Source organism: Phyllostomus discolor, chromosome 7 (genome assembly GCF_004126475.2).
Source record: "Phyllostomus discolor isolate MPI-MPIP mPhyDis1 chromosome 7, mPhyDis1.pri.v3, whole genome shotgun sequence".
In the NCBI taxonomy this organism is placed as follows: Eukaryota; Metazoa; Chordata; class Mammalia; order Chiroptera; family Phyllostomidae; genus Phyllostomus; species Phyllostomus discolor.
Window position 1 is genome coordinate 3,234,504 of NC_040909.2, and position 130,897 is coordinate 3,365,400.

Genomic DNA, 130,897 nt, shown 5'->3' on the forward strand with positions numbered 1-130,897 from the left:
TGTACGTGGTTCTCTTTCTCTCTCTTTTTTACTTTTAAGAAGAAAAACCCAGAAAGATGCATCCGCTTTGTGTAAATGAGAGTATGCCAAGAGCGCGGCCAGTTTTGCTTTATGATGTGTTATGAAGGAAAATTTGTGACCCTGCTTATGTACACACACACACACACACACACACACACACACACATATATATATATATATATATATCCCGGACCAGCTACGGGACTTTGTTTATATTGCAAATAAATATTATTTTTTCTTTAAAGTGAGTGGTGGTGTCCGCCGGGGGCGGGGGGCCGGGACGCTGGGGCCCACATCCCCGCACCTGTTTTGTGTGAGGCGACGCCAAGGGCCTGCTGGGCACCTGCTCTGGCCGGTCAGAGGTGCCCACCACCTGGAGGAGCCGCCACGCCTCTGGTCGACGCTGGGTGTGGGTGTTCCTCTGGGCGCACCCGGCCGGGCCATTGGCCTTCTCTGTGGGCTTTGTGGATCAATGGATGGAAGGAGCGTGGAGAGGTTTCGTGGACCGAGGCCCCAAGGACGGGCCCCTGCTCACCCAGTCACCGGAGGCTGGCAGCTTAGACATCGCCCAGCTCGGGCCCGGGGCGCCACCGCGCTCTGTCCCCACGGCCCCTGGAACCTGACCCTCCGCTGCTCCTGTGCGTGGGGGAGGGGGGGTTGCACATTCATCGCCCTCTTCCCCCGCCCCTGCAGCCTCTGGGACACCGGTGGGACACGCTACAACCTGGTCTGGGACAGGTCAGCCTGCTTTGCTCCCTTGGAGCGAGGTGGCCTCCGACGGGCCCCCAGCCTGAGCCCGTTTCCGTCTGTCCAGTGGGGCCGGTCGCCTGCACCTGCCCAGCGCTTTCTGTGTCCACTCTCTGGTTGGCCTGGGCCTCCCGGGGGGCGGCTGGTGCCGGTGCAGCCCCTCTGGGGGCTCCTTGCCAGCCCCGGGAAGGGCAGGGGGCAGGGAAGGGGCCGGGGGGCCCCAGGGGCCGGTGGCCCTGTGTTACAGACGGACACAGGGGCTCCAGAGGGGCCTTTGGCCCCTTCCTCTGCGGTTGGAATGAGTGACCCCCGTCAGGGACTAGGAGGCATGGGTGCTGACTCAGTCTCCCCACCTCTGCCTCTCCCGAGACCTGACCCTTCCCTCGTGGCCAGCACCGGACTGGCCTCGGAGCGGCAGGTGAGTCGGTAGGTGGGGCTGGAAGGGTGACGGCCCCCCGGCCCCTTTCCCAGGACTCAGTCCCTGCCCCGTCTCTGCCGGGGCAACCTGGACGAGACCGGCTACACCCCCCAGCACAGGAGGCGGGCAGAGGGCAGGCGCTGTGAGCAAAGGGGCCTGGGTCTGAGTCCCAGCCGTGCGGGGTGCCGGCACCTCACCCCTCCCGCTCAGAAGGGGGGACCTGCTGTGCGGCCTGGGGAGGCGGGGTGGGGGGGCGTGCTTGCAGTGTTGGCAAAGGGGCCGGGGCCACTTTCACTCTTGGGCTTCCTCAGGGCCCTGGTCCTCCTGTGCCAGGGGCGGGAGAGGGGGTGGGAGGCCGGGCAGGCAGAGACTGGGCCTTTGTTCCCTCTCCCCGCCCCGGTCAGGGCTGGGGAAGCCCTCCGGCGCCGGCCGGGGGCTGGGCCTGGGCGGGCTGAGTAAGTGCCTGGCAGTGCCAGCATGCCCCAGCACCGGATGGAGGGAGGCAGCCCTCGGGAGCCAGGCCACCCCCACGGGGCCCTTGCCAGGCCGGTGGCCTCTCTGACCCCCGGTCCTCACCGTAGAAGCCTGCACCTCCGCAGGTTGCTGCAGCTCTGGTCTGGCGGGAGCGGAGGGCCAGTCCCGGCTGGGGCTCACCGGGACCTGGGGCTAGGCCACGCCTACTCCGGACTGCTGCTCTCTCCCTGGGGCCCCGCTTCTCGCTTCTCTGGGGTCCCTCTGATCTGGCTCACGGCTGTCTTGGAGCTTGCGCCCCACTCCTTCGGGCTCTGCTGGCCCCCACGGGTCCTGTGCAGCCCAGGAGACCTCTGGCTGAGGCCACAGCCATTTCTGGTGCTGGCGGGGCGGCCCAGGAGTGGGTGCTCGCCCGAGGGAAGCTCAGTGATGTCATGCAGTGGGGCAGGGGAGCAGGGGGGCAGGGGGCGGGCCCTCCCTTGTCCTCTGATGAATGAATCAGGTGCCACAGCAGCGGTGACTCAGCCGGGCACAAGAAGGGGCTTGCAGCACCGCGGAGCAGTCACCTCGCAGGAGGTGACGAGGAGACCACGGAAGGTGGGAACGTTTCCTTAGGGCGGGCCTGCTCGGAGCCTGGGGGCAGCCCTTGGCAGAGCCGCCACCCCTGAGGCCCCTCCCAGAGCGCAAACACAGCCGTCCCTCGAAAAGGGGCGGCGCGGGGGGCATTGGGCAGAGAGCCCGAGATGGCCCCGGCCCCTCCACAGCCGCTGCCGCTGCCCGGCACACTCAGGCCTGCTGCCCTGACCCTGTCTGCGCGGGGCTGCCTTCCACACCTGAGCAGGTGCGCTGGCAACAGCAGCCCTGGCACACAGCCCTTCACAGAGAGCCTGATGGGGACCCAGGTGCGTCTGGAGGAGGATGCCAGCGTACCCTCTGGGCGCCCTGGGAGCCTGGGTAGCATGGCAGGGCGTCTGGTCTGACCTTGGACACATTTACCCTGCTTGTTCTGGGCCTCAGCTGGGCACAGCCCGCTCACTGGCCCCCGGAGGCCTGCGGGGGTCACCCCAACCCGCTCCCAGTGCCCAGCAGACCCAAGTCCAGGGGGGTAGTCGGAACCCTCCCGCTCCCCCCAGCCCTTGCGTGTGGATGGGAAGGGCGAGGTGCACAGGGTGTCACGGGGTGAGGTGGTGCAGAGCGAGGCTTCCCCACATCCTCCTCCCCCTCCATCCGGCCGGGGGCCCTGCCTCGGTCCTGGGAAGGACCAGAGACTCACACATAGCCGCACACCGCACCCACACACACGGCGCCCTCATTTCCGAGACAGAACAAGCCCACACAGGTCTCCCAGGGGATGGAGGAGCCACCTGGCTCTGACTCCAGCCTCCCGTCACCGGGGCGCGGCCTGAGTGAGGTCACCTCCGCCCCCGCAGGGCCGTGCAGGACCATCATCACCATGCTCCCCAGGGAAGACGGGTTCTGGGTCCCATCGTCTTTGTTTGGGCCGGATGAGCCCCAACAGGCCACACGGGATGCCAGCCCTTCCCCGGGGCTGCCCGCCGCACACCTGCAGGGGCCAGCGCCGGCCCAGCCCCCTCGGCCCCTCCACGCCCACACCCTCTCCTCTACCCAGATCCTGCCGCCCCTGCTGCAGGCAAAGGGGCCACTGAAGCCCCTTCTCCAGGGCTGGACGGGCCGGGAGAGCCGGGTCATAGTCCAGGGCACAGGGTTGGCGGGGTCTGGCTGTCACCAGAAAGATCCCCTGCTGCCAAGTGGAGAACAGCCTGAGGGGCAAGTGTGCAGGGCAGGGGACAGGGAGGAGGCCGGGATGGCCCCTTCGGGCGGACGGTGGGCACTGGCCTCTGTGGCATGGGAGGGCCAGGGGAGAGGAGGACCAGCGGGGCCGGAGCGTCTGGGAGGAGGGGCTTGAGGTGCGAGGAGAGGGCCTCGGCTCGCCTGACTCCCTGTCTAAAGGCCAGCCACCGAGCCAAGGAGGACGGTGCGTCTCAGCCAGGGCCTCCGTGGGTTCAGGGTGGTGCCCTAGCCACTGGTTTAACTGTGCCCAGCCCCCCTGTGGCCAGGCAGCCGTCGCTGCTCTGCCCCGTGAACTCGGACCCGCCTGCTCCCCCATGCCGTCCTCAGGTCCCCTATGTGCACAGGCAAGAAGTAAGAGCGGTGGCCCTGAGGGACCTGGCGCCCAGCCCAGGGACCCAGCTCTGTCTCAAGAGCTGGACAGCCTGGCACTGTGACCCAGGAGCCAGTGCCGCCCGAGTGGGGGAGGCTGGAGGCCAGGGCTGGGGGCCTGGCTGGGGGCCTCAGGTTTGGCCCCCTGCGGACATTTGTCCTTGTATCACCTGTCCAGGGAACTGCCCCACAGGGGCCCTTTGGTCCCAAGGCTCAGAGAAGTTTAGAGTCCTGACAAGCCAGAGGGCCCCCAGGTGAGCCCTGGCCCCTGGTCACAGGGGCACAGGCCACCCCTCTAAGCTGCTGGCCCCTGTCTGGGGACGGTCTGAGTGTGGGTTCAAGGTGTCCTCCCGGGGCCGCCAGCCAGGCCAGGCCCGGGTCTGCTCTTCCTCTCCTTCTGTGTCCTTGTTCAGCCCCCCTCCGTCGCTTGTCCCAAGTCCCCCCACTAGCCCTCTGAATCCCCGAGCCCTGCCCTCCTTGCCCCCTGACCTCGGTGAGCCAGGAACCGAAGCTGGCTGGGGGCTGCTGCCCTTCCCTTGGGCAGGGAGCCTAGCCCGGAGCAGGGGGCGGGCTTCCTGGTAGGGGAGCGGCAGCAGCAAAGGCCGGTCACTCTGGCCTCGGGTCCTGGAGGCAGGCCCCTGAAGCGCTGTCCGCTGCCCCTGGGAGGGAGGGAGGGTGGGCAGCGGGATACCATGGCCTATCACCGCCCCGGTCAGCGACTCCAGGGGCAGCGCCCTTCGCAGGTCTGGCCCTTGTGCCCAGAGGTGGCGACTCTGGGGCACACGCCTGGGCTCCGTCTCCCCAGGCGGCTGCCGAGAGGGAAGCAGGACCCTTGGTCTTTCCGTTCGGCGGTCACTCCGGAGGAGACGGAGATGCCCCTCACGGCCGCCCTGCCTGGGAGCGATGCTGCTGCCGGGTCTGACCCTCAGACACCTCCGACTGCAGTGAGGGCCATGATAACACGTGTGCACACGCGACAGCGGTCTCTCACACACGTGAGAGTAATAATGACACGTGCACACGTAACAGTAACAACACAAGAGTAATAATAGCGTGTGCGCACACGTAACAGTCATAGTAACACACACAGAAGAGTGATAATCACACACACACACACACACACACACGGCCCTAGCTCAGGCCCGAGTCCCCCTGGCTCGACGAGATAAGCTCAGGTCACCCTCCCAGCAGCCCCTGGAGCAGGAGCCGGTCACCCCGACCAGCAGACGGGGCAGCAAGCCGGGAAGGGGCAGGGCTGGGACCCGGCGCCGGGCTGGCCGACTCCGGAGCCCCTGCTGGCAGCTCACTGCCCGGCCTGAGAGGCCGGCGGAGGGCGGCCCTGGGCCTCGGAGCCCGTGACTCTGCCCAGTCCTGATGCACCCAGGCCCCCTCCCCAGGAAAGCAGCGTCTGAGGGAGGGAGTGACAGCCCCCTGTTTTGGAGGGATCGGGCTGCACCCCTGGACCAGAGAGGGAGACAGAGAGCTGCCAGCCGCTCGGGTGGCTGGGGGGATGGGGGGCGTGGCATGGGAGGGAACGGCAGGTCAAGGCCGATCTGCAGTGCACAGGCCGGAGGGGCGGGGACTCAGGGTCACCCGTGCGGACAGGGAAGGGGCTCTGGGGGGCCCCCCAGAGGAGGGGGCATCTGTCAGCGAAGAACCCCTGCCTTCCCTGCCTCCGGGCCTTTGCATACGCTCCTTCTTCCTCCTGGAGCTCTGCGAGTCACCTACCGCCTCCCTCAAGTGGCCACCTCTGCCTAGCTCAGGGGTGTCCAGCTCACTTTCATGGGGGGCCACATCAGCCTCGAGGTTGCCTTCAAAGGGTCCAATGTAGTTTTAGGGCTGCATACATGTAACTATTCCTTAAGGGTTAAGCGAGAGCTCGGTGCTGCCCCCGGGCAGAAGCAAGGCGTCGGTCCAGATGCAACAAAGTGGAGAGCTGGATTCGGCCCGCGGGCCTTGTGTTTGCCACCTGTGGTCTAGCCCACATGCCTCTTCCTCCAGGAAGCCTTCCCACCCTCCCCCCCAGCTGGGGCTCTGGTGCCTTCTCTGCACAGCCCCACCGGCCTGGAGGCCTTGCCGGCCAGGGTGCTGGGTCCGGCTGGGCATCACCGACCCCTGGCCACTGCCCGGGCCACCTCTGGGCACTTGCCCAGCTCTGGATGTCAGGCCTGTGGCCTGTGCCCACCACAGAGGAGTTGTGTGTGTGTGTGTGTGTGTGTGTGTGTGTCTTCACCTGCTCAGGTGTTGCTCATTCTGCGCCTGCTCAGGCCTGGGCGGTGCCCAGGAGGGGGCACCGGCCGCCCCACCCCTGCCTCTGTGCCCCCCGTGGCCACATGCCCTCCCCTCGGGCTCCAGAGAAGGGCCCGGCAGCTCCTGTTTATAAATATCTGCCACTGCCACTGCTAAGTGGAGGGGTCTGGAGGCCACGCTAATTGATTAATTAAGCCCTCTCGGTTAATTAGCTCCATCCCTTCGGGGAAAAAAGCTGGAGCCGGAGCCAGAGCCTCCTCGGGGCTGGGGGAGGGTTTAATTGGCCGGGGTCAGGCCGAGCCTGGTGCCAGGTGTAGGGGGGCGGGGGGGACGCGGGGGGCCGTGGAGGGGCGTGGTGGGGTGTGGAGAGCAGTTGTAGGTGCGGGAGCCGTTCAGGCGACCCGGTGGGGAGGAGGGGGCTTGAGGCCCGGCCTGGACGGGCCTCTCCCGGGGACCCCTGCCCAGCCTCGAACAGGGGGCGCAGGATGTGTGGGGGGGCAGAGGAGTGGAGACTGGACCCAGGCAGGCGGAGCAGTCTCCACTGGGGAGACCCCAGAGGGCGAGGGCCTCGAACGGCAGGCGGCACAGAGCTGGGCTTCCCCCGGCCATGGGCGGCCACGGCAGGTTTGAGGCCGAGGAGGGGCCTGATCAGGTTTGGGCTTTGCAAAGGTCTCGGGGGCAGCTGCTCGGGGCAGCATATGTGGGGGGGTGGCGGTGCAGGAGCTGGTGGGAGCTGGCAAGGAGGGGGCTTTGGGTGTCTAGAGAGAACCAAGGCCCATTTGCTGAGGGGGCTTGTGGGAGGGGCTGTCCAGCCTGGGACCGGCAGGCCGGCCGGTGCGGTGTGGCCGGGGCCCACCCTGTCCCCTCTCTGGGCCTCTCTCTGCTCGTGTCTGCAAGGTGGGGGAGGTTTCCTGAGGCTCCAGCCTCCGGAGGGGAATGTTGCCACGTCACCCCCTGCCCCCCGCTTGTTTCCTTGCCCCGGGACAAAGCACCTGCTCTGCCCCCCAAACTCCCCGTGGGAAGGTGCCGGCCTCTGAGGCTCACACGTGTGTACAGAGCAGAGCCCGGCCCCAACACAGGGCTCCCCTGTGGGCTCCGCTCTACCCTGAAGCCAGACTGGAGACTGGGGAGCTCTGTGGGGGGGGCACCGGGCACCCCTGCGGGCGGACCCCTGCACGCAGGCTGCCCCAGGAAGGGGGCGCTGGCCGTGGGTGGAGGCCGGGAGCCCAGGCCACTCCAACCGCCGCGGGCGGCGGGCAGGGCCGCAGCCTTGGCAGGATGCCGGCCCCGGGCTGGTGCTCCAGCTCCTGAGCGGCTGCCCAAGGGGGAACAAGGATCCTTTCATGTCCCGCCTCCTCCAGCCACTGCGACTTGGGCGCCGCGGGACAAAGGGGCCGTTTCATCGTTGTCGGGTTGGACCAACAGCCGCCCGCCCGCTGGAGCCCCTCGGCCGCCTCCCGGCCCAGCCCGCCAGAGCCCCGCACCGCTCCCCATCTGGTCAGGCCCCGTGTGTCCCTGAGACCCCCCTGGCCCTCCTCACCTCCCCCGCCAGGTGCAGCCCAAACTGGGTCCACCATGAGGACGCAAGCTCTGCCCCCCTGCCCACCCCTCCCACCCAGCCTCAGTCTCCCGGTCTGAGGGAAGGGGCCAGGTGGGGCGGACTCCCTGGCTCCACCCCCGGCCGCAGCCCTGAGGGGGAAGGCTTTCCACTGGGGCTCCTGCCGCCAGCTGTGGCCGGCCCCCATGTGAGCAGAGGTTGGGGGGGGGGGCCTGACCTAAGGGGTCGGGGGAAGCAGAGGAGGCCCCTTAGCACAGTCCCCCCCAGGCCCCTGCCTAGCCTCTGCTCCTGGCGGCCTTCCACGGTGTGAGCCAGCTCAAGGCCCTCTTTGCTCGTCCTGGGGTCAGCCTCAGCCCTCCATGGGCGCCTGGCTGCCCAGAGGCCGGGAGGGCAGGGCTCTGCCCAGACTGACGCCCCCCCCACCCTGCACACGGCCCACCTCCACCCCTTTCATCAGAGGGGCTGGCGGCGGGGGCCCTGAGCCCCGCACTTATTCCGTTGGCCATTTGGCAAGGGTGCGCTGGAGCTTTCTAAGAGGGAGAGGGTGGCTGCAGTCTGGGGTCTGAGGCAGAAGCTGTACCTCCTATCCCCTGGGGCAGAGCTGGGGCAGGGGGCTGCCTGGGAATGTGGGCGTCGGGGCACAGGAAGCAAGGGCTGTGGGCAGGGTGGGGGCCTGGTGGCGGATGCCCACAGCCATGGCCCGCGGGCAGCCATGGGGTCGATGAGTCACCACCTGGTGGAGGGCAGGTGGCTCCACTGGCCGGGCCCAGGGGCTGGGGGTCGCCCCTGGGCACAGCCGCACAGCCAGCAGTCCTCCCGGCCGGCTCAGGAGGGCGCTGCCCTCCGGGCCTGGGGCAGCGCTTCCAGCTGGGACGGCGGGAGCTCTGCCCCGTCAGGCTCTCTTCTCGGGGCCCCAGGACTGGGCCAGATGGGGAGGGGGGGCTCTTGACACTGGGGCGGGGGAAAGCCAGGGGCATACAGGTTCCCCAGTTTTCCCTCTTTGAGGGTGACAACCCCGAGGCGCACGGGGTGAGGTGGCCCGTCGAAGGCGCATGGCAGGTGAGTGGCAGGGTGGACACTCAGCAGGGGGCAGGAGGAAGCTGGCGGCTGGGACCTGGGCTCAGGGCGAGTGCCCGGGTGCTGAGCCGTAGGCTGGCTGTCGTGTGAGGCTTCGGGGGACCCCTCCCTGTGTCCCGCCGTCGCTCATCCTCCCAGCCCGGCCCTGCCCTGCCCTGCCGGCCCGGAGTCGCCATACACACACACACACACACACACACACACACACGGCCCGCTGTCCCTGCCCTGCTTCCTCTGACTCAGACCCAAGAACTGCCCTCCAGGGGACCGGAGCCTGGCACCGTCGGTAGGAAACATCCGGCCCAGAGTTCCCCAGAGTCTGCTTGTGCTGCCCGCCCTTGCCTGGGCTCCCAGAAGCACGGGGTGCAGCGGGGCGGGGTGGGGCTGCTGGCCCGGTTGGGGGCAGTTATTGGGTTAGGTGGCTGGGGCAGGGTGCGGGCGCTCTCAGACAACCCTCGGTGCCCTGCCGGCTCTGGGCTGTTCCAAGGGCCTCCACCCCAGGGTGGGCCCCAGGATGCATTGGGCACTGTCCAAGCAGCCACACGGCTGAGCGTGCCCCAGCTGGAGGACCAGGGGGAGCAAAGGCAGCCTTGGCGGTGGGGACCCATCTGCTGACCCTGCGTGTGGGCAGAGGAGCAGGGCTCTGAGCCAGCGCACCCTGGGGCTGGGTCTCAGGGGTCAGAGGGCGGAGAGAGAGGAAGGTGAAGCCCTCAAGGACGGTGGCCTCAGGCGCCTCTCCCCAGAGGGCAGGGTTCCACATGCTGAGCTCTGGGCCCAGACTCTGGGTGGGGGGTTCCTGGGGCCTCGGCCACGCTCCACTCCCCGGAGGGTCCCGCCTGCTGGGTGCCCGGGGCCGGTGGCAGCCACTCAAACCTGAGCCCTTCGCTCGCGCCCTCCAGCCGCCTCTACCAGGTTCGAGTCCTACTGTGTGCTGGAACTGAGGCCACCCTAGGGTGGGTGAGGGGTCCCCCAAACCTGAGCCCTCGTCTAGGCAGGAGAGATGGAATGGGGGTGCTTCTTCCCCGGTCAGGCCCAGCCCCAGAAAGGCTGAGGGACAGGCTCCCCCAAGGCTCCCCCCAACTCTGCCTTGTGTCCCCAGCCAGCTGCTTCCGCCTCTGGCTGTCACCACCCCTCCAGGGAGCCGCCCTCGCCCAAGCTGCGCCCCCACCCTGCCCGTCGGCGCTTCGAGGGCGCCCCGGGGGGCTCTGGGAGGGCAGGGCTGGCTGCACACTGCTGTGTCCCCACGGGGGGGGGAGGGGCGGGGGGAGGCCCCCGCAGGTGAGTCCTTGTCCCCCGGGGAGCCCGGGCTGTCTTGTCCCAGGCCCCGGGTATCACCTCGCTTCCCGAGTGGGGGCACAGCGGCTCCCCGCCGTAACTGCTTCGCACCCCACCGAGGGCGTGGGACCCAGAGAGGCTTTCTGCAGGCCATCTGGCAACTTGAGTCAAAAGGCCTAAAAATAGGCATAACCTTTAACCCTGCCGTCCCGTCCCTGGGAATGTGCCCTCAGAGAATCGCCCCTTGAAGAAAAGTAGACGGGTCAGCCAGGCCGTCGGAGGAGGCGCAGCTGGCTGGGGTTCCGAGGGGAGGTACTCCAGTCTCCCCGTCTGTCCGTCTGTCCATCCGTCCGTGCAGCGCAGGGCCGCCACCGCCGGGCCTTTGCCCCTCCCCCGCCCCACGTGCCACCCTCGGCACACATGACTACCTGGTCACAGGATCCTCCAGTGGCCTGGATCCTGTCTTCTAACACGCCCCAACAACCTCTCCCCGTGGAGCAGAACCCCCCTTCGTTTCAGGACGGTCCCTCCGGTGCCCTCCAGCTGGGGTGAGCGTGGGGTCCAGGAACCTTTGGGGGCCCAGCAGATGAAGCCCTCTTCGGGGCCACGGGCGGGTGGGGGCAGCAGGTCTGCAAGCTACGAGAGGAAAACCGTCCTTCCAGAAGCTGCCCTGCTCGTGCTCAGGGTGGGGGTGTCAGGGCGCCACGTCTGGAAGCAGGACCTGGGTCTGTGACCCAGAAGCCACCGGCCCCTGGCCCCTGTCTGTCCCCAAAGCTGGCGTCCGGCCGTACCCCGTGGGACTGTCTGTCCCCACAGAAGCAGCACTCCGCTCCTGCCCACCCACCGCTCGGACCCGTGTCCCCTGTCTGGGGCCCTCCCCGTCCGCCCCCTCTCCTCTCTGGGCCTCAGGCCTTCTCCCTCCCCATCTCAGAGCCCCCTCCTCCAGGGAGTCTGCTCAGATTTCAACCCCTGTCGCAGCAGCGGGGGTCACCGGAGGCCTCTACCCTCCCTGCAGACCCTAGTTACCTAGTTAGGCGGGGGAGGGGTCTGCCCTGCTGGCCACAGTGCTGCCTCACCGAGAGTCTGGGGGAGGCGGGAGGCTGAGGCCCATCTCCAGGCAGGCTGGCGGGCACCAGGACAGTGCACCCCACTCCCCGCGCCTGTCCCTCCCCACTCAGCAGTGCTACTCCGGGGTGCCCAGACACGGCACGGCCCTCTCCTCCCCTGCCGGTCCAGGCCCTGGGAAGGTTGGGGCTGGACAGCTCCCGGGGGTCATCTGTTCCTCCCTCGCCCGCCCGCAGGCCCTGCTGCCTGCGAATCCTGGGCTTTTCCCACCAGAGTGGAGTGGACCCGCTGGCCTGTGTGCTCCGCATGAGGCCGAGAAATAGAACAAGGAGCGGTCGGGCCCTCAGTCCACCAGCACCGTGGGCTGGGGATGTGAAGGCGTCCCTGCCTCCCGGGAGCTCACGGGCCGCCCAAGCCGTGGACTCTCCCTCCTTCCTGTGCACCAAGCTCTGTCCTGGCTCACGTCACCCGATCTCGCCCCCCTGGGGTGGGTCGTCCTCCCCATCTTTGGGGCAACAGAACAGAGGCATGTAGGGGCGAGGGCCAGGAGCCCCGACGCCGCGCTGTGGTCCTGCAGGCAGCAGAGCGGGAGCCCTGGGGGGCCTGAGAGAGGGGTGCAGGCAGGGGCGGGGGGGGGCCCCCTGGGCACTCGCCTTGCCGGCCTCCTGAGGGCGCTGCAGCAGGTGCTGGGGGAGTTTGGCTCTGGGAGTTTCTACGCAGCCTCTGCGGCGGCCTTGGGATGTGCCTGGAATCCCGAAGCTGAGCTGCAGAGTCCGCTTGCCCAGCGCCTCCGGGCTCCAGGCCAGGACCCGCGCCTCCCGCTTGGCACGTGCTGCTACCCCAGGGACCCCACAGGGAGAGAAGGGGTGGCCTCAGCCACGGCCCCACCCGGGAGAGCAGTACCCGGGGCAGGGGCTTCACCACCACGTGCCCGGCGTCCTGCAGGCTTAGCCGTCCTGAGAGGCGGCACAGAAAACCCTGTGCAAACAGGCCACCCTCTGCTGGGGGCCCCAGGGGCCTCCGAGTGTGTGCAGGGCAGGCCCTGGGGGTGCAAGGGTGCCCCAAGGTACAGGACAGCTGGGCCGGGTCCCAGCTCTGCCGCCCATAGCCGTGTGACCTTGGGCACGGGGCTGAACCTGCAAAGCCCGATTGCTCTCCGGGAAAATGGGGGATGTTGGAGCAGGGCCTCAGAGGGGCAGGGGGGCAGTGTGGGCGGGGGGCTGGCACCGGGAATGGCCCCTTCTGTGTGGCTCTGCTCTCCACAGCGCCGCGGCCAGCGCTCTGCCACCCGCCTGCCTCATTGCCACAGGCTCGCCGCAGTCCCACGGGATGGGGGTCGGGCTCCTGCCCTGCAGAGAAGACACGGAGGCTCCCGGAGGCCGACCCTCCCCGTTCTCAGGCAGAGTGACGGCAGCGGGAATGCCGGGCGGTGCTGCCCCAGCGCAGGGCCGAGGGGTTGGGGGCGGAACCTGTCCAGACTCTGGGATCCTCCGCCTGGAAAAGGAGGACTGGACGTGCGGTCCACAGGGACAGAGGGCGGCACTGCAGCCACGCAGGCTCGGCCGGGTCCCGCTCTGTGGCTCCACTCGGCTTTCCCTCCCACCCAGGCGGGGGCGGGGCAGGGGCAGGCTCAGGATCCTGCGCTGGCTCCCTCTAAGGACAGCAGCCCACAGGCCACTCCTCTGGGCCTCAGTTTCCCCATCCGTAATGGTGAGGCGGAATCACAAGGGCTTTCGGGGGCATCCAAACTTTTGGCGTCTCTGGGCCACACCGGAAGAAGCAGAGTTGTCTTGGGCCACCCATTAAATACACTGGGGCACACAGTCACACAAAAAATCTAATAATGTTTTACGTAAGTTTACAATTTCTTGTGGGGCCGTGTTCACAGCCATTCTCTGGACGCCCCTGGGAGGCGCCAGCAGAGCAGGAGCCCCTCGTTCCGGAGACCGCCCGGTTTCCGGGGGCAGGGTGTCCCGGCAGGGTCTGGGGCAAGGCCTGGGTGGCCCAAGACAGGGACACGAGCCCTCTGCGCCCTGTCGCCCCCGAGTGACCGCAGGTTATCTCCGGCAGACAGCTCCTTCCGCCAGCGCTGCCCTCTGGCCGCCGCTTATCTCCCTGACAGACGGCCGCTGTCCTGATGGAGGAAGAGCCGCGTGTCCTTCGGAGCCGCCCTGCCAGCAGGGCACAGCCGGCTGAGGACGCCGCGGGCCTCCTGGTCCGGCCGGGCAGGGACTGGGGTCTGGGCACCGGGAGGCCAGCTGCTCACTGCCCGCACCCTCCTGCCTCAGGCCCTTGGGGGCCCTGGGCCTGCCTCGGGGACGGCAAGGGCTTGTTCTCGCAGGGACGCTCACCGTTTTCTCCCAGGGCCCTCACCCCAGCCCACGCCCACGCCCACGCCCACCCGGACACACCCCCGCACCAGGACACGCTGGGCCTTGGCCTGGCGGCGGGGAGGGGCTGCTTGGAGCCGTGACCTGCACGGACGCCAGGCGCCCCTGGACACAGAACCTGGCAGGGGCTGGATGTCACAGTCGGCGTGGGCGGGCTGGGTGTGGCAGAGCAGGCGGCGAGCCTGTCCCTTCCCAGCTCCGACAGCGGCTTGAACGCTGGCCCAGAGCCGCAGTGGCCGGCCCAGGTGCCCCGCGGAAGGCGGAGGGCCGGGCCTCCCTGGGGAGCGGCTGCGCTCAGAGGCCCAGCGGTCACCCGTCGCCCAGGACGCGGTGTCTCCCCTTCCCTCTAGCTCAAGGCCGGGGTCAGTCTTCGGTCTGCTGACCCTGCTTCCCTTTCTGTCGTAGCCTGAGCACGGGCAGTCCGTGTGTGTCCTCATGCCGATACGGGCACTGTGCGTCCGTCCGTCCGTCCGTCCACAGTCAGTTCCTCTGTGACTCGGCCACCCCGGGCTCACAGTGGCCTAAAGACGTATCGGTTGATGAATGAATCTTGGCTCCCCACGCATCGGTGATACCCTGGGTTTTTGACCCAAATATGTTTCATCGTTGGGTGCCGAGGCGGCTCCCAACACATGGGCAGTGCCGTGGCTGTTGCTGTCACCCCGAGGAGCAGCGTTGGGGGGGTGGGGGCTGCAGACACAGGGACTGGGGTCCGGCACGGTCTGGAGGCTGGGGAAGTGGATTGGAAGACTGAGGAGGGGTCAGCAGGCAGAAGGGAAGAGGTCCGTTTCCAGGCAGAGAGGACGGCGCGGGAGGGGGGCAGGGGCCAGAGGGACCGTTAGAGCCCGAGGGTGTTCGGCGCAGGTCAGTGGGGGAGTTAAGGTCCGGGGAGGCCGGGCGCAGGGGACCGGCACCGGGCAGCCCGGCAGGTCGAGCGTCGGGAGCAGGACCCACAGGGGACCTGGAGAGGGCCCTCTGGCGAGGCTGGGGAGAAGGTGGATTGGGGAGGGTTTTGCTCCCCAAACCTGGAGCTGCATTTGTGGGGATAGCCAAGGACGCAGGGGCTTCTGTCCCCTGCTCTCACCCTGTGCCCACTCAGACCGCTGGCAGGGGTCAGGCCTGTGTCCGATTTGTTTCTGAGGGCGCAGCGGCCGCGCCAGGGCCAGCCCCACGGCGGGGTCCACGCAGAAGCCCGCCGAGTGAAGGGGCGCCATGGTCCAGAGGCCGGCAGCCTGCGCGTCGGTGCCCACGGAACGGCCTGCCGGGCCCTGCCCACTGGCTCGCGTCCTCGGCCAGGCCGGGCCATGTGGGGCGTGCTGAACGGCAGGCCAGGTGTCCAGGAAGCAGGTGGGTCCCCTCCTCACACTCCCCGGCTGGCCGCCAGCGGGGGAGTGCCTGTGCCCCTCCACCCCAGCAGGCACTATCCACCTGGGACAGGTCAGACCCAGGGCCCGGCCCAGCGGAGTCCACCCCAGCCCCAGCCTCGCCTCAGGCACAGGAGGTGAAGAAGGGTGGTCCAGGGCAAGGCAGGGATCGCCATGCAGTGACCCCTGGGGGAGGGTGGGCAGGGCTGGAGGGCAGCAGCGCCACCCCCACCCCCCAGGAAGGGCTGCGCTGTGCAGGCTCACCACGGACAGCAGGGAAGCAGGGGGCTCTCCGTCTCAGGAGTGTGCGAGCAAGACCAGAAACTGGAGGAGCTCCCGGAGGGTCCTCCCCTCCACCCGCTGCAAGAACTGCCCCCCGCCCCAGCACGCCTTGCTCCCCTGAGCCCCCAAAAACCACCCGCCTCCGTTCCTGGGCTGGGTCGTCCACCCCCCAGACGCAAGGCCTTGTCTGCGGCACGACAGAGCGGCCGCGCTCAGGGGAGTGAAGCCGGCCTTGCCTTCTCTGCGCGCTCGGTACCACACAACGACTGTGTTTGTGCTCAACATCGACAATCGTCTTCTTCCAAAACAAAAACACGAGAGGTCCCAAACCAATGAGCAAAAAGCCTGGGAAGTCACCTCCGTTCCAGGACACACAGACACATCAGCACGCCCCCGGGTTTTCCTCGCAGGAACCCGGGCGATTTCTCCAAAGCCCTGGGGCCGGCTGGAAGGGGCCCCTCCTCTGCGCACCCCCCTACATTTTTTTATGTACCAGGAGCCCTCAGGTAGGGCTGTGGGCCCAGCTCTGCTTCTGCACACGCCCCCCACCCTCTCCCCCACTGCCCAGCTCCCCACCCCCTCGTGCCCCTGAGGAAATCCAGTTTCCCCTGGCACGTGACCAGGCCCCAGGTCTGAAGGAACCAGCGCCCCCACCCCCTTCTCAATGCCCACCCCTCGCTCTCTGCTCCTGGCCTTTGCACCTGTTCTCCTCTTCTCCTGGAACAGCGTTGCCCTCTCTTCCCTGGCTAAGGGCACTTTCATCCTTTGGGTATACCCCTGCCTCCAGGAAGCTCTCCCTGACCTCACCAGGGTTCCCACTGACCCCTGTGCACCCCCACCCCCAGCCTGCACACTCTTTCCTGGCCCTGCCTGGTCACGTGTCTGTCACCTCTATTTTTGAGACAGTTCAGTGTCGCAGGGCCCAGAGCAACGCCTGGCACAGATCATGTGCCTAGAAAGTGTTTGTTGAGTGAGTGAATGACCCCCAAAATGCCCTCAGAACTCTGGGCTGGCCTAGACTAGACCTTCTGGTTCCCAGCTCATTGTCAAACCACAGAGGGCACAACTGTAAGCCTGGACGCTGGTCCGGGGCCCGGGACCGGGGGGGATCCCCACACCCCAAGGCAGGAGGAGAGTGTTTGTGCCCAAAATCCTTTCTCAACATGGTCCTGTGGTTTGGGGACAGCCCCCCGGAAGCCTTCATGAGCAGGGAGCAGGGAGAGGGGCTGGGCCTCCGTTCCTCCTCCAGGGCCCCCGCGGGGAGGACAGGAAGCCCGTGGTCTGGGAGGCGAGTGTGGTCTGGGGTCGGGAGGGGCTCTGGGTGCCGAATGAGGCCACACTCTCAGTGGAGGGAGCGTCCCCTCCCTGGGGACCTGGGGCCTCCGCTCTCAGCACAGGCCGCACGGCTGCAGGGTAGCCCCTCAGGCCTGGGCTGGGGAACATGGGGGCCAGCCCATGCCAGGGGAGGGGGGAGGAGGGACAAGCCTGGGGTCCAGCTTCTGTGGCACTGACTGCCCAGACGGACGTGACCTTGGGTCAGCGGGACCCAAACAGCACAAAGAACTGGCGTGGGCCACCAAGCACCAGGGCCACAGGGCGAACAGCTCCCCAGGGTACCCCTGCCGGCAAGCCCCACCCTTGCAGCTGTGCAGGAGCAACCCTGGGGAAGTGGGCGCTGCTGTCATGACCTCCCCAGCAGCTCCGCTCCCCAGCCCCCCCCCCCCCCCACCTCGGCGCCTGCTGCTGCCTGCACCCAGCCCCAGCAGGACGGGCCATCTTTCACCTGCTCCCCTGTGGAGCCCTGTGTGGCCACCAGGCTGGACGAAGAGCTGCTTCTGCATCCCATGTCCCCTGCCTCCCGCTCTGTGACACATGGGCTCAGTGAGAGTGGGGCCTGCTCACGGCAACCTCGGTGGCCCCGTGCCCTGCCCAGGGTCCGCTCAGCACAGCCGCCGAGACAGGACAGGCACTCCGGGCCGAGGGGGGCCAGGCGGCCTGTCTCTGGGCCCCCCGGCCTGCCCGTCTGAGGCCCCGCCCCCCGGGAGGAGCAGGTGCATGACTGCAGGCGGTGGGCTAGAGGTTCACCATGTCCCTGGCAACGTAAACCCCCTGCCTGGCCTCCCTGCTCCCCCAGGCCGCAAGGCCGTCTGCCCGGGGGTGAGAAAACAGAGACCAGCATGGGGCTGGGGACCGCAGGGGCAGGCCCCGGGGACGGTCGAGGCAGCCAGGAGAGGCAGGGAGGCTGACAAGCTGGGACCTTGACAAGGGGACAGGTGGTGACAGGGCCTCAGGGAGGTGTGAAGGCTTTGGGGGCAGCAGGTGAAGTCCGGGGCCCCCGGCCCGCCTGGGGCTGCACCCACACCCCAGCCGCTCCCCCTGCCCCCCGACTTCTGCTCAGCTCCGACCGACCGTCTGTCACCGGGGCTGCTGATTCACACGCTCGCCCTTCTTTCCTCTTCCCGGCTAATTATAGCTCCTGCGTGTCTTTCTCCCAGGAAAATCGTCTTAACAAATATACCCCCAAGCCAGCTGTAATTAATTTGGTGAGCTTCCCCGTGTGTGGTTCAGGCTGACTCTGAGGACAGGGAGGTCCCAGGTGTGGGGGTGCCGGGGGTGGGACGCGGGGCTCTCAGCCCAGCCCCCGCCCTGCCCGCTGTGCCCCTGGGGACTGTGGGGAAGTACAGTCCCAGCCCCGGTCACGGGGACACTGCTGAGCACTCCCGTGGGCCAGGCACAGTGCCAAGAGCCCAGCTAGGCACGCTGACACTCGGCCCCCCGACACCCGCTGCAGCAGACCCTGCTGGCCCCGCTCCGTGTGAGAGGGGACCGAAGTTCAGCCCTTGCCAGAAGCTCGGGGTCACGTGGCCGCCTGCCGCCCGAGATGGGCACAGGATAAAGCCCGCAGTGCCAGGAGTTGGGAGCAGGGGAGACCCGTGGCCGGAGGCTGGAGCAGCGGGAGGCCCGGGGCTGTCAGAGCCTCCGGGGACAGTGAACTCGCGGCCCTCAGGCGGGCCCCCTGCCTGTCCACGGAGCGACAGCAGTCCCCCTGGACCCGGGCCAGGGCCGAGGCTGCAGGTGCTGTCCGGGTGCCTCACGGGGCCCGGCGAGCGGGCGTCGGAGCAGATGGCCGAGCAGGTGTCCTGCGGGGAGAGGAGACTCCACTGGGACGGGGTCCCAGAGCCACAGTGCCTAAAAAGCTGACATAACCTGGGACTGGACTGGAGGGAGTGGGACAGACAGAGGGACAGACGGAGTCGGAGACTGAAAGATGGAGACAGACCCAGAGAGAAGAAAGGGGCTCAGGGTGGGGGGCTGAGCTCAGAGGGGTGGCCGGGGCTCCAGTCCTGGGGTGGCGGCGGCGGCGCCGGTCCGGCCAGGGGGCCAGAGGAAGACCCCCCGGCAGCAGCGAGGCCACGGCTTTCCTGGGTGGGGACGAGCGGTTCGTGTCGCCGGCCTGAGGCCAGAGGACCCCCGCTGGGTGCTGCAGAGCCGCCCACGCCCTGGCTGCTCGCATGGTTACCTGTAGGAGGCGGAGGGGCAGGCCCAGCGCTCCCCCGAGACCAGGACATTGGGCAGCCTTCTCTGTGTGGGACAAACCCCCCCACCCCACACCCCACCAGCCATTGGGAAAACACCCCTTTTAGCAGCTCCCAAGGCTAAGGGTCTGCCCCCTCCTCAGGCTTCTTGGGCAGGTCCCTTAGCCTCGGGCTGGACCACATTTGTGCCCCCAGACCCCCAGGATGGCGGGTGCTGCCCCCCCCCACCAAATGCACCCGGCCGGTCGGGCTGGGCCCCGGGCAGCGCAGGAGGTGCAGACAGCCTCGCTAACCATGGGCAGGGCAGGCCGCCCCCGGCTCCTCCGACACCTGACTCGGCCGCGCCTGCCTCGGGCCAGGGCCCCGTGCCCGGACCTGTGAGCCAGGCAGCTGTCGGGATTTCCGGCCCGGGGGGCCCCGGGGCTGACGGCTCAGACGTTCTCGTCTGGACTCTCCCAGCCACGTCTGCACTCGGCGGGGCCCTGTGTTTGGGTGCGGGAGCGTGTGTCAAGGGAAAGGAGGGACAGACAGCAGGAAGCAGGTGGCCCCGGGTGGCTCTGAGCCCAGACGCCTGGCACGGCCCCCAGGATGTGCCCTGGAGCCCCAGGAAGTGGGGAGGAAGCGGCTGCTGCCCCCCTGGGAGGGGGTTCATGGGTGCAGGGGGAAGGTGTGCAGGCTGCCCCTTCCTGGTCCAGCCGCCCCAGGGGGCCTGGGGCGCTCGGCTGTCTGGGGCACTTTGAGTGAAACACTTGCTTCGTGGGTCCCCCAGACAAACCATGAAACCTAGTTTTATAATGATGTAACGACCCAGGGTAGGGTCTGGAGCCTCACAGCGCGGATCTGCCCAGCTCAGGCCCGAGTTCCGGGCAGCGGAGCCTCTGTTCCCGCATCCCCAGAGTGACCGTTGGCCAGTTGTCCCCACCTCAGAGAATGCTCAGACCTGCTCGGCCATGCTTTGGGAGGCCCAGCCCCCACCGAGGCTCCCAGCAGACCCCTCGAGGACTCCCCTGGGAAGAGGAGACGGTGGCCCTCAGCCCCCAGCCCCACTGCAACCCGGGGCAGACCCAGCTGGGGTGTGCAGGGTGGAGGCACGGAGCCAGGGCAGCTGGGCGGAGGTCCCCCCCGGGCAGGGCTGAGCACCCCTCCTTGGGTCTTGGAGCGGCGGGGATCGCACTGGCCGAGTGCCTCCTTGCTCCTACCTGAGATCCCCAGGGCTGTCCCCCAGGGCTCCCCCACCCCGGCCCCGGCCCCCTGCCAGGCTGCTCCGACCAGAAGGGAAGGAGCACGCCTGCCCACCCCCACCACAGACCGTTTTTAGCCCCCGAGGAACTCGGCGTCCTCCCAGCAAGGGTGCGTGGGCCGAAGCCGGGTATTAATAGCTCAGCCGGAGGAGGTGACCGAGACTTTCACAGCCAAACCCTGGAGGCTTAGCGCCCCAGGAGGGCAGGGCAGCCGTCCGTCTGTCCACGAGGCCTCTGCTGGCTCTCCAGCCGCCTGTCCCCCAGGGGGTCTCGCACTCCCTCCGGCCTGCAGCCCTTCCCACACGCCTGGTTCCCGCCTTGGCTGGGTCCCCTCGAAGCCCTCCGTGGAAGGGGGACCTCTGGGGTCAGTGCGCCGGTGGTGGGTGGGTGCCCTGAGGCTGGCCCACGACCAGGGCCCGGGGGAGACGAGAACAGAGAGGCCTGTGATAAAAGCCTCTTCCTGGCACCCTGAGCCTCGTTCCTGCCGGCCTGCTCCGGCCCCAGCTCCCCCCACCCGTGGGCTGCTCTGTGGGCTTGGCCCCAAATACCTGTGCACGCTGGGCCCAGGAAGGGGGAGAGGCAGCAAGCCCCGGCTGGCAGGGCTGAGGCCTGGAAGGGTGCCCGGGACGGTGCTGCACCCCCACCTCTCAGGGGCAGCTTGGGAAGTGGCCTGGGCGGTGACCGGGCCCCAGGACGGTGCCATTCTGCCGCCAGGCCTCACCCCAGTGCCAAGGAGGCAGGGAAGAGACCTGAGTCCACACCAGGGGTCCCATACCCCTGCCTCGACCACCCACCCCCACAGCTCTAGCTCATTGCCCCCCCCCCCCAGAGCCCCCAGTCTCAAGCACAGACAGAGGCCACGCTGATGCAGCGAGATGCAGACGGAGGTGGTGCCAGCGTCACCCAGGTGTCACAGCCCAGCAGCCGAGGCCCTCGTCCCAAGAGCGTCCAGGCCTCCCGGGCCCTGCTCTGGTGGCTTTGGCCTCCAGCCCTGCTCTTGGTCCTTATCAGAGTCAAGTTCACTCCCCGGTAGTGCCTCATAGGCACCCTCTGTCCCTGGTCCTGCCGCAACTCACTTCCAGGGAATAGGAAGTCTGGTCCTGACCTTTGTCCTCTGATCCTACCTCAGCCTGGTCCTGACTCTGACCCCAGACCCCAGACCGAGTTTGGCTCCCCATCCTTATCAGGTTCTGAGCAAGAGGCCCTGCCCTCAGACCCCTGACTCCAAGCCAAGTCTGGACCTCTGACTGCTGGACAAGACCGAAACCCGCCCCTCTGACCTGGGACCCCGGCTCCCGCCTTAGGCCCAGGTCCAGCCTGGGCCCCACCCCCTGACTCCCACGGCAGGCTGCGTCCCGAGCCAGCCCCAGGCCTAGCGGGACCAGACGCCCTTCCCTCCTTGAGCCTGGGGCCTGGACTCGCCCCAGCTCCCACCCGGAGGAGGCCCCACGAGCGGCTCACACACACTCAGCCGCCTGGACCCCGGGTCTGGAGCTCGCTGACCCGAGGAGCCCGTCCCAGCGGGCGGAGCAGCACTCGGGCGAGCGGAGGCTGCAAACGTCTGCTCTCTCTGGGCCGGATCTTGTTGGTTCGGACCGACCGCGGGGGAAGCAGAGCCCGCGGCAGAGGGGAGGAAACACAGACGGGCAGGCGGACCCCCGTGCACAGGGACGCCCCCTGGCGGGGTGCGGGGGGCCAGCAGCCCTGGGTAACCGGGGCTGGGACCACGCCCCTTGGGGGGGCGGAGAGACCCGCGTGCCCACAGTGCCCAGCCCGGAGGACACTCAAGTCCCCATCCACGAGGCCCCGCCCCAACGCCTGTACCTCGTCGTCCTTCCAGCTGTGGAACGCGCGTCCCCGGCAGCTCGAAGCGGGTTCAGGGTCAGAGCCCCGGCCGTCCTTCCCGCAAGCAGTGCGACCACCCCGTGCTGCTCAGCCCCGGCCTCCGCCTCCAGGAGCCTCGGCGTCCTCGTGGGGAAGCGGAATGTGACGCCCCCTTCCTCTCGGGGTGCCGCGAGGACAGAATGCAGCTGTGGGAGCAGGGCTCCCCCCACGCCGCCCCCCCCCCCCCCCCCCCCCCGCTCGTGCCCCGCACCTGGCCGACGCGCACAGGAGAGGCTACTGGTGTGCCATCACAGAGCGCGGGCCAGCTGCCGCGCTGGAGGGAAGGGGCCTCCCTCGGCCGCTCCCACACCGGGCTCTGGGGGACACGGTTTGGGGACCCTTGGCCTAGATTCCAGGCTGCCAGAGGGACCAGGAGGAGCATTAGCTGACGATGCCGGGGGCCGGGACCGCGTGCGACTCGTCAGCACAGAATTAGGTCACGGAATTCTTAAGAGGAGCCACAGAAGCCAAAAAACCCCAGGGCCGGAAGGCACTGAACTCCCCCAACTCCCAGGGCCAGGGGTGGCGTGGAGCGGCCCAGGAAGGAAGGGCTCCTGCCCTGGCCAGACGGCAGGCTGGGTGCCGGCGCGACTCCGCCCGTCTGTCCCGGAGCCTCCAGAGGGGGGCCCTCCAGCTCCACCACAGTCTCCAAACCCCCCATTTCTTGGGGATGTCCTGCTTCCCCACTTCTACTCGGCTCGGGTGTCCCAAAGGTCTGGCCGCCCCTAGACAACCCCTCCCCAACACGATGGCCTTGACGGTCCCCTCTCAGGGCCAGGGCCCAGCTGCTGGTGTCCTGTGGGGTGAATCGAGAGGACAGACCCTGCTGGCCTCAGAATCCAGCGCCCTGCAGAGTGGGCCCCGGGCAGCCTGGTGACCGCAGGCGCCAGCCTCTCGGGGCCTCCTGCTCCTCCCGAGGGAGGTAGAGGGGTCGGCACTGTAGGAAGACGGCAGGCGCGTGAGCTGGGCGCCCACGGAGCCCCAGCCGTTTGACGGCCGTCATCTCCGGTTCAGGGACAGAGGGTCAGGCGACATGCCCGAGGCCACAGAGCCAGGACATGGCCGAAGAAGGGTCTGGCCTGAAGCTGCTGACCTGAGAGCTGAGGCAAGGAGGGTGGTCCCGGAGGTGGGGTGCCCCTCCACGGGCGGCAGCAGAGACGACAGCCAGCGCCCCCCCCCCCCACTTTGCAGAGGGCAGCCCAGCCTCCGGCCAGCGGGCCGAGCCCCACCCCCGGGCCTTTCCCACTCGACCTTTCCGGGTGGCTAATGAGGGCCCGGGCACCACTCCGTAATTGGCCTCATTAGGCGGCTGGGACTGCCCAGGGGACGGGGTGGCGGATGCTGGGCCCCGTGGGGACAGGCCAGACAGCCTCCCGTTAATTACCTGAAAAATCAGACAATTAGGCCTCCTGCCACCAGCCTGCCCACGTCCTGCTGGTCCCTAATTACTGACGGCTGCTGAGCAGGCTGGCGGTGACCTGGATTTGGACGGAGGACCGGCCACTGTCACCGCCCCACCCCCACATTACCTCCGTCCCCGGCTGCACCTCAGGCACGGAGAGCTGGGGTGGGGGGGCGTGTCTGCCAGGGGCCCTCCCCTGAGGTCCACCTGCCCGGTCCTGGACCCTCCCTGCCCGCTGTCTCTCCCGCCACAGGCAGCTCTGTAAGAGAAGAGACAGAAGCCCGGACCTCAGAGCCTGCGAGGATGGGTGGGCTTCTGAGGGAGGGGCAGGGACCCAGAAAGAGGGGTCCAAGAGCTGTGGGGGTGGGTGATGTGGCCGTCTCCCCCTCCTGCCCGGCTCCTCCAGGGAATGAGACCTGGACTTCGTTCAGGAGTAGAAACGGCAAAGACGACTCCAAGACCAGAGGGTGCTGGGGGCGGGGGCCTGTCCCCGGGGACTGCCCCCTCACAGAAGGGACACCAGACCTGGGCACAGCACACCCATGGGCAGTCTCCGGCGCACAGAGCGGGGCCTGGTCCGGCGGGGGTGGCCCAGGAAAGCTCCCCAGAGGCAGTGACCTGCGGGCTGAGGCCGGTTGGGACACATGGTCCGGGCCTGCGGGCCAGCATGAGGGGAGGGCTGGCATGGATCCTCCTCCGCTGAAAGCAGAGACAGGGGCAGGGCTCCAGGCAACGGAGCTGGGGGGCAGTTAGGCGGGCCCTGCCCCAGGAGCAATGGACAGGGGAACTAGATGGACACGGTGGGGTCTACAGTGAGGCTCAGAGGGGTCAGGCGAGGCAGATGCACTGTCCCCGCTGCCTGGTGGCTGCCACTGCCACCTCCGTGGATGGGCCCAGAGGAGAAGGGCGGGCCGGGGGCTGTGTGCGTCCCTGCAGGCTGCAGCCGGCAGCTCGCACGCAGGAAGTTCTTGGGCCGCCCCTCCCTGACCCGTTTCCTTTCCCGGTTCCTGTGCTGAGACCGAAAGTCTCTTCTCTCATTCCCCTGGGGACCTGGGAGAGGCCCCCCCACCTCAGAGGGACACGCCCTGTCCAGAGAGGTCACACAGCCAGCTGTGTGGAGTGGGCCCCAGAGAGGCACCCGCCCTGGTCTTCCAGGGCAGACGGAGGCCCAGCCAGCAAAACGTGCGCCGCGGCAAAGTGCTCGTCCCACGGGCGCTATGCCGTGTGCCACCTGGGGGACGGGGCTCACAGGCCGCAGGGGTGGTCGTGGGAGGAGTGCCAGCCTGGGATGCCAGGCCTGGGGGCTGTGGTGCGGGCCTCGCCCACACCGGCCACCTCCACCTCCTCCTCGAGCCGCGGTCTCCGGACCCCGTGAGCGGGGCTCCTCTCCCGCACCCCATTCCGAGTCCTGCGAGAGGCCAGGGAAACGGGGAGGCACGCACTCCTCGGGGGACACCTGGCGGCAAAACTGTGTTGGGGCCCGTGTGCCCTAGACAGCCTTCCCCCGAGCCTCAGTTTCCCCATCTGTCCCACGAGGCCGTAGCGGGGCCATGGAGGGGTGGCCAAGAAGGCTCTAGGAGGGGTCTTTATGGTGCGTGCTGGACCCTGAGACTCCGGGGGGCCAGAGGTCAGGAACTGAAACACGGGGGGCAGAGCAGCCGAACCCCATCCTGTCCATGCCTCCCCACTGGTCTGGGCAGCTGACAATCATGTGTAGTTGCCCCGTGCCCCCCAGCCTGGCTACCCGGGCACTCCTTCCTGAGCACATCCCTTTGCTGTGTGGTGATCACTAGAGGGATGCAGGGCTTCCGGACTCCTGCCACCTGCTCCCCAGGGAGTCAGAGCCCCGTGGCACACTCACCCGTGGGCACACGCGTGGGCGGCCAACCCTGAAGCCCTGATTGCCTGTCGCCTCTGCACCCAGCTCGGCTCTCCGTTCGGGAGAGCAGGTGGTGCCCCCCACTGCCGATGGGCGCTGTTCTCACAGCCCTGGGCCTCGAGGCCCCTCGGGGAGCCCGGCTCACCATCCTCCCGTCCTCACGAAGTGTGCTCACGTTGCTCACAGGTGTACACCTTTCTGAGCAGTGGCGCCCGCTCATGGAGGCTGGTGCTGTGCCTGACACACACAGGGGCCCTCTTAATGCCGGTGGGAGGGACAGCGGACGGGTGGCTGGATGGACAGTCCAGTGACCTGTCCAGGTCCCCTCGCCATTTGGTGGCAGACGTGGGACTTGAGCCGGGTCCTGGGCTCCATGCACTGCCCGTCTTACCCTGAGCGCAGCCTGACCACTCAGCCAGGATCCCCTTGAGGACGTAAGGGGATCTGAACGCCCCCATCTGATCCCTAACCTCTGGCTGCCCCCCCCGCCCCCGGCAGCCTGGGTGCCCCCGGCCCGACCAGGGGTGGGGGAAGAGCTGGAGGAGGGCCACACTGTCTGGGCCAAGAGAATCCTGCCATTCGTTGTCGCCTCCGGGGTCCAGAGCTGGGCGGAGGGCACAGCGGAGAGCGGAGAGGGAGAGGGAAAGTGGTCTGTCACATTTCACCGCTGCCACAAGACACAGTGAGGGGACGTGAGCGTCAGACCCTTCGGGTGGGAGGCCCTTGGAGGCCGGCCGCTGGTGGGCGGGGCAGGGCAAAGGGTGTGGCGGGCCAGAGGCAGAGCCTGCAGGCCGCAGGTCCCCAGCTAGCGTCCTCCCACCTCTCCGTGCAGGGTGGAGTCAGCCGGACCCAGGTGCCACCTGCCTCGGGCCCTCAGTCGGCCCCTGAGCTCCGGCAGCTCGCTTTCTCCCGAGGCCCCAACGCCCTCATGCAGAATCAGGCAAACAGTGAGGTTACAGGGAAACAAAACCCTAGGCAATGTCCTCAGGCACTGAGGATGCTCCCAATGGCGGCTACGGTGCATCCCGGTTCTCCTGCGGGGAAGCTGAGGTCTGGAGAGGGGAGGTGATACCCCAGGGGCACTGGCAGCACCAGGACAGGCACTCCAAGCCCAGGGCACCTAGTGCAGCGTCTGGCCACCCTGACCCCCGGGGCGGGGCGGGAGAGATCCGGCAGGGACCGACCGGGTGGCTGCACCCTGACGTCTCGGCTTGGTGTGTGCAGGAGGGCCACGCTCTCAGCCGGAAGCCTCTGCCGGACGTGGCCAAGCACACATCCTGGCGAGGATGGAGGTCGCCGGGCGGGCGACACCCTCTCGGCTCTCTCTCAGGGCTGCACCAAGGACAGTCTGCTCCCGGGAGATGGCGACATGAGCTGAGCCTCAGGGTCGGTGCCCGTGGCCTGGCAGCTCTCCAGCCAGCGGACTGCAGGCTCCCCTGTGATCAGGGTCACGGGGTCACAGCATGGCATGTTGAGGCCTGCACCCCAAGGACAGGACTGAAAACCGGTCCAGTCCTGGGGGAGGAGCTAAGTACCAGCACCACCAACGCCCCCTCCGGCTCCAAGAATCCCAATGGACGATCATGGGCACCTCACTTGACAGTCTGTAGAGCATGGCACCATACCATCTCCCAGGCGGGGTCTCGGTGGGCTTCCTGCCAGGGTCTGCGGCTGGGTGGCCTCCAGTGTTCACCCTCCCCAGCCTGACCAGGGCTCTGGGGCAGGGGTCACCGTCATCCTCATTCTGCCGAGGCAGGTTGAAGACCCAGACAACGCAGAGCCTTGCCCTAGATCCCACATCCTTGCATGGAGGCGCCAGGCCTTGAACTAGGCTCAGCCCGACCCTTGAGTGGGCACCCCTCACTGCTGGCACGTCTCACTGCATGGGAGTTCTGGCCACTTCTCACTGCTGGGCTGGGGGCCCCGCTGGGGGCAGGTGGCACCTCAGAGGGCCAGGGCTGTGCCAAGGGTGTGGCAGGCTTGGGCCTTGAGCTGGGGAGCAGGAGGCGGAAGTCACCACAGGACCCCCGTCCTGGCTGGTCCTGGCCCTTCACCCACAGTGCATCAGGCATCTCGGTGTATCGCCCCCGGGGCTTCTGCAAGTACCGCTGGCCCTCCCACAACACGCACCTGCCTAGGACCCGGCCCAGGGCCTCCTGGGCCAGCCCCAGCCCCTACTCTGCTCTGACAGGGGGTCTCCGGAAGGACCCTCAGAGCCCTGCACCACGGGGGTGACAGGGAGCTGACATTACGTCTCCAGGCAGATGGAGGAGGTGGGGCCGGGGGAGGGCGTCAGCCCGCCCAGGAGTCGTGCTCAAGTTTGCAGTCACGCAGTTTTCAGAGGAGGAGGCAGGACTCGGTGCCGTGTGGTGGGGGGAGAGAGACACAGGGACAGGGACCCCGATCTGAGCCCCTGCTTGACCCACCGCTTGCGTTCAACAGTGCGAGGCAAGTGTGCCCGCCTGAGTGTTTGTGGGGGTGTCCTCCCAACAGGCGTCGTGCTGGACCGAGCCCACTGCCACCACCGCGGCCAGGCTGGTCCCCCTCCACGCTGCGAGTCCAGGGTCCAGGCCGGCCTTGACCCCAGCTCTGCTCCGAAACTCTGTCCTCAGAGGGAAGACCTGGATACAGGCTGGTGAGAGAGGGCCACCTGCCCTCCCCCGCCCTGTACCCTTCCCCTCTCCAAGACTCCTTTCCCGTCTCCTCCCAGGGAATCCCTTTCCGGCGGCTGCAAAGTTCCCCCTCTCCGCCCCCACAGCCCCCCGGCCCCGCCCCCACGCCAGGGCGGGAGCGCGGCAATTCCAGTTATTTTTAGCCGAGCTGCATCCTCCAGGAGCTCAAGTCAAGGGGAAGCCACCCCCGCGTCTCCGGGAGCTGCTTGCGGAAAAGGATCGATTCAAACCAGCGCTGCCAGGGCCCGGTGCCAGGCGGGCAGCCGGCGCTGAGACGGCCGAGCCGACACCGGGGCCTCTCACCGGCTGGCTTCCCGAGCTGGGGCCCCGTTGCTGAGGGGGACGTCCCCGCATGCCCCGCACTGCCGTACTCAGCTGCTGCCCCTCCGCCCCCCTCTCCTGGCCCCATCCCCCACCGTCCCTGCCCACGGAGAGCAGAGCATCCTCCCCACACCCCTCTGGATGTCCCATCCCCCTCTGGTCAGGGCACCTCCAGGGAGATTTGGGGGGTGGAGAAGGACCCCACATTGCCTGCCTGGCCTTCTGGCTGGTTCAAGTCTCCTTCAGGGAGGGCTGCCAGGTGCCATGGAAACCGTGGGCCGGGCCCAGGTGAGTGTTTGGTGCACAGGGTCCCAGAGCCTCGCCGTCAGCTGCCGAGTGGGTAGTGCCCTCCTCTTCCTCCTACAGGTGAGCCTTGAGTGAGCAGCGGCCACCTGGTGTCCAGGTAGGATCTGAGGTCACTATGCTGGTGAGTGTCAGAATGTGCACCCCAGTCTCTGATGGCAAACCCTGCTCCTTTAGCCCTGGCTGTGTGGCTCAGTGGATTGCCTGCCGCCTGCGAACCAAAGGTCGCTGGTTGGATTCCCAGTCAGGGCACATGTCTGGGTTGTGGGCCAGGTCCCCAGTAGGGGGCGTGAGAGAGACCGCCATACACTTATGTTTCTGTCTCTCCTCCTTAAAAAAACCAAAAAGCGTGCTCCTTTAACTCCTAACGGACATACACAGGCTTCACAGTCCGTTCACTGTCCGTCCGGCCCTGAACCCTCTCTAGGGGAAGACACCCCACCCCCCAGGGGAGACCCAACCTGCCCGAGAGAACCTCCTGAGAATGGGAAGGCAGGGGCTGGAGCCTTAGGTAGGTACACGGGAGGATGGGTGAGCAAAACGCGGAGTGAGGAGACCCCCACAGAAATCCCCCCGACAAATACCGAGGGCTTCCGGCGGGCGGGGCGCTCCCGCTGCATCCTCGGTCCAATGCTGCCCCCGTGTGGGCCGCGGGCTCACACTCCCCGCTGCGGAGGCCGCACCACCCCGGGCCGGGCGTGTGCCCCGCCCCTCCCAGGGAAGACCAGACGCCCGAGCTGTGAGCCGTCCCCCAACTGGCTGCGCCTGCAAGCCTCCGCCTGGACAGTCGCCCCCTTCCCGGCTGCCACCGCCTTTCCCTCACCCGGGAGCTGCGGATCCCTCTGCTGGAGGGAAGTGAACTTAAGAGTTTATTTGCCAACTCTCCACCTCGTATTGCAACCTCCACCTCCAGCGATTCGACCGTAGCTTGCACACCCCTTGTGTCAGGCCCTCGGGGTCTCTGATGAAACAGTCTGACTCTGGTACCCCAGGGGGGGCAGACTCAGAGCGCGGCGATGGGCGTGCGGTTCCATTGATGCTGCCCAAATAGGCCCCGGCTGCGACCGCGGTCCCAGGCAAGGGGGAGCAGTGACGGGAGTGAGGAGCTGAGGGGACTTGGCCAGCGGCCAAAGGGGACCAGGACCCGGAGTACTTCCATGCTTTTCAGAGTGGGAAAGATGGTAGGGCCAGTCACACGTAGGAATGACTTTCTTTTTCTTCCTTGCTTCCTTCCTTCCCCCCTTCCTCTCCTCATAAGTGAAACTTTATTATAGAGGCTCTCCTGTAACCTGATTTTATTCATTCAGTCGTAATTTGTGGACACTTTTTCCTGTACAGGAAAATCCTTTGCAACCCCCATTTATTTTACACATTTAAAAACCTTAGTCTGAAAGGGATCAATAGCCCTGACCAGTGTGGCTCAGTGGGTTGTGCGTCATCTCACAAACCGAAGGGTCACAGGTTCAATTCCGGGTCAGGGCACACACCTGGGTTGCGGGCCAGGTCCCCAGTTGGGGGCGCATGCGAGAGGCACCCACACATGGGTGTTTCTCTCCCTCGCTTTCTCCCTCCCTTTCCTTTTCTCTAAAAATAAATAAAATCTTCTGAAGAAGAAGAGAGGTCAGTGACCACCAGCAGATGGCAGAGGAGCCTCTGACGCAAAAGTGGAGGAGAACGAGCCCTCCGTCTAGAGGGCTCTCCCACCCTCTGAATGAGCAGCTCTCGTCCCATCTCAAGGCCCCGCAGGGTCTGTCTCCACGTACCACCCTGTGTGGTGTGGACCTGGGCGGAGCCAAGAGCTGGACTCAGCTGTTTCTTTCTTGGCACCGGGCCACTCCATCAGCATCCGAGCCGAGCCTGCCCCCTTTCTCTTAACTCACACCTGCCAGACTTCTCTCTCCCGGCTCTGGAATGCCCCCCGTGAGGCCATCTGCACGTCCTTCCTCCACATCTTCCTTCCCCTTCGCTCCCAAAGTTGGTGCCGTCCATTTCTGTCTCTCCACGAACCCGCCCGGCCGAGGCATGCCCATCCTGTGGGTGTTTATTAAGTGCCTCTTGTACATCGAGTGCTGTGCCGGGTCATGAGAAAGTGAAGGTGACTGAGCCGGTCCTGAACTCGTGGCACCTGCGCCAATGGACACACCTACAAGTACACAAGGGACATAGTTAGAGGTGTGGGAATGATCTGAGGAGGAAGCAAACAGATTGTGAGAACACTGAGTCTCTGGGGAGATGGGGCAGAGGGTTCTGTCTTTCCTGGCTAGGGTGGCCCAGGGAGGCCTCTCCAAGAAAGCACAGCGTCCAGTGAGTAGGGAAAAGGCGGGCCTGGGGGAGGGGTAGCAGGTGCAAGGGCCCCGGAGTGGGAGCAAGCTTGGCAGGAAGGGAGGAAGCCCACGGGTGCGGAGAGCAGTGAATGGTTGCCATGGTTAGGAGAGGTAAAGAATTTCTCTCCAGGCCCGGCAGGTGTGGCTCAGTGGGTTAAGCACTGACCTGTGGACCAAAGTGCTGTGGTTCAATCCCCAGCCAGGGCACATGCCTGGGGTGCAGGCCAGGCTCCCTTGCTGGGGGGGGGGGTTCGAGAAGCAATCACACACATTGATGTTTCTTTCTCCTTCTTCCTCTCTTCCCCTCTGTCTAAAAATAAATAAAATCTTTTTTTTAAAAGAATTTATTTATTTTTTAGAGAGGGAAGGGAGGGAGAGAGAGAGAGAGAAACATCAATGTGCAGTTGCTGGGGGTCATGGCCTGCAACCCAGGCATGTACCCTGACTGGGAATTGAACCTGCAACACTTTGGTTTGCAGCCTGCATTCACTCCACTGAGCTACGCCAGCCAGGGCAATAAAATCTTTTTTTTAAAAAAGAAAGAAACTCTAAACCTAAAAAAAAAAAAAAAAAAAAGAAAAGGGAATTGATCTCTAATGCAAGGGGAAGTCCATGCAGACTTTACAGGACAAGATCTGATTTGTCTCAAAAAGCGCGCTCTGGCGCCCCCTGCTGTGTGGAGAGTGAACTGTAGCTGGAAGAGGTGGAGACGGCAACAGTGTTAGGAGGCAGCGCTCACTCCTGCTGGATGTCAATGGGTGTGTCACACCTAATGCATCCAAAAAGAACGTCTGGATCGGTGACCGCCCCCCCAAAAGCAAAGCAACAAAACCCCTGTCTTTTCCCCAACCTCCCCTATTTTCATAAACAGCATCACCATTCACCCAGATGTTCAAGCCGAAAACTTGGGGATCACCTTGGCCTCTCTCAGCTTCACCCCAAGTCCAGTCGATTCTCTTTCCTCCCTTATTCAGTCCTCTCCTTTTCATGCCATCCCGCTGCTATGGTGTCTGCACCCCCCTCCTCTCAGCCCTCTCTTTTTGGAACCCCTCACAGTCCACTCTCCATGCCAAGGGAACTTTTAAAAAACTTTATTTACTTATTTTTATTTTATTTATTTTTAGAGAGAGGGGAAGGGAGGAAGAGAAACATCAATGTGTGGTTGCCTCTCAAGTGCCCCCTACTGGGCACCTGGCCCGCAACCGGCCTGACTGGGAATTGAACCCTCAACCCTTTAGTTCACAGGCACTCAACCCACTGAACCACACCAGCCAAGGCGTATCTATTTATTTTTAGAGATAGGGTAAAGGAAGGTGAAAGAGAGAGAGAGATATCCATGGGTTGCCTCTTGGAGACCTGGCCCGCAACCCAGACTAGAGCCTGGACCAGGAATCGAATCTGCCACCTTTCTGTTGGCAGGCCGGTGTTCTATCCACTGAGCCGCACCAGTCAGCCCCCTCCCCAGGGGTAGTTTTCAAAAACGGGAATCCATTATGTCCTGCCTACATATCCCCCTAGTACTCCCTTCTCCTTCAGGCCTTTGATGAGACTTGGGCCCTAGAGAGTGGTCCAGGAGGAATGAGGGTGGGGACGGAAAAGGCAAGACCCACAGGGGCCGGGCCAGGCTCGTAGCACCGCCTTCCCATCTGACTAGTGCCCTCTCGGCCTTAGGAACCTTTCTCCCTGGCGCTGGGGGAAGCTTTTTCAGTAGGACCTTCCGGCCTCCGCGACCTGTTTCCCGTGTGGCACCGCGGCCTCCCTCTTTCTCTTCCGGTCTTAGGCGCTTCGAGAGCCGTGGGCTTGGGTGAGTGCTGGTCGCGGAGAATCCGAAGCCATCTGCGACTCCCGAGCGGCGGCGGGGCTCCAGCCTCGGGGAGGACCGGGAGACCGGCTGCTGGCTGTGGGGAGCGGAGGCCGCGAGGCGGGGGCAGGGAGTGTCGGCTGTGGAGCAGATGGGAGGGAGGGAGAGAACGCGGAATGCTGGAGTGCGCAACCTTGTGGCTGGCTGGGGGATGTTGGTTTGGGGGCACCATTGCCGGAGTTTGCGGGGCCTGGAGACGGGTCGGGCAGGTGGGAGCCGCAGATGCCAGGCATCTTGCTGCAGCCTCCCGGCCTCTGGCCTCGAGTTCCTCTGACCGGGGCGGCGGAGGGAGGCGCCGTCCCGAGCCCGCAGCCCTGATCGCCGCTCTCGTCCGCCAGGTGCAGAGATGGCCAAGTCCAAGAACCACACCACGCACAACCAGTGTAAGTCCCTCCGGCCCGGCTCCGTCTCAGCCGCGGACCCTGGCAGGGATCACGGGGACTGGGGCGGAGCAAGGGAGCAGGATTCTGCCGCGGCCTTGGGGCTGATTTTGGTTTTAGCCGGTAGTACCTTTGCGGGGTGTAGACTTAGAAGTCAGGGGTCCGCTGGGGTACCCACAGTGCTTTGCAGTCAGTGATGCGGGGTTTCCGGGATCTCAAGAAAACCCGCTTTGGGAGGAATGGCTGTCGCAGGCTCAGCAGCTGTGATATTGAGTGGCATTGCTGGGGGAAACCTTATTTTGATCTAATCCCTCCCCTCCCCACCCCACAGCCCGAAAATGGCACAGAAACGGCATCAAGAAGCCCCGATCGCAAAGATACGAGTCTCTCAAGGGGGTAAGTGTGTGTGTCTGGCCGCAGCTGCCCTGCCAGGGCCCTGCTGGAGTTTTTCTCCCGTTCTGCCAGGCCCACAGGAGAGCTGTATCTGGCCTTTCCCAGCCCTGGATGTAGCCTCTGGTCAGGTGTGACCCGCCTCTCAAGGGCGGTTTGACCACCTCCTGAGCCAGGGGGTTCTGAGGGATGCATTCAGAAGGGGGGTGTTGTGGGGGCTGGGGGCTGAGTCCTCTCTCCGTACCCCTGGTCTGTGTTCTGCCGGGGAATCACCAAGTCTCTGAGCCCTGATTTCTGCGTCTTGGTCTCTTGCTCTACCTCATTTGCCGTGAATCTGTTGTGCCAGGTTTGGTGTTGAGCTCACGCCTTCCTAGAAGGGGGCGGGGGTGGCCCTGCTGCAGGAAATGGAAGCTCTGCCACCTGGGGGCTCGGGGAGGGGCGGCCTTCATGTCGTCTTTTCTCCTGCACTGGCACGTGAGCGCCGCTGGGCTCTGGGCACATGGCCCTGAAGATGAGGTCTGTGTACAGCATTCTCGGGGGGTGGGGGAGTTGGCTTCTGGGGTGGGGGTACTGGCGTCTCTGCAGGTGAGTCCCCAGGGTTGGTTATCTCGGCAGTAAGGTCGGTCCGGTGCTCTCCGGGCCCCCGACAGGCCTCTGCCGGAGTCCGCTGAGTCCCCTGGGTACCGCTGTGGAGTGGGGCACCAGGGGTGACGTGGGGGCCCACGTGCTGCCCTCACAGGCTCTGTGCCTCTCCTGCCTTGTAGGTGGACCCCAAGTTCCTGAGGAACATGCGCTTTGCCAAGAAGCACAACAAGAAGGGCCTGAAGAAGATGCAGGCCAACAACGCCAAGGCCATGAGTGCACGTGCTGAGGCTATCAAGGCCCTGGTCAAGACCAAGGAGGCCAAGCCCGCGATCCCAAAGGGCAGCAGCCGCAAGCTCAGTCGGCTCGCCTACATCGCTCACCCCAAGCTCGGGAAACGCGCTCGAGCCCGCATCGCCAAGGGGCTCCGGCTGTGCCGGCCAAAGGCCAAGGCCCAAACCAAGCCCCAGGCTGCAGATGCGGCTCAGGCTCCGGCTCAGGCCCCCAAAGGTGCTCAAGCTCCCAAAGGTGCCCAGGCCCCCAAAGGTGCTCAGGCCCCCAAAAGTGCCCAGGCCCCTGCAAAGGCTCCGTAGTAGCCTCTGTCCGCCGGCGTGAGGGCAGAAGGACTGATGCGCCCCCGGGCTGGGGTCCTCCTGTGGTGTCTGTGCAAATAAACCTGAGGCAGGTCTGTCCGCCAGCCTGTGTCTGTGGTCCCGATCCCAGGACTGGGGCTCAGGTTCGGGTTCAGGTGGGGTCAGTGCCTCCATTTTCTGTGGGAGAGTTTGTCCTTTGGCTGGCTGGGTGTGTGCGGTTGGGCGGCAGGAGAAGTAGTTCCCTGGGCTAAAAGGGGGGGGGGCCTAGTGAGGAGTGGTTGGTGGTGGGCTGGTGGGGAGAGGGGGGCACCCCAAACAGCCTCGCAGGCCTTGCCCCTGGTACGGGAGGGGGAAGGGGTCCTGCTGAAGCGCCCTGCACGCTGGCCTGGGGTGCCAGACTTGGCCACTCGGCGTACCTGGCCGGCGCCTGCTGTCCTGGGCTGGGCTGGTCCCCGGGGGTGGAGGAGAGACTGGGAAGCGCAGCTGCAGCCGGATCCCGCAGAGGTGGGCTTGCTCTGGCCTGGAGTCCGGGAGTGCAGCGGACGTGCCCGGGCCGGGTGGTGGTGAGTGGGAGTGTTGTCCCATAGCTGAAAGGTTGCAGGTTTTACTCCTGGTCCAGGCACGTACGGGAGCCAACCAGTTGATGCTTCTCTCTGCCTTTCAAAAAGCCATGAAAGGATGTTCTCAGGTGAGGGTTTAAAAAAAAATGGAAGGTTTTGGAGAGCTGGGTGTGCATTGGGCAGTCTGCCCCAGTGTGCAAGGGACCTGACCAGGCCCCTGTCTCGGCAGCAGTGAGCAGAGGTTTCGCATGGCGCCCCCAGTACCGGCCCTGGATGCTCCTCTCTGCGCTGAGCCCCGCGGTGGGACGAGACGCCTGCGGATGGGGGGGCGGGAACTCAGGAATTGGAAGGAGAGTGAGCAGGAAAGAAGGCCCGGCCCAGCCTGGTGTAGGAGCTCAGTGGGTGGAACACTGGCCTGTGAACCTAGAGGTGGTGGGTTTGATTTCCGGTTGGGGCACATGCCTGGGCTGCAGGCCAGTCCTCCCCAGCCCAGAGCGTGTGAGAGGCAACCAACCAATCTAAATCTTCCTCCTCTTTCCCATTTCTATAAATAAATAGAATCTTTTTTGAAAGAGCCTGGGGGGCTAACCCACAAGCCACCTCAGGCACCCCAGAGCAAAGGTCGGGTGATCACCCTGACCCAGTATCAGGGTCAGGGTCCCGTACCCTCTGCTCTGCCAGCAGGTGCTGCTGGGCGGGAGGAGCCTTCAGGGTTTGGCCCTGCACCGACTGGGTGCCTCCCCACCTTCCCAAGTAAAGAACGAAGATCAGGATTGTGGGTGAGGCCATGGGGGGCGGGGGTCTACAGAGGGCTCTGGTGGGGCTCACCATTGATCGGTCCCCCAGAACCTGTCGCTGCTGTGGGCGGTGCGGTGCTGCGCACATGCCGCCCTGCTGCAGAGGACCCCGCAGGCCTGAGCGGCCCACCTGCTGGAGGACCGGCGGGAGTCCGAAAGGAAGGGCAGGGCAGGGCCGGTGCCGCCGTGAGAGGGTGGGGAGGCGGGCAGACCCCCGAGGCTGTTGGAGGAGTGCGGACCTGCCCCACACTGAGCACGTAGGGGAGTTACAGACTTCCCCACGTGCGAAATCGGGGGTATGGGTAAAGGTTGTTTTTTTTTTTTTTTTTTTTTTTTTTTTTTTTTTTTTTTTAAGATTTTTATTTTTAGCCCTGGCTGGTGTGGCTCAGTGGGTTGAGTGTCAGCCTGTGAACCTAGAGGTCACCGGTTAGATTCCCAGTCAGGGCACATGCCTGGGTTGTGGGCTAGGTCCCCAGTGGGGATGTGTATGAGGCAACTGGTCAGTGTATCTCTTGCACATGGATGTTTCTCTGCCTCTGTCTCTCCCTTCCCCTCTTAAAAATAAAATTTTATTTTCAGAGGGGAAGGGGGTGGGAGAAGCAGAGAAGTATTGGTGAACTTTTCTCTCGTTACATTGCGTAGTTACCGAGGGGCATGGACCTGGGAGCCCAAGCCGAGGCTGGCTGTGAGAGCAAAGGTATCAGCCAAACGCATCAGAGCTCTTGGGGTCTCCGGCCCTTGGGCCGCCCGAATCAGTGTCTCAGTGACCCCAGCAGGCACGAGCGGGGCAATGCAGCAAAAACAGTGAAAGCTGCCTCTGGGATCTTGGTCCCAGTTGTGGGAGGGGGTGGAGACCTGGTTCACCTGGACAGAGCAGCCAGAGTAGGACGTGCCGTCCAGGGTGGGCGGGACCCCACGCCTCCCTGGCCAGCTCTGCGGAGGCTCCGACTCCGGCCCTGACTGGCCGGCCTGCCCATCCTGGGCAGAGGAGGGCCGTCTCCAGAGACGCCTGGCCACCAGGCCTTTTGGATGCCACAGCCTTGCAGAGCTGGCATCCCTGCCTCAGGCCCTGCAGGCCTGGAGGGAGCTGGTACGCCAGTGGCTCAGGCCAGGGCAGCCCGCCCACCTGGGTGGCAGTTGGCATTTGACTGTCCACCAGCGGATGCTGTGTGGGTGGGAACAGGAACACATGGCAGCAGCCAGTGGGCCGGGTTACGAGCAGTCCAGCTGGTTGCCACACAGACCTGGGCCTGACCGTGTACTGACAGCTGGGCAGTGCTGCAAGGACTGGCTGGGTGGCTTGGCCATGATAATGGGGCACCAGGCCCTTTTGTCCCCGGGCACTAGGGTTATTTACTGGAACCTGCCACGGGCCATTCTCCCTGTTGGGGGCAGTTCCCAGCTCTGGCCAGGGAGGTAATGCCCAGTGCTGAGTGGGGCCGTGTCACCCTAATGCAGCTGCGGCCCGTGGGGACACTGTGAGGACTGGCATGCATACCACTCAAAGAGGAAGGAGGTCGGGGCCGGGTCTGGCGCGTCCCCCCTCCTGGGCACCTTAGGACAGAAAGCATCACCTGTCCACTCACAGGCGCGTGCCGCACGGCCCGGCCAGCTCCCCGGGGCCGCGCGTCCTCTGCCAGCAGAGAGCAGGCCGCGTCTCCCAGGCCCTATAAATAGGCCTTTCCGACCTCAGGCCCTCACACTTGGGGTATCCAGTTCTGGGGAGGCCCTTGTGCCACCACCCAACGAGTGAAATCTCAAGCAGACGCCCCAAGTGACCCAGCCCCAGCCCAGGCGGGGTGTCAGCACACCAGTCTGGGTCCTGGGGAGCGTGGTAGAGAAAGCTGTGACTGATTGTTGGACAGCTTTTTAAAATCGGCCCTTTTTCTTGGGCACATCCGTCTTGTTGCTGTGGCCTCTGTGTCTCCCGTGTGGTCAGCTGGTGACCACACGCGCTACCTCCCTGCCACCGAGGCCCCTGGCTGACCACTGAGGGCGCCTGTGAAAGGGGGGGACACGTGAAACTGTGAGAGCCAGTGCGGGGGCTGGAACGTGGAGACCGTTGCATGATGTGGCCGCCGAGGACCTGCACGCTGGATCCAGGCCCAACACTCCCAGGCCCAGTGGGAATGGGATCCCTCGCCTTGTGGCCGGGTGCAGACCCCCGCCTGGGCGGGGCAGGATGGGCGTGCTGAGTTAAAGGTGGCGGCAGCCTGGGGTGGGCGGCCTGGAGCCCCGGGGACAGTGACAGCCTGTCCCCAGAGGAAGCAACATCCCCGTGCCCGTGCCGTGCATGTCCCTGCTGTGAGTATTTCAGCGGCCCCTGTCCACACACAGACTTTATTGTTGCTCAGGGACACTGGTGGGGGCTGGGGGCGTGGGCTCAGCCTTCACCGGGCAGGGCGGGCACGCTGGCCAGGGCGGGCAGCAGCCGTGCGTATATGTCCACCCCACGGAGGAACACGGCCTCGTGCAGCCGCTCGTCGTGGTCGTGCAGCAGCACAGGTGTGCGGTTCATGGGGGAGAAGCCCAGAGCCGGGACCCCCGCCTGCGGGGGCGAGGAGGAGCCGTTAGGGGGCGGGTCGGCGCCCAGGACCACCCCCTGCCCAGCCCGCTGCAGGCAGCTCACCGCGCGGAGGTAGCGGCTGTCGGTGGAGGCGGGGAAGATCTCCGGCTCCAGAGCGAGGCTCCTGCAGGGGGCAGAGCCTGGTGAGCCGGGGAGGGCAAGGCAGGACTGAAGGGGCGGCGGAAAGCAGAGCGGAAGGAGGCAGCTGGGAGAGAGAGGGAACGCGGAGAGGAGGGCGGACCAGTGCGCTCACATGTCCTTGCAGACCCCGCTGAAGGCTGACCACCAGGGGTCTGAGTCAGTGGTGGATGTCACTCGGGGCTCCGTCCACTTCTGGGGGGAGGCGAAGGACGGCAGGATCAGGACGGGGCTCGTATCCGCCGCTCCCCCAGCACCCAGCACACACCCTCCAGGGACACCCTCCCCACCAGAGGGCGGTACCTGAGCGAACTCGAAGGTGACCCCCTCGCCAGCTGCCTGGCACCAGCCCCGCAGCTGCTCCTCGAAAGCCTACGAGGAGGGAAATCAGTCGACCGCCCAGGCTCCCCCTGAGCCTCGGCAGGACCAAGGACCCGGGCTCCCTCCTCCAAACCCAGGTGGCGGTGGCACCTTCAGGTCTGCATCTGGTGCCAATCGGAAGTCAAAACCGACGCTCATGGTGGCCGGCACCACATTGAAGGCTACGCCTCCCTCTAGCTTAGTCAGGTTCACGGAGGTCACGGCCCCCAGCTTCAGGTGGGGGTTTGACTGCAGCCTGCAGCGAGTGGGGGGACAGGGACGGGGCAGCGAGGGGACGACAGATAAAAACAGGCTCGAGGACGTCCCTCCAGTCTGGCACAGCCCACCCCCCCCACCCGGGTGCCCGCCCCTCCCGGCCCGCCTCACCTCCGCCTCTCCTCCTCCCGGAACGCTAGGACGGAGCTCGCGACCTTGTGCTGGGAGGGTGAGGGGTCAGGTGTGGCAGAGGCCCCAGGACAGAGCCCCGGGGACCCCCGAACCCCCACCCCGAGAGCCACCCACCAGCTTCTCGGCAGCGGTGTCCTCAATGAACCTCGAGCCGTGGCCGGGCTTCCCGGTGCACGTGACCTGCACCCCTGGGCGGGTCAGGGAAGGGGGCGACTTCAGCGTGGGAGACGCCGGGAAGGCGCTCGGCCCCAGGGTGGGCCTGCCCCTCATGCCGGGCTCCTCTGGCAGGGCTCTGCCCTCGCAGAGCGCACAGCGAGCTCTGGGCGAGGGGCTGGTCGCCGCCCCCAGAAGCTCGGGAACCGGAGGCCCGGGCAGGAAGGGGCCGGGAGGCAGAGGCCCTGGGCTCCCTCCTGGCCTAGTCCTCGGCCTGCACAGTGACCCCTCCCTCCAAACCATACTCACACCAGGAGCTCCGCTCACTGTAGAAGACGGTGAAGGCCTCAGTGGGGTTGGCCAGGCCTGAGGGGGCAGGAAGGGGGTTCGGAGGTGAAGTGGCTCAGCCCCCCTGCAGGCTCCTTACCCCCTGCTGGCCACTCAGCGGCCCGCCGCCCCGCTCACCCTCGTCCAGGGCGAAGCCAGCCCTCAGGGCCTTGAACTCGGGCCGCTGTACGAACAGGTCCATGCCTCGGTGACCCCAATCTCCTCATCTGTAAAAGCAGCAGGGACGTGTGATGAGAGGGCTGTTCCCCCAACACACCCTCCGTCTCCCTGGAGGTGCCTGTCCCCGAGCCCCTCCTACCAGGCACAAAGGTCATGTGTATGGTTCTGGGGAAGTGGCGGCCCTCCGCCTTCAGCCTCCTCACAGCCTCCAGGTACCTGAGGGGCGGTAAGAGGGCGTAAGCCAGGCGCTGAGGGAGCCACCAGGTGCTTGGGCCAGCAGGCCGGCGCCGAGGGCCCTGGGCCCTGCTCTGCCGAGGCCTGGCAGGGGACTCGGGAAGCCCTGTCCCTGTCTCCCAGCTACTGCCCAATGTCAGGGGTCGAGATGCTCCCCAGCCTTGAGGCCCTCCAATCCCAGCTCTGGTGCTGGGTCATCCCAATGGGCCGGTGGGACACTGGGGGCGGGCCTGGGGACGGGGGACACTCACTGGATGCTGACACACTTCATGTCCTGGGCACCCCGGGCGTAGATGTAACCCTCGGCATCCTTGAAGGCCTCGAAGGGGTCATGACTCCAGCACTCCTGGGGGCGGGGGTGGGAAGGGCGCCCCGAGCCCCCAGTTCAGTCATCGCTCCTCCGTGCTCAGCTGCGGCCCCGCCCGGGGAGCCCACCGGAGGGCTGCCGGGTGGTGGTGAAGGGGGCAGGAGAAGGCTGGGGAGGGCGGTGGGCAACCACCCCCATCGCCGCGTCCCACCCTGGGCAGGAGACGGCTGCCGGGCAATGGCTGCTCCAGTGCAGTGACGCCAAGTGAGGCTGAGCGTCGGACGGAGGCCGGCTCGTCCTTGTCCCCTGCACCACATCCCACCCTTCCCGCCCCCGGCACACGCACCTTGAAGACAGGCACCACGTCCGTGTGAGAATTGAGCAAGACGGAGGAGAGCGTGGGGTCGGTGCCAGGCCAGCTCAGCACGGTCACCACGAAGCCAGGCGCCACCTGCAGGGGCAGGCGGGAGGCTCAGTGCAGGGCAGCGGGGTGTGCCAGGGCTGCCCCACCCCACACGGGGCCCCGGGCTCACCTCCACTTTCTGACAGCCCAGGCCCAGCTGGCGGCCTCTCTCCTCAAGGAAGGCCACGGCAGCCCCTGTGGACAGGGGGCGTCTTGGGGCTGCTGCTGCCTTCCCAGGACGCCCCCGGCCCAGGCAGAGCACGGGGGCACAGCCGGAGAGGGGGGCAGACCCCCACATGGGCTGCTGCCTCAACACTGTCCCACACCCCTCAGAGACACCTGCGTTTCTGCTCCCAGGGAAGCAGGTACTTTTGGCCAATCAGTGACCCTGTGTAGAAGGCCAGGGGGGAAGGCCAGGGTTGGAAGCTGGTGTTACTGTCGCCCTTAAACACGGGAAACGAGTCCAGAGCCAGGAGAGTCACCCAGCACCTCCCAGAGGGAAAACCACAGCAGGAGTTTGGACCCACGCACATGGGTTCCCAGCCACCGAGTTTGGCTCCAAGAGGGCTTCCGCCTTTGTCCAGCCCCAGCAGACTTCTGGAGCCTTCCTCTTCCAAGTGGTGTCCCTGTCTCCCCTCCCCCATCCTCAAGCCCAGGGGAGGGAGGGAAAGTTGTTTCTTAACTAGCCACCAGGAGCAACTTGGAAGAACAGCCTTGGCAGGAAAGGGCCCTTCTCAGTCTGGATGGGCTTGTGAGCAGCCTGTGGATTCGGGGAAGGGCTGGCGGGGCCGAGGCACCACTTAGGGCAGCAGAGCGGCGCTCAGCCGGGTGTTGGGAAGTCCGAGCCCGGTTTAAAGCTCAGTCCCCGCTCCTGCTGCCGCCCCCACCTACAGTCCCCGGAACCCCGGCGTTCTCACCGTAGTCGGGCTCGGGATGGACGGTGCGGATGCGCAGGTACCGACGGAAGAGCGTCACGGACGGGTGCTCATCCTCGCGACCCTCGCTGGCCATGGCGCTGCGCGTGGGGAGCTGCGGGCAAAGCGAGTGGCTGCCTACCCCTCCCGGCCGCTGGACGCGCCACCTGCGCACGCCCCGCCCCCAGGGTGGTTCCCCGCACGCCCTGCTGGGAGCGGACACCCTGTTTCGGAGCCCCAGTAGTTTCAGGCGCTATGCTGGTCACTTTGAACGCACTTCCTTATTTTAGCCCCCCAAGAGCCCCATGCAGTTGTGCCTCTGGAAGCCCGCTCGGCAGAGGAGAGAGATCGCCGAGGCTCAGAGAGGCGCAGGGACAGCCAGAGAGTAGCAGAAGCAGGTCTGAACCAGACGTTGGATCCCGCCGTCCTCCTCAAAAAATTTCTCCCCGGTTGTCCGGATTTCATGCCAGGGAGCCCCAGATCCCCCTACCCCTCTTCAAGGCCCGCCCCCCCCCCCACCTCGCTCTCCTTTCAGCACCCGCCTGAAACCGTGAGCCGGACACAGGGTCCTGCGAGGTCGCAGGCTCAGATCAGTCCCAGCCCAGCACGTGGCTGGACCGGAATCGCGGGGCGGAACCGAAAACTGCGAGTGCCAGGGTCTCCTCCCGCCCTTGGTTCCAGCCTCCACCCAGTAACCCCAGGCTCGGACCTCGGACGCTGCCCAGGAGCCACCGCCTCCGCCGCTAGCGGCCCGCTGCTGCGGCCTACGAGCTCCCGGCGGGCTCGGCTTCCACAGGCCCCCGCCCGCCTTGGAGGACACGCCCCCTCCGGGCCCCGCCCCCGGAGGGCGTTACTTTCCGCAGCCTCCGGATTGGACCGGAAGAGACGGGGACGGTACCGAGGCCGCAGCTGGGTCCTTCCGGCGCTGGCCCTGTCCGCCCTCTGCCGCGCCCTGCTGGCTCGGCTCCGTGGGTGGAGAGGGGACCGGTTAATTTTTCCCCCAGCCTGCGAGCTCCGGGAGCCTGGCCCGCCTGCCCGCCGGAGTACGTCCCCGGTCGGGGCAACGAACACACGCCGGACTACGTGCCACGAATGAAGGAAACAGGGGTGCGCAGGGGCACGGTGACCGCGGGCTGATCGCGGAAACCAGCCGCAGCGAGGGCCAGTCTGACAGTGTGCATCCGTGGGCATGACCACGTGTCTGACAATACATGCGTGAGAGGGTGGTGGGGTGTGACAGCCGCTGTGTGACAAAGGATGTCACGGCGAGAGGATGTACTCGTGTGCTGTATGATAGTGTCAGAGGCGGAGAAACTCTCCAAGCAGGTGGCACACGTGACTGCCCCGTGCCAGGCTCCCTGGGTCGCCCGCAGCCACCAGAGAGGGAGGCTAAAGACACAGGTGTCTCACTGGCCACCCACGGGCAGCACGCAGGTGTAGCTGCTCACTAATGCGCCGTGTGCCCGGCTGCCCTTTGTACCTACTCTCAGCCAGCTCTGCCCCTGCTCCAGGGGCTGAGTCAGCTTGGGAGGGGCAGGATTAAAGACTTTAACCTCTGGGTCCATCCCAACCCTCCTAGGGTTTAAGTGTGGGCTGCTGACCCACACATACCCCAGGGGCAAGCAGGCCCGGTGGTTCACCAGTAATGCCATGTTAATTGTTAAACCACACTCTCCACCCCCACCTCTGCTCATCCTGCTCCCTTGGGCCACAGACCCTGCATTTCTGATGGACTCAGCTCACTGCCAGGCCCTGGGTGGCCACCAATCCCGGCAGTCATGCGGCGGGAGAAATACCACCCCTCCCCCAGCCCTGTGCGGCTGAGAGCTCCACACACCCGGACTCGTCCAGTCCCAAAGCCGCCTTCTGAGCTGGGTGTTACTATTGATGGGGGAACTCAGAGTTAAAGATTTTAGCCTTAGCTCTAGTTGATAGGCTTAAGTGATTAATGCGTGCGGAAAGCTGTATTACAGAAACTGGGATGCCCTCAAGCAATTCAGGAGGGAATTGTTGATCTGCAGAAAAAGAAGTCCTAGGAAGATTGCTGTCGGACTGCAACTTTTCTCCTGTTCACCTTTTTTCCCAAACCCCTTTCTTCTTATGAAAAGGCCAGCCTGAGATGAAATGTTAAGATGGTTTTTGAGGGCCCATAACCTGCTGTCTTCTCAGGTCACGGCGTCTGAATAAAGCACCTGTAAGGATTCAATCCCCGTGTCTGGTTATTGGTTCTGGTATAGACAGGCAGCACGAACGCCGATTTTTCCGGTTTCACTATCCTGTCCATTTTACAGATGAGAAAACCGAGTCACAGTAGGGAGGGCAGCTAGGAAGTAGTAGCCCGTGTCCGTAGCCTCCCCTGGCTGCTGGAGCCTTCCCCCAGCTCCCAGCCCGGAGGCAGCCCCACAGTTGCATCCCCCCGCCGCCCTCCCCACCCTCCCCCGACACAGCAGCACCAGGAAACAAGATCCGTCACTCCTTGGGCATGACAAACACGCTTTTATTTATTGTACCTGTGAGATGAAATGAGAGGTCCTGCCTGGGCCTGGCCCTCTGGCCTCGGCCGTCTGGTCCCAGGGGCCTCCCTGCTGAGGGACTGGTCCAGATCCTCCAAGCTAAGCGGGCGAGCTCAAGGCAGGTGGTCAAGGAAGGCAAGGAGGACAAGGTGGAAGTCTTTCGGCTTGTGGAGGTAGCAGGCGTGGCCTGCGTCGTGCAGCTTCACCACGGAGTGGTTGGGCAGGTGGCGGAGCTGCCGCAGTGACTCCCGAGCCAGGATACGGTCCAGTTCCCCGTACAGGATGAGAGTCGGGGTCTGCAGGGCAAGGTGAGGGGCTGTGAGCCTGCAGCCTGCAGGGGGACCGGCCCTCAAGCCGTCCCCTTAGGGAGTCTTCCCCCAAACACCCATCTTGTCCATCCAGATCAGGGGTGGGGCCGTGTGTCCTCCAAGTGGGACCTGAGTCCTTTACCCTGTGTGACAGGGAGCCAGCACCTTTGGAGACCCTCCTCCCAGTACCTTCACCGCCCAGAACTGTTCCTGGGTGTAGTTCTGTGTGGAGGCAGGCGCGATGGGCACGAATCCGTGCAGCTGGCGGTGGTCTCGCATCAGGAAGGGCAGGGCATAGCGGCCGCTCAGCGAGGGGCTCACCAGCACGGCATTCTGCACCTCCAGGTCCCGCAGCGCGCGCCCCAGCAGCTCGGCCCGCCCCGCCTCTGTGCTGGCCTCCTTTGAAGGCGCTGAGTTCCCAAAACCTGGGAGCGGCAGGAGGCACCGGCTGAGGGGGGCTGGGAAGGAACTCGGGACTTCTGCCCACCATGGTGGGGGACAGGGGTGGGGAGTGGTGGAACACGGCACACGCTACCCTGAATTTGTGTGTGTGTGTGTGTGTGTGTGTGATGTCATAGGCCTGCCAGAAAAACATCTCTCATTCGTCCTATTGGCAAAACTAAAAAAGACCGACAACATGCAGAGTTGGGGGAGGTGTGCGGACATGGGCACTTCTACCATGACTGATGGGAGGGTAAGCCCGGACAGCGGTTTTGGAGGGTGAGGTGATAATAATTGTCAGAATGCGAAAGATGAGTGTCCCTTCACCCATCAATTGTCCTCGGCAGCCACCCCACAGAAGTGGTCGCCTGCAGGCTCAAAGAAGCACGCCCAGAGATGTTCTGGCTTCTGTGCCCACGCACTTCAACTGACCCCGAGAACCCCAAGTCAGCCCCCGTATCCGCCAGCAGAGGGATGGCCAGACAGAAGCCGTCCGTCTGTCCCAGGGCACACACTGCAGGCAGGAGGGCCGCGGTGCCTGGCATGACCCACGGACGTGGTACAGGGGAGGGGACCGGGCTGCAGACCGGCCCGCGGGGCAGGCAGGGCACCGATGGTGTTTGCAGCCCCCATCACGCCCTCCTGCATGTGCTCTGTACCCCTAAGGCTCTGGCTCCCCAGAACTGCTGGGTGAGAGAGGGAGGGGACTGTGGCTCAAGTCACTGCGGGCATCGCTCTTGTTCCATTTTCTTAATGACAAGAGCAATAACACAAATCATCAGACAGCTAAAAAACCCAAACGCTCCTGGTTTGTCATAAAAAAGATGGTGAGCTCTCCCCATGCAACCCAGGGAGGCCAGGCAGGTTTTGCTTGGCGACATGCCACAGTCCATACAGATTTACAAGGTGAAAATAAAGGCACAGACCTTTCACGTAGCCACCTTGTACCTCGACCGGCCACTGCTCGTCCACACTCTGGGGTCCAGATGCCCCCCGGCCACGTCTTGAGGCTTTTCTACCCCGCTAAGGCCCCCGCCAGGAAGGTGCCCCCTCGGACCTGCTGCACCCTGCCCACCCCCAGACCCTGGGGCAGGGGCTCTCACCTGGGAGGTCAAGGGCCACAGCCCGGTAGCCCCTCTGCGCCAGCAGCTGCAGCGTGCCCAGCTGCTCCCACGTGTGGGAGTTAAAGGCTTTTCCGTGGAGCAGTACCACCTCCGCCCTGGGGGCGCACAGGGCAGGGTGGGTCCTGCGGGTCTGGCGGTGGCCCGCTTTCTTTCTAGGCTTCTCCCACTGCCCTCCTGGGCACCCCAAGTTGAGCCAGGGTCCCACACAGGCACTCCCTCGGGCCTGGGCCTTCCACTGGACCCTGAGGTCAGCACCCACCTGCGTGCCCGGTGGAGTGGGAGCACCTCTCGGTAAAAGATGGGGAGTTGCCAGGAGTGAGACCAGCCAGGATGGTGACATTGGGGTCCCCCCAGAGCCAGGAGGTCTGCTCTGGGGGGCCCGGCAGCCCCACGTACAGCAGCAGCATGAGCAGCAGGCCCAGGCCCAGCAGGGCTGTCTGGGGCCGGCTCATGGAGGCCTGCACCACCGTCTGGGGGGAGGAGAGGGAGAAGGCTGGGGTGGAGGCTCCACGAGGCCCGGGGGCCCCATCCCCAAACCCCACCCAGAAGGCCCCAGCAGAGGGAAAGCTCGGCCTTCACCCTTTGCCCTGCTCCAGGCAAGGGCCTGAGGGTTCACGCCGAACCGCTCCACACGCCAGGGCAGCGGTTCGGGCACCCCGCTGCATGAGGAGCACCTGAGATGGCCCCTGGCACCCAGCACGCCCAGTGGCCACGACTATCATTGTGCTGGCCAAGACCACTTCCCTTCATGGAGCCCTCAGATGCCAGGCCCCGTGCTTGGCCTGTCACCTATGAGGGCCCATGACTTCACACAGGAACACGGGGGAGCAGGTATGATTACAGGTCTGTTACACACGAGGGGACTGAGGCCCAGGGAGGTGGATCCTCTTGTTCAAAGTGCAGGGTGCTAGCAAGCAGGGGAACAGGGATTTGAACCCAGGGCGGGGCTCCTAACCGCTGGGCCACACTGGGTTTGCCAAGGAGAAAAGCTCGGGGCTGGGAGGTGATGGACGAACCAGACCTTGCTGGCGGAACAGCGATGGTGAGGGTCGCCAGAAGTGGAAGGCTCCGTGTGGAGAGGCCCCCCCATGAGAACATGTTTGGAAATGGTTCTTGTTATCACACTGCATTCGATAATGCGAAAATCAGAGTGTGTTTTACCATCGATGGGAGCTTGTGCTTGTCCAGCCAGCTGATGTGAGGTGGGAGGAGGGTGCATGGGGGATCTGGAGGAGAAGCGGGGGCACGCAGGGTGGCGGTGCAGGCAGGGACAGCCTGAAGCCTGGAGAGATGAATGCCACCCCCAGCTTCACGTCAAGTGACCTGCCCCATGGACTCCTCCAGTCCAGGTCCTTTGCCAGCCCAGGGGACAGACCTCAGGGCCAGGACCCAGACAGGGATGAGCCAGAGCTTTGAGACTTTGCTCTGCCACTTCCTGGCCACGAGTCTTCAACGGGTCGGTAAAACAAGGAGGATACCCCCGAGGCTGCCGCTCCATGCTGCACCCCCTCCCAGCCTGCCGTGGGATTTCCCCAGCACAGCGGACTTGACCTGGGGCTGGCCTGGCGTCACTTCTTGGGCCTAGGAGGGGCACCCCTGCTTGTCCCCAGATTTCAGTAAACATCTCTTTACTGAGTGCCACCTGGGCATCAGCCCCAGCTAGGAACTGGGGACTGGACTCCAGCCCCACCTACCTCTCTTGGGATATTTCCCAAATTCCCACCCCAGGCTCCCAGGGCAGGTGGTGACCCAGGAGCTGAGCCGGAGGAAGGCGCTTCTCCCTTCTTTCAGACCAGAACAGTCTCTAATGAGGCCTCCGCCGCGATTGGCTTAAGTTCCCAGTAGAGAGGGATTCGGCGCTGGCCCCTCCTGGCAGTGAGGACGAGGCCCCTTGGACGCCTCTCCCGGTAGGGAGGGGCGGGGCTTCGGCTGTTGCCTTGGCAACCCAGGAGGCCGGAGCACGAGACAACCTTGCCCTGCCAGTAGCAGGCAACCAGGTCTAGCTGGGTGCTGGGGCTGGGGCTGAGGGTGGAGAGGTCCCAGCTTAGGTCTTTCACACGCGTCGACAATGGCACACGCATGCACACAAACATTGAGTTTTGTCCTCACCCACTTTTTCTTTGCACAAGCTATTCCCTGCACTTAGCATCTTATTTGGCGCTGGCCTGTGCCAAATCGATCCCCAAAATACACGCCCTCAAAACCATGCACACCGCCAGGCACCGGGAAGGCAGGTACACAGACATACACACACGGCTTCGAAATCACGTGCAGACCCTCAGACTTCAAGCACACCGTCATACACAACAATCCTAAAACTACCCACGCACACAAAAAATACACGCGCACAGGCGGACGCAGACACACACAGACCCTCAGAAATACACACGTAGGCGCGCAGCTAGTACACACCCTCAAAACCACATACACACAGGAACATACACAGTAGACATACAGACAACAAGCGGGCGGACAGACCGACACCCTCCACACAGGCATACAGAAACACTGACACCGAGATCCCCAAGAACACACGCAAAAGCGCGCGTGCACAGCACACGGGCACGCGCACACTCGCTGCCCCCAGCGCCCGCCCCTCCCGCAGGACTCTGCCCAGGGCGCCGGGGCAAGGGGCGGAGCAAGGGTGGCCCGTCCCCGGGCACCCTGCTGGCCTCCTCCCCAGGGACACTCACCGGGCGGACTGAGATAACCCGGCCAGCGGGGCGGGCCCCGCCCACGCGGAACCAGCAGCCAAACAGCCCCGCGACCATGGCGCTGCCTCTCTGCGGGCTCCGGCCGGCACTAGGCGGCGGAGAGCGCGGCCACCGCGGCGCGCTTGCGCAGTCCGCAGTCGCAGGCCTTGTGCCTAGTAGCGGAGTTGGAGTGGAACTGGAGGCGGCGCCGCGGCAAAGCCCGCAGGCCCGGCCTCCGCGCCCCCGTCCGGATTTTTAAAATTGTTTTAGGCCTGACAGCCAGGGGAGAGCCACCCAGCTCTCCCCACCACAGCGTCTCCACCCTCTTCAGCCTCTCAGTCTGTAAAGTGGGGTTCCGTATAAGGGTTGTCTTAGGGCGTCAGGACCCGCCAAGCCTGCGTCTGGCAGGGAGGCTTCGCCGTGTGGTACACGGATACAGACAGTACCGCTGTGCAGCTCGGCCCCAGCGCTTCCCTGACCTGACAAATACACACACGCACTCGGTCAGGGCCCAGGGTGGCCTCTGGGCTCCTTCGGCATCTCCTTATGACACCTGTCCTATTGAGCGATGTGTGGCCGAAGTCTGCTCTGTCCCCAGGCTCAGGCACCGCGCGATGGCCCGGCCTGGCACCGAGAGTCTGGGCGGAGCGTGCAGGACGAGCTGCATGGCTCTCTTTTATTGGCACCTTGTTTGGTAGGCGACTTCATATCCGTTCTACAGGGAAGGTCAAGGGGCTCGGAGGCGTTGGGAAAAGGCTCCCAACGATCAAGGCTACCTGGCTGGGCACTGGCAGAACCTTGTCCTCAAACCTGTGGGGCCTCAACTGCAAGCCTGGCGCACAGCTCTGGGCCTCGGCAGTCCAGGCTGCGATGGGGGAGGAGGAGAGGAGGGCGCGGCAGGGACGTGACTCCAAAGGAACCCTCCTCCTTACGCCGCGCCTTGTGCACGTGGGGCAGGTTGCTGAGGGTCTTGGGAAAACATTCAGTCCGGTGCTTGGGGTATGTGGGGCTGACGGGCTTGGGGAAACTGAGGCCGCTAGGAGAAGAAAGATGGACTTTGCAGGTACTGTGGCCAAAAGAGGTCGCCCCAGAGCACGGCCTGGCCTTATCCCTGCTTCCCCGTCCCCGCCCCTCCCAGTCTCCCCACCCCGCGCCCCATTCGCTCCCAGGACTTGCCTGCCTCCAGTCTGCGCGAACCCTCGCAGCTCCCCAGGTATCTATCTGCCCTGCGCCCCCGACCCTCTCCCCCTGTCCAGTTAGAACCCCCACCTACGCCTAGTTTCTCTTCTCACTCGGTTCCCCAGACCCCCTCCCTCGGGTCTGCCCCCACCCCTTCCGTGTGAGCCCTACCAGGCCCTGCGAGCCAGCACGGAGGTCCTCGGAGGGGACAGAGCGAGCCCTGGCGGCGCGCGTTGCCGCGCCCCTGATCGCGGCGTCAGCGCGCTGAGCACCCCGCGTCCCTTGCCGGCGGGAACTCCAAAGCCTTTCTCGGTTGAGCGCTCCGGTTTCCGCTTCCAGAAAACGGGTGTTTTACTCCAACCCCGACCCCCTCCTGCCTGCGGTGCCAAACTAGGGCCCGTAACTGTGCCTTTAAGAGCAAGGGGTTGATGAGCAAACTAATCAGCTACTTAACGTTGCTTGAGCAGCTACCGTGCTTGGTGGTACTAAGTGCTAGGCCGGCCCGGAGCGTTTTACACCCGCGGCCTCATTTAATGCCATCAACCACCTAGGAGCAAAGAACTATTGTATTCTCTCCATTTGCATTAAAGGATACCAGTGAGAAAACAATAGTCGTAATGGGAACCTCCTGTATTGAGTTCTTGCTACACCCTTCCTTGCTAATTCCTTTTTGTTAAACTTGTTAATTCTTGATGTAGGCTTTAATGCCCCGCATTCAGGTGAGGAAACTGAGGCCCGAGGCTGCACCATTAAGTGAGCGGCACGCCCTCGTGTCCCTCGCCCTGAAGCGCGTTCCTAGAGTTCTGGGAGCCTCTGGGTGGCCTGGTTGCTGTTCCCCGGCCCAACCTTGCCGCCCCACCTGGGCAGCTGTTCCGTGGCTCACCGCCCAGCCTTGCCCCGCAGGTGCTGCGCCCGCACGGTGGTGGCATGGCAGGCGTGGAGCGGCACGAAGGCACCTTCCAGGTGCAGGGCCAGAGCCTCTTCTTCCGCGAGGCCCGGCCGGGCGGCGGGCAGGCCGCCCGCTTCTCCGTGCTGCTGCTGCACGGGATCCGCTTCTCCTCCGAGACCTGGCAGAACCTGGGCACGCTGCTCACGTTGGCCCAGGCTGGCTACCGGGCTGTGGCCATCGACCTGCCAGGTACTTTCTGGGCAGGCCTTTGGGCAAGGGTGGTGGGGACCTCCTTGGGGGCCTGGAAGGACTTAGCCAGGCTGGGCCACAGTGTGCACTGCAAGGACCCTCAAGATTCTCTAGTCTGGACCTGGATGCCGTCTGGACACTGCCCGGCTGCTCCAGCTGTTGCCTGGGGCAGTGTCTCCGAGCCTGTGTCTCCTCATCTGTAACGGGAGATGGCCACACTCCTGCCGCTGGGGACTGGCTCTAGAGACTCGTGACGTCACCACCGGCCTGTTGTGGTCAGCACCTGACCTAAAAATGGCCGCTCAGCCAGTTGGAAGTGAAGTATTTTGACAGAGCCATAACCATAGGTTCTGCTGGAAACCCTGAAGAGTGAGGCTGAATGTCCTGGTGGCTTTGGGAGTGGGGCAGGGTCCTGTGGGTGGCTAAGCCACCAGCCATGATCCCGGGGAAGAAAGCCCTAAGCTGGGTTAGGCGAGGCAGGGGCAGCCCCAGATTGCCGCCAGTCACAATAACCTGGACGGGCTGGCCCTAGCCCCTGGTGCCAAGTGTGGCAGGGACCCTGGCTGACCTGCTCTCCTCTCCTCCCCTCTGGCTGAGGCTGGTACAGTTTCAGTGCCCAAGTGTGGGCCTCAGGGTCCCGAGGGACTGGTCCAGACCGGCTGAGCTTCAAGGCTAAAGTCTTGAGCCAACCTTCCCAGGGAAGGTCGGGATTGGCTGATCGGAGGGGAGGTGTGTGTGCAGAGCCCGCCCCTCAGCCGCTGCTCTCAGGGCACGCCCACTGCCATCCCTGGGACAGGTGCCCCTGAGCAGTTCACGTACTTTTCACAATCTTGAATGGCAGATACTTCTTTTTCTCCCTCCCTCCGATGGGGAAACAGAGCAGCGGAAAGGGCTGAGGGGACCTTCCCAAGATCACACAGATAGTAAACGGAAAATGGGGACTTGGGCTCAGCTGTGTTGGACTTCGGGGCCTGATTCTTCCCAGCACACTGTACCGCTGGGGGGGACGGGCACAGACCCCAGGGACGTGCCCATGCTTCAGGTGCTGTCATAGCAGGGATACGACAGATCTAGGCTGCTGTAGGGGTCAACTCGGGCATATGGCATGTTGCAGAACCTGGCACAGGGAGACTGACGACCCAGGAGGGCTTCCTGGAGGAAGGGACCCTTTCGCTCTCATTTTCCCACACATGGCCCTTGTCTCCTCTCTCCCACACCTAAATCCCTGCAGGGCTGGGGCACTCCAAGGAAGCAGCAGCCCCTGCCCCTATTGGGGAGCTGGCCCCCAGCAGCTTCCTGGCAGCTGTGGTAGATGCCTTGGACCTGGGCTCCCCGGTTGTCATCAGCCCGTCGCTGAGTGGCATGTACTCCCTGCCCTTCCTCACGGCCCCCGGTTCCCAGCTCCGGGGCTACGTGCCAGTGGCCCCCATCTGCACGGAGAAAATCAGCACTGCCGAGTATGCCGGCGTGAAGGTACCCCTGTGTGGGAGGCCGAGATGCCCCTGCCGAGAGTGAGGAAGACTCCCTCTTGGGGCCTTTCCTTTTCTGGGGGGCGGGGTCGCCACAGGGTAGCTTTTGGGGGGAGTTCAATCACCACCCTCCACCCTTCCGATTAACTGTGCAGATTCCCGTGCCTAGCCTTGTGCTGACCTGTGTGCCGGGACAGACACTGATCTACACCTCTGTCCCTTGGGAGTGCCCCCCCCACTTCACCCCACCGGGCCAGCTTGTCTCTCCCCCATTTGGGGCGACCCCAGGGAAAGGCTGAGTGATGGAAAGGCTGGAGCTGGTGTGGCAGATCCCTGTTGACCCCACCTCCCTTTCCCTTCTCCAGACCTCAGCTCTTATCGTCTATGGAGACCAGGACCCCATGGGTCAGACCAGCTTTGCGCACCTGAAGCAGCTGCCCAACCACCGGGTGTTGGTCATGGAGGGGGCAGGGCACCCTTGTTACCTTGACAAACCGGAGGAGTGGCACGCAGGGCTGCTGGATTTCCTGCAGGGGCTGGCGTGAGGCCCAGCCCTGCCGCTGAGGGCGGCCTGCTTGCCGGGCTGGGGCTTTCTCTCTCCCTCCCTCCCTGCACACCTAACAGGTGTATGTGTGTGTGTGTCTGTCTAGGTGCTTGTCTTTCTGGGCCTGTCTGTCTTTTCCTCTTTCTCTTGCAGTGACACACTGAGGAGGTGAAATTAAGAGAAAAAATTCAGGAATCAAGGGCCGGGACCTGGTGGAGGGTAACCTGTTTAGATGAGCTTCTCCTACAGGCTGCCCTGCTCTGCTCTCTCCTTCCGCTGCTCTGCCCAGTCGGCCCCTCCCACCTCCTCCTTGGCTGCCCTGCAGAGCACTCGCAGCCCCTACCTGGCCTCTCAGGCCACAGATGCATACATGCCCACATGCATGCGTACACATGTTCCCAAACATGGCCCAACCGCACAGGTACACGCCCCTGACATGCAGGCTCGGGTGCAGCTTCACATGGCATGCAGACACCCGTGCATGCATGTGCTTTCACACAAGCACTTGTACAGGCACCGTGCCCTCCCAACCATGCAGCACCCCAATGTCTGGGAAAGTGGGGGCCCCAGGGACCGATCCTTGCAGGAGGTCCTCTGCAGGGTTTAGGGCGAGGCCTGCCCTGAACTCCACTCACCCACAGGTCGCAGCTGACTCCCGATCAGAAATGTCCCCCAAAGGAGAGGGCCACCCCTTTGACCCTCAGCTTTCCCTGCTTCCCCTCTCATTCTGGGTGCTCCACCCTCCCCCGTTATTGGGCCCGGGTCTTCACAGCCGAGCTTCTTTCCTGCTTCGAGGCTGGGGGAGGCGCGGAGGAGAGTGGAGGTCGGCAAAATAAAGTCATGCAATTAGACCCCCGGGCTCTTGCTGTCTCCAGAGCGTCGCCCCGCCCCGCCCCTCCTCCCTGGGACCGCCGCCGCCGCCCCTCCCCCACCCTGGCGGGACCAGATGGTCCCCCTGCCCTTTGTCCACCAGGCCAGATGGAGGGGAAGGGAGATTGGATTCCCCTCCCCACCCCCACACACCCAGGTGCCAAGAGACTCGGCTGCGGGGGGAGGGGGAGGTCAGTGGGACCGGGCTGAGCCGATTACAGAGGAGAGGGGGAGACAGATTTGCGGGAGGCGGGGGCAGCGGCAGAGGCTGCTGTGGGGGAAGGAAGGGCCTTCGAATAACCAAGCCTCCGCCTACGCTTACCTACACCCCACCGGAGTACTCAGTCGCGCGGCCTCCCTTGCGACCCTAGCCCCCAAAAGAATTCTGGGGGTGGCTTTGAGGGAGCCCTAGGCGGGATGCCGGGCTCACACTGTTCTCAGGCCCCTCCTCCGGCTGGTCCGGAAACCTGTCCTGGGCGGACGAGGGCCGGGCCTCGCGGAAGCCGTGGGTGGCCGAGGGGTGCAGGTCTTGGTGGGCCGGCGCCCCACGCAGGGGTAGATGGCGCGGAGCAGGAAAGCGGGGAACCTGAGCCGGAGGGTGGAAGCCCGACTTCCCAGCGACCCGAGCAGGAGCTGGACAGCCCGGGGGCTGGCGGCGGGGAGGAGGCCGGGGTGGGGGTGCAGGGGGCTCCGCAGCGGCGCCGGGCGAGCGGCCCGGCCGGAAGAAGGGACTCGGGAGCGGGCGCAGCGCGGGCGGCGTCGGAGGACCGCGCTTCAGGCCCGATCCCTCCCCCGCGCCCGTGGTCCCCCACTCCCAGGGGCCGGAGGGTCGCCCAGCCCTCTCGGACGCGGCTGCCGCGCGAGGCGCACCGCCGCGCGCGCGGGGCGGGGCGGGCGGCTGCGGCACTGGGGCGACTGGGGCGGGCCCGCCGCGCTGTAATCGGATCCGGGGAGGGGGCGGGGAGGGGCCGGGCCGGGCGGGCTGGGGGGTGGGGGTGGGGGGGCGCGGAGCCGGGCTCCGGGCCGGCCGGGCTCCGCGCCTGTCAAACCCCTCATTGTTCGCAGCTGATGTCACTCGCAGTTGTGAGCGGCCGCCTCTCCCGGGGACAATGTGGGACTGAGCGGCCCAGCCGCCGCGCCACCGCCGCCGCAGGACAGCCCCAGCGAGGTAGGGCGCGCGCCGGGCGGGGCACCGCGGGCCGAGAAGTTTGGGGGTTCGACCGGGGGCGGGGAGTCGGTGTCCAAGTCCACAGGCCCGGGTCCTGGGTCTGGGGGCCTGGGAGACTGCGAGGAACACGGTCTCTATCCCACCCGGGCCCAGGCCTGCACAGGTGGGGGGCGCTGGCCCGCCAGAGGAACCCCCAACACCGGAGACCCCGGAGTCGAGGCCCTCATCCCACCTGCTGTTTATGGCCTCCGGACCGACTCTGCTCTGGGTCTCCCGCCCCGGGTCGTGGCTCTGCTCCCTCGCTGTCCCCATCTGCCGTCCCCTGCGGTTCTGGCCCAGCCCGCACCCCTTCCCATTCTCTGCAGTCTTTGCTGGGGCCCCGCACACGCCTCCCGGGGCTGTGTGGGAATGGCCGCGGGAGGCTCACAGTGGCCCTGGTGCCCGCGGCTCTTCAGCCCCTCGGCTCTGACCTGGCTTCTTAGCTGGAGTCCTGGGGTTGGGGGGGAGGGGGCTTTGGCCACTCACTTCAGCCGGGCCCTGGGGCCTGCCTGGTCGGAGGAGGAGGTGCTGCCTTCTCACGCCCCTATCCCAGGCCGGCCATCTTGAGACCTGTGGCACCCGGCGCCCCACCCGGCCCAGCACCCTGGGGAGTGGTCCTCCAGGGATGCGCCCAGGGCCGGTTGCATCCCCTCCTCCCAGAGTGTGGGCTGCCGGGCCCCACCCAGCCCAGGGTGGCCACCTTCGTGCTGGACCAGCAGGGCACGTGTCCTCAGGGGCCCTCCTTCCCCCACAAAGCGCTTCTCAAAGCCCTGCACTCCCCAGAAGCTTAAACCTCAACTCCCTGTCTCTTGGGGTGGTTCTTGTTGTCTCAGGGCCAGCACCTGGGACCCTCCCCGTTTTCCATCTCAAGGTCCCCTAGCCCCTCCGGGCCCTAGCACCCTCTCAACCTCCAAGGCGCCCCCTCCCAGCCCCCACCCCCTCGGCCTCATCAGCATGCAGGCTCAGGCTGCCCAGACACAAGGGGATTGTTCTTCTTGCGTGCTCAGGGTGGGGGGCTGGGAGCAGGCGGCCCACACACCCTGGCAGGCCCAGGCCACAGGGAGGCTGGCTTCGCCCCGCCCTGTGTCCCCAGACTGGCTCCATCCACCCTTCCTGCTCCCATCACTGCCCCGCTCCAGCCTTCATCACCCCTTCTTGATGGTGCAGACCTCTTGGGGAAAGAGGTCTCAGCTCCACGGGGGTCCCCTGGGTCTCCCCAGCCCTGCCACTCGCCTGCCATGGAGCCTTACAAACAAGCCCCTTCCCTTCTGGGCCTCAGGTTCCTCTCTGGTGCGGCCCTTCCAGCTGTGACAGGCAGAGCCCCCATTCTTCGTGGGGAAGCCCACCCAGAAGTCTCAAAGCGCAGTGCAAACCCCCACCCCACTGACATGCCCGGGGAGCCCCGAGACTCCCAGCAGCAGCAAGAACAGGAGCTGGGGTTCCTGAGGAATTGGCCTCTGCACCCTGGGTCTCCTCACCCCCACACCCCCTGCTCCCCTGAGACCCTCAGCGCCATCTCTGGCCCCTGGTGCTCCAGGCGCTGGGAGCCCCTTCTCTCCCTCACACTGAGCCCAGGCCTGGTCCCTGCCCTCCGGAAGCGCTCTGCGGTGTGGAAAGACAGGCTCAGAAATGCCTATCTGGGGCTCCCTTGAGTTGTAGGCATATCTTCAGGGGGCCCAGAGTCTTGGGTGGTTGTATCTGACTTGGGAGGTTGGGAAGGGCTTCACAGGGGAGGTGGCACTGGAGAAGGATTTTGACAGAGCGGGAGGATGGGCGTTTCAAGGTGGCATCCGCCTGGGCAGAGGCCCGGGGACCTGGAGGTGCTAGGCGAGTTTTGCAGCCTGGGGTGGGGTGGGGGGTGGGGGGATGGGGTTGCGATGAGGCGTGTGGTTGGCGGGGGCCCTTGAGTGCTTGTCTATGGAGATCAACCTTTATTCCTTGGGCACTGGGGAGCCAAGGATGGCTGTTGAGCAGCAGTGGGACCCAGTCTGAGGAATGGAAGCTAGAGACCTTTCTCAATGTGGGTGAGACAGTGAGGGGATGGGTACCAGTGGGTGGGGCCGTACCCCGAAACTGCCCTCCCTCCTGGAGCCCAGTCTGGGCCTGGGTCTGCCTGGTCCTCCCTTGGCTGTACAGACTCTTGTGGGGGGTTGGCTGGGGTGGTTGCCTGAGGATGTCCGGAGGAGTCTGTCGCATTTCTGGCACCAGCTAGGTTGTCGGCGCTCCCCTCCCCGCGCGGCACTGAGGGGACAAGACAGCCCCGGGTCAGGAGCCCGGGGCTGGCACCGGTGGGCCCCAGGCTGCTCCCCTGCAGACCCCTCTCGCTGGCTCTCCCCGGCAGTGCTGTGGGTGGGCCTCCCGGGAGGCCGGAAGGGCTGGAAGGCGGACGCTCAGTCCCAGGGTGCTGAGGCAGTTCTCGTAGAGGCCTGGCTAACGGCGGGTTGTAAGCAGGAGAAGCCCGAGGCCGGGGAGTCAGAACCCCTCAGTGCCTGCCCCCAGGCCCTGGGTCTGGCCCCTGCCCCGCCCCACCCCGCCCGGTCCCCAGCATCCCCCAGCATCCCTGGGTGTGGCCGGCCTGGCTGCCTTGGGAGTAGGTGTGGGAGGTTGCTAGGTTAGCGGCTGGAGGGGCTGAGGGTCCTGGGGGTGTGAAGGGGAGGACCAACTGGGAGACTGGCCCGCTCTCTCCCCCCAGCCCAGGTGGGTTGATAATGCCCTGGATGGTCCAGACGCTGGGCTCCGGCCCGCAGAGCCCAGGGAATCCCCCGAGGGGCGGGCCAGGCCACCCGAGTCCCAGGAGCCCTCCCCTCCCCCGGATTGTTCTTGCTCCAGAACAAAGCCTGGGTGGACACTTGATCCCCGAGTGTGGGGGGAGCTGGCTAAGCCCCTAGCCCTTTGATTGGGCAGCTGTCATGAGAGAGAGAGGGACAGCTGGGGGGAGGGGCAGGAAGGGGCAGCCACCATCAGCCTCCCGTCGCTTACACAGCTGTTCCCCCCCACACCGCCCCCTCCAGCCTGTGTGGCAGGAAGCCAGGGACAGGGGGAGTGGGCACTCGGTCTGGGGAGGGGGCCTGGGGGCCAGGCGGGGACACTGGAGGCCAGAGGCCTGGTCTCAGTTGGGCTTGTTCTGCCAGGGAGCCCTGCTGACCAGAGGGGGCTGGGCACCCCCAGAGGTGAGCTGGAGGTCACTGTGGCATGAGGTGAGGCTTCCGTGTGGGTGGCCCGGCAGGGACCCAGGGCCCACCAGGCTGGGCAGCCAGTAGCTCCCTAGAGCCCCTCTGAGGGCGGAAGGGGGGCGAGGATGCCACACAGGGTTGCGTGTTCGTCCTCAGGGCTGCTAGGAGCACGATTCGGACGACCTGTTGTGGGACCCCTTGGTCTCTCCTAACGATGGGGAAGGTCTCGGGGGTCCTTCCGAACAGGAAGGACACGTGAGACCAGCAGCGCCCCCCTCGCCCCCGCCCCACGTGCATGCACACACACACACACACACACACAGCACAGGTGGGTCAGCTGAGGCCCAGGTCAGGTGCAGGTCTGGCCAAGGTCGCCCTCTAGGCTTGGGGCAGTGGGGTGCTACTTCAGGCCTTGTCTTTTTCAGGGTAGGAGCCCCAGTGCTGGACACATTCCGGCCATTCTGACCTGTCTCTCCTGGGACGTAGGACCCCAAGTGGTGACACGGAAATGGCGTGGGGGCGAGGTCAGGTCTCCCATTGGTCACCACCCTGAGGGGTTCCTGAGGCCCAGAACATTCTGCAGCTTAAGACCGTGGCTCTAGACAAGTTGTCAGCCCTTTCTAAACAGGGCCCGCGTCTGCTGGCCAGGCCGAGGTCTCAGAGACTACTGAAGCCTGCTCCCCACCTTTCAAGAGCCCCCCGCCCCCCGGCAAAAGAGGACTCAGAGCAGAAGGGACAGACACGGAGAGGCAGACGGGACCTGTGGCCGAGCCCCGCACCCGCAGGCAGGACGCCGCGAGTCCCGCCGGGCCCAGCCCTCCGTGACCTTGGACAGCACGGACCCTCCGTGGGCATCAGGTTCCCCCTCTGTCCGGCGAATTCATCCGCCCAGCTAACCAGTATGTTCGAGCACCTTCTCTGGCCTGGCTCTGGCCTGAGGTCCGGAGACACGGGAAGGCATCGGCCTTGGCTCCCGGCTCAGGGGCCGCCGGGCTTGGCAGCCCAGGGAGACAGAAACCACAGCGTCATCTCGAGCTCTTGGCGGGGGAGTGCCGGCACCGGGCCGGCCAGGGTGCCCACAGAGCACGGTCCCTGTGTCCACAGTTGGCCTCTGACCTCTGGAGAGTGTGTGGGCAAAACTGGAGTGGAGGGAGGAGCAGGTGCTGGAGAAGCAGCAGTTAGCTGAGTACTTGGGGGGGATAGGGTGGTCACCCCAATATACAGATGAAGAAACAGGTGGGGACGTCCCCACTTCCTAGTCCGCGCCCGAGGCCTGGCTGGCTGGAGGGTTCCGAAGAGGGTATTGGCTAGAGCCCTGTGCCCTTGACCCTCCCGTCAGGACGGGGGGCAGAGGCCAGAAGTGGGCGGGCCACGCCTCCTTGGCCCCGTGCCCTGCCAGGCGGGGGGGGAGGGCTCGGTCCCGGCTCAGACTTGGCTCCAGCTGGTCCTGCTCCCCGAGTTCCCCCTGGGGTCCCAGTCCCCCAGTGAGCCCCCCATCGAGGCTGAGCTTTGGCGGGAGACAGCATTGGAGGAGAGGGACTTCCAGGCAGGATTAAGGCTCGGGATTAAGTCCGGGTTTGCAAAGGGCTGGGGTGGGGAGGGCTGGCGACCGGGCTAATCCCGGCAGCTCGTCGTCTCCGGCGGCTCCTCTCGCCATCAGTTACCGGACTCGCCATTCCCGGCCCCCCCCAGGCCCCTTCCTCACCCTTCCCCACCCAGTCCGGGGGGAGCGGTCCCTCCATTGTGTGGGTGAGGAAATTAAGACCCAGGGCCCGAATGACTGGTTCCTGGGCCGGTAGGAGGTGCTGTGGGCCGGGGAGGGGGCCGTCCTGGACACTGGTCCCCTCAGCACATAGGAGGGGGCTCGGGAAACCTCGGGGCAGGCCGCTGGTCCCTGACCGAGGCCCCCCCCACACACGCTTTCTAGTACTGAGTGGACCCTGCCCGGGGCTGTCTGAGGGGCTCTTGCTTTAGCGGGCTCCAGCGGACAGGAACAGCTTCCCAGGCGGGGCTGCCGGCTCACGCCCCCAAGCCCTTGCTGGGCCGGGGGAAGGCAGGGGCCCAGGAGCCCCCCCTGGAGCCTTGCTACCTCCCCTTCACCTGTCCTTCCCAGACCTCCCTCAGCTCCCTGTGGCTGTGCCAGGTCCAGTCCCCAGGGGTCCTGTGTCCCAAGAGGCCGGTGAGGGGGCTCCCTTTCTCCGGACTCCCAGAGGCCTCCTCGCTCACTCTTTCCTCTGGCGCTCGGGAGGGAAGGGTGCTCGTAGAGACCGGGTGCCTGCCGCTCGGGTCCGAAGCCCACTTTACTTCTTTTAAAAAAACTCCACCCATTTCTTTTTTTGTTTCAAAGATTTTATTTACCTACTTTTAGAGAAAGGGGAATGGAGGGAGAGAGGGAGAGAAACATCCATGTGCGAGAGATACATGGACCAGTTGCCTCTCCCACGCCCCCAAATGGGGACCTGGCCCGCAACCCAGGCACGTGCCCTAACTGGGAATCGAACCAGCGACCTTTCGGATTGCAGGCCAGCGCTCAATCCACTGAGCCACACCTGCCAGGGCTTATTTTACTTCTCATACCTCTTCGGGGGCAGGGCTTGGTTTCCCATCTTCCCCCGGGCTGGGGGCTCAGGCCCAGGGAGGTTCAGTGAGCTGTCCGGGGTTGCACAGCTGGTGGGTTGCACACAAGCACCCCAGGTAGCGGGGCGTTTGCAACGCAGGGTCCATGTCATCTCCCTTCTCTGGGAGCTTGGCCGGCCCCGCCCCAGGGTCCCCATGGAAGGGCAGGGGACCCGAAACAGGGCTGGGCTCCAACCTGAGTGCCCTTTCTGCCGCCCCTGCCAGTGCCGGCCAGGCCGCAGCGTGGACGCGGACACACTCCCAGGCCGCCTGGGCCGCAGCCCCGCCTGGCAGGATGAGCAGCTCAGATGCGGGGCTGGAGGAGGAGCCGGAGCTCAGCGTCACCCTCACACTGCGGATGCTGATGCAGGGGAAGGTGAGGGGCTTCCCTGCGGGGACTCGGCGGTGCGGTGGGGGTGCGAAAGGGGCGAGGCAAGGTCAGGCCTGGCCGGCCTGGGGCGGGGGTGGGGAGGACGGGGTGGGCTCGGCGTCGGTAACCCCCTGACTCCACTCCTGTCCCGTCTGTCTGCAGGAGGTGGGCAGCATCATCGGGAAGGTAGGTGTCGGGCTCCGTTCCGGGTGTCCCCTTAAACCCGAGGCCTCCGCCCCCAGCCGCTCAGACCCAGGGCCTTTCCTCTGCTTTCTCCCCCACAGAAAGGGGAGACCGTGAAGCGGATCCGGGAGCAGGTGAGGAAGGAGCTGGGGAGGGAGCCACGGCCCTGGTTGGGAGGGGAGGGAAGGGGAGGTCCCGTCAGTGCCCTGAGAAGGGGGCGGTTTCCGGCTGCTGGCGCCTGCGCGTGGGGCGGGCGGACAGGTTGCTGGTGAGGCAGCAGCCCGGCTGCCCGGTGCCTGTCTCGTCCCCGCAGAGCAGCGCCCGGATCACCATCTCTGAGGGCTCCTGCCCGGAGCGCATCACCACCATCACCGGCTCCACGGCGGCTGTCTTCCACGCGGTCTCCATGATCGCCTTCAAGCTGGACGAGGTGTGTGACCCGCTGGGGTGTGGGCCCAGGCCGGGTCCCCGGGAGGAACGGGACTCGGGCTGCGGCTGGGAGGGGAGGACCAGCCCAGGCAGGCAGGGCTCCGGAATGGGTGCGAGCCTGGGGCAGGGGGGCGGCCTGGGGCGGCCGGGGCCGACCCACAATCTTCCCGCCCAGGACCTCTGCTCCGCTCCCGCCAACGGCGGGACCGTCTCCAGGCCTCCAGTGACCCTGCGCCTGGTCATCCCCGCCAGCCAGTGCGGCTCCCTGATTGGGAAGGCTGGCACCAAGATCAAGGAGATCCGAGAGGTGAGGGGAAGCCGCCCCCGGGGGCCCCGCCCTGCAGCTGTGCCAGAGGAGCTGGGCTTCCGGCCGCCTCGGAGCCTGGGCAGCCCTTCCCCCGGGCTGTGGGAGCAGCCAGAGTGGCCCCTCTTCTCTGCTTGCAGACGACGGGTGCCCAGGTACAGGTGGCAGGGGACCTGCTCCCCAACTCCACAGAGCGTGCCGTCACCGTGTCCGGGGTGCCCGATGCCATCATCCTGTGTGTGCGCCAGATCTGTGCTGTTATCCTGGAGGTTCTGTTCTGGGGCTGGGAGAGCGGGTGGGGGCTGGGCCCTGGCCGTCTTGTCTGGCCCTGAGTCCCGTGCAGGTGACACCTGGGGCGGGGGTGGGCGGGGCGGGGAAGCAGGGCCGGACCGGGAGCTCCAGGAGGTCAGATGCATCCCCTGGGGGCTGGGGGAGGGCCTTGGGAACGCAGGGTCCTCGTGAGGTCCGGGGTGTCCTGATGGAGCTGCCCCGTCTGTGCCTTTCAGTCCCCACCCAAAGGAGCCACCATCCCGTATCACCCAAGCCTGTCCTTAGGTACTGTCCTTCTCTCTGCCAACCAGGTAAGGGGAGCAGCAGGGGGGTGGGGCGTTACTGCGGAAGGGGGATCGAGGTGGGGGAGGGGATGGGACGAGGCATCCGGGGCCCAGGAGGAGGCAGGGAGGAGGAGTGGCTCTGGCCACCCTGCTCTACCCTGTCACCGTAACCCCCCTTCCTCCGCTTTGGCCCCACAGGGCTTCTCCGTCCAGGGTCAGTATGGGGCCGTGACCCCCGCTGAGGTGAGTGGCCACAGCCCAAGGCACCCCTTCCCCATTGGAGCCTCCCCTGACTTCTGACCCCTCTCCTTCGGCCCAGGTCACTAAGCTGCAGCAGCTCTCGGGCCACGCAGTCCCCTTTGCGTCACCGAGCATGGTGCCAGGTGAGCACACGGCCTTGCGGGAGGAAGCAGGGCAAGCCCCATGGGGCCGGGGCCGGGCAGCCCCCTGGAGTGGTGGTGGGGAGGCAGGAAGGCCCAGAACCACGCCCGACCCCTCTTCTCCCTAGGACTGGATCCTGGGGCGCAGACCAGCTCGCAGGAGTTCTTGGTTCCCAACGACGTGAGCAGGGGGTGGGGGGCGGTTGGAGGGTGGCTAGGGGCCCCCGGGGGGCTCTGGGCCTTGCCCGGGGTTGAATTCCTCCCCTCTCCCTCCCCCGCCCCCACCAGCTGATTGGCTGCGTGATCGGGCGCCAGGGCAGCAAGATCAGCGAGATTCGGCAGATGTCGGGGGCTCACATCAAGATCGGGAGCCAGGCGGAGGGTGCCGGGGAGCGGCACGTGACCATCACGGGCTCGCCGGTGTCCATCGCCCTGGCTCAGTACCTCATCACTGCCTGGTGAGTGTGGGCGGGGGGCAGGGGTCTTGGGTCGCAGGGCACGGGGCCTCTGTGCCTGAGGAAGACACAGGTAGGGCGGGGAGGCTGGCCTCTGCCGGGGGCTGTGCTCTGCCTCACCCCCCTCCGTGTCGCCCCGTCTTCTCCACCTACGCCCCTCTGTCCTCCTCCCCCACGCCTGGCTCCGTGTCCTGGACCTTCGGCCTCCCCGTTGCTCCTCTGGCCCCAGACAATGTCTGCTGTCCTTCCTTCCCTCCCTCCCTCCCTCCCCTTCCACCGTTCCCGTTTGCCCCCCACATACGTGCACCCCATGTCCCTGTCCTCCTCGATTCCCTTCTTCTGTCTGTCATCTAATCTCACCCCCGATTTGCCCTCGTTGCCTCCTCTCACCCCCACCTCCTCCTTCATCTCCCCCCCATATCCCTCTCTCCAGTCTAGAAACGGCCAAGTCTACCTCTGGGGGGACGCCCGGCTCGGCCCCCGCAGACCTGTCTGCCCCCTTCTCGCCGCCCCTGACGGCCCTGCCCACGGCGCCCCCAGGCCTGCTGGGCGCGCCCTACGCCATCTCCCTGTCCAACTTCATCGGCCTCAAGCCCGTGCCCTTCTTGGCCCTACCGCCTGCCTCCCCAGGGCCACCGCCGGGGCTGGCGGCCTACACTGCCAAGATGGCAGCGGCCAATGGGAGCAAGAAAGCCGAGCGGCAGAAATTCTCGCCCTACTGAGGCCCGGCGGAGGCGCGGGCGCGGAAGTAGGCAGGACCGCCGGCAGGGGCTGCCTCCGCACCCGACCTGCCGAGGAGCCTCCGGCCTGGGGTCCCAACCACCACTAATGCCCAAAAGCATGGACGCCCTGCCTGGCCCCGGTCTGTGGGGAGCTCCTGCACTCAGAGTGGGGGCGTTTCTGGTCCAGGGTCCTGGGAGATGCGGCTGTGCCAGGAAAGGGGCTCCACCCCCCTGTAGCTCTGTGCTTGGATGCAGGGAGCATCCTTAGTACCCCCGCTTTGGGGGTCACTCATGCACTCCCCGTCCCTTAGGGCTTCCCAGCCTACTGCCCCCTTGTGGGGGTCAGGGAGGAGGGCTGGGGGCGGCTGGGGGCCAAGCTTCTCTCCCCACCTCCCCGCAGACCCCTGCTGCTTCCACTGACACCCTTTTACTGGAATAGACTGGCTGGGCTTGGCTGAGGGCAACCCAGAGGGGGCGCTGCCGGGCCGCTGGGGGCGTCCCAGGGGGCAGGGCTGAGTTCTCAGTAGCAGACACTCTGTACAGTTTTTTCAATCCCTGTTTTTGAATAAATATTCTGAGACCAGGAAGCGGTGGAACATTGTGGGTATTGGCAAGACCTCAGCAACTGAGTGCAGAGGGCCCCAGAGGACCCCGTCTGTGAACCCACCCGCCCTAGTTCTGGGGCTGCAGGGCCCTGTGGGGGACACGTCCACCCCCCGCCCCCGCCCCGACCGCTAGCACCACACTGCTCCCGTGGTTGCCTGGGCGTGTTCGAAGCTGATGGAGGAGACCCAGTGGCTTTGTCCAGTCTCTCCCCGGTGCGTGCAGGGGGGTGCTTCTGAGGGCCACTCGCCACCGCTTCCTCCTGCTGCGGTGTCACCCGGCCTGGCCCTGCGGCCGTGAGCCCTGAGGACCCTCTTTGGGGTCCTGCCCACCTCTGCCCCTTCCTCGGCCTGGGGCCCATCCAGGAGTGTCCAGACCACCTAAGGTGGGGAAGCCCTTTGAGATGGTCCGGAGCACAGATGGGGAAAGTGAGGCCTGGGGAAGGGTCGGTCTGCGCACGAGGCCACGCAGCAGAGTTGGGCCCAGAGCCCAGGACTCCCAGCTCCCCTCTGGGCCTCACCAGGTTGCAGCCTCCCTTATTGCCGTTCCTGAGTCAGAAGCCTCAGGGCACCTGCCGTCACCGGTGCAGCAGGCTGGCCGGTCCCCTTTTTAATGCCACCCCCCTTTCTCCGTCCCAGCTCAGTGTGTGAGACAGAGCTCCTCTCAGGTGGCCTTCGGCATGCTGAGGATCTCGCCTCCAGCCAAACCCGGGTCTTGTTCCGGTGCCTCCGAACGGCCTAGGGCAGCGCCCTCTGGAGGTCCCTTGAGGTGTTGCAGGAGCGCCCGCGGGTGCCAGGTGCGCAGAGTGCAGGCCCGCGGGCGCCGAAGCAGCGCTTGCCGCGCAAGGCGGCCCAGCGCCCGGCGCACGGGGCGCTGCAGCAGGCCGTACAGGAAGGGGTGAGCCGCGAAGGCCGAGTAGGCTACCCAGGTGACGGCCGTCTCGGCCTTCGCGGCCTGCGCAGCGGGAGCCAGGCAGGCACAGCCATAGGGCAACCAGCAGGCTGCGAATTGGCCCACGGCCAGCGCGGGAGCCAGGGCTGCTTTGCCCCCGGGCAGACGCGGCCGGAGGGCGGGTAGGATGGAGAGGCGGCTGTCCAGGGAGTCAGAGCGCAGCCGGGCCCCGCGCGCTGGCGGCGGGGGCCGCAGGGCAGCGCGGCGCGCCACCAGGAAGATGCTGCCGTAGGCGGCGAGCAGCAGGAGGGCGGGCAGCGCGAAGGCCAGCAGCGCCCAGAGCGGCCGGAAGGGACCGAGGCCCCCGGCCAGGACGGAGCAGCGGGCCGGGGCCGGGGGTGGTGCGGGCGGCGGCCCGAGCAGGGAGAGCGTGCCCAGCAGCGCCGCTGCGGCCCACACGGCCGTGAGCACCAGGGAAGGCGCAGGCCGCGCCCCGGGCCGCAGCGGGTGCACTATGAGGCGGCAGCGCGCGAGGGCCAGTGCGGCCACGCCGAGCGTGCAGGCCGGCAGCAGCGCGGCCGAGAGGAAGCGCGAGGCGCCGCAGAGCAGGGGGCCCAGGCGCTCGCGGCCCAGCCCCGGCGGCGGCGCGGACAGCAGGCCCAGCGGCATGATGGAGGCGGCCGCCAGCAGGTCCACAATGCACAGGTGCATCAGGTAGAGCGCGTCGTGCAGCCCCGGCGTGCGCAGCACCACGACCAGCAACGCGCCGTTGCCCAGCAGTGCTGCCGCTTCCACCACAGCCGCCAGGATCCACCCCATGGAGCCTGCGACCTCTGCGGCGTTCAGCCTTGTGGAGTTGGCCATTTAGCGCTCAGGCTTCACCCTGTGCTGGGATTCGGAGAGCGAGGTGGAACGGCCCTCCACCCCCCATTCCCAGCCCCCGTCCCTTGCTCCTCTGGCCCCTCACCTCACAGGCCGCCCAGGCTCTGGCTCTGCTGCCCAGGCCGCCATCCTCTCGGGGGCTTGGCCAGCCCCATGGAGGGCTGCAAGGCCGAGGCTGTGGCTCTCCCCGCTGCGCCAGCAGCTCAGCTCTTGCTGGAGATGGTACTGGCTGTCACTCTGATGTTGCCCTTTACAGCCACACAGCTAGCGGGCAAGGGAGGGGCAGGGCCTGGCACCAGCCCCCTGGGTCCTAGCAGCTGCCGGCTGGAGGCTGGAGGCCTCCGCTGTGAAAGTGCCTGCGGAGGGGCCCAGAGCAGGCCCAGGCTGGGGTCTAGGGCCAGGACGGTAGCGTGTGGAAGGTGGGAGAAGCCTGGACTCCCCGCCTGTCTCTGGAGGATCGCATCCCTCTCCTTCGGGCAGCCTGCCCCACCCCGTGGTTCTCCTGCGTGTGACCGTGGCCCCTGGGCCTTGGGGTACTGGTTCCTTCCATCATCGCTGCAACCTGAGAGCGGGAGCAGCTTCCTGCTGCGGCTGATCTGTGGGTTCCCTCGCCACCCCGCTTTGTGGCTCAGTCCCTTTCGGGCATCACAGTCCCCTCGTCCGGAACACCTGGAGCGATTTCAGCCTGGCTGACGGGTCCTGGCTGACACGTGCCCTGCCGTGTTCTTCTGCACAGCCGCCCAGGGGCATCTCTGTGTAAACAGATCGGTGGGGCCATGGCCCTGCTCTCGTCCCTCCGGGGAAGAGGTTCCCATCGTCAGAATGAACGGGTCCCCCCAGCGCTCTGACCGCACCCTCCTCTTCCTCGCCTCCCCTGCTTGCAGCCATAGCAGTCATCCTGCCGGCTGCTCACACCTCGAACGGGTTGCCGCCCCGGGACCTTTGCACGTGCTGTTTTCTCCGTCTGACACCCTGCCTCGGCATGGAGCAGGGCTCGCCCCTCACCCGATTCAGGTCTCTGCCAGGGAGAGGCCCTCGTCGGCCGTCGGTCTCTTCTGGGGCCGCGCCCCCTCCTCATCACCAATCCTTTCGTCCTGTGTCAGTTGTCTTCCTTGTAGTCCCCCCACCCGACGTCGTGTTTGCTGTCTGCGCGTGTGCTTGTTCAGAGCCTGCTTTACTGGAAGGCCAGCCCCCTGAGAGCAGGGACCCTGTCTGTGCCCTGCTCACCGTGGGCCCCTGGGCCCCATCCCAGGCACATGGTCGGCATCAGCGCAGACCTTGGCGGCAGAGACCAGGCTTGGGGCCTGCAGGCCGACTCTCTTTCTGCTGAGATTTAAAGGGCCCCAGCCCAATTCTCCATGATTCATAGGAGAAGGCTAGTGCCCAGACAGGGGAGGAGTGTGTCCCAGATCAGGCAGCTGAGTTGTCCCTGGAACCCAGGTCACCTGCTTCCTAGGCTCTGTCCACAGCTTGAACTTGGGTATTGTCCTCTCGGATGTGAGGAGGGATTTGGAGGGTTTTGTTCGGAGGGAAGAGAGGGCCTTGGCCTTGGCCTTGTCCCTGCTCAGTTAGGCCTGCAGGCCTGGTGGCCCCCGAGCCACCAGGGCCTGGTGAGGGCTCAGCAAGGCCAGGCAGGGAGAGCAAAGAAGACAATGGAGCAGGGACAGCAGGGGGCGGGGTCAGCAGGGGGCGGGGACAGCTTGGGGCGGGGACAAGGACTGAGGTGGGCTGGAGAGTGCCTGCTCCTCCAAACGATTTAACTCGATTAAAACACTTTGCAGTTTATCTGTTTATTTATCGTTTTTAACTCGCCAGAAGGAATGAATAAAGGCGCTGGCTGGTGTGACTCAGTGGATTGAAGCGGGCCTGCAAACCGAAAGGTCGCGGGTTCAATTCCCAGTCAGGGCATGTGCCTGGGCAGTAGGCCAGGTCCCAAGTTGGGGGCGTGTGAGTTGGGGGGTCCTGAGAGGCAGCCAGGTGGTGTTTATCTCCCTCTCCTTCTCCCTTCCTTCCCCTCTTTGTCAAGATAAACTAATAATACAATATTTAAAAAGAGAGAAAGAAATGAAGGAACGATAAAGGAGAAACTAGGGACGCCAGTTTCCCACGGCAGGGGGCGGGAGTGGAGGGGAGGGCCCGGGGCTGCACACCCCTCTGAGCACAGCCTTTCGTATAGGTTGGACTTCTGGGAACTATTTTAATATTCTATGTATTGAAAAAAAAATCAGTGAAGATGAGGAAAATCCCCTAAAGGTGACTATAAGCAGAAATGAATGATAAAGACAACTGTACCTGAACAACAAAATAATTTGGGGGGGGGGAGAACAAACCTACCCATATTTCAAATGCACAAAGGCCACAGTGAACGGCTACTCCAAGTAACCCGTGCACTGTCTCCGCCTCGTCGACCTCAGTGCAAAGGCAGACAGAGCATCTTGAAGAAGCTTCAAGAAAGCACGAGCCCTGCTTAGAGTGCTCAGTTCTCACCGTGGCGCGACTATAGCAATGCCAAATCTCCTATCGGTGCAGAACGGGGCAAACAGGTAGGCAGGCCGGCGCTCTGCACGCCGAGGTTCCTCCTGTCGGAGCGCACATGTGGAGCTGGGGGAGAGAGAGACAGCCGGAGCCGTCGGGTGGGAGCTGGGGAAACGGACGTGGAGGCAGGTGTGTTTGTGCACGTCCGCCCTTCCTGGCGTTTTGCTACAAAGGCTCAACAGCAGTGACACCCAGGACCAAGAGCATCCCTTCTGTCTGGAAACCGGATTTCAAATACCATTTCCTGCTCTAGGGAAGCTGGGCTCCTTGGAGAAACGGCTGGCCAGGATTGTGCAAGAGGAGCCTGGAGCACCTTTGATGCCGGGAAATAGGAAGTGCTCAGAAGTGACGCAGACAGAGGAGTCAGCCTGGAGGTCCTCCTGCAGGCCACATCCGGGACAGTCTGAGGCTCAGAGTAGATACGGACACATCGCTGGTTACAAGTAACGCAGCTGGTCACTTCCAGGGGAGAGACCTGGTGCAGCAGCTGACTTAGGGGGTCAGAGTTAGTTCAGGTCACCAACAGAGGGACGCGTCCCTCCTGCCAGAATGCCCCGAGGAGACGTCACACATGTCGGGTCCCCCCAGTCGGCAGCAGCTGAATCTGATCCTGACCAGACGTGAGAGACACTGAGACTGAGACCCTGTGAGGCAAGACAAGGGGCCTGCACCCTGTGGGGCTGCGGAGGACGTCCAGTCATGGAGGGAGAAATAAGAAGGCCGAGGCAGGTTTCAGACTGAAGGAGAGTGAAGAGACGAGACGAGGAGATGCCCTGGGTGACCCCCGGCTGGGTCCCGCGCTGCTCCAGCCCCACACCCTGGTGTCTGGTAGGGCCGCCCGGGGCGCTCACGGGCATCCTTTCCCGAGGGCAGAGCCGGCCGCTGGGGATGTGCAGGTGTGAGATACTCCGATTGGAAGTCATGGGCGGAGCTTGGTCTGCTGGGCCTGTCCCGGCTACAGGACAGGATCGCCGGGTGGGGCCCCCAGGGACCAAGGGCTCTGAGCTGATGGTGGGGGTTGTCTTTGAAGGTCAGTGATGAGAGCAGGTGGGTGTGGCAGTGGTGGACCTGGTTGGACCAGGGTGGGTGGGGCCAGTGTGGGGCTGGAGCTGCCGTGTGCTCTGGGGGGTCACTGGGGAGAAGGGGGGCCCAGGCTTGTGCGGCCGCAGCACTGAGAAGCAGAGTCTGGGATGAGCAAAGACAGTGTTTAATGAACTTGCCTGTGCGTGCCTGAAGTTCAGCCTACATTGGTGACTGCATTCTGTGGATGGGCAGCCTGGGCTGGGATGGAACCCGGGTGGGTGTGGGGTCGGCCCACTCTCACCCTGCACCCCTCTAACTACACAGCGGGAACAGGTGCGCCCACGGCCCAGTGATGCTGCCGGTCCATCCCACCCATCAGCTTCGGGGCGAGACTCTGGGACCGCAGCCCCACTAGGGCTGGGGAGGGAGAGGGGATCCCTGTCCTGAACACGGCAGGGAGATGGGGGGCAAGCAGGGGTGACTTCGGGAGCCAGAGGTGGCCGGGAAGGTGGAGGCTGACGGCCTCTCCCCAGCTGGGCCGGGGCACGGGGAGGGCGCCCAGCTCAGAGGCGCACCTCCAGCAGGTAGCGCAGGCGGCACTGGCTCTCCTGGTAGATGAGGTACTCGCTCTGGGAGAACGAGGAACCGCTGAACTCGGGGCAGGGCGTGGGCTGGCCCTGGGGCACCGCCACTCGCCGGCCATCCAGCTCCAGCTCCGTGTCCTGGGATGGATCTGCAGGTACAGCCGGGGCCAAGGGGGATGCCAGGGTCACTCACTGGTCCTTGACCTTAACCAGGAAGCTCCGCCCCCATGCTGTCTGCTTCTGGCACAGGGCCTGCCGGCTCGTTCCCACCTTGCCAACCCCCAAACCACTGCGCAGGCTGGGCTTTACCCCTGGACTACCCCGCCCCATCGCTCCACCTGGGAAACACCCACTCGTCCTTCAATGCCACATGACACCTCTCCTTTGAAGCCCTCCTGGATACCCAGGGACGATTTGCTGAGTGGCAGGCACGGTGGAGTGCTGCAGCGAGGACCCATGCTGCTTGTTGCCCCTCTGCACAGCCCCTTCTCTGCTGGCTGCTCCCTGCAGGCGCCCCGGGCCCCCTCTGCGCCCCACTGCCGCGGGCGGGCCTGGGCGGCCTCTCAGGCCTGGGACTCACCGGGCTCTGTGTGGCCTCGGGCAATGACACTGTCAAAGCCGGGGGGTGGCTTCTTCAAGCCGGGCTGGTCTGTGGTGATATGGTGCTCCCTGCCGAGTGCCACCTCCCCCAGGAACATGTAGCCGATGCGGTGGTCCCCACAGGACATGCCCGTAACTGGGGGCCGCAGGGAGGCTCAGGCAGGGCTGCTCGGCCCTCTGGCCCCACTCCCTGGGCCCCTCCCCTGCCGCACTGTCAGCCCCTCTGCCTGGCTGCCTCAGCACAGACAGGGGCCCACTCCTCCTCCTCCTCCTCCCTTAGCAGACCCCCCTTACCCAGGCCACGCTGCCTCCCATGTCTCTCCCCCACCCCTGGGCTCCCGGGGCCCGGTCTCTTCATCCCCCGCTGCCCTCACCACGGTCAGTCAAGGCCTCCCGAATCCGGGGTGGGGTGCTTTTCTCCTTGGCCCGCTTGCTGACTTTGCCACTGGCACCCTTTTCCCCTAGACTAGGCCCCCCTGTGCTGGCTCTCCCAGGGCCACCTCCCCTCTTTCTTAGGCTCCTCTGCCCCCTGCAGACCCCTTGGCCTTGGGCAATCTTGGACATGCTAGAGCTTCAGCCCCATCCGCCCTTGGGCCTTGCTGCCTTGTGTGGGTGAGTGGCGGTGGTCTCCAATGAAGGGTCAGCCTGGGCCGGGACCCAGTCTGGAGAGGTTGCCTCAGGGAGGGCTAAGCTGGGCAGAAACCTGGGGGTCATTAGAGGTGCCTTCGACCCTGTCTTTCCCACGCGCTGCCACCCCGCCCCACATACCCCTCTCCCGGATTCTCTCCGCCCCCACACCTGCGCCCTGGCCTGGGTGCCCCGCCTCTGCCTGGTGATGCCACTGCCTCCCCGCAGCCTCCGGCCCCGCCACCCTGCCCGGGGCTGCGGCCACTGAGGTCCAGCTACGTCCACGTGCAAACAGGCACCCCCTGCTCTCTGGATGAGGCCCTCTTGTCCCCACGTCCCCAGCCACTTCCCACACAGTGGCTGAGCTTTCCTGTCGGGCTGGGCTTGGAGGTCCCGACCTGCCGCAGCCTCCCAGCCTCTGGGCCACTGGCTGCCTGCTCTACTGAGAAGGGTCACCGTTCACCCCGTCAGGTCTGGCCGACATGCTCACTCTGTCCTCACCGCCCCCTCTAGGAAGCTGTCTCTGAGCCCCCTCAAATCCCAGGACGCCCCACTGAGTGCTCTGGGCAGTCACTATTCAAGGGCCCCTCTCCTGGATCCCCCACAAACTGGGTGAACACCGGGCCCAGCCCCCCTCGGTCCCCATGCCCACGGGGCCTGGGCCCGAGGAGCCACTCACCGTAGCCTGCTGACTTGCTGTTCTCCGAGGCAAAGTAGATGCCCTTGCCCACACGGCCACCAGAATGCGGCATGATGCGGAGCCCGCTGGTGAGGATGGCGGCCACCACCGCCACGTTGGTGCCGTGCCACAGCAGCCTCCGGTTACCCAACTTGCCGTGGGCCTGGAACCGATCTCCCTGGGTGGGGGTGGGGAGACAGTGGGGAGGCATGTAATGCCCATTGGGGGGTCCTCCCTGCTGATCCGAAGGGCCCACTGGGGCTCCACCTCTGGCCACTCCCACACTCCTTCCCACACTTGCCAGCCCCAGGGCTGCTGGGAACCGGTCAGAGTTGTGGAGATGGCCCAGTAAGCGACACACAAGCCAGGTCACCTCAAGGGTCAGGGCAGTGACAGGGGAGGGCTCTGGGGGCCGTCCCTTACCTCCCCTTCTCGGTTCACTTTCCAGACGTGCTGAAGAGCAGGGCACCTGTAGCTGGTGCCCGTCTGTGCTAAGTAGGTGTGGATCACCTGCGGGGAGAGCGGAAGTGGGGTGCCGAGGGCGAGAGACATTTGGATGAACCCCCCCAGCTCTCCACGAGCCCTAGAGACACAGGGAGAGGGGACCGAGGGTGAGGGGCTCCCCTGGGCACCTTGAGGGCAGATGGGCAGAGGGGTGGTGCCCACTCTCCCCCCAGCTCCTCCGTGGGGCTCAGCCCACCTTGTACTCAGGCGCCTCTGGGTCCAGAAGCTGGAGCTGGCACCTGAGGAGCTGGTAGTCTCGGTCCACTGGGTGTGGCACCTCCTCCACCCTCTCCTCCTCCTCGGGCGCTGTCTGCAGGCTCCGGGCCAGCTCGATGTCGGCCAGCACCTAAGGTGACGGGCACTGGCAGCTTGTCTGTCCACGTGACTTACTCCCGCTTCTGCTCTCCTTCCCACGTGACTGGCACTGTGGCCACCTGACTTGTCTGTCCACCTATTCACCGCCACCCCGTCCATCACAGTCCTGCTCTCTGGGCCTGTCGGCTAACTGCCCCCCTGCAGGTCCTTTGCCCAATCTGATCGGTATCCCCACTGTGTGCCCCCCGCCAGCCCTCACCAGCAGCATGTCCTTCTTGGCCTGCAGAAGCTCCAGGGAGTTGATGGGCGGGGGCCGGCTGCGGCCGAAGTTGTGGGGGATGACAGTGTAGAAGCGGGAGGACAGCTCCTCCAGGCTGGGGCCCCCAGCGGTGGGGGCTCTCAGGGCCGCCTCCAGGGCCTCCAAGGCCTCGAAGCCCCGTGCGATCTGCTGCTTGCTCAACTTTCCCAGGGGCATCTTTTTCACATCTGGGGGGCGGGAGAGTGGGGAGACTCAGCCCCCTGTCACTCCCTTGTCACTCCTGGGCCTTGCCCCCCTGCCTGGCCCCTGCCCTCACCCAGGTTCATGAGGGTCATAGCGTCCGTGAACATGTCCTTGCTGAAGATGTTGGTAATGAGCTTCTGTGTGGCTGCGTCCAAGGAGCAGGGCCGCACCCGCTGAGCCACGGTCCTCACCGGGCCTCCGTCAACCTAGGGGCAGAGGGTGCTCGTAGGGGCCAGGAGCAGGGCCTGAGCAAGGCCAGAGAGCAGAAGTCTGTGGCAGTGTGGCAGAGCTGGGCGGGGGCGGGGGCCAGGTGGCTGGGTCCCCGGTCCCCTCCCTCAGCCCGGGGCCCAGCCGCCTCACCTTCACCACAGCCTCCTGGGTCTCGTCCTCTCCCTGCACTTCGATCAGCGTGTACTTGCCGGGATGTGCCACAAAGTGGTCCCGCTCTGCCCAGCTGTTCTTGGTCTTGTCCCGAAACTTCTTCTCAAAGTCCTTCTTCGCATCGTCCAGGGAATCGAAGGGGCTGAGCTTTGACTGGCCCACCTCGCCCTGCAATCGACAGCCTTCAGGTGCACTCCCTGGGCCGCACTGTGCCCACCATAACACCTGCGGCCTCCGTCCAGCCAGGGCCTGCGCCCAGCCCTGAGACGGGCAGCACCTGCAGCAGGGGTGTGGAACTCACTCTCACTGGGGCCACATCAGCCTCACAGTTGCCTTCAAAGGGTCAAAATAATCTTAGGACTAAGTGTAGCTACTCCTTAACTGTTAAGGAGTTGAAGTTACATTCGGCCCCTTGAAGGCAACCTCGAGGCTGATGTGGCCCCTGGTGAAAAGGAGCGTGACACCCCTGACCTGCAGCCTTTAGGCCTGAGAGCTGTGTGGGTGGACCCTGGGCAGCAGGGGGCAGCGCTGAGCAGGGAGAGGGGAGGGGAGGCCGGCGGGGGAGGGGCAGGGCAGGTGGGCACTCACCACGCGGCCCCAGCGGTTCCAGCAGAAGAAGCGGTCACCGTCCTCCAGCAGCTGGATGATGTAGAACTTGTTGTTGTTGCTCCCGATGTTGGTCTGGTTCAGGGTGCAGTCATAGTCTCCGTGCACCTGGGCCTGCGGGCGCAAGGGCGGGGCAGGCCTGTGTGGGCTGCCCTTGGGTGGGCAGGAAACCCGGCCCCACCCTGACAGGGCTCGGACTGCCCTGGGCTGTCACAGGAGTCCCTGGGGGACGAAGTCTGAGAGGATGTGGCTAAACTGGGGCTGTGGAAGGAGATTCTGGAAAGACTCGGCTGTGCCCTGGGTGGGGGAATCGAGGGACACATGTTTCTGCCCCAGGGGTCTCGTAGGGACACTGCCCTGTGAGGGATCTCAGGGGGACACAGCCCTACCCTGTGGCATAGGTTTGAGGGTGCATAGGTGAGCCCTGGGGAGACCTAGGGGGTCGGAGCCTGGCTTGAAGGGTGGCAGGAGGGGGCTGGAGGAGCTCAGGGGCCTGCCCTGCGGTCTGAACAGCAGACACGACCTGCCCGATGGGATGCGATGCAGCCCTGCCTGACCTCGGGGGTCCCGGGAGACCACAGCCAGACTTGGGGACCCGAGCTAAGCTGAACTGGGGAGGGAAGTGGCTCTGAGTGTATTTGTGTCTAGGAGGGAGCAGGCTCCAGGCCAGGCTGGGGACTACAGCTCACCTGGTTCCCGGGACTGCGGCTGAGGGGACACTCGGGGTCCACCCGGACTGCACGCTTCTCTGTGGGTGCGGCCCTGAGGGCCTCAGCAGTGGAGCGGAAGCTGTCCGCCTCTGCCCCCTGCCGTCCCTTCTTCTTCTCAGGGCCCTCAGCCTGCACAGTGGACTTGCGCTTGGGAGCCATGGCTGTGTTGGGGCGCCGAGAGGGGCTTCAGGCTTCCATGGCAGCTGCTCCCCACCTGGCTGGTACAGCACCAGCGTGCCCCATGCTGAGTTTGCCTTTGGGGTGCACCCACCGCCTCCCCCTCCCTCCATGCCACAGTCCCAGCCCCAGACCAAAGCCCGTTCTCTCACCCCGGACACGCCCTTGTGCCCGATAGCAGGGGCAGGGCCAGGACCCTGTCCAGTCTGCCCACTCTGGTCAGGGAGGAGTGGTTCCCTCCCCTCTCTGGTTGTGCGGGTTGTCCAGGGGGTACAGAAAGTGAAAGGAGGGGCTTCTGTCCCACTGATGGCCCCTCTGCCCTCCAGAGCACTCTGTGGGCTCTGCCTGCTCCTCCCACTTCCCAGCTGCCTGGGACTTGGCATGGGTGCTGGGCTGAGTCACCCCAGCAATGGAGCCGAGTGGGCAGTGGCGGCCGGGGCAGCACCCCCGGGGCCAGGTCTGTTCCTCCAGAGCTCGGGATCCACTGATGCAGAAACCCTTCCCGTTGAGCTCAGTAGTGCCGGGCTGTGAGCCAGGGTCCCAGACCAGTGACCTTGAATTGCCAGTGTGCAAGGGAAGTCCCTCCCCGCCCTGCCCTTCTAAGGGCCGTGGACAGGGTCGTGGGCACTCACCTAGGAGAAGCAGGGGCCTGGGAGAGATGGCCCTCGGTCCCCAGTATGAGGATCTCCCAGGGCCGTCCCAGTCCTGGGGCCCTCTCTAGCAATCTGCTGTCAGCCTAGGCGTGACTATGGGAGGGACTTCCTGACAATCGCCAGAGGCGGAGGTAAAGTGGAGTTGTGGTGGAGTAGTATTTCAGCTATGTGGCCACGAGTAGGGTGAGTCAAAGGCTGGGTCAGGCCAGAGCGTGCGGCCTGTCCCACGCATGTGTGGGCACTTCATCGGGACACTTCCAAGGCCCGGAGGACCAACGCACCGTTAGGGCTGCTCCTTCGGCCTGAGGCATCCCATGCGTGTCCACCCATGGTTGCCCAATGACCTTTGCCCAAGGTGCGGGCACTGCCTTCCTTTCTCTAGTGCTGCCCGGAGGCCCCCGGTGCCCCGTCCGATATCTAGTGCCGGACTTGGTACACCCTTGTCCACGCCCCTGACAGGGTGGGGTCCTGGTCTGCGTCTCCGAACTCCGCGTCTCTGGCGCCCTCCAGCGGCCAAGGGGCGAAAACACAGAGACGGCCCCCTGTTCGCCCCGCCTTACACAGCCCCTAAATAGAGGTGCGCACGCGCTGCAACTTGGGCCGGAAGAACCCGGAACAGGCTGTTTCCTACCGAGCCCAGCGCGGGAGCGCAGGGGAGGTTTAGGAGGCGTGGCCACAGACGTTTACCCTCCGGGTGATTGGGGGCGTGGCATAGCCTACCACACCACCCATTGGGGCCGTAGGAGGCGGGGCCCGCCCGGCAGTGAGGGCCTATCAGGGCGCGGAGTCTTGCGAGACTTCCTGGGTTCCGCCGCCACGTGAGTGCCCTGGCGGCTGCTGCAACACACACGGTGGTCAGCATGCCCGCGACAGCGGTGGCTCGGAAGCGGGGAAAGCCGGCTTCGGGGGAGCGGGCCGGTGCGGGAGCTGGCAAGCGGCGGCGGAAGGTGAGCACTCGTTTTTGAGATCCGGGATCAGACCTGCTGCTGGGACCACCTTCATCCCCTCCTTTCCCCTCTTCCGCCCCCTCGACCCACGCCGCGACCCTTCTCCCAGGGTTCCAACTGGAGTCAGCTTCGCTTCTCTGTCCGCCGGCCAAATCCCGGTCTGCCGTTCCCAGTCCCGGGGCTCTCGACTGGCCGGAAGGGGCCTTGGGTCAGTGCCGGAGTGGTGGGGACCCCTGACCTGTGAAGGCATCATTCTCGTATATTCCCCAGGCCGACTCTTCCGGGGACAAGGGCAAGTCCAAGGGCGGCGGCAAGATGAATGAGGAGATCTCCAGCGACTCTGAGAGTGAGAGGTGAGCTCGGCTTTTCTGCTCAGCGGTAGGGAGTGCTGAGGCCCATGGTGCATGGACGTCTCCGTGCGTGAGAACCCCGGCCCCTGGCTCACAGGCCTTGGCTCTTGCCTCCAGTTTCTGATCCTGACAAGCCTCACCTCCTTCCCCGCGGGGTCTGTGTGTGGAGAGGACCCTCAGCCCCAGTTGGAGACCAGGGCGACCTCTCTGGCCCATGGCAGGGAGGCAGGGGGCTGAGTCCAGGCTGCAGTGACTTGGAAGGGGAGGGGGTGCAAGAAATGCTGGCTAGTTCTTCACTCCCTTTCCCACGATTTCACGATTACTGGTCTCCCCCTGGCCGGGGCGGAGGCCAGGCACTGGCTTCCCTTCTGAGAGCACAGAGGCGAGCAGGCAGGGGGAGAGCGAACGAGTGGTAATGGGATGTGTTACCCCTGTGTGTTCTGGGAAGCCGAGGGGCATTTCAGTAGGGCCTGGAGAGATGAGGAGCCCTGGTGGGGAGGCAGGGAAGGCGCTGAGGGATCAGAGGAAAGTGTAGGGTGTAGTAAGTGTGCCAGAACGGGAGGTGAGGGAATGGAAGGCCAGGTGGTGGGTGCACCCAGCTTGCGGAGAGGGCTTTGAACACCTCCCTGGTCCTGTCTGGGGACAGGAGTGGGGCCAGTGGCAGGGTGTGCGAGGGGGCTAGCAGAGCATCAGGCCGGGCCTTGTGGCACAGAAGTCCTCGTGCCCGGGACCCTGGTGCCTGCCTTAAGCGTTGGCTTTGGACATTCTGCTTCTCCAGCTGACTCTGTGTCGGCCTGACCCTGCTCACAGGGAGACTTTTTAAAAATATATTTTATTGATTGTGCTATTACAGTTGTCCCATTTCCCCCCTTCACTCCCCTCCACCCTGCACACCCTCTCTCACTCACATCCCCCGCTTTAGTTCATGTCCATGTGTCATACTTATAAGTTCTTCAGCTTCTACATTCCCCGTACTATTCTTACCCTCCCCCTGTCTATTTTCTACCTACCGTCTATGCTACTTATTCTCTGCACCTTTTGCCCCTCTCTCCTCCCTCCCACTCCCCTGCTGCTAACCTTCCATGTGATCTCCATTTCTGTGGTTCTGTTCCTGTTCTAGTTGTTTGCTTAGTTTCTTTTGGTTTTGCTTTACGTGTGGTTGTTAATAATTGTGAGTTTGCTGTCCTTTTACTATACGTGTTTTTTTATCTTTTCTTAGATAAGTCCCTTTAACATTTCATAACATTTCATAAAATAAGGGTTTGGTGATGATGAACTCCTTTAACTTGACCTTTTCTGAGAAGCACTTTATCTGCCCTTCCATTCTAAATGATAGCTTTGCTGGATAGAGCAATCTGGGATGTAGGTCCTTGCCTTTCATGACTTGGAATATTTCTTTCCAGCCCCTTCTTGCCTGTAAGGTCTCTTTTGAGAAATCAGCTGACAGTCTGATGGGAACTCCTTTGTAGGTTACTGCCCCCTTATCTCTTGCTGCTTCTAGGATTCTCTCCTTCATTTTTACCTTGACTAATGTAATTATGATGTACCTTCGTGTGTTTCTTCTTGGGTCCAAGTTCTTTGGGACTCTCTGAGCTTCCTGGACTTCCTGGAAGTCTATTTCCTTTGCCAGATTGGGGGAAGTTCTCCTTTATTATTTGTTCAAATACATTTTCAATCTGTTGCTTTTCCTCTTCCCCTTCTGGTACCTACCCCTATAATTTGGATATTGGAATGTTTAAAGATGTCCTGGAGGTTCCTAAGCTTCTCGGTTTTTTGAATTTTTATTTCTCCATTCTTTCCTGTTTGGTTGTTTCTTTCTTCCTTCTGGTCCACTCTATTGTTTTGGGTCCCAGTTTCCTTTCCATCACTATTGGTTCCCTGTGCATTTTCCTTCATTTCTTTTATAATAACCTGCATTTGTTCATCTAATTTTCGACCAAAATCAACCAATTCTGTGCGCTTCCTGATCACCAATGTTTTGAACTGTGCATCTAATAGGTTGGCTATCTCTTGGTCGCTTAAAAGGATGGGTTCTGGGGCTTTCATTTGTTCTTCTGTTTGAGCCATCTCCGTCTCTCTCTCTCTCTCTCTTTTGGGGGGGGTCTGGTCGCTCCTGTTACGGTGAGGGGTGGAGCCTTAGGTGTTCACCAGGACTGGGCACCCCAGTCGCTAGATTGTGACGTTGTATGCGGGGGTGGGGTCGAGAGGGAACAATGGTGTTAGCTCCATTCTCCTGGGACCTCAGTCCCTTCCCTGGGATCCTTGGTTGCTCGCTCTGCCCTGCTCCACAATCGCTGCCTCACTGGGTCCGCCAGCTGCCGCCTGTGCACTCAGGGTCCGCCCGCTGCACTCTTGCGCGCCCCAGATGCCTTACGCGCCCCCGGTTGCCTTACTCGCCCAACTATCTCTGCTCTCCATGCCGCGACCCGAGCCTGGCTGCTCGTCTCCGCCCCTCCCACCGGTCTGGATGAATGGGTCTGTTTCAATTTCTTGGCTGTCCGACTCCCATTCAGATAAATTCTCTGTCAGTTCTGGGTGTTATTCTGCCTCTAAATTGTGGTTGTTCCCATCTTGGTGGTGCGTGGAGGTACGGTGTGTCCACCTATGCCTCCGTCTTGGCCGGAAGTCAGGGAGACTTAAGATGCCTTGCTTCGTCCCCAGGTTACTGTGGGTGCGTGGGTGGGTGCCAAGCCCTCTGGTAAGCACTCGTAAGCGGCTTTACAACGCGCTGTGAGAGGCCTTAGCTACGGAAGAGTGGACGAGACGCGTCTGCGCTGTGGAGCGTGGTGGGGAATGATGACCTCCGTGCGCTCACCACTCAGGTTACCGACTCGGCCGTTTGCAGCAACTGACGGGCCCCAGTTGCCGTTCCTGACTCGAGTTACTCACTTCTTTGCTTTCCTCCTTCCCTTCCTTTTTGTCCTCTTGTTTTTCGTTTTCTCATGCAGTTCTAACTTACATGTAGTGACATCCACCTTTCTTTAGAGGACAGTTCTGCGAGTTTGACAGGTGCATACCACTGTGGAGAAACAGAATGGCTCATCACCCTCCGAAATTCCCCCTGCTCTTTCGTGGCCGGGTCTCCCCACCCCCGACTCGTAACCACTGTCCCTAGAGCCTCTCTCCTCCGGTACGTCATGTGGGTGGAATCGCAGAGTGTATACTTCCCTTAGCTTTCTTCGGAGCTCTGTCTGGTACGTGTGACCCCTACACGGGACTGGTTAGTCTGGGTAACCTGAGTAGAAGTTCTGACCTTGGCTGTGTAAAGGGCTGAAGGTAGGAAGGTCTCTGGAGCCTGGTCTGGCCTTGAGAGTGCCAAGGTCCTTTCTGGGAGAGGCACAGGCAAGGTTAGGATTGAGTCCTGGAAACCAGTCGGGGCACCCGACAGGGGCCAGGTATCTGCAAGCGTGTGATCGGGGGCACGGGCTGCCCTGGGTTTTCTGCTCCTGGGCACCTGGGACCCTCCCGCAGCCCCCAGGAGCCAGTCAAAGGAGGGCTTGCCGTGAGTACAGGAGCGTGTCAGCGGGTGCAGGGGCCTGGGCTTGGAGGGAAGGCGGGAACTTCACCGGCACCAGCTTAGGCTGGGCCCAGTGAGGGCCCCCGGAACCCGGTCCTTAGGACAGAGGATGGTGCCGCGGCAGTGAGGTGGCCAGACGCCATGTGTCTGCCTCTCGGGTCTTGGCCTCGGACCCGGGCTGGCTGCTCCCCAGTTGGGGCGGCGGTTGTGCCGGGAGCTCCTTTCCCGTGCTGCTAGGGGGGTCCCCTGTTTCCTGTCTCAGGCCGATCTCGGTCTTTGCTTCCCCTGCTGTTTGATGAGCTCACCCTCTGTCCTTTTATTCAATGTTCTTAAGATTTATAAATTTAGTTTTAGAGAGGAGAAAGGAGAGAAACATCAATGTGTGGTTGCCTCTGGAGTGCCCCTTGCAGGGGACCTGGCCCACAACCCCTGCATGTGCCCTGACTGGGAATCGAACCGGTGACCCTTTGGTTCGCAGGCCGGCGCTCAGTCCACTGAGCCACACCAGCCAGGGCTCGTTCTCTATCCTTAAAAGAGGGAGAAAGGACCCATCCTGTGGCCTTTGGGGCAGCCGACAGTGTCTTCAGTTGTCATGATGGTGTGGCTGGCGTGGGTTTCCAGGAGTCAGCGTTCTCCTTCAGAGTTTTGTGTGTGCGGTGGCACGTGTGTCTTCTCACTCTCAGGGTTGCCGTTGAGACGTCTGAAGCCCTTTGGGTTCCTGGCTCTTGACACACGACCCGATTTTTCTCGGGAGCCGGTAGAACCTTCGCTTCCCCTGCGGAGCTGAGAGAGCTCACAGTGGTCCCTTTGGGTTTGGGCCTGTTTTCACGCTCGTGGCAGGCAGTGGGAGGGCCCTTTGTATTTTGCACGTGTAAGCATTGGCCAAGAGGGCTGGCAGGGGGAGCAGCCGGGGTGCATGGTCCTAGAAGCCGCAGGAGTGGGGTGAACACCCTCAAACCGAGTCCCCCCCCCTGGCCTACAGCGTAGCTCCTAGGAGGGCAGAGGAGGAGGAGCAGGAGGAGCTGGAGGAGACCGCACAGGAGAGGAAGCTGCGCTTGGCCAAGCTCTACCTGGAACAGCTGAGGGAGCAAGGTGAGCCCGTGCGCTGGGCCGGGGAGGGGCGGGGCCTGCGCCCAAGCCCGCCTGCTGCGGCCCCTGCCCCTGCCCCTGCCGGGGCACTGGCTCGGGTTCCCAGCGTGCTGTGGGGCCTGCCGGCGCTGGCCGCCCTGTGGGAGCGTGGCCGGAGCCCTAACGGGCTTGAAGGGGACGGCCAGACCTTCAGGGGGCCTCAGACAGATCTGACAGGCAAAGGCCGGCCCTGGGCAGGAACAGACATCAGGCCGTTCCCCCTCTGCCCGAGGAGGCGGCCTGAACTTCCCGCGGGATAGCACCCAAGTGTTTGGGGCCCAGGACAGGGGTGGTGGGGTGGGGGTGGGAAGGGAAAAGGGGGGTCCCAGTCTGGGTTGACCGGGTCTGGTCTGCCCCCCACAGAGGAGGAGAAGGCTGAAGCCCAGGAGTTTGCGGAGGACCAGGTGGCGGGGCGCCTGAAGGAGGACGTGGTGCGTGCGGCGGGACGGCGCTGGGGGAGGGGGTGGGAGGGTCCTCCTCGGGGGGCCTCACGCCTGTCCTCTCCCTGCAGCTGGAGCAGAGGGGCAGGCTGCAGAAGTCGGTGGCGAAGGAGGTGAGTGGGCAGCGCACTTGGGGTGAGATTGGAGGGAACTGGGGTCCCTCCTCGGTTGGTGGCAGAGGGCTCGGCCGGGGGCTCAGGCTGTGGGGTCTCTGAGAACATGGCGGGCGCTTGGACAGGCAGGGTCAGCTCAGGGCTTGGTCCCCTTGCAGCCCTGGGTGGGTGCTTCTGGAAGGGGGGTGGGGAGGCCGTGGGAGCGGGGGGGGGGGGGCCTCCCTGCCCCAGTCACAGTGACCCCGCCTGTCGGCCCAGATCCAGGCCCCAGCCCCGGGCGACATCCGAGTCTTGCGCGGCCACCAGCTCTCCATCACGTGTTTGGTCGTCACCCCCGACGACTTGGCCATCTTTTCCGCCGCCAAAGACTGCACCATCATTAAGTGTGAGTGGGTGCCTGGGGGTGGGGGCGCTGGTCTGGGAGGAAGGAGGGGTTGGCAAGCTGAGCCCCGGTGGGGAAGCTTCTAGAGGCAGGCTTGCTCCCTTGGAAGTGTTTCTGGGTGACAGTGGGTGCCTCTGCCCTGGAGCGGGGCCCGTGAGCTTCTTGTCGCTGTCGTCGGAGACCAGTGAGCAGAGGCAGGGTGGGGACTTAATGGGGATCCGTGCTGCTGGTGGGCGGCTGGGCGAGGGCGCCTGAGGCTCGCACCGCCCTGGGGCTGAGCTCCGGCCCGGACTTTTCCCGTGGCCCCACGCTGCCCTGGTGGGGAGGTCGCCAGCCCGCCGTGCCCCGTCTTAGTGCCCCTCTGCTCCCGGTGTCAGGGAGTGTGGAGAGTGGACGGAAGCTTCACGTGATCCCACGAGCCAAGAAGGGTGCGGAGGGGCAGCCCCCGGGCCACAGCAGCCACGTGCTCTGCATGGCCATCTCCTCTGACGGCAAGTACCTCGTAAGGCGTGGTGGGCCCTGGGGGTGGGGGAGGGGTTCGGGCACCCAGTGGGTGCCCGCCTGTGGCCACTGTCCTCCTCCCTGCAGGCCTCAGGCGACCGCAGCAAGCTCATCCTCATCTGGGAGGCCCAGAGCTGCAGGCACCTGTACACCTTCACGGGACACCGGGACGCCGTGTCGGTGAGCAGTGGGGCCTCCTCGGGCAGGCGTGGTCCGGGCTTGGTGCTGGGCCCTGGGGGTGGGGCGAAGGGGGCAGGGGGTTGCCGTCCTCGGGGAACCTGTGCCGTGGCGTAGCGAGTGGCACTGTCAAAGTCACGAGCGGGGTAAAGGGATAGGAGGGGGCGGGGCCTGAGCCAGCTCCCCCAGGAGACAGGGGGGCCTCTGACAAGTCAGCAGCTGCTCGCGGGCAGGCGGGCTCAGGGCGGGGCTGGGGGTGGGGTGCGGGGTCGGCTCCCTGTGCCGGTGTGGCCTGCTTTTCAGGAAGCCCCCTCCGGGCCTGGCCTCCGGGCCGCGTGCTGTAGCCCAGGCCCCTCTGCCCTCTCTCCGCACCCCCAGGGGCTGGCGTTCCGCAGGGGCACCCACCAGCTCTACAGCACGTCCCACGACCGCTCCGTGAAGGTGTGGAACGTGGCGGAGAACTCCTACGTGGAGACACTGTGAGTGTGCCCGGGGGGCGGGGGGTGTGTGGGTGCATGCGTGCCTGCATGCGAGCGTGCGAGTTCACGGTGACCCCGTCTGCCCCCCCTCCAGCTTCGGGCACCAGGACGCGGTGGCCGCCCTGGACGCCCTGAGCAGGGAGTGCTGCGTGACGGCGGGGGGCCGCGACGGGACCGTGCGGGTGTGGAAGATCCCCGAGGAGTCCCAGCTCGTCTTCTACGGCCACCAGTAAGGCGGCGACTGCACCGGGCGGGGGCCCCGTGGGCTGGGGGGGGGACCCGGGCTGCGCCCCTCACTGCCCCTTCCTCCAGGGGCTCCATCGACAGCATCCAGCTCGTCAATGAGGAGCACATGGTGTCGGGCGCGGATGACGGGTAAGGGCTGCCCCTGGGTGTCTCCCGCCACCGCGCTGCTCCTGCGCCCCCTGCTCAGAGGCAGGGGCGACCCCCACCCGTACGTGCGGACACCAGGGGCGAGCTCAGGCGGCTTCGCCTGCGTCCCGTGGCCGGTGGGCACTGGGTCCCCTCCCACCGTGCGGCCTTTCTGCCCCGCCCCTCACGGACCCGCTCCCTGCCCCCAGCTCTGTGGCCCTGTGGGGCCTCTCCAAGAAACGGCCGCTTGCCCTGCGGCGTGAGGCCCATGGGCTGCGCGGGGAGCCGGGCCTGGAGCAGCCCTTCTGGGTGTCGTCGGTGGCGGCCCTGCTCAACACGGACCTGGTGGCCACAGGTGAGCGCCCTGCCCGGCAGCGAGGGGGGCCCCCCCGGGGGGGGGGGGGCGGGGGCGGCGCTCACTCTCTCCCCGGCCCCCAGGCTCCCACAGCTCCTGCGTGCGGCTCTGGCAGTGCGGCGAGGGCTTCCGGCAGCTCGACCTTCTCTTCGACATCCCCCTGGTGAGGGGCCTGAGTGCCCAGCCCGTTGGGCTGTCCGTGCCTTCTCTTTACAGCCCAGCTCCTCACTCGGTCCTGGCCGGAGCCCTCCCTCCGTCTTCCCCCTCTTCCCCCTCTCTCCCCTCCTCTGCTGCCTCGCCCTGCCCTGCCCTGCCCTGCCCTGCATGCTGGGGTGCCGGGCGGGGAGCAGCCCGGGCCCTGTGTTGGTTTCGTGTGGCTGGAGCCAGATGGATGCCAAGCGAGGGCGTGCCACCTTGGGTGACCTCGGAGAGAGGCGGGTCTGTCAGTGACACGGGGTCCCCGGGGCCCCACAGCCAGGAGCCAGGCCCCGGGCCACACCGACATCCTAGGCATCTGTGGTCTCCTTAACCCTCCCGAAGCTTCCCCGTCCCACCCGCGTGGAGGCTGAGGCCCTGAGGGGTCCCGGGCTGGCCCAGGCGGCGGGAGGTGGGGCAGGGCTTGAACCCAGGTCTGGGGAGGCCAGGCCCTGGATGGTGGTGCTCATGCTGTGGTGGTGGGGGGGGGGTCTGTTCTCACATCCCCTGCGTTGTCCCCCCTTTCTCAGGTGGGCTTTATCAATAGCCTCAAGTTCTCCAGCTCCGGGGACTTCCTGGTGGCCGGGGTGGGGCAGGAGCACAGGTATGGGGCCCCCTGCAGGGTGTGGGGGGGGAGGTGGCACTTGGTTGGTGGCTGGGCAGGAATGGGGGGCGGGACGGCAGGGGGGCGGCTGCGCTGGCCTCAGCTCCTCCCTCACCCCCGCAGGCTGGGCCGCTGGTGGCGGATCAAAGAGGCCCGGAACTCCGTCTGCATCATCCCTCTGCCAAGGGCCCCCAGGCCCACAGCCGCAGGCTCCTGACAACCCCCCCCCCTTATTTAAGTCCTTCCCAGGCCATGCCCGCCCTCTTTGTATTAAAAGTCTCCTCTTTTGGGCCGTGTCTCCTGCAGCTTCTTGGGTGGGTGGGGAGGGAGGGAGGGAGGGAAGGAAGGAGGGGGTGGAAGGGACTGTGGGTTGGAAAAGGCCCGGGGAGGGCCGCCTGAGGCTTCTTGTCCTTTTCCAGGAACAGGGGGCTGGCGCTGTCAGCCGGCTCCTGGTCCCTGAGTGTCCCCTGTGGCCCCACTGGGCCAGCTCCCTGCCCTCTGCTCCAGGCAGGCTGGGAGGGCTCAGAAGCTGCTGACCCCTCAGCCAGAAGCCCCACGCATGTCCGAGCATGTGTAAGGGCGGCTGTGGGTCCGAACTGAAATGAAGACAGCCAGGCCTCCAAGTCAGGCTGGCCTGCCTCAACCAGGCTGGGGCGGTGAGCTGGAGGGGACAGACTGCCCTGGCCAGGCTGCGTGACTCGTCCCAGCAGTGACCCTGCCTGGTACACGTGTCAGGAACGTGGGGTCTCCTGATGTCAGCAGCTGGGTAGTTTGCCCCTGCCTGGGGCGGAGGGGATGGGGAGGTGGAGAGGCAGCTGGAGGTGCCGGTGGCACCTGTGTCTCCCCGGTGGGAATGAGGCGTGTTGGGGACTCTGCCCTTACAGGACATCACAAGCAGTGTTACAGAACAAAGGGGGAGCCTGGGATGATATACTGTTACCTAAAGGAACCCCCCAGGTTCGTTATGTCCGCCGCCAGAGGAAAGATGTCTCTCAATGCCAGAGATTCATGAAAAGGAAAGGAAATGTTTATTTGATGCTGTACAGACTTAAAGTAGTGACCTAATGTCTTCATCAAAATCCCAAAGTCCCTTAAAACACCCATAAACACACAGTCCTTCCTTCCCCCTTTGCCCAGTCTGGGGCACCGTATCTCAGGAAAAGAAGCAGAAGTCTGTGGCTCAGGCAGCCCCCAGTTCTTCCCAGTGATCCGTCTCAGCTGGTAGGCCTCCCTCGGTTCCGGCACCATCAGCTGTGTCGCCGGGATCTCTGTTAAAGCCGGGTGGTGGTTCCCCCTTCTAAAGCTGTGGGTGTCCCCACTCTGGCAAAGCCGTGTGGTTTTCTCTCCCAGGGTCACGGGAGTCCCCACTCAGCCAAAACCGCCTGGTTCTCCCCTCAATGGCTGCCGCATCTCGGCTTAAATCCCTGCGCCAATCCTCCTCTGCAGCCCCATTTCCGACTCCTCCCACAATTGGCTACACCTGCCGGCACTCTCACATCCTTCCAGCTTTATTGTGAGTCTGGGCAGGCATGGCCCCATGTCAGGGAGCCAATCGTCTCCAAGCTCCCACGCAGGCGCTGTAACTTGGGGGGACCTGCCCCCAGTTACGTCTTGGTGGGGAAGTTACTTCCATTCTCATGGTTCAGAGCATGGCCACAGATATTTAACATATCTGTGTAACCAGTTAAAGGCTATAGATGTGTTAAATGGCCACACCAGAGGTTAGCTGCAGAGCTGTTGCTATGCGAAACAGCTCTCAATGGCCCTGCTCCATGTGTCCCTTCCCCCAACCTACATCTGTGGGGGTGGGGTGGGTTGAGGACATCCTGATATTTCCTGAACACTCTGAGTTCTGGAAATACCCCATTCCAAATCCTTATTTGGGCCCCCCCTCTCGGCTACACCCTGTAGCAGCAGCACGGAAATGCCCCATTTCCAACGGGCACGTCCCCAGGGAGAAACTAAGGCTGGAAAAGGCGTGGCTTCAGCATTGAAACGTTGTTCCAATGGGGCCTCAGTGCTCCACTGTGGCCCGCCGAGGCCGCCTTGCTGTACTGGGTGGGGCTCCTGTTCACTTATTCCAGCTGCAGCAAAAGACACAGAGCAGACCATTTAACCCTCTTGTTTAAGCGTACATTTCAGTGTGTTAAGTTTATTGACCTTGTGCCATGGGCCTCGGGAACATTTTCATCTTGCTTCCTCTGCAACCCTAGCCAATGAGAATGTCCCCCACCCCTCCAGTGCCTGGTAACTAACCGCCGTGCTCCTCTCTGTTTCAATGACTTCAACCACTTCAGACGCCTTGTGTGAATGGAATCATAGTGGTTGTCTTCGTGTGTCTGGCTGATTTCACTTAGCACAGCGTCTTCAAGGTTCATCCTTAGAGAGGGGAAGGGAGGGAGAAAGAGACGGAGAGAAACATCAATATGTGGTTGCCTCTCACGTACCCCTTACTGGGGACCTGGCCCTCAACCCAGGCGTGTGCCCTGACTGGGAATCGAACTGGTGACCTTTAGGTTCACACTCAATCCACTGAGCCGCACCAGCCAGGGCTGTTGTCTTTGAATGAACAGACAGTTTTAGTTGGAATGAAGTCCAGTCTATCAACATTTCACACTTAGTGCTTTCTCTATCCTAAGGAATCTTTGTCAACTCCAAGGTCACAAAGTAATTCTCGTGGGTTTTCTTCTATAGGCTTTATAGTTTCAGCTTTAGTTTTTGTTTAGGCCTATGATAGATCTTGAGGGGTTTTTTTGTTTGTTTGTTTGTTTGTTTTTTTGTCTATGATGTTAGGTAAGGGTTAAGATTTTCCTTTCCATTGAAAAATGCATTTCCTTTCTGAACTGAATTTTCTTGGTACGTCAAAAAATCAATAGACTTTGTAAATGCGAGTCTGCTTCTGGCTTCTCTGTTCTGTTTCATTGATCTGTCTCTTCTTTTTTTTTTTTTTTTTTATTTTAATCATTGTTCAAGTACATTTTTCTCCCCCCTACTCCCATTGATCTGTCTCTTCTTACACAAGAGCTGCATTGCCTTGATTACTGTAACTCTATACTTTTTCAAGACAGTAAACCATTGTTTTGAAATCAGATGATGTAAACCCTTCAAATTTGTACTTCTAGAATTTCCCAACTGCTTCCCTGACTGGTGTGGCTCACTGGATTGAGTGCCCACCTGTGATCTGAAAGGTCACTGGTTCAATTCCCAGTCAGGGCACGTGTCTAGGTTTCAGACCAGGTCCCTGGTTGGGGGTGTGTGAGAGGCAACCACACACTGATGTTTCTCTCCCTCTCTTTCTCCCTTTCCTGCCCTCTTTCTGAAAAATAAATAAAATCTTTAGAAGAGAAAGAAAAGAATCTTCCAACTATTTATGGATGCATGGTACCATTGTGTCTTTCAATTTTGGGGGTGCTTTTTATTTTTAAACAGCTTTGTTGGGATATCATTCACATGCCATGTAGTTCACCCGTTTCAAGTGGACAGCTCAGTGGAGTTTCGTGTATTCACAGACAGGTGCAGACAACACCGTGACGCAGCCACTGGCCGGCGGTGACCGCGAGCGCTGCAGATGACCGAGGAAATGAAGGAAATATACACGGACTGCCGAGTCCCATGGAGGAAGTGGAACGGAACGGCCACTCTCTCAAGGGGGGAGGGCCCCAGCCGCTGCCTGAGTAGGCTTTTATTAGGTTCTCAGGGTAGGAATACAGATACAGTTTGTCAGGGAAGATCAAACAAGTAGGTAACTTTCAAAGATCTAAAAGGGCTCACGCTGAGTTGGGGTCTTACCACCTAAAAAACTGCAGGACCTAAAGGGCTAGTTTCATTTCCTGCCCGTGCCTTCATCTTCTAATTAAGAGCTTCCTCCAGCAAAGTAAGCTTCCCAGGGTTTTGCATATTCCCTGCTTCAGGTCTAATTACCCCGGGAGGTCTCCTCTGCCTCTGGTCTGGGCTGCACCGCCCCTTGTCAATTGCCACAGGCCTGAGTCGGGCAGAAGAGACAAAGGCAGCCAGGAGATTTGGATTTCTCACGGGCAGAACAAGGACTCAGGCTTGTCAAAGCCGAGGGGCGAGGGTCGGTCACCCCCTCTTTTCCACAGCCCCTGAGTCTCTCCCTGAGGGCCTTCCCATGTGATCATGCCTGTCTTAGATCCGTCCTCCTCTGAGGAATGTTACCTGTCATTGGCTAACCGACCAAGCCACGGGGGCCAGACATGGAGCAGGCAGCGCTCACGCTGGGGAGACAGGCTCGTCTCCTTAGTGTCTCTCACTCAGCCTTAGCTACGGGGGGTTGCAGCTCCTGAAACCAGGCAGGGCAGACCCCAACACCACCACGGGTACCTTGCATGCTTGCTAGATTCCCGTGTTAGTATTTCGGATAGATATCTTTGGAAGCTTTTATGTGAATCACTTTCAAAAAAATTTAGACATTTTATTTCATTTTCCTGCCTTATTGCACTGGTTAGGACCTTCAGTACATTGTTAAACAGAAGTGGTAAGAGCCTTTCTGTTTTACGTCCATATCTTTTTAAAAAGATTTTATTTACTTATTTCTAGAGAGTGAAGGGAAGGAGAAAGAGAGAGAGAGAAACATCAATGTGCGGTTGCTGGGGGCCATGGCCTGCAACCCAGGCATGTGCCCTGGCTGGGAATCGAACCTGCGACGCTTTGGTTCACAGCCCGTGCTCAATCCACTGAGCTACGCCAGCCAGGGCTACGTCCATATCTTTATTTTTCTAATGTTATTGTCTTTGTAGGATTCTAGCTTGGCTCCCCTCTCTACAACCCCCCACCATGTTTTAGTACTTTACAGTGTTATTCCATTTTCTTTTTTCTCTTTTTTCAAGATTTTATTTATTTTTAGAGGGAAGGGAGGGAAAAAGAGAAGGAGAGAAACATCAGCGTGTGGCTGCCTCTCGAGTGCCTCCTACTGGGGACCTGGCTCACAACTCAGGCATGTGCCCTGACTGGGAATCGAACCGGCAACCCTTCGGTTCACAGGCCAGCACTCAATCCGCTGAGCCACACCAGCCAGGACTAACTAATTATCTTTATACACCTTTACATCAATGGGCCGGGATTTCTGGTATCTCGCTTCTATAGTCAGGGCTTTCACCATTTCCAGCAGAAAACAGCGGACAGAGTTTTGTATTTTCCTTGGAGAGGGCTCAAGTATTGGGAGCCACCCTGGTTCCTGAGTCATAGCTGCCCTTATGACATCATAGGTCTCCCCCCTTTACTCCTTCTGCCCAGGCCCCGGCTAGAGTAACACAGACCTGAGGGGGTTTGAACCATCTACCTCCAATCCATGTGGGAGCAATGGTGAGAGACGGACACCCAGGCTTTTTAGGGATGCCTCCGTAGACCCGTCAGGATGAGGGGACACCCGGCACCTGCATCCTCTGGGGAGCCCCGGAGGCGGGCCAAGGGCGGGGTACTGAACGGAGGGCGGGGGAGAGGAGCCTCACTGTTTCGTGCCTCTCCCCTGCCTGCCGACCGCAGGAGGCGGGCCAGCCTGAAGAAGTGGAACGCTCTGCAGCCGGGCCTCCTCAGCTCATTTTCCTGCAGGACGAGGAGTTCATCAGCTCATCCTTGTCATCTCTGGCCTCGGAGGAGAAGGTGGAGGTAGGCAGGGGGACTCCTGACCGGGGCACGTCCGGCCCTTGTGTCCTGGTGCTTGTGGCCCGTGTCTTTGGTATGGTCCAGCCCTAAGCAGGGCAATAGCCTCGCTCTCGTCTGCCCTCTTTCCCCACCTATTTTTCAGGCTGGCAAGCCGAAGGAGGCTGAGGCGAAGGGCTTGGGTAACGCTGAAGAGAGCCCCAGAGAAGTATGACCCCACCCCAGACCCTCAGGGCTGGGGCTGGAACCTGGGGCGGGGGGGCTGTGTCTGGGAGATGGAACGGCCAGTGCAGGCGGTGCTGGGCGTCGTCAATGGCGTGTGTGTGGGTGAGCTTGTGCATGCACGTTGGCACATGCACCTGCTTGTTAGTGAAGGTTTCAAGTGTGCAAGTCAAGAGAAGGGAAGGCGTGGAAGAGGCGGGAGAGAGGGAGCACACCGGGGTGAGGAAACCGTTAGTGCGACGGCGTGCAGAGCGAGAGAGCCCCTTGCGAGTGAGTGGGCACTGGAGCCAGAGACCGAAAGGGCAGAGTTGGCCAAAGGGGCAGGCCCCTCCTCCAGCAGGTGGGGGGCGGGGTCTGGGAGCAAGGGTCACGGAGCCTGGTGAGGTGAGCACGGTGACCCTGCCCTGGGCTGCTCAACTGGATCCGCGCAACACCGGGCAGCCAGGGCAGATGGAATCCCACTGCACAGATGGGGACTCTGACACTCAGAGGTCAGTGTGTCCCTGGCCAGGGGCCAGGGAGGGGCAGAGACAGGACACCTGCTTGGGCTTCCGGGGGCAGGGAGTGCCCTGCCCAGGGCTCCTGAGGTTCGGAAGAAGGGGTGAATGTTGACAGGTCCCTTCCCGCAAGCCCCAGGCCTGAAGCCAGAAGGGGCGCAGGGGGCGGGGGGGGGGACCATGCTCTGAACGTCCTCTCTTTTTTCTCTCAAGATCCCGGGAAATAAGGAAGATCACAAAAATAAGGAAGATCAGAAAAATAGGGAAGATCACAAAAATAGGGAAGATTACAAAATAAGGAAGATCTCAAAAGTAAGGACGATCCCAGAAATAAGGGAGATCCCAGAAATAAGGAAGATCACAAAAGTAAGGACGATCCCAGAAATAAGGGAGATCCCAAAAGTAAGGAAGATCCCAAAAATAAGGAAGATCACAAAAGTAAGGAAGATCCCAGAAATAAGGGAGATCCCAAAAGTAAGGAAGATCCCAGAACTAAGGGAGATCCCAAAAGTAAGGAAGATCCCAAAACTAAGGGAGATCCCAAAAGTAAGGAAGATCCCAAAAACAAGCCCCTCCCCGATAATCCGGAGGTGGTAACGATCCAGGCCTGGTGGCGGGGCACCCTGGTGCGCCGGACGCTGCTGCACGCGGCGGTCAGCGTGACGGTCATCCAGCGCTGGTGGAGGTGGCTGCAGGCCTCGCGGCTGGAGCGGCGGCGGCGGAAGGCGCTGGAGGCCTTCGCGCAGAAGGAGTGGGCGGCGGTCAGGCTGCAGGCCTGGGTCCGCATGTGGCGCATCCGCCTGCGCTACTGCCGCCTGCTGCACGCCGCCCGCGTCATCCAGGGCTACTGGAGGTGCCACGCCTGCGCTTCCCGGGGCTTCGTTAGCGGCCACTACAGGGTCATGGCCAACCAGCTGCATCTCGAGCTGGAGATCGTGCTGGGCTCAGAGCCTTGCTTCGTGTCAGAGTGTATTCCCCTCCCAATAAAGCAGTGAAGCGGTCTTTCTCCAGCCTCGCTCTGCGGGACGAGCCCCGGGAGGTCAGGGCAGAGGCGGCAGACAGGGAGCGACTCACAGGCCAGCTCCGAGGAGTCGGCGAGGGTCGTCTGAGCCCTCCAGCCCGAGGAGAGGGACTCTGAGTCCTCGTCCAGACTGAGCAGAGGCTGGGATTGAAGGGCAACACCCGCGCAGGTAGGAGAGTCGCGGGTGCGGGTCTGCCGTGCCGGCCACCTCAGGGAGCGGCATTCACGTCTGGTCCACCTGGCGCGTCTCCCCAAGGATCACGGGAGCCTCGAGGGTAGGTGGTTGGTGGTGGCCGTGGCAGCACGTTTGCCAGGAATTCACCCACCTGGGTCTGGCTGTTTGGGGCTTGTTCTCCCAGCCCCTGATGGACAGGAGCCCCCCACCCCCAGCTCTGCGATCTTGGCTCGTGTTGGCCCACCCCCATAAACTCGGGGTAAGGAGTGGCCAGAGGGAGAGGCAGATCGCTCCGGACTCATGGGTGGCAGGTTTGATCAGCAAGGGAAGTTACACATGACGCTCATTTGGGGCCACAGGGCGAGTGGACCTCCACACCCGCCCACCAGGAAGCAGTTCATCGTAGAGAGGCCTTAACTGGGTCCGGTTCCGAGCACCATCCAGATGGCCTCAACGCCGCGTCGGTGCCTCCAGGCTGTGGGTCCTTGAAGATGACTCTCAGTGCGGGAATGGGGGCCGGGGGGCAGGTTGCGTTCCATAGACGGGAGGGGTAAGGACCCCAGCTCACAGGTCAAGCGGGGGTCCCGTCCTCTCCACGCCCCCCTCCCGCAGCTCCCTGCCCCGCTGCGGGTGCTGTGGCCTCACCCTTGGCCTCTGAGTCAGAATCTGAGGCCCGAACTGGAGGCGGACAGAGCGAAGAGCCCTCATTCCCCTCCACACCTGTCCCTCCCTGGCAGACAAGGACCCGTGCACGCCTGCACCGCTCGCTACCACGCCGAGCACGTAGGCCACTGCAGCACACCCGTCAGTACCTGTGCCTCTAAACGCAGAAAGTGTGCAACAGTCAAAATCCAGCATAAAAGATAAAAGGGATATGCTTTGTTAAGGGCATGCACTGTGCACGCAGTCGGCGGGAAGGGAGGCTGCCGTGGGAGAGTCCGCGAGCCGGCCGGAGGCCGTGTGCCTCTGCAGACTGCAGGCGCTGTGCTCCCCGGCGGCCCTACTCACAAAGCAACGCGCGGTGACGTCAGACGCAAGAAAAAACGATGCCATCCACAGATGCGGTGAACGGGGCTCCCGGAGGCTGCTGCCGGCTGTTTGACGGCCGACATTTTTAAAAATATTTTATTTATTTTTAGAGAGGGAAGGGAGAGAGGGAGGGAGGGGGGGAGAGAGAGAGAGAGAGAGAGAGAGAGAGAGACAGACAGACATCAATGTGCGGTTGCTGGGGGTTATGGCCTGCAACCCAGGAATGTACCCTGGCTGGGAATCGAACCTGGGACACTTTGGTTCCCAGTCCGCGCTCAATCCACTGAGCTACGCCAGCCAGGGCTCGGCCGACATTTTTTATACGCAGGAAGAGTACACTCTACAATAACGACAAAAAGCGTAGTATAGAAAATACATACACCAGTGACACAGTCATTGATTGTCGGAATCAAGTACGAGGCACTGTGCACAGTTACCGGGGCTACACTCTCGCAGCCGGCAGCGCAGGGGGCTCGTCCGCACCGGCACCAGCACGAGCACGCACCCTGGGGGGTCACTGGGGTGGAAGGGGCTCGGCTCCATTATAGTGTCGCGGGGGCCCCCAGCGGGAATGCGGTCTGCCATGGACGGGCTCACAGCTGTGCAAGGACGTGAGCATTTGCGCCCGATGTGGGGCGCTGCTGGGCCGTTTGCGCATCGGAACGCTCGCCGGTGCCTGCGGAGGCTGCAGTCGAGTTGCACGGTCGTCTCCCCCTCCCCCTTCCCCGGCCTCCTCCCTTTCCCTCCCATCGGCGCCGATCCCAAGGACGTGCCCTAATAAACGTCCCGGACACCCAGCTCCGAGCCAGAGTCCCTTTCCCTGGAGACCCCAGGCCGAGACGACGGGGACTGGAGGTTGTCTGGGGAGGCAGGCGATGCAATGGGGCTTCGAGGCAGGGTCGTTCCCTTCGTCACCATCCGCCTGCTGGGAGGCGGCGCACGGGGACGGGCGGGGACCTGCCGAGGCCCTTTCCCAGCTGTGGCCTGGGACGGCCTCCAGAGGGCAGGGGCACACCCGCTGCCGTGCCATGGGTGTGTTTAAAGGCGTGGGGGAACTGACCACAAAGGACGGGATGGGTGTCTCTAGGCCCCCTCGAAGCTCCAGGACAAGGTAACGAATGGCTTGGAGCAAGTGACAGGCGATGAAGATCCCCGTGTGAACGCCAGAGGGCGTCCTCCTAGCTCTTGAAGTCACGCCCATCAAGGCTGGAGGGGCGGGGCAAGTGAGGGGCAGGCCCAGGGCCTGCGTGGCTGAGGGGTCAGCCTCTTAAGGAAGGTAATTCTCCCTGGCTGGTGTGGCTCAGTGGATTGAGCACAGTCCTGCGAACAAAAGAATTGCAGTTCGATTCCCAGTCAGGGCACATGCCTGGGTTGCAGACCAGGACCCCAGTAGGGGTCGCTTGAAAAGCAACAACACATTGATGTTTCTCTCCCTCTCTCCTTCCTTACCCCTCTACAATCTTTTTTTTTAAAAGGGTAACTCTCCACCAAGGTAGAGTGCTTTGCCTAGATAAAGGCTGGCGTTGTTTGGGTAGGTGGCCCACCCCAAACTAGCACCCCCAGGCCCCCCTGAACCCTTTGAGGCTGGAGCAGCACAACCATCTCCCCTGAGCTCACAGGTGGCAGTGGGAACAGACAAGGGGAATCTGAAGACACGGTGGCTTGCAGGCCACCAAGGCAGGGAACCTAGACTCTCAAGCAGCCCGCCACTGTCGTGGCCCCAGCCGCTCTCGGCTCACAACCGGGGGCTTCTGGGGACCCCTTGGGGTGAGCAGACGTAGAGGGAAATGGCAGAGTCTGCTTTATGGGTTGTTAGGCTGAATGTGTATGTGTGTGCCACCCCCCCAAACGGACGGCACCCCCCCAAACGGATGGCCGCTGAACTGCAGCCTCCCCCGGGGTGGCCATGCAGGGCGGCGCGAGGGGCAGGCCCTCCCCGGGCAGGGCTTCCCACGGGCCTGGGGTAGGGTGACCCTGGCTCCTCCGCACTGGCGAGGGGCTCGCTGGTCCGCTTCCCAGACACGCTGATGGCTGATACCGTGAGCACCCACCCACGGGCTTTCAGCACTTTCTGTTTCCATGGACTTCATAAACCTGTCCAACTAAGCCTTTTTTAAAAAATATTTTTAAAGAGAAACTCTTTAAAAATTTTCTTCTCTTTATTTTATGACTTTTTAAAAAAGTCATAAACTTAAAACTTAAAAAGTCATGACTTTTTAAAAAAGATTTTATTTATTTTTAGAGAGGGAAGGGGGGGGAGAAAGAGAGAGAGAGAGAGACATCAATGTGCGGTTGCTGGGGGCTGTGGCCTGCGCTCAATACACTGAGCTACACCAGCCAGGGCTTTTTTTTTTTTTTTTTTTGCTCCATACATATTTTCACCACCATCAGCTCTGTCACAGCCTAGCCGACCCCACTTAGGGGTGCACCGAATGAGCGTGTTCCCAACTCTCTCCTCAAATGCTTGCCTCTGTTTCACACACGCTGCTCACCGGGCCTGCGTGCTGCAGCCACGCGGGACGGGGCGGCCACCCCTCGGATGCCCAGCCGCTGGACTGGACCGGCGACCTCTGCCAGCTCCTGGAGAGCCAGGGAGAACCACTAGGAATCACTGGGCCTGTTGTTAACTGACTGCTGATGGTGTTCCCAGCGGCTCCAGCGCTTGGCGGGGGTTCTTGTCCCAGAAAGGCTAATAGCGTTTGTTTTCTCCAGACACGTTTTTTTTCTTTCCCCCAGCTGCTACAATGAAACACACTTTAATTAGCCCACTGCTAGTAAACATCCTTTCTTGCTCAGCTGACAAAGGAGCAGTCCAGAATTGGCTGGCAGATCCATTCTCGTCTTTTTTTTTTAAAGATTTTATTTATTTTTAGAGAGGGGAGGGGGGGAGAGAGAGAGAAACATCAATGTGCGGTTGCTGGGGGCCGTGGCCTGCAACCCAGGCATGTGCCTTGACTGGGAATCGAACCTGCAGTACTTTGGTTCGCAGCCCGCGCTCAGTCCACTGAGCTACGCCAGCCAGGGGCCCATTCCCGTCCTTTGATTTTCACGAAGACCTGCTGCGATGAGATTCCAAGTTCAAAATTCCCACGGTTCACGTTCATTGCTCTCCCGTGGGCCAGGAACATTGTGGACCCCCTAGCCCCAGACTTGCAGGTGCCACACTGCGCCCCCTGCGCACAGCCGAAGTGTCACTGCGCTGTGAACGCAGCGCTTCGCCGTTGTCCGAACAGCAAGACATTTCGAGCCCATTGCCCCCTCTCGTCTGGGTTTGGCGTGACCGGCAGGCACCGGCGACCAGAAATAAGCTGCAGCGCAGCGGTGCGCGGCGCCCTGAGCACGGGGAGATTCGCCATGCGCTGGCAGCCGCAGCCCGGCGGCGGGCTGGGGTGCTCCGCGGCACTCCCCTGATTGCTGTCTGACGTTGTCTCGCGCTGGGCGCCCTGGCTGACTCTGGGGCGGGCAGTCACATGTGTCCTGTGAGTCGGCGGCGAGGGGTACGGCATCGGGCGGGGGAGAAGCTGACCCGCCACAGACTGACAGCAGACCCCCGCCCCATCCTGCAGGAAGCTCGGCGGTGGGCCGGCTCTTGCAGAACCGCCCCGCGTGCGCGCAAGGGGCCTGGGCTTTGTGCCGGACTGCACGGGTTTGCCAGGCCGCTGGGACAAGGTCCCGCGGATGCTCGGTGCGGAGCGCAGCCGAGGGTCCGCTCACAGTCCCGCAGACTGGGAGTCCCACGCCAGGCGCCGGCAGGGCCGTGTGCCCTGGGAAGCCCCAGGGGAGGGTCTGTCCTCGCTTCCCTCCAGCTGCTGGGGCTTCGCCGTCGGGGTCAGATGGAGGCGTCATTCCAGTCCCCCCCCTTTGAGCGCACCTCTGTGCGGTGTCCCGCTGGTGGTCCCTGTTTTCACAAGGACACCCGGCAGACGGGACCAGGACCCGCGCTCATCACCTCGCCTTAGCCTGCCCGCGTCTGCAGAAACTCCCTCTGCAAAGAAGGCCCGTTCTGAGCTCCTGTGGTTAGGACTCTAAGATATCTGTTTTGGGGGGTGGGAGGGCCCCTTTCAGCCCACCGCTCCCATCACAAGCCGGTCCCCGGTCTCAGGCTTTACCTCAGCAGGAGCGCACATGAACTTGACCAGATCTGTTCCCCGTGGCCAGAGGCAACCCCAGTGTGGGGCCCAGCGGCAGCCGCGATCCTCCTCCACAGCACCCACACCCACACGGTCGCCACGACCCCCCTTCGCGGCGCTCGCACTGACTTGCTCTTCGAGGTAAGTTCTCACCATCCAAGAACAGCGTCTTCAGGACTCGCGTGGGTCTGAGCTGGTCCAGGTGGGACTGGAGTTCCCAGCAGCCCCTACCCGCATCCCCAGGGTCACTCCACCTGGGACACCCCAGCCCCCGGGCCTCTTTCCCCTCCCCCGAGCCCCGCCTGAGCCCCGCTCCCCCTCCCCCCCCCCCCCCCGCCCCCGCCTTCCTGGGCCCAGCCCCCTTGTTCCGCTGGGCTCCACGTGGGGTCTTGTCCGCGCCCGTGGAGCATGAGGGCTTGGATCCACCCCATTTCGTCATCTCCTGGGGCGGCCCTCGCTCTGAGCCGGGTGCCGCCGGGTGTCCTTTCTGCGGTACATGAGCCACACGGGGCGCCCTCTTCGGAGCCTGCCTTCTCCCATGCAGCCAGCTTCTAGAGATTCGGGATGGAGGCGTCTTGGTTTTTTTTTTTTCTAGAAACGGTGGGCATCAGGAGCATCCGGAAAGCATGTGGATGGAGCTTCGGAGTGGGCCGGGAGCACACACCGGGGTCCGCCCCCCGCCCCCCGTGACTGAGGAGCCGTGAGACCAGGGTGAGCCAAGTGGGGTCCCGCACCGCCGACCCCTCCCCCGTGAGGGGGTGAATGTCGTCGCTCTGTTGCCTGGGCCGTGGACAGCAAAACCTGGCGACGGGGCTGGACCCTGGGGGACTGCTGGGGCTTATTGGGGGCCTGGCTTCCTGCTCCTCCTCCCCTGTCCATGCGTCGTACCCCATTATTTCTCCCATTCTCCGGTTTACTCCCGTCTGCCCCATCCCCTCACCCCGTTAACTTCACACTGACACCCCTGCAGCCTGAAAGGGCCTCCCCCTCCCCACAGCCTCACACTGGCCGCCCCCTCGTTCACTCTACACCCTGCAAACAACGCCTTCCCCAGTGACCCCTGGGGCTTCAGAATGCCCGCTGGCTCAGGGGCCTGGGGCAGGCAGAGAGGAGGCCCTGCTCACCTCCTGGCTGTGACCTTGAAGCCCTCAGGGGAGGAGGAGGACAGGAACGGGCTTGAGACCCCCAGAGCCTGAGCTGGGGGTCCTGGCTGGTCCGGGGCGCTTCGCAGGCGATCTGGCCTGCGTGCACCCTGCTCTGCCAGGGTGACGGGGTGCCCTGCAGAGAGGCAGACCCAGGAGATTCGACCGCAGCAGGGGCGTGTACTCTGTTCCTCACGTTCTGCGAGTCTCCGCCGATGCTCGCTGCAAATTTTTGTGCCTATTTTGCGCCTATTTCCCTAATTCCCGCCCCCGCTGAAAATAATGCCTTTACACCACGTGCATACATTGAAATCCATCGAATGGATAGCAGCCAGGCCCCGGCGAGCAGCGTCACAGACCCGGGCGCCCGGGGCTCGGGCCTGGGGCGGCCTTTAGAGGCCGAGTGCTGGCCACCCTGGCAGGAAAGGCAGGACAGGGGTCCGGGGTTTTCCTGAGAAGGGCCTCTGCTGTTGGGGACCGTCGTGGCGCCCGAGTCACAGGTGCCCTTATGACATCACGGCTCTCCCCCCGCCTCCTCTCTTGCCTCCAGAGCTGCGGCTGGAGGAGGACAGACCTGAGGGTGATGGGACACCTCGCCCTTAACCATGGGTAACTTGGCACAGACCTGAGGGTTTGAGCACCAGCCTGAGTCCTGGGCGTTTCCCGGGCCATAGGAGACCACCAGACGCCCCGAGCTCCCTGGGAGGGCAGCGCCCGTCTCACAGCCGCCTCCGGGGTGAGCCTCCCTCCGTGTCCGAGGCCCTAGGAAGGGCCAGGTGCTGAGTGAGGGCTTGACGTGGCACCTAGGACGGGGGCAGGTGTACTTCCTCTGATGTTTTTCTCTCTGGACTCTGATTACGGAAGGATGGATAATCCATCCCTCCAAGTTATGCTCAAAGGCAGTGATGAAATCCCACTGACCGAGCAGAGCTGGGAGGAGCCAGAGCCAGCAGCAGGGACTCCACGCACACCCTCCCCACCCTCCGTGGGCAGATGGGTCCAGGCTCTGCCGTGTTGGGGGAGCCCTGACTTGGGACGTCTCTGACCCTTGTGGTCCAGGGGAGCGACCCGAAGGTCTGGGACCCTGGGACTTACTGTCTGGAGGTGCTCCGGTGAGGGAAGGGGGCACCTACTCCACTCCAGCAGGACAGGAGGCGTGAGCCCAGGGCGTGCCAGGCCAGCCAGGACGGACGGCCACCGAGCACGGGGCTGGAGGGAACAGGGACCGACTCCTCTCTGGCTGCCCTTTGCCCCGCGTTTCCTTCTCAGGCTCAGAGGCGTGTGTGTGGCCGAGGCGGGTGGTCGTGCCAAGGGGGGGCCAGAGCGTGTGACCCAGACCCCACAGGGCTGGGAGCTGTGAGTGGGGACTGCGTTTGGGAGCGCAGCGGCCAACGTGCAGCAACGCTGGGTCTAGAAGCACGCATCCGTGTGCTCCCACGTGCACATGTGTGTGCATGCCAGTGCACGTGAACTCTGTGCTGATAGGTTAACTGGCGGTTACGCGCGTCCTGGGGTGTGTGAGGTGGAGGAGTCATTGAATACTGCAGTGGGGCAGTGGGGGGGGCCGCAGGGCGCGGGGTTGACCCGACGTTGGAGGTGAGAGGGCAGGGGCAGGCGAGGACGACACTTCCCGGCGGACGGGGCGGGGGCGGGGGACTGCAGGGAGGAGACACGGACCCCAGGTCGGAGGTCAGGTCTGGGTGGCATGTGTGTCTGCTTCCCCTGTCCGTGGTGGCGCGTCTCGTGTGGACTGGCCCACCACATGCACGTGACAGTGGGTGAGTTTGCACACACAGGTGCGGCTCCACTTCACAAACGGAGACCCCGAGACTCCGGGGGAAGGTGGTGGGTCCATGTCCATTGATCACAGAGGGGCAGAGCAGGGCACTTGCTACGTTTCCTGGGCCCAGCTGTTGCCAACGGCTCTCCTGAAGGGTCAGGGGAGGGGAGGGGTGGCTGTGGCCAGAGGGTCAGGGCCCCTTCCGGGCACGCTTTAGGGCCGAAACGTGTGTTTCCCAAGTGCCCCATTTTCTCTTGCAAGGCTCCGAAAGCATTAAGATCCTGATGTCGCCACCGGAAGCGGCCCAGTTCATCCAGGCCTGGTGGCGGGGCACCCTGGTGCGCCGGACGCTGCTGCACGCGGCGCTCAGAGCGGCCATCATTCAGCGCTGGTGGAGGCGGGTGCAGGCCAGGCTGCTGGAGCGGCGGCGGCGGGCGGCCCTGGACTCCTGGGTGCGGGAAGCGTGGGCGGCGGTCAGGCTGCAGTCCTGGGTCCGCATGTGGCGCGTCCGCCAGCGTTACAGCCGCCTGCTGCACGCCGTGCGCATCATCCAGGGCTACTGGCGCTGGCACAACTGCCAAACCCGCGGCTTCGTTCAGGGTCTTTACGACATCAAAGAAAACCAGCTGAATCTTCAAGTAGAAATCTCTTTGGGCCCGGACATCTGCAGAATGCAGCAGTGCACAGCCCTTCCAATAAAAGAATGATCAGGTCTGCAAACCCGCGTCCCCCGCTCTGTGAGATGCACGTCCGGAGGTCCCTGAGCTAATGAGGGCAGATCCCGGCGTCCCAGGCATCGGCTCCGAGGGGGCGGCAGGGGTCGCGTGGAGGGTTGAGATCGGTGCCGATGGACCAACAGGCCGGGGATCGATTATCAATGTCTGCCGTGGGTAGGAGCGTTGGGGCCCCCGGGGGCCCCCAAGTCAGCCCACCAGACAGTCCTCCTAGGGGCACTCGGACTCAGCAGTTTTGTGACACCTTCTGCTCGCCTCCCCACACTCTTCAAAGTGCACTGTTTTAAAGTCGGGATACAATATGCCTAGCATAACATTTGCCCTTCAACCATTTTACGTCAGCAGCTTAGTGACGTGCATAGATGTATTTGTTGTGAAAGCGTCCCCACCATCCAGCTCCAGAACTTCACTCGTCTTGCAAAACTGAAACTCTGTCGGTGAAACGATAACTCTCGTAACTCTCCTTTCTCCCCTCCCCCACCCCGGGCAGCTCCAGGAGTCTGGCTGCGCCTGCCCACCAGCGGCATCACACCGGCCCTCACTGACCCGTCTCACTGAGCACCGCTCGTGCCAGAATCAGAGGCGCCCACTCCTAGTTTTTTCTCCAGAGAAACTGCAAAACTTAAGCTCACACACACACACACACAACACTTACACAGATTATACAACTGCACGGCAGGTTCACCGGGGAATCACCAAAAACTGGAGAGAACTCTGAAATCCTTCCACTGGTAAAAAAAAAAAACCTCTGGAGACATCCAGAGAGCGGAAGGCCACTCAGCAAGGAAGACACCACCGTGGAGAAGCCTCAGGCTCACCATTCCAAGCGAAAGAAGCCGGATGCAAAGGTGACAGGCTGCCAACTGTCACCACCTCTGTAGGGTGGTAGGGTCAGATGCAGACCAGAGGTCGCCAGAGTCCGGGGGTGGCGGCGTCGACCGCAGAGGGTCACAGGGGCACTGCGCTTCCTGTGGCTCGAAGCTCAGTTATTGGGTGAATAGACAGATTCTCCGGTGCTCAAGAAGTGTGGTGCATATTGAAAGATAACATCGAGGTTATAATTTGTGAAGTTCTCATCTATTGAAGATACATGCTAAAGTGCTTATGGGTTAAATAATACACTTTTTGTGGTTTTTCTTTTTAACAATGACATATTGTTTAGCAATTATCTCTTTTTAAAAGATTTTATGTACTTATTTTTAGAGAGGGAAGGGAGGGAGAAAGAGATAGAGAGAGAAACATCAATGTGCAGTTGCTGGGGGCCATAGCCTGCAACCCAGGCATGTGCCCTGACTGGGAATCGAACCTGCGACACTTTGGTTCACAGCCTGCGCTCAATCCACTGAGCTACGCCAGCCAAGGCAGCAATTATCTTTTAAATGTATTTCACTGAACTTATCGGGGTTCGTGAAATAGGGTGCAAGTGTGCGATGCCATAATATGTCGCCCACATATTGTGCTTCACACTCACCGCCTGTTGTCTGGTCTCCCCAAAATTGGGCAGGCCGGTGAGGGGGGGCAGTGCCCTCTGGAGCCCGATGCGGAGAGGAGGCCTGAGGGAGACAGACAGGTTCCCATGGGGCTTGGCCGTTTGGGGTGCTGGGGATGCGGGTCAGCCGGTGGCGGTGGAGGGAGAGGATCCCCGTCAGAGCGGGTGGGAGAGAAATGGCAGGGACAGAGGCGGGAACAGTGACGGCATCGTTGCTGGGAGGAGCAGCAAAGAGCTGCGGCAGAAATGGGTCAAGGCCATATTTTCTTTTTTTTTTTTCAAATTAATTTATTTCTTTTTAGAGAGAGGTGAAGGGAGGGAGGAAGAGAGGGAGAGAAACATCAATGTGTGGTTGCCTCTCATGCACCCCCTACTGGGGACCTGCTACCCAGGCATGTGCCCTGACTGGGAATTGAACTGGCGACCCTTTGGTTCGCAGGCTGGCGCACAACTCACTGAGCCACACCAGCCGGGGTTCAAGGCCATCTTTTCTAAAGATGGCAGAGGCAGGCACCAGCGATGTGGAGGGCAGGGCTGTGTGTGCAGGGCCAAGCACCTGGAGATGACAGCAAAGTCACGGAGGGGGTGGCCCTGGATGGAATCACGGGGCTCCCTGCTCCTGGAGTGCAGGCCTCGAGTGCGGGCGAGGAGGAGCTGGGGTGCAGAGGGAGGCGGCGGGAGGGAGTAGGGCCAGTCCGCTCCCACATCTTCTGTCAAGTGCGCGGTGACAGACACCGTCGCTGAGTTCACGGGGAAGGAGAGGAAGAGGACCCTGGCAGGGCAGGTGGCGTGATCTCGGTGCGGCAAACTCAGGGCCCGGTGCAAATAACGCCCCCCCTCCTTTTATTACAAAATCCTAAGAGTGTCATTCTGTAACATCACAACATCACACTCACACGCACCCTGTGACACTTTAGGCGAGACGTGCAAATGAAAACCACACATTACTATTCGCATTTTATCACCCTGCCAGCTAACACTCAGGCGAGCGTGCCTCCTGCCAGGCCCTGTCGAAGCCGAACTTAGCAGAGGAGTGAGCTGGCGCGCTTGGGCGGTCCGTGGGAGATCCGCAGCCAGGAGCAGAACCGAGAGGCAGCCTGGGCTGGGGGTGGGTTCGCTCTAGCCACGCCCCCTCCTGCAGGCGCAGAGCAGGTGATTGGCCGAGTTCATCCCACACCTTTACGGGGGGCGGGGCAGGGGGTCAGGCTGTGCAGGGCGGAGAGGACCATCATTAACCCCAGTATCCAACTGGGCCGGAAAGGTGCCAGGGTAGGTCAGGAGGGGTGGCGGCAAGGAAAAAACACGCAGGGTCTGCAGAGCGGAGGACGTAATCGCATCAAGAGAGGCGTCCCGCCCAGCCGGGGTGCGTGAAAGGGACACAGGAAGGAGCTGGTAAAGGACTCGGGGAGCGGAGAGAACTCTAGGAAAAGTGATCTGGGCAGGAGCGTGGTGACGCGTGACGGCACGGCCTAGAGCCACACTGTCCAATGGAATAGCTCGAAGCCGCCTATGGCTGTTGCACTTGAACTAATTTAAATGAAATTAAAAATTCCATTCTTTAGTTGTGCTGGGCGTATTTCCAGTGCTCCACCGCTCCATGGGACCAGTCGCTGCCATAGTAGCACAGCTACGGAACATCGCAGAAAGTTCTGTCGCACAGTGCTGCTATATCTTGTAACCACGGGAGTGCGTGGCTGGGGGTGGGGAGGAGCCGAAGAGGTTTGTTAGGGGTAAAAACGAAGGAGATCAGCAGGCTCGTCTCAGCCCACCGCGAGACCCCCAGCGATGGAGACAGGAGTAAGGGTTTGGGAGCGTCAGAGGGAGCCTTTCCGTGCGCAGCCCTCGGGGAGAGGAAGTACCGTGGACCCCTGTTTTCTGCTCGTTCCCACGGTAACCAGCACACCAGGTCCCCTTGACCGAGGCCAACCTCCTGCCCTCCCCACCCAAGGCGGTGTCGCACTGCTCCCGGAAGTCAGCCCAGTGCTTGCCAGAGACACCTTGTCACCAGTATGCCCGACCCCAGGCTAACAGGGGAGAGCCCTGGAGTCCATTGCCCTGCGCAGAGGACCCCGCAGCCTTCAGGAGGACTCTGTCTCCAGATCCCAGCGGGGGAGTGGGCGGGGCAGGAGGAAAGGGGTGGGGCTGCAGCTCTGGCCTGTATTGGTGCAGACCGGGACCTCAGCTTCTGTTCTGACAACGGAGTCAGAGCATGTGGGGGCTGTGGGTTCAGAACAGGGTCCGTGGGTGCAGGGGGCGCCTTCCCTGGGTTTTTTTTTCTCCCAGGAAGAAGAAAGAGGGGGCGGCCCGGCCCACTCTCCTGAAACGTCCCTTCGCCGGGGGAGACCACCGAACACACCACCAGGTCAGGTCAGACCTTTACTGGGGACACGAGCCCTCAGGGGTTGGTGATCTCGATGTGGAACTGCAGGTGGGTGGCCGTGACGACGCAGTGGCCCCGGAGGAGCGCGCACGTCTGGCAGTCGTGGCGGTGCCAGTGGCACTGGATGATGGAGATGGCGCTCAGCACCTGGCAGTAGCGCCAGTGGACCCGCCACATGCGGACCAGAGACTGGAGCTTGACCACCGCCCGCTCTCGGACGACGTAGCTCATCAGGGCCAGCCTCCGCTTCTGGTGCGCCTTCCTGGCCAGCATCATCCGCCACCAGCACTGGATGGCCCAGGCCCGGAGCGCCGCGTGCAGCAGCGCCCGGCGCACCAGGGTGCCCCGCCACCAGGCCTGGATCTGTATGGCTGCTCTTACTCGGCCTTTCGAAACTTTCTAGGCAGAGAGAAAAGAGACCTGTCAGGACACGTCCTGCCAACCCACTTCCAGGATTTCCTGGAGGGGTCCTGGGTGCTCTTCCTCAGCCCTGCTTTGGAGAGCTCAGAGGCGTGAGCAAGACGGGACTGACAGCCCAGGCCCGGGTGGGGCGCCCTTCTCTGAAAGCTGCGGGGCACAGGGCCTTGCCCTCTGGGTCCCAGGCTCCTCCACCGAATGCATCACAGGCGCACGGGGCAAAGGGGAGGCCATGAGCACCAAGGAGGGTGCCTCTGGCAGGTGCAGGCCTTGGGTGGGCACACTCCACCTCGGAGGTGCTCAGGGGCTTTGCGAAGCTTAGCCTCCTGATGCCTTCGCCTGCGATTCTCTTCGGACTCGAGCCCTGGGGCTGGGCGGGGGTGGGGCGGAGTCCTCGCTGCCACCGCAACAGGTTTAGCTTCCCCGCTGGGAGCGGAGGGCCCTCCCACACCTTCGGCATTCTAATTCCGAGGCCTCCCTGGTGGCCCCCAGCCCCACGCATTTGTTCTCTCCGCTCTCTCTTCACCACCACGGTCAGACCCAGGCCCCCGGGAGGCCCTGCCGAGAAGGAACTGGAGGGAAAACGAGCCACCGCAGACTCGACCCCTGGGGATGTCAGACCCTGGGGCCCCGAAGAGGCACAAGTCTGTCCGCCTCAGGACACGGGTGTGAGTGGCGTGGACCTCTCTTAACCACACGGGGACTCACCTTTCGTTTCCTTTTCATCTTCACCACTTCAATTATTTCCTCTTCCTTGACTACAACTAATATAAGATTGCCTTTTGTCTGTCACCATAACAAAACAAGAAACGGATGGATGAGTTAGGACGCAATGTCTCTCGAGGGCTCTGACAAAGACACCCACGGCCTCCGCATCCCGGCTTTTCCGGACACCCCCCGAGTCTGGGGGCCGGGGGGTCCTACCCACCCCTGGCTGGCCTAGGAGGTCTGGCTGTGTCTCTTACGCAAAATCGAATCCCCATGCTCGTCCTTAGATGTTTTATTACCCTTGATTTCTCTGCTTCCCAAGGTCTGGCACGAGTAATAGTAGGGAGAGAGCTGTGAGTTCACAATGGCATTGTGACTCAAGGGTTGAGCCTTCCTCACCGGCCAGCCCTGCCTACTTTCCCTCCTGGCAGAGGGGTAGCAGGGCTGGGTGTGCAGACAGGGCACGTGAGTGCCCTCCCACACCGGGGCTCTCCTCCAATCAGGCCCGACCCCGTCCCTCTCCCCACCAACCACGGGGGAGAGTGGCCGGGATCCCAGCTGCGTCTTCTCCGACTTGGTTCCTCCTGTCTGCCCGGGATTCAGGTTCCGGCGCCCCAGCACGCTGCAGGAGACAGAGAGGTCAGATGGGTCAAGAGAGCTGTAACATGAAGAAGGCTATATTACAGGTCTACTGTAAATAACCAGGTAGATTCATATCCAAATCTTTAAACACTTTCCATTTTAGAAATTTCTGATGTGACAAGTTACTCAGAGCTATGCTTGAAGGTAGAAATGGCCGTGGAGCCTTTTGGGGTGTCCCGCCGTGGGGTTCGGCCTGGGTGCACGGATCTTGCAGGGAAAGGCGATCATCAGCATATGGAGTCCCTCCTAACAGCGTGGACTGTCCCTCCATTCGCTTAGGAATTCTCTTATATCTTTCTTAAGTCTTTCAAATTTTGTGTATAAAGAGCTTTGTTCTTTTTTCTTTTAGATTTTTATTTATTGACTTATTTTTAGAGAGGGAAGGGAGGGAGAAAGAGAGAGAGAGAGAGAGAGAAACATCAATGTGCAGTTGCTGGGGGCTGTGGCCTGCAACCCAGGCACGTGCCCTGACTGGGAATCGAACCTGCAGTGCTTTGGTTCGCAGCCCGAGCTCAATCCACTGAGCTACACCAGCCAGGGCAAGAGCTTTGTTCTTGAGAGAGAATTCTTGCTGTAAAAGTTACCATTTAACATTGTGCAATTCAGTCATTTTTAGGATATTCACAAAGTTAGGCAACGATCACTGTAACGGGGTGTAGCCAGGACCCCCCCCCCCCCCCCGCCCAAATGAAGGATTCGAAACAAGGTCCAGAACTCGGGATGTCCAGGAATGATAAAATACAGGATGCCCTCACCCCCACAAGTCTGGACTGGGGGATGGGACACATGGAGCGGGACCACTGAAAGTTACTTTGCGTGTCAACAGTTGTCCAGCTTGATGCCTGATATGCAGAAATGGTTATTTTGCATACCTACAACTGCTGACTAGCTTCACAGGTGTTAAGTAGCTGTGGCTGTGCTCTGAGCCAGGGAGAGGGGAGTGACTTTGACCCACGATGTAACTGGGAGGCAGCTCCGCCTGGGTCCAGTCCGGCGGGAGAGCTTGGAGACGGTTCACTCCACACCTCGGGGCCACACCTGCCTGGGTGGACTGTGGCACCCCAGAGAGGCTGGAAAGATCCAGGAATGCTGGCAGGTGTGCCTGACTGTGGGAGGAGTTGGAAGTGGGGTTGCAGAGGAAGTTCCCGCTGAGATTTAAAACCCACGCACGGCAGCCATGCGGGGCTGCCATATGGTTTTGGGGCTCCCTTTACCTTTGGGGCTTAGGAAGCAAGAGAGACGATGCAGGACTGGGGTTGGGGACCCCTTGCAGGGGAGGAAAGGGGTGAAAGGACTCCTGCTGGCGGGCCGGGAGAAGGTGCCACACGGGTTTGGGCTAAGAACTGGAGACCCCAACGACACAGCTGACGGGGCTGGGAGCCGCAGGAGGCCTGCCGGCCGAGCTCGAATGACCGACAGGAACCGGAAGGAGTGAGCTTCGGACTTCTGTTTGCTTTTCCTGAGATATGGCACCCAAGACTGGCCTTGCAGGGCAGAGAGGGAAGGAAGAACTGTGTTTGTGGGTGTTTTAAGGGACTTTGAGTATTTAATGGCGACATGAAGTCGTTACTCTAAACCTGTATAACTTTTTTGAGATTTCATTTATCATTTTTAGAGAGAGGGGAAGGGAAGGAGAAAAAGAGGGAGAGAAACACCAATGTGTGGGTGCCTCCCTCGCACCCCTTACTCAGGACCTGGCCTGAAACCCAGACATGTATCCTGACTGGGAATTGAACCCGTGACCCTTGGGTTCACAGGCTGGTGCTCAATCCACTGAGCTCCACTGGCCAGGGCTAAACCTGTATAACTTTTGAATAAATTGTTTCTTTCCTTGTCACCAAATTCTAGCATCAAGAGGGCCATAATTTTAATTCCTAAGGGCAACAGGCAAGGTGAACCCAGTACAGAGGGACCCCGGGGAGGGGGGGGTCCATTCGGTTACAGTGTCTTGTCCCCCCCCACCCCGCCCATGGGTCTTCCTGGACTTCCTGGATGTCTGTTTCCTTCACCAGATTGGGAACATTCTCCTTCATTATTTATTCAAGTAAGTTTTCAATTTCTTGCTGCTGTTCTTCTGGCACCCCTGTGGTTTGGATGTGGGAACGTTTCAGGTTGTCTCAGAAGTTTGTAGGTCTCTCTCCACTTTTGTGGATTCTTGTTTCTTCATTCTGTTCCGGCTGGATGTCTATTTTCCCCTTTTGTTCCAGATCACTGCTTTGAGCCCTGGGTTCCTTCCCGTCGTTGTTGGTTCCCTGACTATTTTGCCTGATTTCATTTTGGGTGTCTTTCACCTGGTTTTTTTTTTTTTTTTTTCAACTTTCCGACCAAGCTCAATCAGTTTTGTGAGCATTTGGATTACCAGGGTTTTAAATTCTCCATTGGAAAGGTTGGCTATCTCCTCATCGCTTAGTTCCCTTTCTGGGGTTTTGCTCTGTTCTTTCATTCGGGCCGTATTTCTTTTGCTTGGCGCACCTGTTAGGTTGTAAGGGGGCGGGGCCTTAGGCACTCACCCGGGCAGGGCAAGTGGGGGAGGGGCCAGGAAGGGAAGGACACAGCTCCCTTGCTTGACTGTAGCCCACTTCTCAGAAAATTCTTGTGCGAGCCTGGAAGTGTCTCCCACCCAGGTGACCCACGCGGTGGTCCGCAGTCAGCTCTGCATCTGTGTCACCCGAGGCCAGTTCTGCCCGCACCGTCTGCCGCCTCGCTGCGGTTTTTCCGAGCAGGCCCCGCCCCCATGGCCTCGCTGCGGGGTCTCACTGGTCTGGTGGTTCTGGTTGATTTTTTCCCTTCATTCCTCGGTTGTCGGAGTTCCATGCAGCTTGATTCTCTGGCTGTTTATTGATTTTAGATTGGTTGTTACCCTCTTTTTGGTCGTGCAAGGAAGTGAAGGGTTTCTACCTACGCTTCCATCTTGGCCGGAACCTCCCTAAAACTGGTATTCCAGGCTTATGAAATAATAAAAGATATATATTGGTCTCTACTTCCAGTTGCTGGCACAGAACTCCTAAGACTCTTGCAATTTCTTAAGGCATAAGAGCACAAGAAATATCTGTTGTTTTAATAGTTGTTCTTTGGCCCCGGATCCTGACAAAGGGCTCCTGAACCCGTGTAATGTCCTGGGTAGTGGGAGTGTCTTTCATTGTAGCAGGGCGATCTGGGCGGGCTCCCGGAAGGGCCTTAGGTGTGGGCTGGCCACGGGGAAGATGAGGCCAGAGTAGCAGCTTGGAATTTTCAACACCCCCTTCCCAACCCCTATTCTTTTTTTTTAAAGATTTCTATTTTATTTTTTTTTAAGATTTTACTTATTTATTTTTAGAGAGGGAAGGGAGGGAGAAGAGAGAGAGAGAAACATCAATGTGTGTTTGCTGGGGGCCGTGGCCTGCAACCCAGCCATGTGCCCTGACTGGGAATCGAACCTGCGACACTTTGGTTCGCAGCCTGTGCTCAATCCACTGAGCTACGCCAGCCAGGGCCCAAACCCCTATTCTATTGAGAAAGAAAAGGAGTTGAAAGTGGAGTTTCCAGAAGTGGCCAAAAGGAGGCGTCTTGTATGCGTCCTAAAGAGACAGACAGGAGAGAGGCCCCAGAGGGAGAAACTCTGTCCAGGAAAGCGTGTCCCTGTTAGCGAGCCGCTGGCGAGGCCCGTGCCCAGCCTGCACGGAGGCTGGCCTCCTGCACTGACCCCCCACCCCGGGGCTGCGCTGTTCCCGGGGCAGCATCTGTGTGTCCCACTCTGGCCTGGGGGCTGCCAAACAGAAAGCTCACGGGTTCCAAGCCCGGGCTGGCCCGATGGCAGGCTGACATAGCATGGCCACGGGGACAACTCTCATAGGGGGTGGTGCTGAGTGTCTTCGGGTTTTTAAACCCCCAAGCCCTCCCAGGGGCAAGGTCAGGAGGCCAGGACGGTGCTGGGTCTGTGGAATGGGACACCTGGCCCGGCATAAATGAGGACAGTCTCGGGTGGCAGTTTCTGAGTCAGTGGCATGTGGTCACTGCTGGTCCAGACCAGGAGCCCTAGGCACTGAGGGGCAGGGGACAGGGGAGGGTACCTGTATGGAAATGAAACCTTTCCTCCAGTATGGGGGGAGGGGCCGGGGCCTGACGCTGTGGGATCCCCACACTGTGGGAGTCACGGAGACACACCAAGCCTGGTCAGGCATTTATTGGGCCCTCGAGCCACCTCTGCAGTGTGTCAGATGGATAAGATCTCAACGTGGAATTCCAGCCCTTTGACAGCGCCCGCGGGCTGCTCCTGCGGCCCGTCCCCGACCTGGAGGGGGAGAGAGCACCTGGGCGCCTGGAGGGCGCAGAGAGTGCTGCGCACTTGGCGGTAGCGCCGATGGCACCGGCACATGCGGACACAGGACTGCAGCCGCACCGCCGCCTGCTCCTGGATCACGTAGACCTTCAGCAGGATGTGCTGGAGCTTCTGCATCTGCCGCCACAGCAGCTCCCTCCACCAGGCCTGAATCACCCAGGCCTGGAGGGCGGCCACCAGCAGGGTCCGGCGCACCAGGGTGCCACGCCACCACGCCTGGATCTTGACAGCCGCCTCCTCTTTTGTGCTCAGGTATTGCCTTGCACGTATCTGCGAACCAAGCAAAGCAGAGGACTCCCAGTGATCTGGTCACCACCCGCCACAGCCCTGCCGACCACTAAGGCGCTCCGACCTTCTCTCAGCCACTGGCCTTTCCCCTGCTGGTTCTGAGGGGCTAGGGCACCTGGGGGTGGGATGCTTTGCCTCCACTTGTGTTTTGTCTGTGGCTGTGACCACATCTGCTCACCCCTCAGGCACTGTCCTCGTCTTTCAAGTGGGGATGTACGAGGGGAGACCCCCCAAAAAGGAATTATCACCTGGCGGGCGGCCCCTTGTGGTACCGGTTCCCCCTGCTAGGTGAGTGTTCTCGAAACCCACCTGGATCAGTGCACCAGCTGGTGTTGTTGTGAGAGGCTGAGTTCGGCCTCAGTGAAGACTCAACATGTTTGCCCATTTCATGACAAGTGATTTACCAGTGCACCTGCCCATGTGCACTGTGCTGAGTGTTTGGAAGTTTCTGACCAAAAAACAGCACGACTCCTGTGCCCTACCCTCCCCATGCACTCCATCTTGCCCCAAGTGAATTTTTTTGTTTCCCAGACGAAAAACGGGACAAGTTTTGCCCATATGGAAGAGATGAAACACTAAAAGGCATCAAAATCTAGGTTCAGAAACTGTTCTGAGCCGTGGAAAACAGTCCCGACGGGTATACTGTATCAAAGAGAGCGTACTTGAAAGGTGACTGAAGTTTAAACATGTCAGAATAAACACATGATTTTTAAATAAATCCAGGTGTTTTGGGTCCCCCCTCATACTTGCCCTGTGGTCCCCACAGCTCCGTGGGATTGCTGGACACACTTCCTGGCCCCGCAGCGCCGGCCCGGGTGTGAGAACCTCCTCCTGCCTCAGGCCCCTGGGCGTCTCCCCTCACCCTCTCCTCTCGACTTGCCCTGCTGCCTCTCGGTCGCCCCCACAACCTTCTCGGGCCAGGCCCCCCTCCGGCCTTCCAGTTCCCTCTGTTCTGGTCCCCCACCCCCCGGTTGCTCCTCCCAGGGCTGTCTGCACCCCAGTGTCTGTTGTCCTTCCCTGTTAGTACACCCTGCTCTGGAGTGGGGGGCGTGTCAGGAGACAGGAGCGGGGTGCTGAGCTGACGCCGGTGGGACCAGGGACGGACCCTGCACTCCCAGGGGGTCTGGGGTCTGTCCTGCGCCTGGGCCCCCCCTACCTTCCTGCTCCGTCTCTCCTGTCTCCGCCTCTCCTGTTGGACCTTCTCCTTATACTCCACGTCTTCCGGGTCGGGCTTCTGTGATCAGAGCGCAGGCAGAAGGCCTGAGTGAGGACCAGCCCCAGCCACGGCTCCGGTTCCCCACCCTCCCCACCCTCCCGTGAAGTCGTCTGGTCCCCCTTGCTGCCCCTGGCCACCTCCGTGCCAGGGGGCCGGCTCCCGCCTAAGTCTTACGTAGCACGCACAGCCCATAGCTGGAGGGCGGGGGTTCAGGTGTTCACACTCCTTCTGGTTGCTGCTCGGCTGTGTCTGGCCGAGGCTGGAGGGCGGTTGTGGAGGGGACAGCAATGATGTCACAAGGGCACCTGTGACCCAAGGACCAGGGTGCCTCCTCCAGGCTCCAGGTTGTTGGATGAAGAGGAGACCCCTGTGCGTCTCCCTCTTGCCAGGGATGGACCAGCGTCTTCGGGGGAACCACAGCCCCTGTGAGTCTGTCCTTTTCCGAGGCTGGCCCCGGACCTGACCTGTCCACAGGGCCGCCTGCGGTCAGCCACTGAGGAGGGCAGGTCTCCGTGCAGAGGGAGGCGCGTGGGCCGCAGTGCCCCTCCTTGGCGGGTGGGGCGGTCCTTCCTCGAGTGGGAACGGTGTGGGCACACCGGGGGAGTGGAAGGGGTCTTGGAAGGGTCCAGTGGACGGAGCTCTCTCAGCCCCCCACGCTCCTCCCTCCGGCTGCTGTGACCCTGTCACTTCTAAAGTGGCCATCTGGCGGCACTTCACAAGCCAGCACATGTTCCTTAAGACAAAGCAGGCCCTTCCATCCCGTGTCTGAGGCTCAGCAGGCTGGGGCGTTTCCAGACACAAGCTGTGACGGAGGAGGAGACAGAGCTGCCTCTCCTGTGGGCTCCTGGAGGGGGGGGGGGGACGTGGGCAGTGGTCCTATTTTAAAGATGCACGAGCTACCCAAGCCCGCTTCCAAAGCCAGCGCCTTCTGGCTGTTTCCAGCGCCGGTTCCCAGCTGCGCTCACCTCTCTTAGGGGGCTCTGGGGGCAGCTCCCTCAGACCTCGGTGACAGTGCAGTCGGCTGTGGGCCTCTTCCTTGCAAGGCATCGTCTACTTCCCCGCAAGGGAAGGGAGGCCTTAGCTCCCCTTCTCCCCCTCTCGTCGTCCCAAGGTGTCACGTGCCATGGAGGACCGGTCCCGTTTAGCAGTCAGGCAACAATGACCGCGCGAGTGCTCGTGACAGCCCCGCACCCCTGGAGCACACCCCGTGGCCTGCGTGACTTCGCAACAGCGCGTACAGGAGGCAAACGCACCGAGCGGGTCCCTGGGAACTCGCGACCCAGCCGCAGCGTGGCTCTCTTCTCCCCACCTCCAGGGCCTCCGTTTCTCAGCCACCCGCTGGCTGTCCATCCGCAGCAGGCCCTCCTCCCGCATGCACGCCCTACCGCCGCCGCCGCGGGAGGGGTCGCTTAGGGAAGGCGCACAGAGGCGGCCTTCTGAGTCACAGGTCAGGGGGCCCCTCCTCCATGCCGCTAGGTCACCCCAGATCGCTCTCCCCGGCGGCAGCGCCGGCCGACCCCGGCCCATCACTCCCGGTTCTGTGCTGCCCGAATGGCGTGCGCTTGCCCCGCTGGTCCGCGCCTCTCTGCCCATGGACTGAGCGGACGGGGCTTCCTCGGGGCGCGGAGCCGCATGCGCTCTGGTCTGGCACAGACCCGCTCTGGCCGTGGGAGCTGGGGCGAGTCTCTGTTTTCTGGGGGGGTGGGGGGGGGTCCCTGAAGACGGCAACACCCTTGCTCCAGCACGGAGCTGGGGCGGGCCGCGCAGGCCAAGTCCTGGGCCAGGCCCCAGCTCCCAGGACGACAGCACCTTGGCCATCAGGTCACTGCCTGACGCTGTCCTTGTCCGATCCTCCTATTCGATCGCCACGGTTCTCTCGCAGGGCTTCCCGGATGGCCGGCCCTTCCCTGGGCAGACATTGTGCAGACACTGCGTTTGCCTGATGACTGTTTTGTTTCGGTGGCGTCTCTCCACACGGGGATCTGTCCACGCACCCCCCTCTCTAAGTGGGCTTCCGACGGGTTTGAACAGGTGCTTTCCCACCCAGGGTCACAGGCTTTTCTATCAGCTTCCGGCCTGTTTCCCGCGGAGGTCTTCGCCGAGTAACGCGTGGCGGGGACATGAGCCTGTGAGCGTGTCTCTCTCTTCGCTGGGGCCAGTCCCTCACCTGACAGAGCACCTTCCGGGTGCATTCCGTAAGGAAAGAAAAGGTGCCTGGGTGTGACCAGGCGAAGACTTGCAAGTCCACCCTCACACTGGATGGGCAGTTTGGCTTAGTTCAGAATTCCAGGTTAAAAATAATTTTTCTTCAGAATTTTGAGGACTTCATTTCACTTTTTTTCTGGAAGCCCAGCGCCACTCTGATTCCTGTGGGCATGGGTGTTGTCATCTGCTCTTTCCTCTCTGGAAGTTTCAGGGTCTTCCCCCTACCCCTGAGGGTCCGAAGTCACCGTTGGTTGGATGGACATTGGTGTGAGAAGGGAACACACCATTCCATCCAGGGCTTACATCTGTGGCTTTGCTGTGGTGCAGATCTTGCTTTCTTTTTATTTTTTATTTTTTTTTAAATACTAGTTAGCAGGACTTTATTTCGGGGGGGGGGGGATTAGTTAACCTTTAATTAGGATGACATTTACACAAAATATTTTTTTAAGATTTTTTTTATTTATTCACTTGAGAGAGAGAGAGAGAGAGAGAGAGAGAGAGAGAGAGAGAGAAACATCAATGTGCGGTTGCTGGGGGTTATGGCCTGCAACCCAAGCATGTGCCCTGACTGGGAATCGAACCTGTGACACTTTGGTTCACAGCCTGTGCTCAATCCACTAAGCTACGCCAGCCAGGGCAAAATCTTGCTTTCTGAAGTGGGCTGTCCCACCGTCTCAGGAGGGCTCCCTCTCCAGTGGTCCCCCACCCCTCCCCAGCCAAGGACTGGTCACTCTCAGCTGCACCGGAAGGGAGACATCTTTTCCCCCTACTCTTGTGCCGGCCTCTGCTTCCTTGGTCTTGTAGTTTAGGAATTCCTGTCACCCAACTCTGGAAAACTCTGTTGTCTGAGTTAAAGAAACAATCATGTCTACCCTTCAATACTCTCCTATTAGTAATGACAGTAATCCTATTAGATTATAGATCGATCCTTGACGTTTCCGGCACTTTCTAACTCTGTCTTTAGTTCTACATTTTGGAAGATTTTCTCCATTTTTAAAAAGAGTCTTAGTTTTCAAGAGCACTTTCCCATCCTCTGACTACCTCTGGTGGTCGGAGCACACGGTTCCTGTTTCACTGACCTGTTTGTGTCTCTCATCAGCTTAAGAAGATTTCTTATGGTTGTTAGTTTGGTTTTTGTAAATCTTTAAAACAAGATTTTGTTTACTTATTTATTTTAAATTGCAACTTAAAAAAACATTTTATTTATTTATTTTTAGAGAGAGGGGAAGGGAGGGAAAGAGGGGGGAAATCACCAGTGTGTGGTCGCCTCTCACACGCCCCCTACTGGGGACGTGGCCCACAACCCAGGCATGTGCCCTGACTGGTAATCAAACCTGTGATACTTTGGTTTGCAGGCCCGCACTCAATCCACCGAGCCACACCTGCCAGGGCTGTTAATTTATTTTTAGAGAGAGGGGAAGGGAGGGAGAAAGAGAGGGAGAGAAACATCGATGCGCGAGACTTACATCAATCGGTTGCCTTTTGCATGCTCTCTGACTGGGAACTGAACCTACAACCCAGGTCTGTGCCCTGACCGGGATTTGAACCTGCAACCTTTCATTTGGTTGACGCCCCGCGAACTGAGCCACACTGGTCAGGGCTGTAAATCTTTTTCTTCTGTCCCCAGTATTGTCTCTGTTTCTTTTAAGCCCTTTCTTTTTTCTGTTTCTGTTTTTGCCTCAGTCTTTCCTGTGAGAAGCTTTGGGCAAGTGTTAACGGCCCTTGGTTGTGTACGTGTGTGTAAGAGGAGGGTCCTGAGGTGTGGAAGGGGCGCTCAGTGCTCACTCACGGGTGCCATTCAGTGTGGGTTCCTAAGGGAGAGTTGGGAGAGTTGGGCAGTGCTCCAGCGGGGGACCCTAAACATCAGTGTCCACTCGCTTTATGCTTTGGAGCTTATGGTGTGTTGCATTAGTGGCCCTAGAGTCACACCTTTGTGATGGGGCTTTGGGGCTTTGCAGTTTCTTTTTTTTTTAAGATTTTATTTATTTATTGTTAGAGAGGGAAGGGAGGGAGAAAGAGAGAGAGAGAGAGAGACATCAATGTGCAGTTGCTGGGGGCCGTGGCCTGCAACCCAGACATGTGCCCTGACTGGGAATTGAACCTGCGATGCTTTGGTTTGCATCCCACGCTCAATACACTGAGCTTCGCCAGCCAGGGCCTTTGCAGCTTCTTCCCACCAGGAGTGGGATCTCTCTCCCGGTGCCTTGGGTTCGGCTATGTGACGGGCTGTGGCCAGCGGAGTCGGGTGGAATGATGATATGTGAGTTTGTCCTTGGCTTTGAAAGGCTCTGCCCCTTGATCGGTGCACTCTGGTGCTTCCACCACTGCCAGGGGAGAAAACACCCAAGCAGCCTGCTGTGGGCGGAGAAGGAGTAGGAGGAGGCATGTGTGGAGGAAGCTCCCCCAGCCACGCCGCCGCCAATGAACGCAGCCTACTTCGACCGTGCTCGTGGCCACTGAGGCTGGTTTGCAGGGCTGGTGCAGCGATACCTGACCCACTCCCCGGCGAGGAAGCCTGGATCCTGGAGTTAGAGGGGAGCACGGGGCTGGACTGCAAGCTTTGGGGAGCTGAGCGGGCAGGGGGGCCAGCGGCCTCCCTGTTTGCCTGCACACTCGCCGTTCACCCGTCCGGGGCAGCGCAGCGCTAGCTCTCTGCCTCCAGCCACACCCGGTGGCCCTGGGTCCGGGAGCTCTCTGTCCAGCTTGCCCACCCAGAAATAAGCCCCCCCCCCTTGGCCAGGGCTGGGGAGGGGTACTGCTGGCCGCATACACAAAGGGGGAAACCCCCGAACCCTTAAATGAACGTCATTTCCTCGCCTGAGGCTCTTAGTAGCTGGGGCCTCAGTCCCACACTGTCCTCATGATAGGTTTGTGCTGGATTTTACTGTGACTGGTCCCCTTCATGGTTTCCTGGGCCCTTTCCTCAAGTTGTCAGAATTGTCTTAACTCACTGTGGACATTTATTCTTCAATATGACTTTTTTCTTTTTGCATCCATTTGCCACGTTCTCAGAAATTCTGATAAGATTTTTATTGGAACTGAGTTGAACTTCCAGGCTAACTTGGAGAAACTCGAAAGCCTTGCAGGGCCGAGTGACTCCGTGGATGAGCATGTGGCGTGTGTCTCCATTCACTCGGGTCTTCCTCCCTGGCCTGTTCAGCCGGGGGCAGAGTGGCGGTTGCAACTCCCAGCAGCATGAACTTGGAGAGGCAGCGTGCCTCTCTCTCCCTTCCCCCTCGCTCGCTCACTTATAAATGTGATCGCTGAACTTGAAGCAGCTGTTGGGGATCACACAGTGACCTTGGGAAGAGAGGCCGGTCTAGCGAGCACCAGGGTTCCACCCAGTCCCAGAACACCTGCTTCTGAGCTTCTGCGGGGAAGAGAACTAAACCTCCAATTTATTAAAACCACTGTTACGTGGGTTGTGCTACCATTCCCAGCGGCCACGTGGTTACGTTCTCCCCCAGTGGTTCTCCAAGGGCGCTTCCCTGGAAGCCTCGCGGCAGCATCGCCTGGAGACGAGTTGGAGACCCGCAGTCTCGGCCCCAGGGGCCTGAGCTGTAACTGCTGGGCGGACCTGCGCTCTGCGTAACCGGGCGACGCTGCGTCTGGGAAGCTCGGCCCCAGCAATGTCTCCCTTAGTCGGCACCCACAGCGGGCTCTCTCCACGGGAGCGTCGCCCACGGGCCCCAGGAGGCTGAGCGCGGGGGTCATCCCCTCCCCGGCAGGCAGAGGGCTGCCACCCCTGTGCGCTGCGTCAGCGGGCGCGCGGGCAGGAAGGAGAGGGGCCCACAGCCCACCTAGTCCCGGCCCTCGTTACAGAACCGGCTGCGGGTTGCCCAGGGCGCCCCTGCCGGGGAACTGCGGGGTCGGAGCCCTGCACGCTGGGCTCACAGGTGAGTCGTCCACACTCAGCCCTTCTGGTTGAAGGCGACTAGCTGATTTATTCACGACCCCCCACCTCTCTCTCTCTTACCACGCTACAAAGCATTACGAGAATGTTCTGGTCTTCTAGGCACTTCATGGAGAGCTAATTTTACATTTATTGTCAGGAATTCCCTAAGCACGCCTCCTACCAGTTTCTAATTCAAAACCATTTTTGAAAACTTCTTCCTGAAAAGCAGCTCACACAATCTGCTCCTCAGTGTTTAATAATCTGTCAAGACCTCCTCCTCTTTTTCTGTCTTGACTGACTTATGTGAGAAGGGGCTCACTGGCTCACAAAGCTAAGAAATCCCAGTCGAGCCAGGACAGATTCAGGCACGGTTGGATCCAGGGGCCCAGAGGGATCATCAGGACTTAGTTGTTGGGAACCGCCCTGCCTGGTTTCAGAAGCTGTAACTCCCATGGCTAAGGCTGAGTGAGAGACCTCGGGACCATAAGCTACTAAGGAGATAAAACTTATCCCCCCCTGCTTTACTTCACCCTGCTTGAACCCGAGCCTGACCGGTTAGCCAATGACAGGCAAGATTCCTCAAGGGAGGGATGACCTAAGACAGGCACGGTCATGAAGTGTCCCCCCAGGGAAGGACTTGGGGGGCTATAGAAAAAGGGGGTGATGGGCCCTCGCCCCTCAGCTTTGACCTAGCCTGAGTCCTCATTCTGTCTGCAAGAAGTCTCCTAATCTCTTGGCTGCCTTTCTTACCCTGCCTGACTTAAGCCTGAAACAATGCCAGAGGGTGGTGCAGCCCTGTGCTGGAAAGGGTGGGTTCCACAGGGCCATCAGGCCTAAGGAAGCATGCATAAAATCCTATGAAACCTGGTTTGCTAAGAATGCTCTCAATTACATGATAAGGGTCCAAGCAGGGAATGAGTTTGTTTCCTACAGCCCCTTAACTAACAGACCCTGACTCAGAATACGCCCTCCTAGTTCTCTGTATGCTGTCTATGGTTTGATCCTCACTGCCTGACAAGGGCTGATGAGCTTCATCTGTGTTCCTGTGCACACTGGACCCAGTGAAAGCCCACTGAGGAACAGGGTCCTGGCCCTTCTCCTGTGAGAGATCGGCCACGTTTCCTCCCCAAGCACATCATGTCTTGGCAGACTTATTCTCATCCGTGGCAGCGAGAGGGGCCCTGCAGGCAGAGCCCCCCACACTTAGTTTCTGCCCTTCCGTCTGTGGCCCTGCGTTCCTCTGTGTGGGCCCCATTCTCAGCGAGCTGTTTGTGTGCGGTGTCCCCGGGAGTCCCGGCTCCCTGACCCTGAGAGTCGGCAGCCCTTGCAGCCAGCCGGAGGATGTCCGTCCGAGCAGTGGGACAGCCCCGAGCTCTGACAAGGCACGAAGCATTGAGCCGTGCTACCGTGTGGACCAGGCCTGCCAGCATCACAGCCAATGCAACTGGACACAAAACCGTTGGACTCCCTTTCTATGAGAAGTCCACACCGGCTACATCCGTGGAGACAGGACGCAGGCTGGGGGTCACCAGGGGCTGAAGGCCGGGGTACTGGGGGGAGAGTGACGGCTTCTCGGGCTCGGGGTTTTCTTTTAGGGCAATACAAATATTTTACTTTTATTATTTTTTTAAAAAATTCCATTTATTTATTTTTAGAGAGAGGGGAAGGAAGGAAGAAAGAGAGGGAGAGAAACATCAATGTATGGTTGCCTCTTGAGCACCCCCTACTGGGGAGCTGGCCTGCAACCCAGGCATATGCCCTGAGTGGGAAGAGAACCAGCGACCCTTAGGTTCGCAGGCCGGCGCTCAATCCACTGAGCCACGCCAGCCAGGACGATACAAATATCTTAGAGCTTGATATATAGATGATAGTGGTTGCTTAATGCTATGAACATACTAGTTGCCACTGAATTGTTCATCTTCCATTAGTGGTTAACCTTATGTGGTTACTCTGAAAACGGCTGTGTGAATTTCACTTACCTTGTATATGTACCTATATAGGAAGTGTTCTGCGCTGGCTGGTGTGGCTCAGTGGATTGAGCGCGGGCTGCGAACCAGAGAGTTGCCAGTTCGATCCCCAGTCAGGGCACGTGCCTGGAGTGCGGGCCAGGTCCCCAGTGGGGGCCATGTGAGAAGCAACCACATATGGATGCTTCTGTCTCTCTTTTTCCCTCCCTTCCCCTCTGTCTAAAAATAAATAAATAAAATCTTAAAAAAGAAAGAAAAGGAAGTTCTTTCATGGGACGCGCAGTCAGGTGCGGCCCTAAGAGATTGGGAGGCACTGGAGTAAACTGTGTGTGTCACCTTCACAGGGCCTCAGGTCCTCCAGAGGAGGTCACCACACATCACTCAGGGTCACGAGAGGCACCAGGCTTCGGTCAGGCGGCAGGAGACGGCAGGGAGAAAGAGCTTTTGCTGGGCCCTCCACCGGAGTGGGACAGGCCGGGCAGGGCAGGCCGCCAGGTTAGGACGGGCCAGCAGGCGTTGTGTGGGTCCCCAGAGGCCTGTACCTGACCCTGGGATGAGGAAGGCGGGAAAACATTTCCTCCCGGGGTGTGCGGGCCAGCAGGAGGAGGGCGGGCTCCGGATTCGTTGGGTCGCAGGTGAACCGAAGGCGTGCTCAGGGTTGCGTGCTTGGCCGGCTCATAGACCCGGCTAGTCCTGGGAGGGCAACCCAGTAAGGATTTTTTTTTTAAAGATGTCAAATGTCACTATATACAGAAAATTAAAAATACATACACAGTAATGCAGAGGTGGGCAAGTGTAAATTTATCGTTATGCATACACAAAACGCAGTTTATTGTATTATTTATTCATTGTTTTATTATTATCGCTAACCTACTTTGCCCACCCCTGTATATTGAGAGAGAGAATGGGGTGGGGAAAAGTAGGTTAGCAACAATAAATAATAAAGAAAGCAATAAAATAAAGAGAATAATAAATAATAAAGACGAGGACCCAGGCCTCGGGCACACGGCACTGACCCCCCCCCCCCCACTCCGCCCCCGCGCAGCCTCCGCTGGCCTGGAGCTCACCTTCCTGTGCCGGCACAGAAAACAGAAAACGAGGTACAATGGCCTCAGGTTTCTGCGAGGCCTTGCAAAGCTGGACAGCAGAGCCAGGAGCTGGAGGGCACAGTAGGGGAGGGAAAGCCGTTTTTTGCTTTTTTTTTGTTTGAATCCTCACCCGAGGATATGTTTCTTGATTTTAGAGCAAGAGGAAGTGGGGGGGGGCGGGGGGGGGGGAGAAATTAGAAAGAAAGAGAAGGAGAGATTAGAGACATCAATTGGTTATCGCCATATATGCCCTGACCAGGGATCAGACCTGCAACCCAGGTATGCGCCATGACTAAGGGGTCCACCCTGCAACCTGCTGGGGCGGGGCCGAAGCGCCAACCCACGGAGCCCCTCCGCCAGGGCGTGCGCTGTTTCACTAAGGTGCGCGGAGGAAGCCTCGCAGAGGGGAAGCAGGGGGCAGAGTCCAACCAGATGGAGTGAGCGCTGCCCCTGGGAGAAGACAGTCCTAGCGCAGGGGATGGCAGGTGCCCCGCACTGAGTGGGCGCGCGGGACAGATCCCGCAGGGAGGGCGAGAGGCTGCCGGCTCCTGGAGTTCCAAGTGAGGACGGCTGGGGTTGCTCTGATTTTAAAGGGGAGCCATGGGAGGGGTCCATGGTGCGCAGGCGCAGAGGTCACCGTGTACGGAGACCCCAACGAGGAGGAGCATCTGTGATTGGCTGTCTTGGGAAGTCCCGGCCCCGTGCTCCTTCCCACGGCGGACATTGCCGACCAATCCCCTGCCTGCCCGTCCCGCACCAGGGTCTCAGCCCTCCTCCACACAGGACCCCCGCGGAGCTGGCCGGCGAGACGCCCGGTATCTGCCCTCAGTTTCCCTGCCCCTCCGCTGCTTGTCCGACAGAGACCTGGCGACACCGAGTTGGGGCAGACCTGATCAGTTCTTTATTGGGAAGGGGATGCAGTCTGTAATCCGACAGATCTGTGACCCCAGAAAGATCTCCAGTTCAATTCCTAGCTGGTTTGCTGTGAGCTCGTACCTGCCCTGGAAAACGCCGTTGGTATGGCAGTTGTGCCAGCGCCAGTAGCCCTGGATGATGCGCACGGCGTGCAGCAGGCGGCTGTAACGCTGGCGGACGCGCCACATGCGGACCCAGGACTGCAGCCTGACCGCCGCCCACGCTTCCCGCACCCAGGAGTCCAGGGCCGCCCGCCGCCGCCGCTCCAGCAGCCGGGCCCGCACCTGCCTCCACCAGCGCTGAATGATGGCCGCTCTGAGCGCCGCGTGCAGCAGCGTCCGGCGCACCAGGGTGCCTCGCCACCAGGCCTGGATCTTTATGGCTTCTTCCTCTTCGTCAGGGGGCTTCCTTCTGGGTGGGGGTGGGGGTCGGGGTCGGGGTCGGGGTGAGGGTCGGGGTGAGGGTGGGGGAGGTAGCTAGGAAAAAGAAAGGGCACTCAGGAAAGGTTTCCCGGCCACCTCTGCCCCAGGGTGTGCCAGGAAGGGGTCCTGGCCCCTCCTAGTAGTGGTGGCCCCTTAGCAGTTCAGGGACCCTGGGCATGGCACTGCTGGAGCCAGAGAACCGAGCGGCGTCCCGTCTCTGCCACTCTTGGTTAAGGGACCCAGGCATCTCAAGGGCCCTCCGAGCCTCAGGCTCCCGCCTGTAACACGTGGCACATGCTACCACCTGCCCGGGTCACCGCGGAGCCTGTGAGCCTGGCTGGCCAGCCTGGAGAGAGCGCACCAGGGTCTCTGGGTCGGGGGGTTCTCGTGTTCCTCCCGGGCCTGACCACCTACCTGGGTGCAGATGGCCTCCCCGCGGTGCCCACCCACAGGCTGGAGAAGGGGCACCCTTGGCTCGCCACTCACGCCTGGCTCCGGCTCCCATCCCCAACCTCCTGCCCCTCTCTGCCAAGTCCTGCAGTGTGGGGTCTCTCTCGTTTACTCCTCATGTTCATTCCTTTCGGTTCTCACCCCTCAGCGGAGCACCCATGCACAGGTACATGCGCTCCCACAGGATTCTGGGCTTGGGGTCCCCTTGACTTGGCAACCCCTCCGGTATCCCAGCCCTCCCCGCCCCACTCTCCAGGTCTGCGTGGTCTGATCCCCACTTGCCAGGGTTTCTCCTCCCTGCAAGCAACGGTCCGGGGCCCAGCCACCCACCGCTCTCAGGCCCAGTAGGAGCTGGGAGAGGAGAGCGAGGGGTGAGTCAGGCACTGTTCCTTCCAGCAAGGGGTGGGGGGGCAGCCCTCGGCCTGCCGGGTCTGGGCCAGGCGCGGTTTATGGCAGTTGCCCCTGAGCAACAGTCCAGAGCACGGCCTTTCATTCTCAAACGCGTCCCCTTTGGGATGGCACGTTCCGTGACCGTCCTGTGCTACGGGCCTCAGGGAAGGCGGCCCGTCACTGCTGGGCGAGTGGGGTCAGGACCGGGGCAGGCTGGGGTCGCCTCTACCTCCCCCACCCCCTGTGGGGAGGGCCTCCAGGGACCTACCTCTGGGGGCAAGTCTGCGGCGGGAGAGTCTTCCTCTTCCTCTTTCACTGTCACCAAGATGGCTTCTTCATGGTCTTCTAATATGACTACGTACGACCGGTCTGTCTTCTGTAATCAGAGTCAGAGGGCAAATGCACGTGCAGGTTGTGCTCTGTGCGCCAGGAGCCCCGAGTTCCCCCCTCCGGCCTGGCCCAGAGCCCCCGGGTGCATCCTGGGGGACTGGGGGTCCGCCTGCCCCTGCTGGCGCCCAGGGGGACTGGCTGTCCTTACACAGCACTGAGTGCCCATGACTCGGAAGTTGATGGTTCAAACCCCCTCATGTCTTCCGCACCCCAGACCGTCCACAGTCAGGAGCTTGTTGGTTCCATCCTGCCCACAATCTGCTCTCCTCCCGCCAGGGCTCAGGCTGCAAGAGAGGAGGTGGGGAGAGCGATGACGTCACAAGGGCGCCTGTGACTCGGGCTCCAGGAGGCCTCCCAGTAGCTGAGTCCCCTGCGGTAAAAATGTGAAACTGCCATAAAATGCCCTCAGGAGAACAGGCCAGGCTCCGGAAACAGCAGCCCGCGGGCACAGAAGTGTACAACGTGAATCCTTTCAGCCTGGCTGGTGAGAACATCGGTGTGAGGATTTGAGCACTATCCGTAGGGAATTCCTTTACACGGACTTCAATTAAACAGTGGAACCGAATGATTAGAAAGGAGGAGTTTGGAACAAATGAAAAAAGACTTTATTTATTTTGGGGGGAGGGCTGGGAAAGAGAAAGGGAGGGAGGGAAAAGAAACCTCGATGTGCGAGAGAGGCATCCACCGGCTCACTGCCTTTCGCACACCTCCACCTGGGTGGGGGGGGACTGAACCTGCAACCCAGGCATGTGCCCTGACCGGGTATCGAACCAGCGACCTTTCGCTTTGCGGGGTGATGCCCAACCCACTGAGCCACACCGGCCAGGGCTGGAACCAAATCCTTCAGTCCTTCACAAAAGGGGATTTACAAAAGGCTCAGAAGCACATGAGAACATGTCCAGCGTCATTAGTGACGAGAAAAATGAAGACCAGAAGCAGCACAAGGTCTTATTTCTAAGCGCCCTAGCGGATGGCTAACATCAGAAATGCGGACACACCGGCGTGTTGCCAAGGATACACAGCCCCCCCCGCCCCGTGGGCCAGTGTGCACAGTGGGGAGCACAGTGTGGGGCAGCAGAAGCGCTTCGGACGAGAGCGGGGCAGTTTCCAGGGCCGCGAGGCATGTCTGCTCCCCGTCACCCAGCGGGTGTGCAAAGCTCTCCGTGCTCACACCAGAAGCGTGGGAACGCGTGTCCACAGAAGACCTGTGCACGAGTGCTTGCTCAGAGCAACGTCACTCAAACAGGTCAAAGTCGGAAACGACTCGGAGGTGCGCCAAGAGGCGAGCAGACCCAGAAGTGGCGGGGCACCCACACAACGAAGTAGCACAATGGTAACCCAAACGGACACGCTACGGATACACGCCGTCGCGTGGATGACCCTCAGGCACCTTCCGCTGAATGAAAGATGCCAGACGCAAAGGAGTCCTTACAGGATGACTCCACTCAGAGAGAATTCTAGAACAGGCAAAACTAAACTATAGGTAAAGTCATTCCGAATAGAGTTCACGTCCCGGGTGGAGGTCTGAGAGGGGCTGTTTGCAAACGGCACAGCGAAACAAGGAGAAACGTGGTGTATTTTGTTTTGGGTGGTGGTTACCGGGGAGTATGGAGTTGTGACAACTCGTCAAACCCATGTATTAAGCAGCACTAAATAAAAGCGCAAAGAAGGTGCCTGTTCTCTGTGTACCAACGTGGAAATGTAAGACAGACGAACTGAAGGAGGAGATGGTCCCTATCTAGGCACATATTTATATGTTATAAAGGCACTCTTTTTTAAACAATTTTTAAAAGATTTTATTTATTTATTTTTAGAGAAGGGAGGGAGGGAGAGATAGAGAGAGAGAGAGAGAGAGAGAGAAACATCAATGTGCGGTTGCTGGGGGTTATGGCCTGCAACCCAGGAATGTACCCTGGCTGGGAATCGAACATGGGACACTTTGGTTCCCATCCCGCACTCAATCTACTGAGCTACACAAAGGCACTCTTTTTAAAAAAGATTTTATTTATTTATTTTTAGAGAGGGAAGGGAGGGAGAAAGAGAGAGAGAAATATCAATGTGTGGTTGCTGGGGGCCATGGCCTGCAACCCAGGCATGTGTCCTGGCTGGGAATCGAACCTGCGATGCTTTGGTTTGCAGCCCCGAGCTCAATCCACTGAGCTACGCCAGCCAGGGCTTAAAGGGCATTCTTTTTTAAAGGGGGGGGGGTCATCTTACATTATAGGAATGTAACCGTAATTACCTTCGGGGAGGACACTGAACTAGGGGGGCAGAGTGCACTTCCTGGCCAAAGCCCCTGTGTCCGGCCCATCAGCCGGGCACCCAGGTGGCCTCGCGGCTGTGGAAAGCCCCCAGAACCAGCCAGGGCCCCCAGCTAAGACTCGGGTGGTTCGAGCACTCTCCCGCCCTCCTGTTTCCCTGAGTGCCTCAAGGTCACAGTCAGGAGACAGGTGAGGAGCAGCCCCTGGGCAAGCAGAGACCCCCATCCTCTGCCTGCTCCTGGCCCCTGAAGGTCAGTGCTGAGCGGAAAGGCCCCTCCTCTCAGGGCCTGGGCCCCAGGGGTCTCGGAGGAGCACATCCTGTGTGGAGGGTGGGGACAGGGGAGGCCAGTGCGGGGTTAGGAGGGATGTAGAGAAGAGGAGGAGCTGGCTAAGGCTGTGGGGGTGTCAGTGTGAAGCTGATGGGAGGGGGGCATGGCCGCAGGGCCTGGTCCTGGGTCCCAGGCAACACTAAGCTGGGAGTTCCTGTTCACAGGTTCACCCTCTCACCCAACAGTCACTGACCCCTGCTGGGCGCCAGGCGCCACTGCAGGCCTTTGTTAAAGCGGAGAGTCAGGCGGGCAACGTCCCCATGCGCGGGGAGGTCACAACCCCACCAAAAAGGTGCTTTCCACGAATTGGGGCAGATGGCCACTGGTGTTCCTGTCCACTGACAAAGGTCTTTGTGGGTCGCACTGTCCAGATCGCACTGCTAAGCCTAGACAGTGCAATGCATGGTACACGGAAAAACAGCATGGGTGAATGGGGGTGGGGGGGGGGCGGGAAAGATTCCTGCGAAAAACCCTGAACTGAAGCAACCAGGAGACCCTGGTGCTGATATATTTCCTGCCTCTAGGGGGAGCGCCTCATCAGTCAAAAAGGAACACGGAAGAAGCTTTTAGAAAACATGTTTTTTTAAAAATAAAGTATTTTTATTGATTATGCTATTACAGTTTTCCCAATTTCCCCCCCTTTATCCCCCCACCACCCTGCCCCCCAACACTTCAGCATTCCCCTGGCCTTAGTTCATGTCCAGAAAACAGATGTTTTGAAATGTTTTCTTTTCATATGGTTTTTGTTGCCCAAAGGAATGTGGTTCACTCATAAAACCTCTTATAGCCGAACACTTAAAACTTTGGAAATGTCATTTTCACATCTATATATTACTTACTTATTCCAATTGTATTGGTTTTATTTCTTTTTTCTTTTTTATTCTTTTATTTTTTTACTTTTTAAAGTTGTATTGGTTTTAAATCCACTTGGTACAAATATAAAAATGTGCCCTGGCTGGTGTGGCTCAGTGGATTGAGCACTGGCCTGTGAACCACAGGGTTGCTGGTTCAATTCCCAGTCAGGGCACATGCCTGGGCTGCAGGCCAGGTCCCCAGTGGGGGCCGTGTGAGAGACACAACCACACACTGATGTTTCTCTCCCCCTCTCCTTCCCTTCCCCTCTGTCTAAACATACGTAAGATCTTTTATATATAAATGCACCCCCTTCTGACTTGTTTGTCAAAGAGCTGTCATTGGGGAATATGAAACAATTTAGCCAGTTCCAACGCAAGCCTTTGCACGGCTGGCGGAGACCGCTGGAAAGCGAGAGCCCTGCGTGAGGAGGCGGGGCCAGCACTGCCGACCTCCCTCCGCGCCGCAGGTCATCCTGACGGCCCTCGCCACCTTGGGCGGCCATTCCAGCCAGTAGCAAAGGGAGCGCAGCTTCGATCCGGACCAGACGGTACTGTGAGACAAAGGGTGAAACTGGAACTTCCCTCAAATAAGAAAAGTCAACCACCCAGGCCATAGAAAAAGTGACAGCAGGGAAAAGAGGGTTCTTTATTTTTTAAAAACATATACTGCTTTTAATCTTTAAAAATTTTTTAAAAGATTTTTATTTATTTTTAGAGAGGGAAGGGAGAGAGATAGAGAGAGAGAAACATCAATGTGCAGTTGCTGGGGGCCATGGCCTGCAACCCAGGCATGTGCCCTGACTGGGAATCGAACCTGCGATGCTTTGGTTTGCAGCCCGAGCTCAATCCACGGAGCTACGCCAGCCAGGGCAAAAGAGGGTTCTTTAAAAAAAAAGATTTTATTTATTTATTTTTAGAGAGGGGAAGGGAGGAAGACAGAGAGGGAGAGAAACATCAATGTGTGGCTGCTCTTCGCCCGCTCCCTATGGGGACGTGTCCCGCAACCCAGGCATGTGCCCTGACTGGGAATCGAACTGGCAACCCTTTGGTTCACAGCCCGTGCTCAATCCACTGAGCTACACCAGCCAGGGCGAGGGTTCTGAACATATGCAAAGATGCTCAACTCAGCCATAAAAAATGAAAGGGACATCGGAGATGACAGGTCGCCCGTGTCCAGGGTGAAGGGGAACAGGCAGTGTGGTGTATTGTCAATCAGAAAACCTCTGAGTAGCAGTTGGACAATGTCCACCAGAACTAAGAGGGCACGGACCCCTTGGCACAGCCATTCTGTCCCAGGAATTTTTCCTCCTGAAACCTTCCCAAAAGGGAGCACCCACTTGACACCAACATCGGACCTGCTGGGGACCAGAGAAAACCATAGGCTGGTATGACAAAGGAACCCAGATGTAACAAGTATTAACAACTGAATTCAATGATGATTTCAAATGACACTTAATAGGAGGGATTTACCGCCCCGCTCCCCCCTCAGGGCAAGAACATGGGTCATTGTTCTTAACTACCAACAGCACAAGCTGATTCATATTGACTTAATCAGAGAACAAAGGTGCGGGATGAGTGGTTAGCGGCTCCCCAGGTGTTCAGGAAG

General features: G+C 62.4%; 13 protein-coding genes across 22 annotated transcripts; 6 read left to right on the forward strand and 7 right to left on the reverse strand.

Moving 5' to 3' along the window:
- Window positions 1-30,554: 30,554 nt before the first annotated feature.
- RPL29 (ribosomal protein L29) lies at window positions 30,555-34,568 on the forward strand. 2 transcript variants are annotated; one of them, XM_028518393.2, is made up of 5 exons: window positions 30,555-30,641; window positions 32,333-32,465; window positions 32,861-32,905; window positions 33,234-33,298; window positions 34,057-34,568. In XM_028518393.2, exons 1-5 carry the CDS (start codon window positions 30,570-30,572, stop codon window positions 34,465-34,467), a joined length of 726 nt encoding a protein of 241 aa, XP_028374194.2. In that variant the 5' UTR covers window positions 30,555-30,569; the 3' UTR covers window positions 34,468-34,568. The 2 variants fall into 2 exon arrangements, with proteins under 2 accessions (XP_028374194.2, XP_035886147.1); XM_036030254.1 differs by lacking the exon at window positions 30,555-30,641 and having other exon boundaries at window positions 32,436-32,465; window positions 32,862-32,905.
- Window positions 34,569-38,131: 3,563 nt separating this feature from the next.
- ACY1 (aminoacylase 1) lies at window positions 38,132-41,929 on the reverse strand. Its single transcript, XM_028518879.2, has 14 exons — window positions 41,818-41,929; window positions 41,031-41,095; window positions 40,844-40,948; window positions 40,442-40,536; window positions 40,096-40,172; window positions 39,915-39,995; window positions 39,759-39,815; window positions 39,411-39,484; window positions 39,276-39,325; window positions 39,000-39,144; window positions 38,832-38,900; window positions 38,644-38,723; window positions 38,454-38,514; window positions 38,132-38,372 (listed from the first exon to the last, which is right to left on the reverse strand). Exons 1-14 carry the CDS (start codon window positions 41,909-41,911, stop codon window positions 38,208-38,210), a joined length of 1,218 nt encoding a protein of 405 aa, XP_028374680.1. The 5' UTR covers window positions 41,912-41,929; the 3' UTR covers window positions 38,132-38,207.
- Window positions 41,930-44,290: 2,361 nt separating this feature from the next.
- ABHD14A (abhydrolase domain containing 14A) lies at window positions 44,291-49,400 on the reverse strand. The gene is given in 6 exon segments (XM_028518883.2): window positions 44,291-44,623; window positions 44,825-45,060; window positions 46,180-46,295; window positions 46,460-46,505; window positions 46,508-46,670; window positions 48,894-49,400. Coding segments are annotated over 6 exon segments (822 nt in total). The 5' UTR covers window positions 48,972-49,400; the 3' UTR covers window positions 44,291-44,440.
- A 267-nt stretch (window positions 49,401-49,667) lies between these two features.
- Window positions 49,668-54,074, forward strand: ABHD14B (abhydrolase domain containing 14B). Of its 2 annotated transcripts, XM_028518496.2 has the most exons (4): window positions 49,668-50,106; window positions 50,976-51,210; window positions 52,442-52,683; window positions 53,045-54,074. In XM_028518496.2, exons 2-4 carry the CDS (start codon window positions 51,000-51,002, stop codon window positions 53,222-53,224), a joined length of 633 nt encoding a protein of 210 aa, XP_028374297.1. In that variant the 5' UTR covers window positions 49,668-50,106; window positions 50,976-50,999; the 3' UTR covers window positions 53,225-54,074. The 2 variants fall into 2 exon arrangements, with proteins under 2 accessions (XP_028374297.1, XP_035886148.1); XM_036030255.1 differs by lacking the exon at window positions 50,976-51,210 and having other exon boundaries at window positions 49,943-50,106.
- Window positions 54,075-55,095: 1,021 nt separating this feature from the next.
- Window positions 55,096-65,073, forward strand: PCBP4 (poly(rC) binding protein 4). 3 transcript variants are annotated; one of them, XM_028518460.2, is made up of 13 exons: window positions 55,096-55,261; window positions 61,315-61,465; window positions 61,622-61,645; window positions 61,744-61,776; window positions 61,956-62,072; window positions 62,247-62,378; window positions 62,516-62,644; window positions 62,882-62,956; window positions 63,128-63,172; window positions 63,249-63,312; window positions 63,438-63,490; window positions 63,598-63,767; window positions 64,198-65,073. In XM_028518460.2, exons 2-13 carry the CDS (start codon window positions 61,385-61,387, stop codon window positions 64,484-64,486), a joined length of 1,212 nt encoding a protein of 403 aa, XP_028374261.1. In that variant the 5' UTR covers window positions 55,096-55,261; window positions 61,315-61,384; the 3' UTR covers window positions 64,487-65,073. The 3 variants fall into 3 exon arrangements, with proteins under 3 accessions (XP_028374261.1, XP_035886145.1, XP_035886146.1); XM_036030252.1 differs by having other exon boundaries at window positions 55,123-55,261; window positions 64,395-65,073; XM_036030253.1 differs by lacking the exon at window positions 62,516-62,644 and having other exon boundaries at window positions 55,123-55,261.
- Window positions 65,074-65,075: 2 nt separating this feature from the next.
- On the reverse strand, window positions 65,076-67,014 carry GPR62 (G protein-coupled receptor 62). Its single transcript, XM_028518593.2, has 2 exons — window positions 66,948-67,014; window positions 65,076-66,868 (listed from the first exon to the last, which is right to left on the reverse strand). Exon 2 carries the CDS (start codon window positions 66,842-66,844, stop codon window positions 65,753-65,755), a length of 1,092 nt encoding a protein of 363 aa, XP_028374394.1. The 5' UTR covers window positions 66,845-66,868; window positions 66,948-67,014; the 3' UTR covers window positions 65,076-65,752.
- Window positions 67,015-70,583: 3,569 nt separating this feature from the next.
- Window positions 70,584-77,230, reverse strand: PARP3 (poly(ADP-ribose) polymerase family member 3). Of its 6 annotated transcripts, none has more exons than XM_028518518.2 (11): window positions 77,040-77,230; window positions 75,908-76,089; window positions 75,201-75,326; window positions 74,592-74,780; window positions 74,305-74,437; window positions 73,989-74,215; window positions 73,611-73,760; window positions 73,334-73,420; window positions 72,911-73,088; window positions 71,585-71,740; window positions 70,584-71,153 (listed from the first exon to the last, which is right to left on the reverse strand). In XM_028518518.2, the coding sequence occupies exons 1-11, from the start codon at window positions 77,086-77,088 to the stop codon at window positions 70,984-70,986; spliced, it is 1,647 nt and encodes a 548-aa protein (XP_028374319.2). In that variant the 5' UTR covers window positions 77,089-77,230; the 3' UTR covers window positions 70,584-70,983. The 6 variants fall into 6 exon arrangements, with proteins under 6 accessions (XP_028374319.2, XP_035886149.1, XP_035886151.1 ...); XM_036030256.1 differs by having other exon boundaries at window positions 75,201-75,332; XM_036030258.1 differs by lacking the exon at window positions 77,040-77,230 and adding an exon at window positions 76,738-77,026 and having other exon boundaries at window positions 75,201-75,332; window positions 75,908-76,146.
- A 266-nt stretch (window positions 77,231-77,496) lies between these two features.
- RRP9 (ribosomal RNA processing 9, U3 small nucleolar RNA binding protein) lies at window positions 77,497-86,609 on the forward strand. The gene is made up of 15 exons (XM_028518440.2): window positions 77,497-77,705; window positions 77,976-78,058; window positions 82,555-82,664; window positions 83,064-83,131; window positions 83,212-83,253; window positions 83,512-83,638; window positions 84,013-84,137; window positions 84,224-84,316; window positions 84,692-84,792; window positions 84,887-85,021; window positions 85,105-85,167; window positions 85,374-85,519; window positions 85,603-85,682; window positions 86,245-86,318; window positions 86,442-86,609. The coding sequence occupies exons 1-15, from the start codon at window positions 77,619-77,621 to the stop codon at window positions 86,533-86,535; spliced, it is 1,428 nt and encodes a 475-aa protein (XP_028374241.1). The 5' UTR covers window positions 77,497-77,618; the 3' UTR covers window positions 86,536-86,609.
- Window positions 86,610-91,692: 5,083 nt separating this feature from the next.
- Window positions 91,693-93,661, forward strand: LOC114501834 (IQ domain-containing protein F5-like). Its single transcript, XM_028518594.2, has 4 exons — window positions 91,693-91,752; window positions 91,821-91,943; window positions 92,083-92,145; window positions 93,190-93,661. Exons 1-4 carry the CDS (start codon window positions 91,693-91,695, stop codon window positions 93,649-93,651), a joined length of 708 nt encoding a protein of 235 aa, XP_028374395.1. The 3' UTR covers window positions 93,652-93,661.
- Window positions 93,662-102,212: 8,551 nt separating this feature from the next.
- Window positions 102,213-102,690, forward strand: LOC114502122 (IQ domain-containing protein F5). The gene has a single exon (XM_028518979.2). The coding sequence runs from the start codon at window positions 102,218-102,220 to the stop codon at window positions 102,638-102,640; it is 423 nt and encodes a 140-aa protein (XP_028374780.1). The 5' UTR covers window positions 102,213-102,217; the 3' UTR covers window positions 102,641-102,690.
- A 3,744-nt stretch (window positions 102,691-106,434) lies between these two features.
- Window positions 106,435-107,021, reverse strand: IQCF2 (IQ motif containing F2). The gene has a single exon (XM_028518982.2). It carries the CDS (start codon window positions 106,810-106,812, stop codon window positions 106,552-106,554), a length of 261 nt encoding a protein of 86 aa, XP_028374783.2. The 5' UTR covers window positions 106,813-107,021; the 3' UTR covers window positions 106,435-106,551.
- A 5,030-nt stretch (window positions 107,022-112,051) lies between these two features.
- Window positions 112,052-115,172, reverse strand: IQCF3 (IQ motif containing F3). Its single transcript, XM_036031502.1, has 2 exons — window positions 115,091-115,172; window positions 112,052-112,926 (listed from the first exon to the last, which is right to left on the reverse strand). The coding sequence occupies exons 1-2, from the start codon at window positions 115,170-115,172 to the stop codon at window positions 112,496-112,498; spliced, it is 513 nt and encodes a 170-aa protein (XP_035887395.1). The 3' UTR covers window positions 112,052-112,495.
- Window positions 115,173-124,158: 8,986 nt separating this feature from the next.
- On the reverse strand, window positions 124,159-126,013 carry LOC114501836 (IQ domain-containing protein F5-like). Its single transcript, XM_028518595.2, has 3 exons — window positions 125,996-126,013; window positions 125,726-125,833; window positions 124,159-124,671 (listed from the first exon to the last, which is right to left on the reverse strand). The coding sequence occupies exons 1-3, from the start codon at window positions 126,011-126,013 to the stop codon at window positions 124,174-124,176; spliced, it is 624 nt and encodes a 207-aa protein (XP_028374396.1). The 3' UTR covers window positions 124,159-124,173.
- Window positions 126,014-130,897: the final 4,884 nt, after the last annotated feature.

What these genes read in the sequence shown, in the direction of transcription:
- PCBP4 (XM_028518460.2), top strand. Translation starts at nt 61,385, where the DNA reads ATGAGCAGCTCAGATGCGGGGCTGGAGGAGGAGCCGGAGCTCAGCGTC. An exon ending in TCTGTGCTGTTATCCTGGAG is followed by an intron (nt 62,645 to 62,881) that starts GTTCTGTTCTGG and finishes TGTGCCTTTCAG; the next exon opens with TCCCCACCCAAAGGAGCCAC. An exon ending in TCCTTCTCTCTGCCAACCAG is followed by an intron (nt 62,957 to 63,127) that starts GTAAGGGGAGCA and finishes TTGGCCCCACAG; the next exon opens with GGCTTCTCCGTCCAGGGTCA.
- PARP3 (XM_036030256.1), bottom strand. Translation starts at nt 77,088, where the DNA reads ATGGGTGGACACGCATGGGATGCCTCAGGCCGAAGGAGCAGCCCTAAC. An exon ending in GGAACCGCTGGGGCCGCGTG is followed by an intron (nt 74,781 to 75,200) that starts GTGAGTGCCCAC and finishes TGTCGATTGCAG; the next exon opens with GGCGAGGTGGGCCAGTCAAA. An exon ending in AAGTGAACCGAGAAGGGGAG is followed by an intron (nt 73,089 to 73,333) that starts GTAAGGGACGGC and finishes ACCCCCACCCAG; the next exon opens with GGAGATCGGTTCCAGGCCCA.
- GPR62 (XM_028518593.2), bottom strand. Translation starts at nt 66,844, where the DNA reads ATGGCCAACTCCACAAGGCTGAACGCCGCAGAGGTCGCAGGCTCCATG.
- RPL29 (XM_028518393.2), top strand. Translation starts at nt 30,570, where the DNA reads ATGGGGCAGAGGGTTCTGTCTTTCCTGGCTAGGGTGGCCCAGGGAGGC. An exon ending in CCAAGAAAGCACAGCGTCCA is followed by an intron (nt 30,642 to 32,332) that starts GTGAGTAGGGAA and finishes TCTCGGCCTTAG; the next exon opens with GAACCTTTCTCCCTGGCGCT. An exon ending in GATACGAGTCTCTCAAGGGG is followed by an intron (nt 33,299 to 34,056) that starts GTAAGTGTGTGT and finishes CCTGCCTTGTAG; the next exon opens with GTGGACCCCAAGTTCCTGAG.
- ABHD14B (XM_028518496.2), top strand. Translation starts at nt 51,000, where the DNA reads ATGGCAGGCGTGGAGCGGCACGAAGGCACCTTCCAGGTGCAGGGCCAG. An exon ending in TGTGGCCATCGACCTGCCAG is followed by an intron (nt 51,211 to 52,441) that starts GTACTTTCTGGG and finishes AAATCCCTGCAG; the next exon opens with GGCTGGGGCACTCCAAGGAA. An exon ending in CCGAGTATGCCGGCGTGAAG is followed by an intron (nt 52,684 to 53,044) that starts GTACCCCTGTGT and finishes TCCCTTCTCCAG; the next exon opens with ACCTCAGCTCTTATCGTCTA.
- RRP9 (XM_028518440.2), top strand. Translation starts at nt 77,619, where the DNA reads ATGCCCGCGACAGCGGTGGCTCGGAAGCGGGGAAAGCCGGCTTCGGGG. An exon ending in AGAAGTCGGTGGCGAAGGAG is followed by an intron (nt 83,254 to 83,511) that starts GTGAGTGGGCAG and finishes CTGTCGGCCCAG; the next exon opens with ATCCAGGCCCCAGCCCCGGG. An exon ending in GGGGTGGGGCAGGAGCACAG is followed by an intron (nt 86,319 to 86,441) that starts GTATGGGGCCCC and finishes TCACCCCCGCAG; the next exon opens with GCTGGGCCGCTGGTGGCGGA.
- IQCF2 (XM_028518982.2), bottom strand. Translation starts at nt 106,812, where the DNA reads ATGATGCTGGCCAGGAAGGCGCACCAGAAGCGGAGGCTGGCCCTGATG.
- LOC114502122 (XM_028518979.2), top strand. Translation starts at nt 102,218, where the DNA reads ATGTCGCCACCGGAAGCGGCCCAGTTCATCCAGGCCTGGTGGCGGGGC.
- LOC114501834 (XM_028518594.2), top strand. Translation starts at nt 91,693, where the DNA reads ATGAGGGGACACCCGGCACCTGCATCCTCTGGGGAGCCCCGGAGGCGG. An exon ending in GGAGGCGGGCCAAGGGCGGG is followed by an intron (nt 91,753 to 91,820) that starts GTACTGAACGGA and finishes TGCCGACCGCAG; the next exon opens with GAGGCGGGCCAGCCTGAAGA. An exon ending in CCTCGGAGGAGAAGGTGGAG is followed by an intron (nt 91,944 to 92,082) that starts GTAGGCAGGGGG and finishes CCTATTTTTCAG; the next exon opens with GCTGGCAAGCCGAAGGAGGC.
- ACY1 (XM_028518879.2), bottom strand. Translation starts at nt 41,911, where the DNA reads ATGGCCAGCGAGGGTCGCGAGGATGAGCACCCGTCCGTGACGCTCTTC. An exon ending in CAGTGAGCGGAGCTCCTGGT is followed by an intron (nt 39,485 to 39,758) that starts GTGAGTATGGTT and finishes TGACCCGCCCAG; the next exon opens with GGGTGCAGGTCACGTGCACC. An exon ending in ACAGCCGCTACCTCCGCGCG is followed by an intron (nt 38,373 to 38,453) that starts GTGAGCTGCCTG and finishes TCGCCCCCGCAG; the next exon opens with GCGGGGGTCCCGGCTCTGGG.
- LOC114501836 (XM_028518595.2), bottom strand. An exon ending in CCGCAGACTTGCCCCCAGAG is followed by an intron (nt 124,672 to 125,725) that starts GTAGGTCCCTGG and finishes TCTTTTTCCTAG; the next exon opens with CTACCTCCCCCACCCTCACC.
- IQCF3 (XM_036031502.1), bottom strand. Translation starts at nt 115,172, where the DNA reads ATGCCTTGCAAGGAAGAGGCCCACAGCCGACTGCACTGTCACCGAGGT. An exon ending in CCCAGAGCCCCCTAAGAGAG is followed by an intron (nt 112,927 to 115,090) that starts GTGAGCGCAGCT and finishes GGTGGTGACCAG; the next exon opens with ATCACTGGGAGTCCTCTGCT.